We start from the raw sequence: 144179 nt of genomic DNA, 5'->3' as shown, positions 1-144179 counted from the left end.
AAAATTAAAAAAAAATTTTGCATGAGAAAGAACAAAGGAATGTCAATATTGCAGGGTGTTGAAAATAGATGATCATTTATATTTTAAAACTTCAACTTCTGTGTGAGATTAAAGCAAAAAATGTTTATTTGGTACAGAATTTATATTTTGACTAGTGTGTTTCCTAATTGAACTCATATGGGCAGGTTAAGTGAACATCATAAGTACATGGAACCTTGAACAGGGCATGAGATTTTGTAGGTTTGTCCAGTGTGATGACCTGATAAATCCCAGAGTGATTTGAACAGTGAATAAAGACATGTTTGCAAAGTCCCCTTGGGGGAATGGTGAGAAAGGGGGAAAATTCAACTTCCCCATTTGGGGAATTCCTGATATTCTCACAAGCAGTGGGGACAACCAGATCAATAGCCAAGTCCTCAGTCTTGGGGTTTGTTCCTATGAAACTTATCCCCACAAAGGATAGGCTAAGTCTACTTAGAATTAGGCTTAATAGTCAACCCCAGAAAACCTCTTTTGTTGCTCTGATGTGGCCTTTTTCTCTCCCTCTCAGCCAACATGGCAAGCAAATGCACTGCCCTCCCCCTCTCTATGTGGGACATGACTCTCAGGGGTATAAACCTCCCTGGCAACATGGGACAGAAATCCTAGAATGAGCTGGGACTCAGCATAAAGGGATTGAGAAAACCTTCTCCACCAAAAGGGGGAAGAGAGAAATGAGACAAAGTGTCAATGGCTGAGAGATTTCAAACAGAGTCATGAGGTTATCCTGGAGGTTATTCTTATGCATTAAGTAGATATCACCCTGTTATCCAAGATGTAATGGAGAGGCTGGAGGGAACTGCCTGAAAATGTAGAGCTGTGTTCCAGTAGCATGCTTCTTGAAGATGATTGTATAATGATATAGCTTTCACAATGTGACTGTGTGATTGTGAAAACCTTGTGTCGGATGCTTCTATTATCTACCTTATTGACAGATGAGTAAAACATATAGAATAAAAATAAATAAATAATAGGGGGAAAAATGTTAAAATAAATTTAGTAGATTGAAATACTAGTAGTCAATGAGAGGGAGGGGTAAGGGGCATGGTATGTATGAGTTTTTTCTTTTTTCTTTTTATTTCTTTTTCTGGAGTGATGCAAATGTTCTAAGAAATTAGATGAATATACAACTATGTGGTGATATTGTGAGCCACTGAATGTACACCAAATATGTAATGTTCATATGTTAAGAATCTTTGTGTTTGTATGTTTTGTTTTGTCAATAAAAATATTTTTTAAAAAAGATGCATGCCTCCGATCAGCAAGAACTTCATATCTCTTCTACATTAAGCTGTTTCTGGGTTCTCTGTGGTCCCAGGTGTTCAGCTGAGGACCAGAAGTCTAACATGTCTCCTTCCGTCCACTCAGCATTTCCACTTCAAACTGGGTTGTAGCAACCGTTCTTAATCAAGAAAGGTCACTGTCCCTATCTTTGACTTTCCAGCCCTGTTACCAAAACACTAAGGAATCACTTTCCTGGAAGGAGAAGATCAACCCATAAGAGGTAGCCTCACAGTCTACAATTCTTTGTAGCCAGACTCTACAGTCGTTTTACCATTGGATATTTGCCAGGGTCAACCAACAGATTTTGTCCTGGGAAATAAAGAAGCTATAACTCAAGTTATGGCTGGGACTTGAACTCTCCAGAATCATCCCACAGCTCAGTATATTTGCCAAAATGATTACCTGAAAAAAAAAAAAAAAAAAAAACAAAAGTCTTAGACCCAGGTTCTCTCTGAGATTTTGAACTTGCCTGTATGGGGTAAGTGAGGGAGCACTTACTGGAGAGCTAGAATCTGCTGTTCATTCCACAAGAAATGCATCACGTGCCTTGTGTGGGTTACTTCACCTACTTTGTGTCCCAGGTTATTCCTTTGCAAAATATTGGCCAGGCCAGTTTCTGTTTTGCTTTGTTTTAATTATTTTCTACAGTATCTTCACTCCACCTCCACCCCACCCCTGTCTGCCCCCAAACACACATCCCTGCTAAGCCAGTTCGACTTCCATTCACTTTATATATTTGTGTGTTTTTTTTTTTTATATATATTTGTGTTTTATGGAAGATTTTATTTAAAAAAGAATTCCACTTCTGTAAGATTTGAAAAACACAAGCTCCATTGCCTCCAACTCTAATAATTAAGATTTTGTAAAAGATTTTCTTTCAGAACTGAGGCCACCTCTAAGATTGATGTAAAGTAGGGCTTGGTTGGCAAGCACTCTACAGTGTTCTTTGCAGATACTCTTTTAAGAATTCATCTATGGGCGATCCTTCAGAAGCTTAATTTGAAACAACAATGTAAGAAATAGCATGGACAGTGCTTTTATGCCTTTGCATTTGTTGATTTGTTTTGGTCCTAACTGCTTCAATAACCCTGAAACCAGAGGCTCCCAAGAAAGACAACAGAATGAGTAGAGTATGGAAATATGGAAAATACTTTGGGAAGGTGTGTGCTAATGTTTCAGCCAGGGAACTTGATTGTTCCTTCAGGACCAAGTTTACATCCTTTCCATCCAGGGTGTGTATGGGACTCCCTTACTGACTCTCCTGGGAGTGGGAGTGTGTGTATGCAGGTGGGTAGGGTGTGTGTGAACATGTGTGCGCATATGTCTGAGTGTGTGTGAGACAAATAATCAGACAGGGCTTGGGAAGGGGGAGAAAGAGAGCAAAGTGTAGCCAAAGATATGGAGAGACAGAAAATATTCATAGAGAGATAAAGTTAGATAGAAACACACATAGACAGACAGAAACCAACTGGAGGACTGCAAGACAGATATTGAGGGAGGGGGAGACAGAAAAAATAGAAAGACAAGGAAAAAGAGATGTGGTTAGCCAAAAGACATTTGTTGACTTATAGGTTATAAGAGACTTCAGAGAGTTAAGGGATGTATGAACAGAACACAATATATAGACCTTATTTAGATGCTAATTTGAATTAACAAACTGAAAAAAAGGATCGATAAGTCAATTGGGGAAATGTGAGCACTGGCTGAATGTTTCATAATATTGAGGAATTATTGTTAACTTTTTTTGAGTATGTTAGTGGAATCATGATTATGGGTTTTACAAAATCATTATCTTTTAGAGACACCTTCTGAAATATTTTCAGATGAAATGATAAGATACCTTAGATTGTGTCAAAGGAACCTGGGGGGAGGGGTGGGTGAAAATGCTGATGCAAGATTGTTGAAACCGGTTGATGGGCATTTGGGAGTTCCTTATATTATTATTATTATTATTATTATTATTTTACTTTACCAAAATCTGTCTTTATTAAGGTAACAAATCATCAGAGCACTGTCCAAAACATAATGCTGGCTGTAGTTTGTTCAACCTGCCTACTGTAAATTAGGCAAATACCAGCAAATAGTGCCATTTTACCATCCTCATGATTGCATTTCACAAAGAATCATCTTGATATTTGTAAATGTTATTTCAGCAGAAGACAGAATTTGCAGATTTCAGTGCTTTTAGTGAACTGATATTTTCAGCAAATGGTTTCTGAGCAGCAAGGAACAAAAATTTTTCCAGGAATCTTAGAACTGGATACAAATGTTGGCTGTACAAAATCAATAAAGATCATACAATTTCTCAGATGAAGATTTCCCCGATATAGACTCCTTCTCTAAAGACATTCACGACCTGTCCTACCACCTCACTGGAGACCAGAGCTCACCAAAGTGAGGAGTGTCAGGCAATGTGCAAAAGGGCTGAGGTGAGAGGCAAGAAAAGCATATCACGTCGGGTTCAACTTATTCTGCAGGGGAACTTCAAGCAAAGGACTCGTGTGGCCTGGTGCAGCTGGTACCCCTCTCACCCGAGCCTCGGAGTCAGCCGTGTCACGGCCGCAGAGCCGCGGTGATACAACCCAGGCAAGACTTGCTCTGTCCCCCACTTTACTGTGCATCCGCCGTGGGGGTCGGAAGCTGAGGAACAGGTGTTCTGTTGTCGTCTAGAGGCTTCGGGAAAGGTTTGTGACTTGGAGCACTTCACGCCAAAATGGATGAAAACAATAAACATCAGCCCAGACCCTCGGGCCATCAGTCCTGGATAGTGGTACCTGCGCGTCTGCGCCTTCTTTGGCACCATGGTCCTCCTGGGCGGCCCCGGGTGGTTGTGGGCCGTGAAGGTGTCCACGCTGGCTGACATGGTTTTGGTTGGGATCAAGCTGGACTGCCTCCAGTCTAAGCTGGCTCTGTGAAGTTTGCTGATCATTTTCTTGGTGACATACTTGGGCTCCATGCAATTTCTTATATTATTTTGCTAGTTTGTGTAGGTTTGATATTTCCCGTAACAGGAAGCTAAAATATTGGTTGAATGTCTACCATGAGTCAGGCATTAGGTGGGGGAATGGGAAGTAGGGAGTATAAGAGAGGGGCAGAGGCCAAAGTGTCAGAAATGGAGATGGAAGGATGGAGAAAAAGAGAGGCAGACGAAGACCCAGAGAGAATAAGAGTAGGAGCAGATAAATATTCAAGGCCATGTGCCAAAAGCAGGCTCCTTGCCAAAAGCAGGCTCCATCCTGATGACACTGGGATATTAACAAACATTCCAGCATTGCTTGGGCCATCTCTGGCTAGGGTTAAACGTGAGATGACTTGGATAGTAATCACCCTGCCACCTCCAGCCAGTGCAGGGTTGGGGTCTGGGTAAAGCCTCCCTGTATGTGTGTTTTTGGGAGTGCCTTGGGAGCCATTTAGTTTCCAGGCTGTTCAAGCAAATACCATGCAATGGTTCAGCTTAAACAATGGGACTTTATTCGCTCACAGTTTTGAAGCTGGGAAAATGTCCAAATCATGGCGTCATCAAGGCGATGTTTACGCCCCGAAGACTGTGGTGTTCTGAGGCTGGCTACTGGTAATTCTCGGCTCCTCTGTTACATGGCAATACACACGGTGGCCTCTCCTGATCTCTTCTTCCTCTTCTGGTTTCCATTTCAGCTTCTGGCTTTTGGTGGCTTTCTCTCTTTCTGTCTGAATTTCATTCCCTTATAAAGGACTCCAGTAATAAGATTAAGGCACATCTCGACTGAGGTAGATCACACCTTAACTGAAATAACCTCATCAAAAGGTGCTACTTACAATGGGTTCACACCCACAGAAATGGATTAAATTTAAGAAAATGTTTTTCTGGGATATATGCAGCTCCAAACCATCACAGGAGCTGAAACTCAGCAACATTCAGTCACCACATGGCATTCCTCAGCCTCCCCTGCCTCTTTTACTGGCCCTTGACCCAGCACCTCTGTCCATCCTTCTTTCTGGTCACTAGATTTCTTCTGGGCACTGCTTCTGTTTCCTTTGCCTACCCCTGTGCACAGTGGACACCTCCATCCTTCCGTCCCCTCATCACTACAGCCTGTTGGCGGTACTGTTCCCAATTCTCCTGGGCACTGCTATACATGGTGGACACCTATGCTTCCCCTCTTACTGATTGCCAGGCTTCTTTTGGTCACTGCTCGCATTTCTACTGGGCACTGCCTTGCCTGCTCTTCCAAGGTGTGCTTCCACTTCCTGCTGGGAGCAACCAACCTGGCCAAAGAGAATGCTAGGGCCCTCTAGAGGAGCAGCAGCACAGTGGAGTAGAGAAGACCTCTCCACTCCAACCTTCTAGTCTGACTCACATGGAATTAGAGGAGAGCCAGAGCTGGATGGCTCATGACCCAGTGTCTTACAACTCTTAATTCAACATTTTCCATTTTTACTCATAGCACTCTCTCTTCTGGGATAGACATGTGTCCATGGGGGCTGTGTGGGAAACTCCACACTGTGCTCAACACTGCCCCTCTTCTAACAACCAAGGCCACACATGACATGCCCTTCAGATGACTTCCTTCCCTCGAGGTTTTGCAGTCTTCAGCAGCCCTGCCCCACCACTTCCCACCCCCAAATGTCACCAGCCAGACTGAGCTTGGACAAAAAAAAGCAGATCCTTCCTACACATGGCAACCAGGAAGCAGATGTCTGAGCAAGAACACTGCCGTCCTTGTGCCTTGTGCTGTCACATCCCAAGGACAAATCTCCCTTAGCCCAATCCTTTCCTGAGGTGTCTTCCTCAGGACTTAAATCCAGATGACCCAGACGTCCATCCAGACTTACTCCTCTGGGTCCCTAGAGATAGCCAGGTGTCATCCAACAGAGGCAGAAGCATCCTGCAGTGTAGAAATAATTCCTAAAACTCTTTTCTGAGAGCATAGATGTGTACATAAGGTGACTGGTACAAAGCAACATATTTCATTCTAAGGTGTGATTGAATCCACATGCCTCCTTCCTTTGTCATTAAGGAGGAGAGGAGGCTGGCATCTACTGAGATACTGCCCACAAAGTACTTGGTACCGAGCCCATGGTTTATAGATCTCTATGAATAAGTTCTCCCTTCCCAAGTCCTGTGATTTCCTCTTCTCCCCACCAGATCTTAATTTTCACAATAATCCAGTAAGGTGGGTACTTTTATAACTCCCCTTTTACCAAGGAGGAAATTGATTTGGAGAGAATTGTGTTTCTCTGGGTTAGTGCCTTGTTGCTCTGGCCCTTCTGACCCAAGCGTTGAGCTAGGGGATATTTGGTTGTTGAACTAGAGGGTATTTGGTTATTGAGGCTCAAAGGTTCTGGATATTGTGACTGTATAACCTTGTGAAAGCTGTTGTGAGGCACTGCTGCTACCGCCTTTATTTTCTAAGGCAATGACTGACTCAGTGAGAAAGGGACTAGGTAGCAAGAGATTTCTCTGTTGTCGGCAGATCATGTCAGTCAAGTCGGAGACCCACTGAGACAAGCAAACATCTCTGCCTCATCATCCCCCTCGCAGTTTAAGCTTGCTGGGATCCCATGCCTCTGGTGAGGCCGGATGTTTTTGTGACAATCGCTAGCAGGGCTTTGTGTCACTCAGCTGTGTCAGTCTGAGTGTTGCCATCATTAGCATTAGATGAAGAGCTGGGATGTAGGGGTGACCCTTACCCTCTCTCTCCCATCTCTGAAATTTAGGGTTATCTGTATATTTTACTCCACCCCTGGATTTAGTCCCACTGGTGGGCAACTCTCCCTGCCTTTGAAGAGATTCCCCAGATACATGGATATGGTTTCTATGCCAGCAATCCCTTTGAGACCTAGAAGTCTGCAAGTCCTCTATGGACTCGCCGTCTCATTTCTTCATTGGTTCTGTCAATTCAGGGTGTCATTGGAGACTCTTAAAGTCTCTTAAAATTTTACTTCTCAGTGTGGTCCACAGAACAGCTGAGAGCGTCTCCTGGGAGCTGGTTAGCAAGGCAGAATCTCAGGCCCCTCCCCAGATCAGCTGAATTAGAACTTACTGTTTAACAAGCTCCCCAGGTGGTTCATATATATGTTAGAGTTTGAGAAGAACAGCAAAACCAGTGGTTTTCAAACTTGGCTGCACATGGAATCACTTGGGGTGTTTAAAAAATACCAATGTCTGGTCTCACTTCCCAGAGATTCTGATTTCCTTGGGTATTAGGATTGTTTAAAGCTCCCCAAATGACCCTAATGTGCAGTCAGGGCTGAGAGCCACTGACTTAGAGAACTGGATACAACCTACCTGAGCTCTATTTATTAAATCTAGAGGAGTGACCCACTACCAGGAGCACTTTAAACCCAATATCCCAGCCAGGACTCGAATGGAATGCTAGCCCCTCCTCTATGCTTCTTGTTAGGGAGAAACTAAGACCTCTCTATTTTGCAACAAACAAAAGGTATTGGGGGAGGGGGGTATCTTTAAGCAATATTTAATGGGGAGGTGGGAAGAGCAGGACTTTCCAGGGAGGGGACTTCTATTTCCCTATGGCCTGGTGACTGCAGTTCCTGGCAGGAAAGGAGGAGCTACTGGTGAATTCATCTGAAGGTCAAATACATTTGAGTTCCTTTTCTGAAGTATGGAAGAGCAAAGAAAAAAATTAGGACTTGGGCTGCTACCTGGCTGTACTTTTTTGGGGAAAACAGAAGTTATGGTGGGAGGAGCATGAGAATTGGGTGTTGATGCTTCCACCGGCCTCCACACCTGTGAAACTGCAGCCCTGACTAGGTGCCTTGTGAATGAGCAGCGGCAGGCTTTCACGGGCGTCCGTCCTGTTCCCCTGACCTGGGCCCTGTTCACTCCCTGCATCCTTGCAGTGGCACTGGCAGTTCCCTACAGAGGCTCCAAGTCAGGGCGGTTTCCTGCGGGCAGCTATTTTGGGAACAGGAACTCGGTTGTTTGGGTGAAAGGGAGGTGGCCAAGGGCCCAGGAGCAGGTGAGTGAGAGGAGAAGGCCGGCATCTCACTGTATGGCCCCCACTGCCCAGACACAGAGGCAGCTTCACCTCTAGCCTCTAGCCCCTCTGGCACAAAGGCAGGGGTCACGTGGCCGCTGGGGCCAGGGCTGGAAAATGCTTCCAGTGTCCATGCTTCAGGGAACTTTGGGAGGACTGGATTTTTTTTTTTTTTTTTTTTTAAAGCAACAGAAGCTAAGGCCAACGCCATTTTCAACAACAGAAAGGGGGCAGGGGAAGGTCTACATCTGCACACGAGCCAAACAAACTTCTCAAAGTTTGTTTTTCTGACACATTGGAAACCACACAGTTCGGAGAAAATTCATCTCACATGCTCGAGCCTGCTTTCCCGGAACGTGTCCAGAGACTGCTGTGTCAACACTGCCAAACTCAGCAAGCTGCCCTCCCAACGGGATGGTGCAATTTGCCAAGGGAAAAAACACAACCCAGATCCTCGGGGGGATCGCACCTAGTTCAAAGGGTTAGGGGGGGCTTCCAATTGGACAAGGTGCTTCCCCGATGACACAGCTGTCACTGACCTCTCCAAAGGCCACCGCTGCTTACCCTTGGGCTCCCAGTTCCCAGACAGCTGCATCTATGTGCTCAGCTGCTGACTGTCCTGCTCTCAAAACAGACAGGGCTGGTGTGGGGAGTGTGGGGGGGGGGGGTGTGAGGCTGGGCTGAGCGTGCTTCTCAGCTTCTCTGATTGACTCTGCTCAGAGGCAGCTTGGCATGAGAGGAAAGGGCTTTGGAATCATGGAGGTCTGGATGCAAACCCTCATGTTGTCACTTGCTAGCTGAGTTTCTCATCTCTGAAACAGTGAAGGTTAGAGTTTCCTCCCTGCAGAGACGTTCCAAGGAGAGAGGGATGTACAGACAGTGAAGGTGCTTACTGTACAGGATGCAGGGACACAACAGGCACACACTGAATGCTAGTTTCCCCTCACCAGTTTGTCACTGGAGGCCTAGAGAGTGGTTCTAATTCATCTCTTCAGCTACCTTTGATGCCCGATGCCTCTTACTTGATTTTCAGGTGACACAGGACGTTCTCAATGAAGAATATAGGAGGTATGGATTTTCAGTCATAACAGCACTCCAGACTCAGAGTGCAGAAAAAGAACTTTTATTTCTCTCCCGTAAGTAAGCCCCAGTTCCACTGGACAGTGGAAAACCATCTAGTTCATTGTAATGACTCCAGCCATTTCTAGAGTTAATTCAGGATTTGCGATTTGGTAACAGTCCAGTCCAAAATGACACTGTGGGATTTCTTGCCTCTCCTCCTGGTTCTGCTTAAACTGTTAGATTCCTAGGAGCAGGCAGTGGGTGGAGAGCTTGGCGATGGGTTGTGTGTTGGGAGGAGCACTGCCTGGCTGTCCCCTGCTCTGGGTGCCTATGCTGAAGGTGATGGTCAGCTTCTCCACACGGGTGGATGGAATATGGGCAGCCCTGCCGGTGAGTGCTGCTCAGAGAATCCACACTCTGGGTATGGCCAGTGGGTAGTCTGGTCTCCAGAAAGCTCCCTTAGAACCAAATCAGCTATACCTCCTTTAGAACCCACCACACACACTGTACCCTTTTTGTAGTGTGTCAACTTCACATACCTCACTCGCCTGGCTACTTCCAAGGCAGTTTGCTGGCTCTTCCCACTGGGTGATGTGGGACTTTTGGAGGTTCTTCCATTCCAATCTTTGATTGGAAACATTCAAGAATTGCTGCTCCCTTGCCTCTCCCCTTCTCTCTTGTGCCCTTGTACTCCTTTCTTGTACCGTTCTGGCTCCAGCTAGGTACCTGGGTGAGAATACTGCCTCCAGAAACTTCTGGGAGAGAAGCAAAATGCCTTTTTCTTCTCTGAGCTTTCCCCAAATCTCATGAGGAACCTGCTTCTATTCCTTGCCTCTTCAATTTGAGAGAGAGAGAGAGAAAGTGTGTGTGTGTGTGCACGCGCGCGCATGCACGCGCATGCTTGTAGGGGAAATGGAACTCATGTCTTTTCATTCCTCATCTTTAACTCTGTTCTCCAGTCTGGCAGGGGGCTAACCTGGTTCTGTTTCCTGGCACATGTTTGTCAAACCTCACACTTGGAGCCCTGCAGGCTTTGCTCTCAGTGCTGGAGCATCTCTGCAGCAATAAATAGTCTTGGTTTTAGTTTCCAGGTGGTGGGATACAACTGGCTACAATATTGTAGCCTGGGGAGCAGAAGGGGACACATTTAATTAAGATTTCACATATCAACCTGTCACAGTTACAGAATTTTTAAGTTGGCTAGTTCAGGTCCCCCCTCAAGTTATCCACTTGCCACCAGCAACAGCCCTGTGGCATGACCTTGGACCCGTGACTTCAGATCTCTAAGCCTCAATTTTCCAAGGCTGGACCATCATTGAGGCCCCTTCCAGCTCTAAATTTCTAACATGTATGTGTTTCAGATTCTGGACAAGCCTCACCTGCTGAGCCCTGATATCCATGTGAAATACAGTGAGTCTCCACCAGACTCCAATTTCTCTAGTAATGGAGGGGAGGTCTGGTATAGATTAAATATAATCCATTGATAATCCAAAACCCCACGTTAGCCTTTGGTTTTGATCTCATGTATTAGAGCAGCGAACAAGCTGCAAAATTGACCAATTTGAATTCTACCTGTCCCTTCCCCTTCTATCCTCTCAAAGACATGCTAATTTGATCTGTAATGTGGCCAAAGGGCAGACAGTAGAAGGGAGGAGAAGCCAGAGGCATGAAAAATCCTCAAACTGGATCATCCACCCCCTGGATAATGGGCAGTTGCCTGAACAGAATGCTCAATGAGCACTTGTCTTTTCCCAGCCAGCCCCAGCCCCCAGCTGCAATGGCTGTAATCTCCATGGCCAAATGCATTAAAATGTCGAGCTCCTTAGAAAAATTCCACCATTTCTCACACAATTCACAGGTCGGCTATATTGTTGGAAATTGAGAGACTAGTTAATTATCATTTGGCAGCAACAAAATTTAAGATATCTTCCCAAAATACCAGGCTGGGGGCCAAAGGCCATGTTTTCTGCTATCTGGACAAATAAAGGCAAGCAGAAACTGCATAAATTTGTCATGTTTACCATCATAATTATAAATTTCCCTGTATGAATACCTCTTAAACCATAGATTTACCCAATTTATAAACATGCCAAAATCACATATGACTTCCCATTCTCTCTCTCTCTACACCATGATCTTTGCTTTCTTCTCTTTCTTCTGCATCCATCCTTGTTAACCATAATATTTATGTATCTCAGTTCAAATCTTTGAAGAGAAAATCTGATTGACTCTTGACTATCCAATGGATAGGCTGCCTTGGGGCCACTGCCTGCTCTACTTAAAATTCTTGCCTGGGAGCGGTTGCCTCATGTACTTAAAACTCTGATCACAGATTCTTGGACTGGGAGTGGACTTCTGAGCTTCTTGGACTGGGAGTGGACATCTGAGCTGGTTGGGACTTATAAAACTCTTGGGTTCTATGGCAAGAGATTGAACCAGCCATGTGGTGAGGCCCTTCCTCACAAGGACCACAGATTGGTCTAAATGAACTTCTAAAGGTCATTCAAGCTCTAATATCTGTGATTTCTCTCCTACTCTTTAAGACCCCTACAGTATTTCAGAACAAGATCCCCAGAGAATGAGGTCTTACTAGGAAACAGTCCCTGCCTTGAAGCATGCTGAGAGCCAAGAGGCCTTCAGCTGGGGTTGGTAGAGAGAGCTGTGAGTCAAAAGGAAAGCTGACAAATTAGGGCCAGGACCTCAGGAGGTGAGGGATAATCAAAACCAGGGCTAAAATAGGTGTCACAGGGTGTCCTGGCAGGACTGCACACCTAGATGCTTCTGGCATATGGATTTGGGTGTCCCCTATCTCTACCCTCTGATTTATTCAGGGGCTAGAGAACCTCCTGGGAATACGATTGTGAATGCTCATAATCAGCATTAGACCCCAACCAGATTCCCTACCCCCTGGGGCAGCATACCCCAGCTGCTATGAGTTTGGCTGATAATGGCCCGTGGTTATTTCCTTCTCTAGAGAATTGCCCTTGGCTGAACCTGAGATGATGCATCTCACTCACCAGAGGCAATCTATAGCTAACTGGTACAGAGGGAAAAAAGGCCAACTCCTTGCTTTAAAGTGGGAACTACTTAATGCTGCAATTAATCCTCCAGAGTGCTCCATGGGATCAGACTTAAGCTGGACTGTAGCTGAAGCCACATCCTTGCTCAGCTTCTTCCCCTGCTTCATCCTTCTGCCCTTACTCCCATGCTCTTGAGTCCTTCTTTCAGTCAATCATATGCCTCTGAATTCCTGTCTCAGTCTCTGCTTCTAGGGAGATCAACCTAAGCAGCATTTTGTTGTTGGTTAATGATTGGGAAGGGCCTGCATCTTAGAGATTTGGAGAAGATCACCTATTATAATGCCTGTGTCTTTCACGGCTTTGAAATCTTTCATTCTGTTAAGAAGGAAATGCATTAGTCGTGGTGGATTTATTGAAACTACTCAGGAATGACATAACCACTGTTATGTTATACATATATATATATATAAACTCGTATAAACGATTATACAAGGTTAATTCCTTTAGAGCTGGAAAATATTTTTTTTTTATATTAAGGGGGTTTAATTTATTAGGTACTGATAAAAATGTGTATTATAACAAGTGGAATAGGAGAAAAGTAACATATTTGTGTTATTTGGAATTGCTTCGCAAACAAACAAATGAATTTAAATTGCATAAAGATTGTAGTACATTCATTTCTATTGTGGACTTTATTGCTTTCCTCTTAGCCCTTTTCATCCTACTCATACTTTCTTTTTCTCTTTCATGTTAACTGGTGCCTTCCCACCATAATACTTATCTCAAAAATTTCCACTCCTTGTGTCGCTCCACTATGTATATAGTCTCAAAGGAAATCTGTTGTCACCTCTCTTCTTTCAAATAATGATCTCAAGCACAGTCCCTGCTCTTAGAAAAGACACCCCCCTCTTACTGACTCACCTTACCATGCTGCTGCCAGAAGTTTGCATGATTACTTTGGTTTCTGAGCTGTCCCTCTGCTTATCCAGGCATCTCCCCAGTTGGCTAGTGCAGCCTTGCTCTGCTCTCTGTTTCAGTTCTTCAACCCTGCCTCAAACTCATGAACTTTCCTCTCACTGGGGTTTTCCTATATTGTCAATGGCTGCTCTTTTCTTGAAATCATTGAAGATTCTTGGCAAGAAATGAGCTCAGATGGGTTTCAAACTACTTTGGGTGGTGGTGTATTGATTTTCTATGAGAAATTACTACAAACTGAGCAGCTTAAATAATACCTATTTGTTATATCACAGTTCTGTAGTAGAAGCCCTGGTGCAGCTTAAACTGGGTTCTCTGCTCAGGGTTTTATACTTAAGATCTTGTTCTCATTTGGAGGCTCTGGGGAAAACACAAAGATCATTCCTGTCAGCAGAATACAGTTCCTTATAGTTGCAGGCCTGCAGTCCTCATCTTGTTGCTAGCTGTTGGCCAGGAGTCACATCCAATTCCTAGAGAACAGCTGCCATTCCCTGCCATGTGGACTCTTCCACCTTCAAGTGAGCAATGGAGAACCTCTCTGCATCAATTCCCTTATACTTTGAATTTCTTATATCCTCTGTCTCTGAACCATAGACCCAAATTTAAAGGGCTCGTGTGATTAGGTCAGGTCCACTCAGATGATCTCCTGTTCTTAAATCAAAGTGCCATGTAACGCAACCTGATCATGGAGGTGATATCCTATCATATTTATACAGGTTGTATACATGGAGGGTGGGGGTGGGTGGTGAGATTTGATGAGTTATCTTAAAATTCTGCCTACCATAGTTGGTTTCTTATTTCTCATTTTGGGTCCATAGTGTCTCCCTTCTACCTTGACGTTGGCTGCATTGGCCCTCTTGGGCCCTTTGGTGAGATATGGGCTTCCTGGGTCTTAGGCTGCTGAGAACATACCCTAACTTTTGGAACAGGTTGGTCTCAGCGCAGGGATGTGGTGGTATACCTGTGAGTACTGACAAGACTGCAGTACCAAGAAATAATTTGCTTTTCTTAAATTTTTATTTCTGACCAGGAAAGTAATCCAAGCTCTTGGGTAAGTGCAATATATATTATGTAGCTATTTAACATGATATGAGAAAATGCATGCTCATTTTAAAAAGGTGATTATATATGTGTGTGTGTCTCTGTATATAGATATATGTACATGTACAGAGAGTATTCGTAATTCTGCAACATGGAGATAACCACTGTTGACATTTGTCCCTAGATCTTTTCAGTCTTTGTATTTAACCATTCTCTGAATGTAAGCATACACACAAGCCACATGCACAAACTTGTATAAATAAGTATATGCATATGTAAGGATATATATATCCTTACACAAACTGGGATAATAATTATATACCATTTATTATCTAGTGTTTGTTTCATTTTCTCATGTCATGTTAAATGGTTGCATAATATTTATTGCGCTTATCCAAGAGGGTGAGCTCTGGAGCTAGACTGCCTGCATCCTTACTAGCTCTGTTTCCCTAAGCCAGTGGACTCACCTCATCTGACCCTCAATGTTCTCATCCGTAAAATGGATGTAATTATATGCCCTTTAAGGAGTGGGTATGAGAATTAAATGAAGTTTTAGAGTTAGAACATTGTGCTTGGTACATAGTAGGTGCTCAAAAATTACCTATTACTATCATTTTTTGTTATTATTATTCAAATCCCTATTGATGGGCACTGTTCTAGTTTGCTAGCTGCCAGAATGCAATACACCAGAACTGGAATGGCTTTTAAAAAGGGAAATTTAATAAGTTACAAGTTTACAGTTCTAAGGCAATGAAAATGAAATTAAAGCAAGTCTATAAAAATATCCAAATTAAGGCACCAGCAGGAGGTTACCTTCACTCAAGAAAGGCTGAGGAAGTCACTGTTTCTCTCTCAATTGCAAAGGCACATGGTGAATATGGCAATGTCTGCTAGCTTTCTCTCCAGGCTTCTTGTTTCATGAAGCTCCCCTGGGGGCATATTCCTGCTTCATCTTCAAAAGTTTCTGGCTGTGTGGGCTCTGTAGCTTTTGTGGCTCTCATGGATTTCAAACTTTTCCAAAACGTTTCCTCTTTTAACAGATTCCAGTAAACTAATCAAGACCCACCTGGAATGGGTGGAATCACATCGCCCTCTAATCAAAGTTTAGTACCCACAGTTGTGTGTGTCACTTCTCTATGGATAATCAGAAAGCTCCAACCCCACAATATTGAATGAAGATTAAAGGACGTGGCTTTTCTGGGGTATACCTCAGATTCAAACTGGCACAGACATTAAGGTTGTTCAAATATTTTATCATTATGAATAATACGGTGAAGAATGTTCTTGAATATAAATCTTTGTGAACATCTGATAAGTTCCTTGGAATAAACTGCTAAAAATAGAACATCCAGGTTGAAAAAGGACTTTTGTATGCATGTATTGCTAAGCCATTCTGTAGAAAGTGCTTGCCCGTGCAGAGTCCCAGGAATAGAGTGTGTGAGCACTGGAGGAAACTGAGACTGTAATCACCATCCTCCAACTGGCACAGCCACATGGGGGCTACTCTGAAAAGAGAGAATGCACATAAACTATTAATCCTCCAGAGCAGATCTCACACTCAGGTGCAGCAGGCACTCAAGTGTCACAAGTAATTTATTATGGATAATAAAAAAAATTTCCAAACTTGTGAATGATTTATTTTTGGTCCAAATTAGAATGCATCCCATGCTATCTCTAAAATATTAGGCAGTTCTTGCTTGCATACTGATATGCTTTGGGGAGAGCACATTTCCAACTACAGCAAGCATGTGTTTCTTTTGTAATTATGAAAAGAACAATAAAGTCATATTTTTACAAAAGTCTGAGTGGAGGAATTATCTTTCAGCTGCAGATGAGAAATTTCTCCCTCAAAGCAGACAGGTTGTGACCGATAAGATCGGTTTCTAGGCATGAGGAAAGGAAATTGAAGAAGTTAAAGTCAGATAACTTCATGATAATTAGATAATTATTACCAAAAAGAAAAAAGATAAAGGTTTCTGCTGAGAGAGGGACACCACTGTCAGAGGATCAGAAAAAAAGCATAAAACTACCAAATGAGATTTATACTGGAAACCATGGTTTTGTCATGTATCAAAGGCACATGATTCCAATCAGCATGATCATGTGCCACATAGGGGCAGAGAGGATGGATGTTTGGATCTATCCAAGACGGGGTGAGTAGAGAGGTAGAGCTGATACTAAAGAGCCCTGGATCTTCTCAGAGAGGGCAACACTTCAACCAGCAGCTGGCACCATGAGGATTCTTGACTCAGTGGCAGAAAGAATTGAAGGACTAGTCAGTGTGTAGCCAAAGAATCCAAGGACTAGTCAGTGTACACAGCCAAAAAGTTTAATAAGCTCAATGCCAGAGAGCCCCAGAAGTTCTCAGAGAAGTTGAGACATCATCAACCAGGGGTTGATGCCCTGAAGGGTCTTGACTCAGCACGGGAAAGAATCCAAGGTTAGTTAGAGTGTACAGCCAAAAAGTTTAATGTATAGTGAAAGTACATGCTAAAAGGGGTGAGTACAGGCATTTTCCAAAGGAGAAGTGCTCTGGCGTTGAGATTCCTGCCTTATAAGTACTTGGAGGGGACCTACCCCTCTGGTTATGCTAATAAGTGATTGATAAGCTGCACTTTTCATAGGTTCTCTTCTGGTGTGTACCTGAATGAGGAAATTTGTTATGGGTCTGAGGATTACTTCCCCCTCCCTCCTTCCCTATCTAACCTGTCTCTGATCCAAAGGATATTAAGGATGTTGACAAGAGAGAGCCATGATCAATGAGCATCAGGTCTAGACTAGAGAGAGAAGGAAGCCAGGTCATGTCCAGGGTGAGAAAAGGATGGGGTGACCTGAAATTCTCAATATCATAAAAGAGCAGGTATAATTCCAGGTGAATTCAAGAACTTGAAGGACAGGTATTGTGCTCAGAAATGGGTATAAGCAATTTTAAAATTCCTCAAGTCCTGAGCACAGGCAAGGATTGTGGTGCTGACCTGGAGCTGAGGTTAGTTGCAAAAGTTATTAATAGGAAGTCCTATCATTTAGTTTTTGTTGTGTATTAAATGGCTCCAAACTTAATGACTTAAGTCAACAGCCAAAACATGATAGAGTTGGGTAGAACAGTGTCCCTTGGGAAAGGTTGTGAGTGGGCAGGCAAGGCTTGGATGTTCAAACCAATGTGGAGGGCCAACCTCTACTCTCCATAGGAAGTGCTCTGCCGTAAGACAGCTCTAGGTGCCAGAAACCCCTTCTGTGGAGTGGACTGAAACCCACCTTCCTGTAATTTTCATGTCTAAGTGCTACTTCTGTCCACCACATCAGAGGGAGTAGAGCATCTACTCACTCTACTACACAGTCGTTCCAGAAGACCCTAGTTGCCCAGGTAGAGGAAACTTTAAATTTTCTGGATAACATCCCTTCTCATACTGGAAGAGCTTGAGTGACTCTCCTCTTGATTGTCAGGTGACCAGCCACCCCTAGGCCCCCATCACTCTAAGTTCCTGACTCAGAAAATGAAATTAACTCCCCACCCCCACCCTCCCAAGAGGAGAGATAGGGAGTCACCAAGGTGGGAAACAGAGAATTGCTTTTGAATTCCTTGGAGAGGCAGCTGCAAAAGAGAATGTGGTAATCAGACAGATGATTCTGATATCCTTAAAGCCTAAAGCTGCTAATGGAGGCAAAGGTCAATTTCCTAAGTCTAAATTATAAACTTAATTTTTTTCCTACTACGTAATAAGTGTAGACTTGGTCAAAATAAATATATAGTCTCAAGAGATGAAAGTAATTTACCCAACTGTCTTAACCGCATTATCTCATTTAAACCTTCCAACAACCCTGCAAGATAGATTGGAGAACTTCCATTTCAGAGGTGGGAAAATTGGGCTTCAGAAAGCCTGAGCAGTCAGTCTATTATTACCACGCTAAACCAGCCTTATTCTAGGCAAACCAGAATACAGGGCCTACCTGCTGGTTTTGCAGGCAGATTTGGTTGAAGACCTGGGTCTGGGACATGAATCCACACCGACATCTGTGTTTCAGACAAGAGCAGGGCCAGAGGCCAGGAAAAGGTGGCTATTTCTGATGCACTGGGGGAGAGGCAAAAGAATGCCCTCCCCTTTTGCCTGGGTTGCCAGGCACCACCACAGTGGCTAGGGGGCAGATGCCATTGTGTAATTTTAATGAACTGGGGATAGAGGAAAAAGGCCTGGAGTAAAAGAGAGCTCCTAAAATAACAGCACAAAATTAAAACTGCTGGCCCCAGGGAAGGTAGAGTGCAGGAGAATTTGAATGGCTGAAGACCTGAGCAGGTTTTCAGCACCATTCTCCTCCCCAGTTTGAGACCACATACCACCCTTCCCCCAGCTTCTCCTCTATTTTCAGGCTGTAAATCAGTGCTAGTTCTACCAAAGCCTGGCATTTTCCTGTGAGCTGGAAAAGAATAGTTCCTCTGGCCTAAGTCCTCCTCTCTCTATCCCTGTCAAAGGCACAAGCTCCCCCTCCCCAGAGACCTGAGGCATGAATACAAGTTTCATACATGCACACCTGTGATCATGAGCAGGAGGACTGGGGAGGGCAGGAGGGCCTGACCTGGCTCTAGAGCAGTCCTCACCTTGGTTGGTGCATGAAGCATTGTGAAGGAACCCAGGCTAAGACATCTAGGCCCCTCCCAGTAACTCAGACAGGTGTTTGCTGTACACAGGCTTTCAAAGTCCAGGCCTCCTATTTCTGAGGCCTGGGCTGCCAGTCTTGGTCTGTAGGTAACTTCCTGGCACCTTGAGAACTCATTATCAAAACCAGATGTTTGGATTTAACCATTTCTAAGTTTCCTCTCACCTTTGAAAGTCAATAGAGACCAGCATATTTTTCAGGTCTGTCTCTCCAGGAAGGTCTAATTGGAACCCCTTTTCTGTGTCAAACTTATTCATGTGTCCAACATTCTACACATACTATGCCAAATGATTGGTGACAATACTGGTATTCGCTGTTGTAATCTGGACCTGTGAATCTGGACTAGGCAGAATAGTGGCCCCCAAAAGATGTCCACATCCCAATCCCTGAAACCTATGACTATGTTACCTTATATAGCAAAAGGAAATTTGTAGGCATGATTAAATTAAAGATTTTGAGATGGGAAGATTATCCTGGATTGCCCAGATGGAGCTTAGGTAATCACAAAAGACCTTGTAATTACATTCAGAGGGAGGCAAGCTGCGTCAGAGAAAGAGTTGAATATGCTATGCTGCTGGCTTTGAAGATAGAGGAAGGGGCCACAAGCCGAGGAATGCAGGATCTTCTAGAGGCTGAAAAAGGCAATGAAATGCATTGTATCATTTCCTTCTGGAGCCTCCAGAAGGAACAGGGTCCAGCTGACAACGTTATTTTAGTCTAGTGAGATTTCTGACCTACAAAATTGGAAGATAATACATGGCATTGTTTTCTATTTGTTTTAATTGATTATTTTCATTAGAGAAATTGTGGGTTTACAGAATAATCATGCATAAAATGCAGGATTCCCTTATACCACCCACCACCATTTGCATTGGTGTGAAGTTTGCTACAATTGATAACATATTTTGTAATTACACTATTTTTTTAAACAGTAATTATACCTTTCACAATTGATAAAGAACTAGTAAAGTAGTGCTATAACTGTTGTCCATAGTTTATGTAGGGGTGTTTTTCCCCATATTCCCAACCTATTATTATTATTGGTATTATTATTTTGTGTATGTCTTTATTACTCATCTACCCATACATTGGATAAAATCTTTTGCCAGTCACAAAATTGTTATTATCACACAGTCACACAATAAAAGCTAAATAGTTGCACAGTCATTATCAAAGATCAATGCTACTGGATTACAAATGGACAATTTCCGGTATTTCCTTCTGGCTGTTTTAATGCAGTAGAAACTAAAAAGAAATATCTATATAATGATTCAGTTGTCATAATCATTTGCTAGATACTAATTCTCAGTTACACCTCCTCCTCTCATTTAATCATTCTCTAAATTTTCAGGGATATATGGGCAATGAACATTCTAACTTCATCATGCTGGAGAAAGGTGTTGACCTTATGGGGTAAAGGAATGAAACTGGTTGATGTTCTTGCAGAGCCTGGTATCTCTTGGTTTCAGGGCTTATCTGGCATAGGAACAATCTGGAGGCCTTAAGTTTCTAAAAAAATAAATGTACTAAGCTCAGTGTATTTGTTAGGATTTTCAGAAATACTGAAGGTTGGGGCTTGGCATACTGAGGCAATTTGCAATATCTGGCTGAAGCTTATATTAGAATAACCTCTGGAAGGACCTCTTTTCTCTATTTGAAATCTCTTAGCCACTGAAATTTTGTTTCATATACTTCCCCCTTTTGGTCAAGAAGGCATTCTCAATCCCATGGTGCCAGGGCCAGGCTCATCCCTAGGAATCATATCACACATTGCCAGGGAGACTTACACCCCTGGGAGTTATGTCCCATTTAGGTGGAAGAGTAGTGAATTTATTTGCAGAGCTGGCTTAGAGGGAAAGGCCATGTCTGAGCAATAAAAGAGGCTCACTGGGGGTGATTATTAGGCATAATTATAAGTAGGCTTAGCCTTGTCATTACAGAAATAAGTTTCAAAAGGGCAAGCCTCAAGATTAAGGGCTCGGCTTATTAAATTTGGAGTCCTTAATTCTTGAGAGAATATCAGTAATTCCCTAGGTATTGAAGTTTAATTATTCCATATTTTTCCCAATCCCTCAAGGGAACTTTGCAAATATTTTTTATTTCCTACCCAAACTACTTTGGAATATATCAGGGTATTACATTAAACTTTTACAGAATAATAAGATCTCATTCTCTATTCTAGATGTCATGTAATTAGGTTATTTAAATAAACTGAAGAGACAGGTTAAATTAGATAGTATGCTATAGAAAATAAAAATTTTGGAAAAAATAAACATTTATTGCTTTAGCCATGCACAGAAGCTGAAGTTTTAACATATGGTAAATACCATCCTTTACCATGTATTCTGGTTTACCGTAGTCCTAACCAGGTCCACTTCATTCATATCTCTGACATCTGATCCTTTTTTCACCTTCTCTAACAGTTGCTGTATGGAGTAATGCTGACTTTCAGAGTTGCAGAACTATAACTCTGAGTCTCAGGTATCATACAGATGCCTAAAGTTCCAGGTAACTATCAGGTTATACACAAAGAACTCAGCATCTCAGAATTTAAAAATAACAACTAAAACTCAGAGATAGATGTGACTGCTGTAAGGGCTTATAATCAAGGAAACTTTATGATGAGCCTTATTGAACATTCTGTACTCATTAATCATCTATTGCCCAATCTCTGCCTACTTTCTATCCCCTGATAACCTATGTTCTCCAATTCAGTTCTCAGAGTTTGCTCATTATAGTTTATGCTAGTGAGACCATACAATGTTTGTCCTTTCATTTCTGGCTTATTTAATTCAGTATAATGTCCTCAGGGTTCATTCACCTAGTTGCAGACCTCACAACTTCATTCCTTCTGCAGCTGCTCAATATTCCATTGTGTGTATATACCAATGTACCCTTAAGTCACCTCCATCCATTGGCAATCATGAATAATGCCACGTAAATAGCAATGTGCAAATGTCTATTCATGTTGCCACTTTCAGTTCTCCCAAGTATATATTTAATAACTGGGTTGCAAGATCATATGACAACCCTCTACTTAGTCTCCTGTGGAACCACCACACGGTCCTCCAGAGGGGCTGCATCATCCTATTTCCCTACTAACAATGAATAGGTATGTCTCTCTCTCCACATCTTCTCCAGTACTTGTATCTTTCTGTTTATTTTATTTTTTTTTAATATTTTTATTGGCAAATCTTCATACACATACAGTCCATACATGGTGCACAATCAGTGGTTTACATATCATCACATATTTGCGTATTCATCAGCATGATCATTTTTAGAACATTTGCATCACTCCAGAAAAAGAAATAAAAGAAAAAAGAAAAAATTCATACATTCCATACTCCCCACCCCTCCCTCTGATTGACAACTAGTATTTCAATCTACTCATTTATTTTACCCCTTATTCCCACCATTATTTATTTCTTTATTATCCATATTTTTTCACTCATTCCCTGGATAAAAAGAGCATCAGACACAAGGTTTTCACAATCACACAGTCATATAGTAAAACTATATCATAATACAATCGTCTTCATGAATCAAGGCTACTGGAACACAGCTCAACAGTTTCAGGTATTTTCCTCCAGTCACTCCAATATACCATAAACTAAAAAGGGCTGTCTATATAGTGCATGAGAATAACCTCCAGGATAACCTTTCAACTCTATTTGAAATCTCTCAGCCACTGAAACTTTATTTTGTCTCATTTCTCTCTTCCCCCCTTTTGGTCAAGAAGACTTTCTCAATCCCATGATATCAGGTCTCAGCTCATCCTGGGATTTCTGTCCCATGTTGCCAGGGAGATCCACCCCCCTGGGAGTCATGTCCCATGTAGGGGGAGAGCAGTGAGTTCACCAGCTGAGTAGAGAGAGAGTCCACATCTGAGCAATGAAAGAGGTTCTCCTGGAATGACTCTTAGACAAGTTATAAGGAATAAATTTCATAGAGGTGAACCCCAAGATCGAGAGCGCAGCCTATTCATTTTGTTATCCTCACTGCTTGTGAGAATATTAGGAATTCTCCAAATGGGGAAGTTGAATATTTTTTCCCATGGGGACTTTGCAAATGCTTCTTTATTTACTGCCCAAATTATTGGGGGATATATTGGGATATCACACTAACCTGGACATACCAACAAGATCTCATGCTATATTCAAGATTCCATGTACTTATGGTTCTGTTTATGTTTTAAACAGTTTTATTCACACACCATACAATCCATCCGAAGTGTACAATCAGTGGCTCCTGGTATAATCACATAGTAATGTATTCACCACCACAATCTGTATGAGAACATTTTCATTTCTTCTGCAAATAAAGAAGGGAAAAAAAGAAAAGAAAAGAAAGGAAAAAAAGGAGAAACAACAACAACAATCCCATACTCTTCCTTTATATCCTTCTCTTTTTGACATTTAGCTTTGGTATATTGCCTTTGTTACAATTAATGAAGGAATACTACAATGTGACTGTTAACTAGAGACTCTAGTTTGTATTCACTGTGTTTTTTTCCATATATCATCCCTGCAACACCTTTTGCAATGGTGACATTCATTTGTTTTCACTCATGTAAAAACTTCATGTCTGTACATTTAACCACCATCATTGTCCACTCTTTGCTAAGTTATACGGTCCAATTTTTATCCTTTTATCCTTCCTTCTGGTGTCATACATGCCCCTAGCCTTCCTTCTTCAATCATAATCACCCTTAGCTTTGTTCGTCATATTTACAATATTGTGCTACCATCAAAAGTATTCTGCTATTCATTTCTGAATCTTTACAAACGTTCTGTATTCCTTCAGCATCAAATGCCCAACCTCTACTCTCTATTTCCTGATAACCTGTGTTCTCAACTTTAACTCTCAGAGTTTGCTTATAATAGCTAGTTCATATTAGTGAGACCGTACAGTATTTTTCCTTTTGTTTCTGGCTCATTTCCCACAACATAATGTCCTGAAGGTTCATCCATGTTGTTACATGCATCATGACTTTATTCTCATCTTTCAGTTGTACAATATTTCATCATTTGTATACACCACAATTTGTTTATCCACTCATCCTTTGATGGGCATTTGGGCTGTTTCCATCTATTGGCAATTGTGAATAATGCCACTATAAACAGTGTGTAAATATCTATCCGTGTCCCTGCTTCCCATTCTTTTGAGTATATGCCTAGTAATGGGATTGCTGGATTGTACAGCAGTTCTATACTTAGCTTCCTGAGGAGCCGCCCAACTGCCTTACAGAGTGGCTGCACCATTCTACATTCCTGCAAACAATGAATAAATGTAGCAATTTCTCCACATCCTCTCCAGCACTTATCATGTTATCTTTTTTATAATGGCATTCTAGTAGGTGTGAGATGATATCTCATTGTAGTTTTGATTTGCATTTCCCTAATAGCTAATGAAGTTGAACATCTTTTCATGTGCTTTTGAGCCATTTGTATTTCCTCATTGGAAAAGTGTCTATACGTGTCTTTCGCCCATTTTTAATTGGGTTGTTTGTCTTTTAGATGTTGAGTTGTAGGGTCTCTATGTATATACTGGACATTAAACCTTTATCTGATATGTGATTTTGAAATGTTATCTCCCATTGATAGGCTCCCTTTTTACTTTCCTGACAAAGTTCTTTGATGCACAAAAGTATTCAATTTTGAGGAGATCCCATTTATCTATTTCTTCCTTCATTGCTTGTACTTTGGGTGCAAGGTCTAGGAAACTACCTCCTACCAGAAGATATTTACGATATTTCCTTACATTTTCTTCTAAAAGTTTTATGGTCTTAGCTTTAATGTTTAGGTCTTTGATCAATTTTGAGTTAATTTTTATATAAAGTATGGGATAGGGGTCCTCTTTCATTCTTTTGGATATGGATATCCGGTTATCTAAGCAACATTTGTTGAAGAGGCTGCTTTATTCCTGTTGAATGGACTTGACTGCCTTAGATGAGATGGTCTATTTCTGAAAGCTCAATTGAATTCCACTGGCCAGTATATCTAGCTTTATGCAAGTACGCTGCTTTTTTGACTACTGTAGCTTTGTAATATGCTTTAAAGTCAGGTAGTGAGAGATCTCCCACTTCATTTTTCTTTCTCAAGACATTTTAAGCTATTCTGGGCACCCTGCCCTTCCAGATAAATTTGGTTATTGATTTTTTTATTTCTGCAAATTAAGTTGTTGGGATTTTAATTGGTATTGCATTGACTAAATAAATCAATTTGGGTAGAATTGACACCTTAACTATATTTAGTTTTCCAATCCATGAACACAATATGCTCTCCCATTTATTTAGCTCTTCCTTGATTTCTTTTAGCAACATTTTTTTGTTTTCTGCTTATAGATCTTTTATGTCCTTGGTAAATTTATTCCTAAATACTTGATTCCTTTGGTTGCTATTGTAAATGGATTTTTTCCCCTTAATTTCCACCTCAGATTGCTCAGTACTAGTGTATAGAAGCACTACTGATGTTTCTGTGTTGATCTTGTACCCTGCCACTTTGCTGTACTTGTTTATTAGCTCTGGTAGGGTTTTTTTCCTACATATAGGATCATGTCATCTGCAAACTGTGAAAGTTTTGCTTCTTTCTTTCCAGTTTGGATTCCTTTTATTTCTTTTCTTACCTAATTGCTCTAGTCAAAACTTCCAGCACAATGTTGAATAACAATGATGATCACAATGATGATTTTAGAGGGAAAGCTTTCAGTCTTTCCCCATTGAGAATGATGTTAGCTGTGGGTTTTCCATATATTCCCTTTATCATGGTGAGGAAGTTCCCTTCTATTCCTATCCTTTGAAGTGTTTTCATCAAGAAAGGATGTTGAATTTTGTCAAATGCCTTTTCTGCATCAATCAGGATGATCATGTGATTTTTACCCTATGATTTATTGATGTGGCATATTACGTTAATTGATTTTCTTCTGTTGAACCACCCTTGCATACCTGGAATAAACCCTACTTGGTCATGGTATATTTCGCTGTGCTGCTGGATTTGGTTTTCAAGCATTTCGTTGAGGGTTTTCACATTTATATTCATTATATGCTCTGTAATTTCCTTTTCTTGTAGTATGTCTGTTCGGCTTTGTTATTAGGATGATGGTGGCTTCATAGAATGAGTTAGGTAGCTGTCCCTCCTCTTCAATATTTTTTGAAGGGTTTGAGCAGGATTGGTTTTAATTCTTTCTTAAATGCTTGGTAGAATTCACATGTGAAGCTATCTAGTCCTGGACTTTTCTTTTTTGGCAAGTTATTGATGGCTGATTCAATCTCTTTACTTGTGATTGTTTTTTTGAGGTCTTTAATTTTATCTTGAGTCAATGTTTGTTCATGTTTTTCTATGAAGTTGTCCATTTTGTCTGCTTTTATTTATTTGTATCCTCTCTCTTTTTCTCTTTGTTAGTCTAGCTAATAGTTCATTGATATTATTTATTTTCTCAGGGAACACACTTTTGTTTTTGTGGATTCTCTCTATTGTTTTCATTTTATCAATTTCATTTATTTTTCTCTAATCTTTGTCATTTATTTCCTTCACTTTGCTTTGGGATTGGTTTGCTCTTCTTTGTCTAATTCCTCCCAGTGAGAAGTTAAATTCTCAATTTTTACTCTTTCTTCTTTTTTTACTATAAATGTTTAGGGCAATAGTTTTCCTTTCAGCACTGCCTTTGCTGCATCCCATAAGTTTTGATAGAGTGTTCTCATTTTTATTTGCCCCAAAATATTGACTGATTCCTCTTATAATTTCTTCCTTGACCCACTGGTTGTTTAAGAGTGTGCCAAGTAGCCTCCATATATTTGTGAATTTTCTAGCCCTCTGCCTGTTACTGATTTCCAACTTCATTCCATTATGATATGAGAAAATGTTTTGTATAATTTTGATATTTTTTAATTTATTGATACCTGCTTTTGAGACCCAACATGTGGCCTATCCTGGAGAATGATTCATGAGCGCCAGAGAAAAGTGTCTATCCTGCTATTGTGGGGTACAATGTTCCATATGTTTGTTAAGTCTAGTTCATTTATATTATTCAAGATCTCTGTTTCTTTATTGATCTTCTGTCTAGATGTTCTATCCATTGATGAGAGTGGTTATTGAAGTCTCCTTCTATTAGAGGTGTCTACTTTCCCCTTCAGCATTGTTTGTGCCTCATGTATTTTGGGGTACTCCGGCTCAGTGCATAAATATTTAAGTTTGTTATTTCTTCATCATGGATTGTCCCTTTTATTAGTACATAGGGTCCTTCATTGTCTCTTTTACTTGTTTTACATTTAAAGTCTAATTTGTCTGATATTATCATAGCTACCCTCACTCTTTTCTTGCTGTTTGCATGAAATATCTTTTTCTAACCTTTCACTTTCAACCCATTTTTGTCCTTGGGTCTAAAGTGGTTCTCTTGCAGATAGCATAGAAATGAATCCTGTTTTTTATCCTTTCTGCCAGTCTACATCTTTTAATTGGGCAGTTTAATCCACTAACTTTTAATGTTATTACTATAAAGGCAGCACTTTCTTCAACCATGTTGTGTTTTAGATGTTATATTTCATATCTTATTTGTTTCCTCTATTTTTATCCTATTGGTTGCCCTTACTGATAATCTAGATTTCTACACTCTTCTCCAAACTTCTCCCTTCTGTCTTATTTGCCTCTAGTTCTCCCTTTGGTATTTCCTGTAGAGCAGGTCTCTTGTTCACAAACTCACTCAATTTGTGGATAAGTGTCTGTTCATCTGTAAAAAAACAAACAAACAAAAACCAGACTCAGTGTCTTTTTTTCTATAAATATTTAAAACTCTCCCTTATTTTTGAAGGACAGTTTTGCCAGCTATAGAATTCTTGTTTGGCACTTTTTCTCATTCAGTATCTTAAATATATCATACCAATGCCTTGCCTCCATGGTTTCTGCTGAGAAATGCACATAAGTCTTGTGAAACTTCCCTTGTATGTCAGGGATTGCTTTTCTCTTGCTGCTTTCAGAAATCTCTCTTCGTCTTTGTCATTTGACAGTTTAGTTAGCAAGTGTCTTGGAGTAGGTCTATTTGAATCTGTTCTGTTTGGGGCATGCTGTGTTCCTGGACCTTTAATTTTATGTCTTTCATAAGAGGTGGGAATTTTTCAGTGATTATTTCCTCCATAATTCTTTCTGCCCCTTTTCCTTCTTTTCTCTTCTTGGACAGCCATAATACATATATTCATTCACTTCATGTTGTCATTCAATTCCCTAAGACCCTTCTCAAATTTTCCTTTTTTTTTTTTTTTTTTACCTAATTGTTCTTTGGTGTGTAGGATTTCATATATCTGGTCTTCTAGTTCACTAATTCTTTCTTTTGCCTCTTCACATTTGCTATTGTATGTCTCTATTGCATTTTCATCTCTTCTCTTGTGCCTTTCATTCCCATAAGTTCTGTCAATTGTTTTGCAGGCTTCTGAGTTCTTCTTTTTGGTCATTTGGTGTCTTCTTTATCTCCTTCATCTCTTGTCACATTTCCTTCAACATATTGAATTGGTTTAGGAGATTTATTTGAACATCTTTGATTAGTTGTTCTGTATCTCATTTGAAGTATTAATTTCTTCCTTTGACTGGGCCATATCGTTGTGCTTCCTAGTTTGATTTATGATTTTTTACTGGTGTCTAAGCATGTAATTTTCTTGATTGATTTATTCTAAGGTTTTCTTTTTTTTGCCTATGGTTTTCTTGTTGGTGGGCTTTGTTCTCTGTTCTTTGACATTTGGTTTAACTTATTCTAGATCTCTAGCATCAGAATTTTTCAGCTCTTGTTTTTCTGATTTGAACATTTTTTGAGATTGCCCTTTTTGTGTGTATGTGCAGTTGTTTCACCCCCCAGGAAAAAGCTTTCTCTTCCCTCTTCTTCCTCAAGGAACATTGGTCTGCTGTATGTTTTGTTTTATTTGCCTCTATATGCTTTTAACACTCCTTTCATTACCTCTGGCAACTTTTACCTTGAGCTCTGGCTCTGGGAAGAGAGTCTTTCCAGATAGGATCAACCCTGGTCAGGTTTTTTCAGAAAAGACAGCCCTAAGATTCATGAAGAGAATGTGATTAGTATCAAGTTTCCCTCAGAATGAAACCCAGCAGGGTGACAGTCATTTTTGTGAAGCCTCTTGATTCTGTGCTTTCCCTGTTCAGCAGATGGTGCTTGTCAGTCCACTGCTCCCCACAGGCATAAAGTTGGGCTGTGCCTTCAATTCTCTGCAGACACTGTCCCTGCCAGGAATGTGACTGAGACTGAGACTAGGGCTGAATGTGGGATTAAACTGTTTCTGTTTTCCAGCTCCTAAAGAGTGAAATCTCTAAATAATAGTAATCCCCTCCCTCTCTTTTTGGAGGATGGGGGAGGAGCCACTCTTCAGCCCTCTGTTTTTTGCAGGCTGGAAACATTGCAAGACTCTCAAACAGTCCCCCTTTCTGCCAGGATAATGTTTGGGACAGGTTCTGCTTGATGTAGGTTGAAACGGTTGTGTGTTTGAGACAAGCCAGGCTTAGCTTTTTTGTAGTTGCTGATATCCCAGCCCCTGGGGTCTAAATTCTCTGAATGAGAGCCACCACTTGTGCTGGACTCTACCTCTCACTTTTCTTGAGGAACATATGTCCTTTAGGGAACTATCTTCTTTACTAGATTAGTTATTTTGTTTATTAGTCATTCCTTAATTTCACCTTTGCCTGGGATAGGGCTGAAAACTGAGAATGCCTCCTGCTTTCTTCAATGGGATACTAAAAAACAAATTCTTCTGAGAGTCAGTGCCCAGCCCCCAGTGTTTGCCAATCAAGAGCCAAAATTCGTACCTAGCTCTATGTGTCCCTTGGGGCTCAGCACTTTACCAGTATTCTGAGCTGAGCCAACTCCAGAAACCTCTGTTTTTGTTTTTGTTTTTTGTCAGCCCTGCCTCCTCAATACTGAGAGTGGGGCTGCTATAGACATCTCAGTTTCTTATTTGCATTGTAAATTTATGTGCTCAGAGCTGAATCCAGCAGTCCAAATGTGTTAATCAAATCCATAATTGGAGTTTGGTTGAGCTCTTCTTCCCTTGATCCTAGTAGAGAGGGCTTCTGTTTCCCTCTGGGGAGAGAGTCCAAGTCAGTCTTTCATGCCAGTGGGGGAGAGGCACCAGCCTCCACAGCATGGAAGCTTACTTAGAGTTCTGTGCTATGATCTCAGTCCTTCCACATGTTCAAGGCTGGTATATATGCATCTGGTCATAAAATCCCCCCAAACAGTTGTTCCAAAATGTTCCTAGCTATTTACTAGCTGCCCTAGAGGATAAACTAAATCTCATACCTCCCTACACTACCATCTTGCCCCACCTCTCTATTTGCATTGTTTTAAATAAGTAATTTTGTGGCAATTTGTCATAGCAAGTGCTTCAAATGTGCTGGAAACCCCTACTAAGAGGTTTGAACTGAGGCAGATATGAACAGATGTGGCATCCTGATCCAGAGGTAGGGCCCATGTCTTACATAGGATTCCCTAGAAGCAGATCCTGAGAATAAAATGAGGGCAAGTTATATACTTAGGGGAGTAGGGGAGTGGGGAAATAAGAAAAGGAGGCAAAGAAAGTTTCTCTTTCTGAGTACGGTACTGCTGTGGGAACGGTGTGGAATAAGCCTCAAAGATTTTTCACGTGAGTGGCAGTGATGACATGTGTATTAGTTTGCTAAGCTGCTGGAATGCAATATACCAGAAATGGAATGGTTTTTAAAAAGGGGAATTTATTAAGTTGCAAGTTTACAGTTCTAAGACCATAAATATGTCCTAACTAAGTCATCTGGAGAAAGATACCTTGGTTCAAAGAAGGGTGATCTGGGAAGGTATGCGGCTGGTCTGCTGGGCCTTGTTCCTTGTTCTGTTGCTTCCATCTTCTGATGCCAGTGGTTTCCTCTTCAAGTATCTGTGGGCGTTAACTTAGCTGCTCTGGAACAAAAGGGGTTTCATCTCTTAGCTTAGTATCTGCCAGGACCAGAGATCTCTTCTCTTTAGGTTCTGGCTATTTCTGTGAGTACTTGCTTAGCACCCGGGCTATTTCTATCTCAATCTCCAAATGTTTTTATTGGCTTTTCATCAGCTCTGCCATTTCTCCAAAATGCTTCCTCTTTTAAAAGACTCCAGTAAACTAACCAAGACCCACCTTGGGTGGGTGGAGTCACATCTCCATCTAACCAAAAGATCATACCCACAATTGGGCATGTCACCTCTCTGTGGAGATAATCTAATCAAAGTTTCAGCCCTACCGTGTTGAATCAGGATTAAAAGAAATGGCTGCCCCCCACAAGATTGGATCAGGATTAAAATATGGCTTTTCTGGGGTACATAATAGATTCAAACCGTCACATCATGGTTTGTATCTATTATTAGTTGACGGCTGCGTTTGGGGGTCAGAGTTGCAGGTGCTTTCAGGAGGAAGCAACTGGGGTCAGGGAGGGGGAAAGTGAGTGCCAAGGAAATGTGGGGGCCTAACAGAGTCTGCTTAAGCTGACGTCAGGAAGAATCTGACAAAAAAGACAGGCCTGTGCTGTTGTCAATTCTGCAGGTCCATGCGTATCCGCTGGAATTAACCTGGAAGGTGTCTTGGAGTCTGAGATCTCAGTTAAAGAACTGAAGGGCTAGAAGTCTCAGTGCATTAATTTTTTCTTCTACTTGTCATGCCTAAGAAATAAGTGGAGGGTGTGGAATGTGAGCAAGTGACTCCAGACACCATCAAAGAAGAAGTGTTTTGTTTTTTCTTTTTCTGGACTGTGGCTTTTGATGGCCAAGTGGAGAGTTCCTGGAGAAAGGAGAAAGGTATTTGTTGAAAACCTGTCTTACATGATAAAGAGGAGTTAGAATGAATCTTGATGTGGGAGGGAATAATAAAGTCCAGGAAAAATCAAAGGAACCTCAGAGTTTAACAAGAAAAGGGACAAGAGCCTCATAAGGTACACTCAGACATGGTAAAGAACGCATCTGAAGTATCACTAGAAGGGTACCATGTGCAAAACAATGGTAAGCCCCACGTTGTTGCATAAGATGACCTAGAAACTCACAGATCCAACTGGAAAACCACAGAGGAGAATGTTCTGGTGAGGTGAAAAAAGGTAGGGAGAACAATCTTTTCTGTAAAGGGTTTTGGTGAGGGGGGCTGGGGCTGGGATGTCAACTCTCCCAACTTTCTGTAGCAAGCCCCCACCTTGCTGAGAGCAGGGCACATTCATAAACTGCCTTGCTGACAACTTCAGCTCCCAGCAAGGCAGGGAAAGCCATGAGGGAGGAAAAACTATTCAAATTCATTGTGCTGAACAACAAAAATATAGTTGGCAAAATGGAAGAGTTAAAAGCCTTATTTAAAGTGACCATTTTACCCTGAGGTCTGTCATGAAACACTGAGGATGGGAAGTAAATGGATTCTAGACTTCAGAGGTAAATTTCAAAAATACTGTCAAAAAGAGGTACATTTCTATGGCCGGAGGATCTAAATGTGATATGGTAGAAGATAAAATGGACTTTAGAAATGAATAATCCAAGAAGAAGGCATCTCCAGGGAGAAATGTGGTTGTACAAGAAGCTCTCAGATAAATTCAACTCTAGGAGGATATGAGGAATAGAAGGAAGGGACACAGCCAAGAACTATGATAAAAGTAAGATATGGGCCAGGAAGTCTTCAAGAAGTCCAAATCCCAGGAAAACATATGATGACCCCCAAAGCTAAAAATAACAACAACAAATGAACATCTATTTAGCTCTTTTTCTATTCCAATCACTGGTTAAAGTATCTTATCCAATTAGATCCTCATTTCAACCCTATGAGGCAGGAAGAGGAAATTGAGGCTCAGAGTGACTAAGTGATCTGTTCAATGTCACACAGCTAGTAAGTGAGATGGACTTGCAGCTGTTTTAGCCATTGCTCAAAGGGCACTGATTAATGCCTCCGCGTTAACCTGGAGAAAGTTTTCTAATCCATTGCCAACAGATTCTGCCTTTAGCACCAGGTCAGTTAACATGTTATGAATGACCCTGATTAGACTGTACAAAACCAGGAGGCAAATAAAAGGAGATTTTAAAAATGTAATTCTATTGAGATGTATTCATACACCATACAGTATTATCACATAGTTGTGCATTCATCACTAAGATAATTTTTGAACATTTGTATTACTCTAGAAAAATAAATAAGTAGAAAAAAAGAAAACCACAAACATCCCTTACCCCATTCCCCACCCTCTTAGACCTCTAGTATTGAACTCTACCCAATTTTAAGACTTACAATAGAGGTAAGTTAACTAAGACAGTGTAGTAATGTCAGAAATAAGTATATATATCCGTGGAATAGAGCAAAACATTCAAAAGTAGATCCACTCAAACATGGGCAGCTGACTCTTTTGTTGTTGTTATGTAGTTTTACAATCATCATCAAAGACCGGTGCTATTGGATTATAGTTCAACAACTTCAGGAATTTCCTTCTGGCTATTCTCCAACACTAGACACTAAAAAGAAATATCTATATAATGAGTCAGTAGTCACATAGTATAAAATATATACTATTTTATTTAAAATATATATCATATAAAGTATAAGGAATTTTGATATCAAAATTATTATAAAGAGCTAGACAAAGGTAAACAGGTCAGCATGCAGACAGCGAGTCCTCTGGGATGCACAGTTCATGGCGAAATTTCAGGAGTGGTTTGTGGTGGGGGTTAGAGACTCACAAACCACAGGTGAGCTACATTAGCCTCCCACCCCTCTGGCGTCTTGGTGGTCTGATGGTCTGCTTTGAGCTCCCACACTCACCGTATCCACCTGGGTAACCTAGGTCTGTCTGGTGGGGAGGCATGCTCCACCGCAACACCCGCCAGTCCTACTGTTGGCTGAGCACGGTCCCCTCATGCACCCAGATCCCGCAGCCTTGGTCCTTACTGCAGCTTCTCTGTGGCCACACGTGCTTCTCAACCTGTTTCCCTTTCAATGTCATCCTCTGCCTTCTGTCATTCACAAGTGTCTCATAATGTTCTGGCCATGGAGAACGCCTCTTTTTCATTTTGAGTGTGTTCATGCTTATTTGCAACACATTCTTTTTATGTTCTCCATCATTTCTAAGATTTGGTCCAGGAGGGCAGATTATGGGGGTTGCCCAGTCAGCCGTCTTGAACCTTCCACTCAAACTCTGCTCAAACTACTTACAAAGTCTCTGAGGACCAGGGGAGGCAGAAAAAATTATTTTCTCTTCAAATTCAACTCCAAAGGCACAAAGAGCTGTTTATGTTCATTGCCCACGTGATGGCTCACTTTCCCTTTAGCACACACCCACACAGGTGCCTCTCCTTGTCAAACACTGAAAAGGCAGTGACACAAATTCTTCTTCAAACACTTTTTAGATATGCAGTAAATTTTTCTTTCCGAAATCCAGGAGGAGGGCTTGGAGTATCTCCCAGAACAATAAACTGCTTGTAAGGCATCTAGTGAAATTATAATAGCTGGAGGCTGTGAAAAATATCTTATTTTGGGGGTTACATAATGTTTTTATTTATTTATTTTTTTGATATAGACTGCAGAGCCACAGCTTCCCAGTTTTTTATACCACACTTAATTTCATCTATCAAAGCTCCTTGTATTTGTCTTCTTTTTTCACTTCCTTCCATCCTTCCCTCCATCTTCCTTCTCCTTTTCTCTCTCTTTTATTTATTTCTTCCCTTTGCAAGAATAAATAAGAAAAAGGAAATTAAATTGCATCTTTTCATCTCATCTTATTATTAATAATATGTTTTACAAATTGAACATGAAATAAAGTCCAAACGTGGTTTACATTTGTAGGACTAGTAGTACAATTTTATCCTTTGATATAAATCTCAGGAGAAAATGATCTTTCTTTCAGATAGAACAACCTTGAAGATGCAAATTGATTAGAATTAACCATGAACAATATGTAAGGAAATCTGGATAATGCAGAGGAGGGTTAGAATTCTTATCGTGTATGCAGGAGTCTGGGAAAGCCGTATGTGGCGGCAGGCCCAGAGTGTCCTTCCTGGGTAAGGTCCTTGAAATCAGGCCCAACCTTCCTTTCTAGTCTTATTTCCCATTGTTTTCTCTTGCTCTCTCATTTCCTCACACAATTCCTTTTTTTTTCCCCTCTGAATATATGCATACATTCATACACACACACGCAGATGTAAACAATTCAGAGAATATTCTTGTCAATTAGGACAATACCTGCATTGTGAGTATTAATAGTTTGTGGTTGTTATTAAACCTTATCTATTTCAGGAATCAGCTGAAGTTCCCTAATTTCCCCAAGGTATTTTCATACTTGAAGGTGAAGCTAGGATTGCCAGATAAAATAAGGACTCCCAGTTAAACTTGAATTTCTGATAAACGAGTATTGGGACATACTATCCTAAGAAAAATGATTTGTTGTTTATCTGAGATTCGATTTTAAGTGGGCATCCTGTATTATTTACTTGCTAAATCTGGCAACCCTAAAGGGGGCAGTGTTATCAGTCAGCATCCTCCCAGAAAAACGACACCACAGTTAAACTGAGCAATTTTAGGAGGGCTTAGTAATGGGATTATTTACAAAGATGTGGATAGAGTCCCAGGAAACCACCAGGAATAATATAATACCCAGGAGTTAGAAATAGCAGGGTATAGCTACTACCCAGAAAGGGGAAAGGAGTGGGAGAGCTTTCCTGAACTCAAAGACAGAGAGACCTATGTGGAGAAAGGTTGGCCGACAGAAGCAATGACTTTGGGGGAGAGACACGCGCACCCTACTGGAGGAGGTCAAGGAAATAAACACCTCCATCTTGCTGTCCTCTTTTCTTCCTGTCTCCTGTCAGGGATTCTCAGCAGCTGAACCCAATGGGCAGCTTGAAGGTGATGCAGCTGTTGACACAGCTCACAAACTTCAGTTGTCCTGGGCGTTACGTCATTGTTATCTGTTTAGTTGAGAGCAAGGGTTTCCATTGTGTTCCTGAAGAGTGAGTAATGGGAGCCACACTGTTATTCTCACATTTTGTGGCATGAACTTCTTCAAATCTTTCCATGAGCAAACGATCGGTTAATCTCATGAGTAGGCAAAATCAGTTAATATCATTTCCAAAAGAGGGCACTGCTCCTGAGTCCTAGAGGACAACGTGTCTATAAAGTATTGGAAAATCCAAAGGTCTATGACATTTCAAATGAAGAACTTGGACAGAGTTTGTTGAATTTGTGTTTTTGCTATAATAACATTAATAGTTAGTTGTGGATACGCATAGGCAAAGTAACAGTTTACAAAGATTTTAATTCCCCAACAAGATCAGCAAGAAATCTGGTGACTTTTGGTAAAGGTAATATTTAAGTATCTTGGTTAAATTGTATTTTCAATCTCTATAGAGTCTTACCTTACCTGAGGTTTGAACGCTGGAATAATGTACATGTGACTAATTCAAGGACATCTCGTTTGATTAATTGGTCAATCAATCTCTTATTTAAGGCAAGAACTCCATTTGTAGATTTTAAGGGAATTGGTAAAATCATTATTGAAGGCTTTAAGCAGAGGACTGATATGTTAGATTTCTGTTATAGAAAAGTCTTTCTGACTGTGGCATAGAAAAAAAGTTTGGAGGGATAAATATTAAGCAGCAGGTAGGAGACTACTATAATTGCCCAAAGAATGTAAAGGTCTGATTGGAGCCAGGCTCTATAGAGCTGGTGAGGAGCTGAGGGGACAGCCATGAGACTGTGCCTCACAGGCCACCAACTAAAAGGATCACAGCTGACCAAAGGCCATGCTGCCATTCTCTGAAATCCATCATCATGTCTGTGCTGAGGCCATGCTTCCCGTTGACGGCCCTCAGCTAGGGACTGAGTGTGGCAGGAATGTTCCTGAGAGAACCTGAACTCCTCCAAGGGACAATTCTGGCTTCTTTCCTACCTGAGGGTTTGAGACTGAAATGGAAGAGGAACCAAAGCCTCTGCCTTTAATTTTGTTCTGACCTTCAGTCATGATGATCCACAAGAACAGTCTTTCAGATCTACATGTTTTCACTACTCCTCTGTCCTCTGGAAAGTTCACCCAGAATTCTTTGCCTTCTGAAATATTTCTTTCTCTGTAGAGTGGTTGCATAAGAGTGGTAAAGCACAGGGTTTCAAGCTGAGAGTCGGACATGGGTTCAAATCTTCCTCCCACAAGCTACCTGACTTTGGACAAGTTATTTTACCTCTTTGTGCCCCAGTTTCTTCATCTGTAAAATGAGGAAGATAAGAACCCATCTCATAGGGTTATTGTAAGGTTTAAGAAGGGAATCTTGATGACAATAACTGACACATGGCACATGCTCCATATGTGTGTGGTTATTAAACCTGGAGAGTTTTTAACCTTTAACTTTTCTGAGGAGTGTTGAATTGAAGGCCTAACTCACAGCTGCCTCTTTCAACAATCCCTCCCTAACCTGCTACCTTCTCCCACTCTTAGAGCCCATCATTTTTTCCTGGGCATGTCCACAATAGATTGGGGCACCTCTGTTTGGTTATCATGCTCAGACATCTCCCTCCCATCAGAACTTCCTGTCACTTCAGAACTTTGCCAATCAGATGCATTATTATACATGAAGTTGTTAGGAATCCAGAAGGTTGTTTCTCCAAGACAGCTTTCTCATTTAGGTTGTCAATATCTTAAACCCAGAATGTGAGAACTTTTAATCCAAGGCAGGCTGGTGAGATGTATGGGGAACAGAAGGGCCCTTTGGTCCCTCCTGAATCAGATCTCACCTGCTGTTACTTGTGCAGGAGCATCAGTTTCTTATTAGGGAGAGAGAGAGAAAGAGCCAGAGGTGAGGCATGTGCCCGTTTGTGCTAAGCGCAATCCTGGGGGAATCTGTTAATAGAATCATCAATCCAGGAAGGTCTTAGCACCTCTCATTTCACAAATCAGGTAACTGAAGCCCAGTTTGGTATTTGCAGTGACGCAGCCAGTGGCAGATCTGAGGCTGGAACGAAAACACCAAGATGGGAGGCACTCACGCATACACTCCCTCCTTCCCTTTCTTCCTCCTCCTCCTCCTCCCACACTTCTTTGTAGCTTTTGCTAAGCAGGAGGACTAAGTCACAGCCACAGTTTTAAGAGGTCAGCTTCCAGGGCAGGTGCTGAGGTTACAGGACCACATGAGGTTAACAGGACCACGTGGTAAATTACTCTGGAAGGTCACCTCAGGCGTATTCTCCTATGGTCAGCTCCACAGTGGGCCACATTTGTCAACAGCTGCAGAGAATCCTGAACAATCCCATCTGCCTTAAGTTAGTAAGCCCTCGCAAGAGTTTTAACTATTTTAATGAGGTCTTCTAGGGTCGTTCCCCATAGGAAACTTATCCTCTCTGCTACAACCACCACAATCCTGTGTCCTGCCAAAGACCATATAGCCCCCATGTTTTAGAGATAAGACCTGTAGGGCAAAAATGAATCTGCATAATATGGGCTATTTCTTACAAAATTATAAACAACCAAAATTGACTCAAAAAGTAGAAAAGCTGTAGAGATAATAATCATGGGAGACTCTGAAAAGTTGTCCAAGAATTACTTGAAAGAAAAAACCACCAGTTCCTGGGAGGAGCATGACTGAGTGATTTTTTAAACTTTTAAGGAGTCAATAATTCTTTTGCGATGTAAATTATTCCAGAACATAAAAACATGAGAAATGTCCTCTGATTCATTTTACAAAGCAAACATTAACTCTAATACTAAACAAATGCAATTGCCATTCAAAAAAGAAAATTATAGACCAATCTTATTGTTAATATAGATGTAAAAGTTCTAAATAAAAAAATTATACATAAAGAGTATAGTGAAATGAATCATGACCAAGTAGGGTAAAGGGTTCTTACGAATGCAAGGATGCTGTGAGATCAGGAAAGCTATAGATAGAATTCATCACATCAATAGACCAAAGAGCATTAATATATTTTTCAACTATTCCTGATGTTTAAGTAGGTGCAAAATGATATTTGAGGTACTGGTTGTTTTCAACCTTTGCTCCAAGGATTTTTCTTCTCTCTTTTCTACCCTGCTTTGTGCCCCTCTATGGCTAAACTATACAGACAGCCTCCCACAGGCTCCCAGGTCCTCTACCTTCAGATTGCATTCAGCTATCCTGTCCACAAGAGACTGGAAGCTGCGCTGAGGGAGCGATTGGGGTAATTATTCCCTTCACTTCTGCAGTTCCAGCATGGGCTGAGTTCCTTGGCTACAGCTCTTATCAGGCAGACCCTCCTCCACGGATGTGACTCTCACAGGCTCCAGCGGTATCTTTCCTGCCCCTTATCTCCTAAGACCTAGGGGATAACAGTGATTTCCATTGCCTCTAGTTCCTGGATGCCTCACCTTCTTTTTGTCTGTTCCCTTAACCCAGCCTATACCTCTGGGTTTCGTTTCCTTATTAAATTCTATGTAGCTAACACTTTTCAATGCGTCATCTGCTTCCTGCCAGGACTTTGACTGATACATTCAGTGTGATGAATATTTGGTATAAACCGATAAACAACATCATATTTATTAGTGCAATAAATTATTATATAATGTAATACTAGGTGGGGAAAAACTTAATTTTCTTCATAGATAATTTTTGGGTCAATGAGGAAATTGAAGCTGAAATTGCAAATTCTAGAAATTAGCAATAATAAAATATAGCACTTCAGGGTGGGCCATGATGACTCAGCAGGAAGAGTTCTCACCTGCCATGCCAGAGACCTGGGTTTGATTCCCTGTGCCCCCCCATGCAGGGGAGAAATAATAATAATAATAGCACTTCAAAATTTATGGCAGATGGCCAAGTCTGGTTTCACAGGAAAATAAAATCTGAAACATGTTGGTCTAGGTTGCTGGCTGCTGGAATGCAATATACCAGAAACAGAATGGCTTTTAAAAAGGGGAATTTAATCAAATGCTAGTTTACAGTTCTAAGGCCGAGAAAATGTCCCAATTTAAACAAGTCTATAGAAATGGTTCAATCAAAGGCATCCATCCAGGGAAAGATACCTTGGTTCAAAAAGGCTGATGAAGTTCAGGGTTTCTCTCTCAAGTGAGAAGGCACATGGCAAACATGGTGTCATCTATTATTAGCTTTCTCTCCTGGCTTCCCCCTTCATGAAGTTCCCCAGGAGGCATTTTCCTTCTTCATCTCCAAAGGTCACTGGCCCCTGGACTCTCTGCTTCATGGTGCTGCAGCCTTCTCTGCATTCTCTGAATTTCCCATTCTCCAGAATGTTTCCTCTTTTATAGGACTCCAGAAACTAATCAAGACCCACCCAAATGGGTGGAGACACACCTCCAGCTAATCCAGTTTAACAGTCACTCTTGATTAAATCACATCTCCAGAGAGATGATCTAATGACAGTTTCAAACATACAATACTGAACAGGGATTAGAAGAAATGCTGCTTTTACAAACTGGGGTTAGGATTAAAACATGGCTTTTCTAGGGTACATACATCCTTTCAAACCAGCATACCTGTATATTCAAAACAACAAATGAAAACTTTTAAAAAGGGGATTCAAATTTAAAACATTAGGAAAAAAACCTCAAGGTAACATATGGAAAGCTGAAAGAGAAAGATAAAAGCAGAAATTAATGAATTACAAAACAGAGGAAAAGGAAAAAAATCTGACTGCCATGTCTTTGACAAAAATACATGAGAGATAAAATTAGAAATTAGAAAGGGGCATTAATGAGAGACAGAAAGGGCATCAAGAGAAGTTTCAGGGTGGGCACCAGTGGCTCAGTGGTAGAGTTTTTGCCTGACATGCCGGAGACCCGGGTTTGATTCCTGGAGCCTGCCCATGCCAAAAAAAAGTAAATCAAAAGAAGTTTCAAGGAATGCTAAGCAAACCTGGGTACAAATTGTATGGAAAATCTGTCTTAGAAAATAGAAAAAATAACCAAAATTCACCCTAAAAGAGATGGGAATTTTAAACAGACTAATAATCAAGAAGTAATAGAGAATGCAACATCCCTAATCACCAGGCCCAAATAGTTTCTCGGTTAAGTAATTTCATATACTCAAGGAACAGAGAATTCCAAAACATACACTGACTCAGAGCATAGAGAGATAAGAAGAGTTTCCACAGGAAACCAATAATAACACCAGCTATGAAATCAGACAGAATCCAAGAAGAATACCCAATCTCATATTTGCATATCAATATAAAAATCCTAAATAAAAGTTAGCAACTAGAACTGAGAAGTATTTAGGGAAGATATGAACCCTGGCCCAGTGAGATCCATTTTAGTAAAGCCAGACACAGTAAAATGTCATAAAATCATAAATTCACCCCATTAATAGGTCAAAGGAGAAAAAAATATATGTTAATATCAAGGACTCAGAAAAGGCATTTGAAAAAATTCCATATCCGTTCCTGATAAAGTCTCTAGATAAAATACTAATACATGCAAATTCCTTGACATGATAAGGTTGTCTCCATCCACAAGTCAGGTTAATAGGGAAATATTTAATATCAGTTTCGTAATTAAAGTGGGTGATAAGATGTGACTTCTGAATCCATTGTTTAGTTTGCTGGAGGTTTTATCCTTTAAAATAAAGAGGTTATAAATATGAGTTTTAAATAATGGATGGGCGGAGTACATCATTAATTCCTGATAACATGGTTGTAAACCTTGAACAACCTAGAAAAACAAATGGAAAAGCTTTTAGGGACAATAAGAGAGTTCAATACGGTAGTTAAAAAATAATATATAAAATCAATAGCTTTACTATATTCAAATTATAAATGCTAATATAATAGAAAAAAGTCATTAGAAAAGCAATAAAGAAAGTGGAGCACCTTAACAATAAAAATCCTAGAAGACACTGAGGTACAAGAAATCCAGTTTGATGTCCTTAAAGAGAACATATCCAGGAAATGAAAAATGACTTGTTTCCTCTCAAGTGTTCAAGGAGAAAGTGTCCAACCATCCTTGTTTACCCGGGACTGGCCTGGTATAATTACTGAAAGTCTCGCGTCTTTGGAAATCCCTACTTAAGATACAAAAAGTTCCAATTTTTACTATGGTTGCAAAAAGTTGGAGAGAAAATACAAAACCCATATGGCAGTCCCAATCATAGGGGCTGAAAGCAACACTGATTTTAGCATCAAATGGATACATATTTTTGTATTGGCTGTTGTGTTTCTTCTCCTTACCACTGATGTTGGCAATCATGAGTTGCAGTTCGCAATAATGGATCATGCACTGTTGCATCACTCCAAATGATGCTACTTAAGCATGCAACTTAAGTACACTATAATCATGAGTATTAACAGTTTGTCTTTACTGTGCCTATGGATTAACTCTTGGACCATGTGTGAAATAGAGCTAGCTTTTAAAAAATAGATTTATGGAGACATAATTCATATACTATAAGATTCATCCATTTAAAACGTACAATTCAGTGTGTTTTGGTATATTCACAGAGTTGGGCAACCATCGCCACAATTTAATTTTGGAACATTTTCATCATTCCAAAAGAATGCCTGCAGCCAGCAGCAGTCACTCCTCATAGCCTCTGCCCTAGGCAACCACTAATCTACTTTCTGTCTCTATAGATTGTGTATTCCAGACATTTCATATAGATGAAGTCATATAATATATCTTTTTTGACTGGCTTCTTTCACTTCGCATAATGTTTTCAGCGTTCATCTACTGTTGTAGTATGGACAAGTACTTCATTCCTTTTTACGCTGAATAATATTCCATTGTACGGATATGCTACATTACATTTATCCATTCATTAGTTGATGGACAGCTAAGTGGGTTGTTTCCATTTTTTGACGTTATGAATAATGCTGCTGAGAATGTTACTATCCACATATACATTTGTGTGGACATATGTTTGCATTTCTCTCGGGTATATACCTAGGAGTGGAATTGCTGGATCATATGCTGGCTCTATGTTTAACTTAGGGAAATGCAAAGACATTTTCCAAAGTAGCTGCACCATTTCACATTCCCATTGAGCAGTATATAAGGGTTTTTATTTCTCCGTATCCCTAACAACACTTCCTATTTTCTGACTTTTTGATTTAACTGTCCAATAAGCATGAAGTGGGATCTCACTGTGATTTTGATTTGCATTTCCCTGAAGCCTAATGATGTTGGGTTCTTTTTCACATGCTTATTGACCACTTGTATATCTTTGTCAGAGAGCTGTCTAACCAGATCCTCTGCCCAATCAAAAAAATTGGGATATTTGTCTTATAGAGTTTTAAGAATTCTTTATATATTTTGGATACAAGTCCCTTATCAGATATAGTATTTACAAATATATTTCGTCAAATTATGTGAGTTGGCTTTTCCCCCACTTTCTTGATGGTGTCTGTTCTAGTTTGCTAGCTGCTGGAATGCAACACACCAGGGATGGATTGGATTTCAATAAAAGGTAATTTCTTTCATCAGTTCTTCAAAGGAAAGGAAGCTAACTTTCAACTGAGGTTCTTTCTTATATGGGAAGGCACAGGGCGATCTCTGCTGGCCTTCTCTCCAGGTCTCTGAGTTTCAACAACTTTCCCCAGGGTGATTCCTTTCTGCATCTCCAAAGGGCCTGGGCTGGGCTGCGAGTGCTGAGAAGGTATGCTGAGCTGCTTGGGCTGTGCTACTTTTAGTCTCTCATTTAAGCACCAGCCAATTAAATCAAACATCATTCATTGCAGCAGGTACGCCTCCTAGCCCACTGCAGATGTAATCAGCAACGGATGAGGTTCACTCACCATTGGCTCACCATTGGCTCATGTCACAGCAATAGATCTAGACACCCTCACCTGGCCAAGTTGACACCTGAACCTAACTACTGCTGTGTCCTTTGAAGTGCAAAAGATCTTTAATTTTAATAAGGTTTAATTTATCTGTCCTTTTCTTTGTCACTGTGCTTTTGGCATAATTTCTAAGAAAGCACTGTGTAACCCAGGTCTTGAAGATGTACTCCTATATTATTTTGTAAGAATTTTATAGTTCTATATTTAGGTCTATGATTCATTTTGAGTTAGTTTTTGTGTATGGAATGAAGTAGGGGTACAACTATACTTTTTGCATTTACATATCTTGATGTCCCAGCACCATTTGTTGAAAAGATATTTTTTCACCATTGAATTGTCTTAACATTCAATTAAAATCAATGGACCATAGATATGAGGCTTTATTTTTCATTTCAGTTATTGTCTATTTCAATTCCAAATTTTTATTTGGTTCCTTTTTATAATTTTGATCCATTTAATAAGTTTTTTTGTTATGCTTTCCTTTAATTATTTACACTTTCTTTTTTTTAGCTCTTCAAACATTTTTAAATACTGCTTTAAAGTTTTTATCTAGTAAGTCCAACACCTGAGCCCTCTAAGAGATGGTTTCCATTCACTACTTTTTTCCCATTGTATAGGCCACTCTTCTTTTGTGTCTCAGTTTTGGAGGAAAATTGGACATTTTAGATAATATGAGGTAGCAGCACTGGAAATCATTTTCTCTTCCTCTCCAGAGCTTGTCATTATCCATGGTTTTGTTGTTTTTTGCTGTTGTCATTGCTGTTCGTTAGTTTAGCAAATTTACTAGAATAATTCTGTTAAGTCTATATACCCTGTAATGTTTAGCTACTGAAGTATCTGCTCAATTAGTTTAGTGGTCAGCTAATGATTGGTGAATGATTTCCTTAAGTGCTTTCAACCAATACATCTTCCAACCTTTGCTAAGGGCTTTCTGTGTGTTGGGTCATGTCTCCTCATATTCAGGCAGGTTGCAACTCTGTCTTAGCCTTTACTTACTATTTTTGCAACTCCTCAAGGTCATACAAAGGGGAGATATTGGAGCACCCTTACATCTTTTCCTTGGATTGAATACAGTTCAGTATATGCACACACCTTTTTTGGTCCCCAGGAATATATCAGATATTACCACCATCTCCTATGGACATCTTCTTCCCCAAATCTTTTACTTTTTGATCAATCTTTTGTTTACTCTACCTGGTATCATAACTTTAGGCTGCTGCAATGTTAAACAATTGCCACTGATTGTTCTGACATATGCCCAAGGAATAGGGATTTTCCTGTGGAGGGAACTCTGCATTATATCAAATAATGACAACATTCTGCAAATGAGACTTCTCCAAGAATCTGTGAGGTGGAGCAAATAGTGACAATACCCTTGGGTGGGCTCTTTGAAGTAGTTCCAAGCCCAGTCTCCTCCCTCTGGCAGCTGCATAGCTCCTGGTTTTCACAGGTTCCATGGTTGTAAACTGCTGAATTAGAAAGCTACTGCAGAATTGAGGAATGGAAAGTGGATGTAGATTAAGGTAAGTTGCTACAAACACTGCAGCTTTTACTGAAGTGAACAATTTTTCTTGAATACACATTCTCCATATTGTTGCAAGATTTTGGTTTTCAGAGTTCTAGAAAGAATTGATTTTTATTTCACCACTGTTTCATTGCTCTTTTGGGGAAGAGATTTATGGAGATTCTGGCATTCTATAAATCCTGCCTAGTTTAATTTTGACATTATGAATAGTGTGACCATGTTTTCTAAGAGCTCAGATAATAAAAATTTGAACAATTAAAATATCCATGCCAGCATAACCCAGACTCCATCTGAAAAGAAAGCTAATTGTTTTATTTTAATGACAGATACCTAGATACCCGGGCGCATTTAACTGGATTAGGGTAGTGAAAATCAAAACATAGCATACTATACAATATGCGGAATGAATTTGGAAATGAGCATGGAAACAATCTCCCAAGTCTGGGGTGAGACACAAGTAATCCTAAATCAATCAAATGGTTTTCATCTCCAAACAGGACAATAAAGCCTAATTTAAAGCAGTGGCTGCTGAATTAGCTTGGGCATACCACACAAAGAAAAATACTTTGTTGTCTTCTCCCCTTCATTTTGCTCCATAAAATTGAATAAGGTTCATTTCTTGACCCAGAAGTGCAATTAAAATGTCAACCGCAAAATTTTGAGAACCGATGTATAGATCCCTTCCCATGTAGAACTGATTCTGTCAGGACTTACCAACTATCATGTTTTCTGCAATGTATCAAATGATGCATCTTATCATAAACAAAACATGTTTCCTCCTAACTCTTAGGTACTTATTATAAAAATTCAGTATCAAATCATCTTGTTGATTTCTGTAAAGAGTTTAATGAAACCATAGAAAACATAAAACAGAAAGTTACTGACATCATGCCTAAATAAAAAGGAAACTTTGCTCATCTCTAGCTGCATATTTGACAGCCAGTGCAAATACAAATTTTGGCAAATTCCAAAGAAAATGAAAAGATATTACCTGCTATATATCCTGTGTGCCTTATATGCAATATTTATTAAAAGGGGGGTTCTATTTGCTTACCTGTGATATTGAAGCTTGCAAAGCAAAAGTTTTTAGTCAGTTTTTAGTTTCTGTGAAATGTGCACTTAAGGAGATTTCTTACTTTTGTTAAATTGGTGGGATAGCCTTAGACATGTGCCTACAAAATGGCTATTAATTTTACCAGCTATAATAAAAGATGTTAAAATGTTGGCCTTCTGTAAAATCATATTTTCAAAGTATGTGACAAGAACAATATTCTTCTCTAATTTAGAAATACATTGAGGGTGAGAATGTAGAAAATGGTGACGATTTAAAAGAAATAGAGGGAAAACGGGGGCTATGTGGAAACTCCTTATTTTCTGCATGTTTTTTCCTGTAAATGTACAACTTCCCTTATATAAAAAAGAGTATACGCTGTTTCTCCAAAGCTGTTTGATGATCTTTGATGAGCCTAGAAAAGATGAAGACACTGCACCTGAGTTGTTTGATGTTATGTACAGATTGTGTCAAAAACTCATAGTGCAAAAATTATCACTCATTTCTTGGAAATAAAACTGCTTCAGTACTTAAAATAATGTCACCAGCAAAGGGTGACATTAACTAAGTTAAAACAGACTTTCTTGTTTCTTTACTAAAACTGTAACTTTTTTTGTAATCTAACTTCACTTTCACAACTTGAAATTACTTCAGTGCTTTAAACCCATTTTCTCTGCAAAAGAGAGGTTTAACTTGTGATGACATCCAAAGTGTTTAAAAATGATGGACATTTTAGAGGTCGATAGCTTCTATGGTGAACTTATAAATGCAAAGGACCCAATGACAAACAGCTGGTCTACCAAAGCAAGTGTGTAGTTTCAAAGTGGATGGATATTTTTGGAGAGCAGGAAAGTGATTCCCGTAAATCTTAAAACCTGCTGTTGCTAGTAAATAAAATCCTAAGTATTTTATGCCACACACTTTTATTGAGACTTTGTTGAAATATTTAGCTTGACGTCATCATATTGGGTTGATATCAGGAATTGGTGTAATGTGCACTTGATAAAAACAGAACTACAAGTCAAAGTAAAATTTACAACTGACTGTATTCACTTTTTAGTTCAGTTTTCTTCCTTCCTTCCTTCCTTTTAGAGGAACTGTGGGGTTACAGAACAATCATGCATAAAATATAGGATTCACATACACCACTTCACCAGAAACACTTTGCACTGGTGTGGAACATTTGTTACAACTGATGATAGCACATTTTTTTTTTTTTTTTTATTAATTAAAAAAAGAATTAACAAAACAATTAGAAATCATTCCAATCTACATGTACAATCAGTAATTCTTAATAACATCACATAGTTGCATATTCATCATTTCTTAGTACATTTGCATCGATTTAGAAAAAGAAATAAAAAGACAACAGAATAAGAATTAAAACAATAATAGAAAGAAAAAAAACAAAAAAAACAAAAACAAAAAACCTATACCTCACATGCAGCTTCATTCAGTGTTTTAACATAATTGCATTACAATTGGGTAGTATTGTGCTGTCCATTTCTGAGTTTTTATATCCAGTCCCGTTGTACAGTCTGTATCCCTTCATCTCCAATTATCCCTTCTCTTTTTTTTTTTTTTTTAATTAACGGAAAAAAAGAAATTAACCCAACATTTAGAGATCATACCATTCTACACATGCAATCATTAATTCTTAACATCATCACATAGATGCATGATCATCATTTCTTAGTACATTTGCATTGGTTTAGAAGAACTAGCAACATAACCGAAAAAGATATAGAATGTTAATATAGAGAAAAAAATAAAAGTAATAATAGTAAAATCAAAACAAAACAAAACAAAACAAAACAAAACAAAAACCTATAGCTCAGATGCAGCTTCATTCAGTGTTTTAACATGATTACTTTACAATTAGGTATTATTGTGCTGTCCATTTTTGAGTTTTTGTATCTAGTCCTGTTGCACAGTCTGTATCCCTTCAGCTTCAATTACCCATTGTCTTACCCTGTTTCTAACTCCTGCTGAACTCTGTTACCAATGACATATTTCAAGTTTATTCTCGAATGTCCGTTCACATCAGTGGGACCATACAGTATTTGTCCTTTAGTTTTTGGCTGGATTCACTCAGCATAATATTCTCTAGGTCCATCCATGTTATTACATGGTTCATAAGTTTATCTTGTCTTAAAGCTGCATAATATTCCATCGTATGTATATACCACAGTTTGTTTAGCCACTCTTCTGTTGATGGAGATTTTGGCTGTTTCCATCTCTTTGCAATTGTAAATAATGCTGCTATAAACATTGGTGTGCAAATGTCCGTTTGTGTCTTTGCCCTTAAGTCCTTTGAGTAGATACCTAGCAATGGTATTGCTGGGTCGTATGGCAATTCTATATTCAGCTTTTTGAGGAACCGCCAAACTGCCTTCCACAGTGGTTGCACCCTTTGACATTCCCACCAACAGTGGATAAGTGTGCCTCTTTCTCCGCATCCTCTCCAGCACTTGTCATTTTCTGTTTTGTTGATAATGGCCATTCTGGTGGGTGTGAGATGATATCTCATTGTGGTTTTGATTTGCATTTCTCTAATGGCCAGGGACATTGAGCATCTCTTCATGTGCCTCTTGGCCATCCGTATTTCCTCTTCTGAGAGGTGTCTGTTCAAGTCTTTTTCCCATTTTGTAATTGGGTTGGCTGTCTTTTTGTTGTTGAGATGAACAATCTCTTTATAAATTCTGGATACTAGACCTTTATCTGATATATCATTTCCAAATATTGTCTCCCATTGTGAAGGCTGTCTTTCTACTTTCTTGATGAAGTTCTTTGATGCACAAAAGTGTTTCATTTTGAGGAGTTCCCATTTATTTATTTCCTTCTTCAGTGCTCTTGCTTTAGGTTTAAGGTCCATAAAACCGCCTCCAGTTGTAAGATCCATAAGATATCTCCCTACATTTTCCTCTAACTGTTTTATGGTCTTAGACCTAATGTTTAGATCTTTGATCCATTTTGAGTTAACTTTTGTATAGGGTGTGAGAGATGGGTCTTCTTTCATTCTTTTGCATATGGATATCCAGTTCTCTAGGCACCATTTATTGAAGAGACTGCTCTGTCCCAGGTGAGTTGGCTTGACTGCCTTATCAAAGATCAAATGTCCATAGATGAGAGGGTCTATATCTGAGCACTCTATTCGATTCCATTGGTCGATATATCTATCTTTATGCCAATACCATGCTGTTTTGACCACTGTGGCTTCATAATATGCCTTAAAGTCAGGCAGCGCGAGACCTCCAGCTTCGTTTTTTTTCCTCAAGATGTTTTTAGCAATTCGGGGCACCCTGCCCTTCCAGATAAATTTGCTTATTGGTTTTTCTATTTCTGAAAAATAAGTTGTTGGGATTTTGATTGGTATTGCATTGAATCTGTAAATCAATTTAGGTAGGATTGACATCTTAACTATATTTAGTCTTCCAATCCATGAACACGGTATGCCCTTCCATCTATTTAGGTCTTCTGTGATTTCTTTTAGCAGTTTTTTGTAGTTTTCTTTATATAGGTTTTTTGTCTCTTTAGTTAAATTTATTCCTAGGTATTTTATTCTTTTAGTTGCAATTGTAAATGGGATTCGTTTCTTGATTTCCCCCTCAGCTTGTTCATTACTAGTGTATAGAAATGCTACAGATTTTTGAATGTTGATCTTGTAACCTGCTACTTTGCTGTACTCATTTATTAGCTCTAGTAGTTTTGTTGTGGATTTTTCCGGGTTTTCGACGTATAGTATCATATCGTCTGCAAACAGTGATAGTTTTACTTCTTCCTTTCCAATTTTGATGCCTTGTATTTCTTTTTCTTGTCTAATTGCTCTGGCTAGAACCTCCAACACAATGTTGAATAATAGTGGCGATAGTGGACATCCTTGTCTTGTTCCTGATCTTAGGGGGAAAGTTTTCAGTTTTTCCCCATTGAGGATGATATTAGCTGTGGGTTTTTCATATATTCCCTCTATCATTTTAAGGAAGTTCCCTTGTATTCCTATCTTTTGAAGTGTTTTCAACAGGAAAGGATGTTGAATCTTGTCGAATGCCTTCTCTGCATCAATTGAGATGATCATGTGATTTTTCTGCTTTGATTTGTTGATATGGTGTATTACATTAATTGATTTTCTTATGTTGAACCATCCTTGCATACCTGGGATGAATCCTACTTGGTCATGATGTATAATTCTTTTAATGTGTTGTTGGATACGATTTGCTAGAATTTTATTGAGGATTTTTGCATCTGTATTCATTAGAGAGATTGGTCTGTAGTTTTCTTTTTTTGTAATATCTTTGCCTGGTTTTGGTATGAGGGTGATGTTGGCTTCATAGAATGAATTAGGTAGTTTTCCCTCCACTTCGATTTTTTTGAAGAGTTTGAAGAGAATTGGTACTAATTCTTTCTGGAACGTTTGGTAGAATTCACATGTGAAGCCATCTGGTCCTGGACTTTTCTTTTTAGGAAGCTTTTGAATGACTAATTCAATTTCTTTACTTGTGATTGGTTTGTTGAGGTCATCTATGTCTTCTTGAGTCAAAGTTGGTTGTTCATGTCTTTCCAGGAACCCGTCCATTTCCTCTAAATTGTTGTATTTATTAGCGTAAAGTTGTTCATAGTATCCTGTTATTACCTCCTTTATTTCTGTGAGGTCAGTAGTTATGTCTCCTCTTCCATTTCTGATCTTATTTATTTGCATCCTCTCTCTTCTTCTTTTTGTCAATCTTGCTAAGGGCCCATCAATCTTATTGATTTTCTCATAGAACCAACTTCTGGCCTTATTGATTTTCTCTATTGTTTTCATGTTTTCAATTTCATTTATTTGTGCTCTAATCTTTGTTATTTCTTTCCTTTTGCTTGCTTTGGGGTTAGCTTGCTGTTCTTTCTCTAGTTCTTCCAAATGGATAGTTAATTCCTGAATTTTTGCCTTTTCTTCTTTTCTGATATAGGCATTTAGAGCAATAAATTTCCCTCTTAGCACTGCCTTTGCTGCGTCCCATAAGTTTTGATATGTTGTGTTTTCATTTTCATTCGCCTCGAGGTATTTGCTAATTTCTCTTGCAATTTCTTCTTTGACCCAGTCGTTGTTTAGGAGTGTGTTGTTGAGCCTCCACGTATTTGTGAATTTTCTGGCACTCTGCCTATTATTGATTTCCAACATCATTCCTTTATGGTCCGAGAAAGTGTTGTGTAAGATTTCAATCTTTTTAAATTTGTTGAGACTTGCTTTGTGACCCAGCATATGGTCTGTCTTTGAGAATGATCCATGAGCACTTGAGAAAAAGGTGTATCCTGCTGTTGTGGGATGTAATGTCCTATAAATGTCTATTAAGTCTAGTTCATTTATAGTAATATTCAGATTCTCTATTTCTTTGTTGATCCTCTGTCTAGATGTTCTGTCCCTTGATGAGAGTGGTGAGTTGAAGTCTCCAACTATTATGGTATATGAGTCTATTTCCCTTTTCAGTGTTTGCAGTATATTCCTCACGTATTTTGGGGCATTCTGATTCGGTGCGTAAATATTTATGATTGTTATGTCTTCTTGTTTAATTGTTCCTTTTATTAGTAGATAGTGTCCTTCTTTGTCTCTTTTAACTGTTTTACATTTGAAGTCTAATTTGTTGGATATTAGTATAGCCACTCCTGCTCTTTTCTGGTTGTTATTTGCATGAAATATCTTTTCCCAACCTTTCACTTTCAACCTATGTTTATCTTTGGGTCTAAGATGTGTTTCCTGTAGACAGCATATAGAAGGATCCTGTTTTTTAATCCATTCTGCCAATCTATGTCTTTTGATTGGGGAATTCAGTCCATTGACATTCAGTGTTATTACTGTTTGGATAATATTTTCCTCTAACATTTTGCCTTTTGTATTATATACATCATATCTGATTTTCCTTCTTTCTACACTCTTTTCCATATCTCTCTCTTCTGTCTTTTTGTATCTGACTCTAGTGCTCCCTTTAGTATTTCTTGCAGAGCTGGTCTCTTGGTCACAAATTCTTTCAGTGACTTTTTGTCTGAGAATGTTTTAATTTCTCCCTCATTTTTGAAGGATAATTTTGCTGGATATAGGAGTCTTGGTTGGCAGTTTTTCTCTTTTAGTATTTTAAATATATCATCCCACTGTCTTCTAGCTTCCATGGTTTCTGCTGAGAAATCTACACAAAGTCTTATTGGGTTTCCCTTGTATGTAATGGATTGTTTTTCTCTTGCTGCTTTCAAGATCTTCTCTTTCTCTTTGACCTCTGACATTCTAACTAGTAAGTGTCTTGGAGAACGCCTATTTGGGTCTAATCTCTTTGGGGTGCGCTGCACTTCTTGGATCTGTAATTTTAGGTCTTTCATAAGAGTTGGGAAATTTTCAGTGATAATTTCTTCCATTAGTTTTTCTCCTCCTTTTCCCTTCTCTTCTCCTTCTGGGACACCCACAACACGTATATTTGTGCGGTTCATATTGTCCTTGAGTTCCCTGATACCCTGTTCAAATATTTCCATTCTTTTCCCTATAGTTTCTGTTTCTTTTTGGAATTCAGATGTTCCATCCTCCAAATCACTAATTCTATCTTCTGTCTCTTTAAATCTATCATTGTAGCTATCCATTATTTTTTCTATGTTTGCTACTTTATCCTTCACTTCCATAAGTTCTGTGATTTGTTTTTTCAGTTTTTCTATTTCTTCTTTATGTTCAGCCCATGTCCTCTTCATGTCCTCCCTCAATTTATCGATTTCATTTTTGAAGAGGTTTTCCATTTCTGTTCGTATATTCAGCATTAGTTGTCTCAGCTCTTGTGTCTCATTTGAGCTATTGGTTTGTTCCTTTGACTGAGCCATATTCTCAATCTTTTGAGCGTGGACAGTTATCTTCTGCTGCTGGCGTCTGGGCATTTATTCAGATTTCTCTTGGTGTTGGACCCAGCAAGGTTGTAATATTTTTCTGTGAAATCTCTGGGTTCTGTTTTTCTTATCCTGTCCAGTAGGTGGCGCTCGTGGCACACGTTTGTCTGCGGGTCCCACCAGTAAAAGGTGCTGTGGGACCTTAAACTTTGGAAAACTCTCGCCGTCCTGGGGGTTCGCTAGCCGAAGCGGCTTGAGCCGGCCCTCGGTCCGAACGCAGGGAGGGTTGCTGGTCGCCGCAGCCAGGGAAAGAGCCCGTCCGAATTTCCTAGTCGGCCCTGGGCAACAAGCGTGGCGGGAGGGCGCCAGCGGCAGCGGCCCGCCCGAGAGAGTGCACGTTCCCCGGGAGTCACGGGTTTGGAAGGGGCCTCCCCCACCCGTCACCGTTCTCCGCGGCCTGGGGGTTTCCGATCCAATTCTCTCAGTTGGTCCGGGGGCTGCGCGTGGTGTGGGCGCCAGTCGCCTTGGTTTCAGGGGACCACCTCTCCAATTCTCCCAGCCGGCCCGGGAAGGGGGAAGGGAGTAACTCCGGCCGCTTGCCACCCCGCCCGGTAAGGCCCGCGCGCCTCGGCGATCTCACCCGAGCTGCTTCTCTCAGCCAGCCAGCCGTTCCAGGATGGGGTACGCTGTCTTTTTTATCTCTGTTGTGGCTTTGGGCGCTTTCTGTATCGTTTCTACTCCCCTAGTAGGTGTCCTGGAGAAGAAACTAAGATCCGCGCGTCTTACTAAGCCGCCATCTTCCAGGAAGTCTGATAGCACATTTTTATAATTATAATATTAATTAAAGTCCATGTTTTAACTTAGAATTCCCTTTTTGTGTAATGTAGTTCCATGGATTAAAAAAAAAAGTATTCTGTTACCATACATATAATCTAAAATTTCCCTATTTAGTCATATTCATATATATATATTGGTGCTGGTAATTGCATTCTAAAAGTCGGGCTACCATTACCACCACCCATTAACTAAACATTTCCATCATTCAAAAATATCATGAATTTGCATGTCATCCTTGCTCTAGGGTCGTGCTAATCTTCTCTGTATTGTTCTAATTTTAGTATATGTGCTGTCAAAGAGACTGCTGGCTGTTTTCAGTTTTAGCACTACATAAATGAAAAGAAAGATGTTCTAAAGGCTGCATGCAGTTCAGAGAGATATTATTGGAAAAGGAAACAGAAAGACGAAAAATATTCTGTTGTACCATGGGACAAAAAGAAACATGTCATTGTTATTTTTTATTAACTATAGGTAATATCCATTTAATTAATCCTATTGCATTTACGTTTCCTTTTAAAAGGTCGTGTATTTATACATTTTAAGAATAACAATAATATAACATAAAATTTAAATATCAAATAAAAAGATTTTTAGAAAGTTTAAGTAAATTGCCATATCGGAGGACAGAAAGAAACATTACAAAATATTGTTATATTTATCTCAAACATTGTTTTTCTTAGCTCTTATTAATTACTGCTAATTGCCACTGTTATTTAGTCCTATCAATTGTTTTCTTTAAATATTAGCTTTTATATACCACAAAAATAAATAATACAGAATATAAATTTTCAAATAAGCATCTATTTTTCCTACTTACATTAAAGTAATAAAACACATGTGCACAATTATTTACTGTGTGTTATATTATTATTGTTGTTGTTTGTCTCATGTAGCTGTGTTCCAAGTAGGTTCTCTAAAAATTGGGTAACCTCATCCACAAATTATACAAAAGCGCAGGAGTTTTAGGTATTCCAGTGCCCCAGAAACAGAAGTGAAAAGGAGACACCACCCTGCCGGACTTTGCCAAGAGCCTGCAGTGTCCATCCACAGGCTGGGCAGAGTGTAGCTAATGGGAAACACTTGTGCCCAGGGAAACATGGTAGCGTTCCAGCAGTCCCTGCAGGAAACCAGCCCACGTGATGGTCTCTGGCGCCTTTCAGGAATGTCAGGTGGGTAGGAGCCCTTTAGAGGGGAAACAAAGGTGATCAAGTGCTGGTGAACGTGGGCAGTTCATGTAGTGTGACCCCTATTGGCACCCACAGGGACAGAGCCTGTGAGGCAGAAAATACAAATGAGATCAAACAAGAAATGAGACCACTTCAAGTGGTTACAGTCTTCTGTTTAAGGATACAACTCTCAGATAGAGTACACAAACAAAACCCCGCCATACACTGCCTCTAGGAGACATAAAAAACAAGTATAAGGAAAAGGTTGAAATTAAAAGAATGGATACATGTATGTCATCCAAGTGCAAATCAGGGCATACAATAGTGATCTCTGAAAAAAAATATAATTCAAGACAAACAATACCGAAAGGGACCAAGTGGATCGTTTAATGTTTGTGAAAGGTACAATCAGAATAAAGCAATTAATAGCTCTCTTTATATATTGTCCCATAGTGGGAAACTTTAGTGTCTCCCAGTCTTTGAAAGATTAGATAAACCAATGTTTAGAAATAGAGGGAACTTGAACAATAAGATCAACAAAATTTAGTTAATAAGTATTCAAGGAATTTTTGTTTTCTCTAAACAGAGAGTACATATTTTTATTGTCTATAGAAAATTTACCACCAGTCCTCCTCTTAATATTTCACACACTTTTTTTATTCAGAGAAGTTGTAGGTTTACAGAAAAGTACAGTTTACAGAAAGTACAGAGCTCCCATTTACCCCCTTACCTCACACACAGCGGTCTATGTTATTAACACTGTGCATTAGTGTGGTACTTTTGTTACTGTTGATGAAACAGTATTATAATTACACTGTTGACTATATAACGTATATACACACTGTTTATTCACAATGCCATAAAGCTTGAAAATAATAATAAAACCCTCTAAACACTTGGGAATTAAAATAATTCTTGTGTCAAAGAGAAAATCAAAACTATAATTCGAACGATAGGAATAATTATACAGCATTGCAACATTTATGGAACGGAATCCGAAGCTTTACCAATGGGAAATCAGTAGCTTTAAGTTCTGTCATTAACAGAAAGAAAGAAAAAAATATGACCTCCTGATTCCATTCAATAAGTTATATAAAGAACATCAAATGGAGAAAATAAATTAAGGATGATAAAATGCAGAAATTAATTAGAAAGCAGAAAAGCAGTAGAACTGATAAATGCCTCTAAAGTCTGGTTGTTTGGTAAGAGGAAAATAATAAAATAGAAAATATTCTGACCAATCTTAATAAAGACAAAAGAGAGAAAGCACACATCCGTGAAATTACAAATGAGTAAATGATGCAACCAAAATGGCATTTGACAAAATGTCTTGTGGCTCTAAATCTACATGGATATGTAGTTCATTCATTTAAACTTCAGAATACTTTTCCAGCATGTTAAAATGTTGTGGGATATAAATCCGTTATCTTATTGATGGATATTTAGGTTATTTCCCCTTTTTTGCTGCAATAAATAATACTACAAGGAATATTGTTGTACCTATACCTTGTGCATATGTGCAAGAGTTCTGCTAGGGCAGTGAATCTCAAAGTATTGTCCCTGGGAACTGGTTAGAAATGCAAATTCTTGGGCCACAGCCCAGAACCTACTGAGTAAGAACCTCTGGGATTGCAACCCAGCAGTCTAGTTTTACAACCCTCCGGGTGAGTCTGATACATGCTCTACTTTGAGAACAACTGCTTTACATATATACCTAGAATGGAATTGTTAGATTATAGGCTAAGTACACTTTTTCTTTACAGGGTCTTGCCAATATGCTGTTCTAAGTGTCTGTGCCTATTTATATTTTCATCAGGAGTATGAAAAGATTTTTTGTCCTCTATACTCTTGCAAACACTTGGTATTTAAAACTTAAAATGTTGAACTCAGAATGAATTAGTATTTCATTGTTCTAATTTGTATTTCTCTGACAACGAGCCAAATTAGGCCTTTTTTTTTCTAGGTTTTCTGTACATTTTATTTTCTTCCTCTGTGGACTACCTGTTCACATATTTGATCCATTTCTGTCTTTGGTTGGCAATCTCTTTAACAGCATACAGAACTTCTTTATACAGGTCAAGCTTGTGCACTGAAAATATCTTTTCCCAGTCTATGGCTTGCCTTTTTATTTTAATTATGGTGATTATAAGTATGCAGAAGTTTTGCTTTTTTTTCCTTTAAATTCTGAGTCTTTATTTCCTCATTTTTTTAACTTTAAAATGTTTTTTTAATTGTGAAATATAGCTTATATACGAAAAGTAAAAAAATATAATAAAAGCAATAATTTTCAGGGTACAGAACGGATTTCAGAGTTTGCTATGGATTACATTCCAAAACTTCAGGTTTTACCTTCTAACTGCTCCAAGACACCGGAAGCCAAATGAAACATCAATATAGTGATTCAGCAGTTATACTCGTGTCAAATCCTATCTTCTCTATTAGAACTCCTCCTTCTCCTTTGATCCTACTCCCAATCTGTGGAGGTCTTTGGAGTATGCCTATTCTAACTTTTTCATGTTGAAAAGGGGCATCAACTTATAGAATAGGGGGTTAGAATTAGTTGATATTCTTGGAGAAGCTGGCCCCTCTGGGTTTCAACACTTATCTGTCCTAGGAAGTCTCTGAAGGTTATATTTCAGGAAAGTAAACTTACTGCATGAAACTTTTGTAGAGTCTCAGTTAGCGCCCCAGGTGGTCTTTACGGTTAACAGAATGATGTTGGTTGGAGGTTGGCAAACCATGATAATTAGCAATATCTAGCTGAGGCTCGTGAAGACTAGTCTCCAGAGTAGCCTCTCAGCTCCATTTGAACTCTCTTAGCCATTGATACCTTATTTTGTTACATTTCTTTTTCCTGTTTTGGTCCAGAAGGCATTGTTGATCCCATGGTGCCAGGGCCAGCCTCACCACTGAGAACCATGTCCCATGCTTTCAGGGAGACTTTCACCCCTGGTTGTCCAGTCCCATGTAGGGGGGAGGGTAATAATTTTCCTTGCAGAGTTGGGTTTAGAGAGGGAGAGGCCACATCTGAGCAACAGAAGAAGTTTCCTGGAAGCAACTCTGAAGCATAATTATAAGTAGTCTTAGCTTCTCCATTACAGAAATGAGTTCTATATGAGCAATCCTTAAAATCAAGGCATGGCCTATTTTCTTGGGAGTCCCTAATGAATGAGAAGGAACCAGGGGTTTCCCAGATGGGGGAATTTAATTTAGTTCCACATTTTTTCTTCAGTCCCACAAGTGACTCTACCAATACTTTTTAATTATCAGTCCACCATAGTCTGGGGTGTCTCTGGGTATTATATTAAGCCATACAAAATTACAAGGCCTTGTTCCCATTCTGGGTTCCATGCAGTTAGGTTGTTAGAATGAGCCATCCAGGCAGGTTGATATAGATTGCGTGTTACATTAAATTAGTTTGAGACACAATAAACCCGTCTGCCTTCGGTCTCATACAATAGGTGAAACTCTAAAATACATACTGTTTCATCCTTTACCCTGTATTCTGATTTCCCTTAGTGCCTACCAAAGCAGCTTCATTTTTATCTCTAATTGAAGCCTGATCTCTTTTTTGGTTACTTTAACAATTGTTGTACATGATGATGGTGACTTTCCAGCTCTGAGTATTAGGTGTCACAGAGGTATCCAACATTCCAGAGAAATACAAGCTTATACACATTTAACGCAGCATCTCAGAATCTAGAAATACACTTAGGACTGTGGACTAATTGTGGCTCCTATAAAAGCTTACCATCTAGGCTCTAGTTTTCTTAAAAGTATTTTCTAAAAGAGACCATACTATATTTCTTCTTTTGTTTCTGGCTTATTTTGTACAGCACAATGTCCCCAAGGTTTATTCACTTCATTGCATATCCCACAACTTTATTCCTTTTTGTAGTCACACAATATTTCATCATATGTATATATCACAGTTCGCCATTATCCTTCTCATTGTGCCCTTCGGTCCCTCCATCTATTGGGAACATTGGATAACATTCAAAATGAAAAATCCATATCTTACAGTGTCTTCAGTGAATTGTACAATCATCAGCACTCTCAATTTTAGACAGTTTTCATTGGTCCAAAGAGACAAAGAACTGATAAACATGGCCTCACCAAATATTAAATCTAAACTCTTCCTTGTCTCATGCTCCTCTTCAATTATTAGCCACTGATACTGCTATGGTACTGTTGAGGATTCCTGTTAGCTATAGACCATAGCATATAATATTAGTTTCCCCCATACTGCTCTATTATTGACTTTTTGTACAAGAGCAAACCTTTGAAGTAATTTGGAAGAACTTATTTATAATTGTAAAATTAATCGGTGGGATACATGATTCTACACAAGACCTTCCAACCTGTTAATTATTTCCTCACTAGTGAACTACCCTCACTTCTATCTGTTCCCTTACATCTGAAAGTTCAACCTCATTGGGTAACTATTCAAACATCTCTAGCTTCTGAGTATCTCTAAGTTCCTTATAATCTATTTTGTAAGCCTCTGAGTTTATCTTTAACAAAGTCATTATAGTGAAATCATACAGTAATTGTTCTTTTGTGTCTGGCTTATTTCACTCAGCATTACGTCTTCTAGGCTCATCCGTTTTGTCTTGTGCTTCAGGACATCATTTCATCTTACTGCTGCATGATATTCCATTGTATGCATAAACCACATTTTGTTTATCCACTCACCTATTGATGAACTCTTGGATTGTTTACACCTTTTGGGAATTGTAAATAGTGCTGCTATGAACATCAGTGTGCAAATATCTGTTCGCATCACTGCTTTCAGCTCTTCTGGGTATATACCAAATATTGAAAATGCCAGGTCATAGGGCAATCAATGTTTAGTTTTCTAAGGAACTGCCAAACTGTCTTTCACAGCAGCCATGTCATTATACATTTCCACTAGCAATGAATGAGTGTTCCAATTTCTTCATATCATCTCCAATATTTGTAGTTTTCTGTTTGTTTAGTAGCAGCCATTCTTATAGGTGTGAGGTGATATCTCATTGTCGTCTTGATTTGCATTTCCCTTATGGCTAATGAAGACAAGCATCTTTTCATGTGCTTTTTAGCCATTTGTATTTGCTCTTTGAAGAAATATCTATTCATAGGCCTCTCCTCATTTTATAATTGGGTTATTTGTTCTCTTGTTGTTGAGCTGTATAATTTATTTACATACTCAGGATATCAAACCTTCACCTGATATGTATTTTCCAAATATTTTCTCTCATTGAGTTGGCTACCTCTTCACCTTTTTAACAGTCCTTTGAGGCCCAGGAGTTTTTGATTTTGAGGAGCTCCCATTTGCCTATTTTTTCTTCATTGCATGCGCTTTCAGTATAAAGTTTAAGAAGCTACCTCATGTTACTAGATTTTGCAAATGGTTCCCTATATTTTCTTTTAGGAGTTTTATGGTACTGATCTTATATTTAGGTCTTTGACCTAGTTTGAATTGATTTTTGTATAGCGTGTAAGATAGGGGTCTGCTTTCATTCTTTTGACTCTTAATATGCAGTTTTCCTCTGCCCATTTACTTATTTATTTTTTTAATTTTTTAATTTTTTTAAAACATAGCATTCAAACATGAACATTCTTACCATGCAATCATTCCATTATGGGTATATAAACAATAACTTACAATATCATCACATAGCTGTGTATTCATCACCACGATCACCTCTCAGAATATTTGCATCAATCCAGAAAAAGAAATAAAGAGAAAAAAATTCGTACATATTATATCCCTCCCGCTCCCCCTCACTGCCTGCCCATTTATTGAAAAGATTATTCTGTCCCAGTTCAGTAGATTTGGGGGCCTTGTTGAAGATCAATTGACCATAGATTTGGTGTTCTAGCTCCTTAATTTCGATTTGGTTCCATTCATTAATATTTCTATCTTTGTGACAATACCATGCTGTTGTTTTTTTTCTATTCCATGGACAGGCACCGGGAATTGAACCTGGGTCTCTGGCATGGCAGGAGAGAACTCTGCCTGCTGAGCCATCATGGCCTGCCCATTATTATACTGTTTTGACCACTGTGGCTTTATAATAAGTTTTAAAGTCAGGAAGTGTTAGTTCTCTCATTTCACTCTTCTTTTTAAAGATATATTTATCTATTTGAGGCTCTTTCTCTTACAAATAAATTTAATAGCAAGCTTTTCCAAGACTTCAAGGTACGTTGCTGGAATTTTGATTTGTATTGTATTGAATATGTAGATCAATTTGGGTAGAACTGACATTCTGATGACATTCAAACTTCCTATCCATGAGCATGGAATATCTTTTCTTCTACTTCAATCTTCTTTAATTTATTTTAGCAATGTTTTATAGTTTTCTGTATACAGTCCCTAACATCTCTGGTTAAGCTTATTCCTAGATAATTGATTCTTTTAGTTGCTATTTTTAATAGAATTCTTTCCTTAATTGTCTCCTCAATTAGGTCATTACTTGAGTGTAGAAACATTACTGATTTTTGTACATTAATATTTTATCCTGCCTGTTCTAGTTTGCTAACTGCTGGAATGTGCTATACCAGAAACAGAACAGCTTTTAAAAAGGGGAATTTATTACTTTGCAAGTTTACATGATCTAAGGCCACGAAAATGTCCAAATTAAAGTAAGGCTATAGAAATTTCCAATCTAAGGCATCCAGAGAAAGATACCTTGTTTCAAGAAAGCTGATGATGTTCAGGGTTTCTCTATCTACTGGAAAGATACACGGCAAACATGGCTACCTCTGCAAACTTTCTCTCCAGGCTTCTTGTTTCATTAAACCCCCCAGGGACATTTTCCTTTTCATCTCCAAAGGTCTCTGGCTGCATGGGCTCTGTAGTTTTTTCCAAAATGGTTCCCTTTCAAAGGGCTCCAGCAAACAACCCCACCTAGAGTAGGTGGAGACACATCTCCATGGAACCCATCTAATCAAAAGTTACCACCCACGGTTGGGTGGGTCATACCTCTATGGGAACAATCAAAAAGCTCCCAGCCAAAAATAATGAATGAGGATTAAAAGACATGGCTTTTATGGGGCCCACAAGATCACACCACCAGCATACCACCACTTTGCTGAATTTGTTTATTAGCTCAAGTAGCTTAGTCATTGATTTCTCAGGATTTTCCAAGTATGGAATCATGTCATCTGCAAATAATGAAAGTTTTACTTCTTCTTTTCTCATCTGGATGCCTTTTCTTCCTTTCTCCTGCCTGATCACTATAGCAAAGACTTCCAGCATAGTGTTGAATAATAACAGTGACAATCATTGTCTTGTTTCTCATCTTAGGGGGAATGCTTTCAATCTCTCATCATTTTTCCATCCTTACTGGCAATATATGGGAGTTCTAAGTTCTCCATATCTTCAGCAACACTTGTAATTTTCTGTTTCTATTATAGCCATTCTCAGGGGGGTGGTGTGGGTGTCTCATTGTGGTTTTGATTTGCCTTTCCCTAATGACTAATGCCTTTCCCTAAGACTAATGATGTTGAGCATCTTCTCATGTACTTATTGGTCATTTGTATATCTTTGCAGAAATGTCCATTCAAATCCTTTGTCCATTTTTAACTGAATTGTTTGTTTTTGTTGTAGAGTTTTAAAAGACTCAGTTTTTAAAAAAAGTCAGTGTTAATTATGCACTTATTTATGTTATTATATGACTAATGCCTGTTTCCATGAGGGCAGAGATAACTCTGTTTGGGCTCATTATTGTACCCTAGCATCCAGCACATTGCCTGGCATACAAAAGTTACTTGGTAAATATTTCTTGAATAAATGAATAAAAATGCTTTGAGAAAAACATATATATACATGCACATGTTATAGGACAATTTTCAGTGAACTAGGACATAACGATAGTGTACAGGTGCTGTCTCATAGTCATATACTGGATGTGGTGGTGGCTACACTGATTTATACATTTATTAAAATTCATGAAACTACATAAAATATCAAGTTTACTATTGATAAATTGAACAAAAGAAAAAGGTAACATATACTCTAATTTTTCATGTCCTACTTATCTTGCTAAATTTTATTATGATTTATGCTCTTAAGGTTATTTAAGTTTACTGTATATTATGGTGAAAATATTATATGATTATGTGCTGCTGTATTTATTTCCAACCCCATATAAGGTGAAATTGGCCATGGTGGGAGTGTTTATACCACAGAAATTGGCAAATGCTACAAAGCAGGGCTTTTCTCCCTGGGAGCCAGTTCTTAAATGTTAACCAGGTCACCCTGGGTATGGACCTAGGCTTTGTGAACACATGTGCCATGAATATTTGGAGCTTGGAAATTGCTGGGGGCACCAGAAGTCATCAGTAATTGGGACAAGAAGCTGGAAGAATTGCTACAGTTGCATTTTTTACCCGTGACATGAGAGAGCCAAGAATGTTTGAAACTGTCAATCTAGCAAGAGATGGTGGGTCAGGTGGGCAGAGCACACTACCTGTTTATATCGGGGAGTAGAGGAGCTTTCTGGGGAAACGTGACCAAGCCCTAACATTTTTCCTTGTTGGACTATATGAAAATAGATCTAAAGGACAAAGGATCAGTCTGATGGGGCCACCAGTCAGGATAGGGAGCAACCCCTCTCTAGTGGGCATGGTTAGTACACCTTCCCCAGGGTGGAGAGTATCAGCTGTTAATGGCTCACAGCTTTCCACTTCTCCAGAGAATTGCCCTCAGTAACATAAGGTGGAAATTGCCTTGCCTAGAAATTTATGCTCCCTATTCATCCCTGGAGGCAGCCCATAGCCTATGACCTACTGGCATAGGGTATGCTTTTCCCTCATGTGTGGCAGTTCTGTGGTGCTAGTCATGCTCCAATGTTCCCCATGGACCATGCTGAAGGTGACTCCAGCTGGGACCACATCCTTGCTTATGGCAGTAAGCTTAGCTTCTTCCCTGCTTTGTGCTGCTTCCCTCATTCCCTTCTTCTGAGAGCTCTTTCCAGTAATTTAATTGATCAAGTATTCGCAATTTCAGACTCCATTTCTATGTACCCCAACCTTAGACAGAGCCCAAGAGTGATTTTATGAGGAGAGTAGGTGAAGACTTGACCAAAAGCTGGGACATGAGTTGCCTTCCATGTCTGTCAGGGGCTGATGCTACCTACGTATCCCAGCAGCCACCCTAGTATTGCTCATGGTCTTAGGAAGTGGCCATGTGAATGAGCCCAAAACCTGAAGGTTGAAATACCAGGCCAATTCCATCATGGAGTGCCCTTATTGGGGCAAAACACTACTGAGGAAGCATCCTCCTTATCTCTTCAGGATATATGCAACCTAGTCAGGGGCCAGGGAATACCCTTTTTCCCCAGAGCAGCAGGCTTAGTAGGATTACTATGTCTGTAGATTCCCTGGGTTCAATAAGCAAAGACAGTAAGTCTCTCAATTTGTGGCACCAGCTGTGGAGGTAGAGTCCAGAGACACCCAGAACTGATAGCCCATTTGGGATCTTATCTCTGGGGACTGTTGGTCTGTTAACAAGAAGTGAAGGGGAGCCCTGACTTCATCAAGATCAAGCACCAGTGGAAGAAGCTGAGATTGTGGTGATGGCTGCGCATGAATGCCTGGCTTCTTCTGACTTCATAGGGCCCTGGGGAGTTCCTGCTTTATTCCTGGGGAGTGAGAGCCACCAGGAATGGGAGAAGAACCCCTAGGGAGCCTGCATGTATTCATTCAGCAAATATTGAGCCAACCATGCGTCAGGCACTGTTGCACATTATCTTAGTTCATGCTCTCTGGAAACAGACTGTGAGGCAGAAGTTAAGCCTGCAGGAGGTTTATTGGGGGAGTGTTCTCAGGAATGAGCTCAGTGGGGGAGTTAGGGAAGCAGAATCGGGCAGAGAGGAGGTAAACTGTGATGGTGGCATGACATAGACCACAGGCAATTCCACAGGGAGCTCTGAAGTTGGAATGGCTTTGGAATTATTTCAAGTTGGGGTGAGGAGGCCAGATCTTTGTACCCCTCAATTTACAGATCATTGCATGTAGACAACACCCTGTGGAGGAGATTTAACCTTGCAAGTGGCATTCCCTTTGTCCAAAGCCTATTCCTAGAGAAAGACTTATTGGAGAGCCTTTAACTGCCAGCATTCTTGGCAGGTTGCCAGACTGGGTAATGCGTGCCCAGAACGGGGGATCTGGACAGCAAACCATGACGTGCATTATATAGAACCAGGGCTATGCCAGTGACCACAGAGAAAAACCCCTCACTTCATGGAAATTATGTTCTAATGAAGGGAGACAGATATTAAACAGGATTCATATGAAAATGCCAAAATACTGATAACCTCTGGGGAGTAGATTCATAAATAATTTTAATTTTTCTCTTGCTACTGTTTATTTTCTAGGTATTCTATAATGAGTGTGTATTATTTAATTATTGAAATATAAGAGTTATTCTTAAAATCTCCTCAAAGAAAAGTCAAGATTAATTTTGTTTAAGTAGGATCACCAGGGAGGCTTGTTCTATCAGCCGTTTAAATGATAAGATGCGAGTCTGGACAGGCAGCTCATTGGAACCAAACAGATGTTGCAGAAAATGACCAGGCTCAATGTAACAATTTGGCCTGTGATGCAGGTGACCTCATAGCAGGGTGTTTAAAGGAATGAGTTATTTGGGAGTCAGAAAGTCTAGGTTGCCGGCTGTGGCTCTGGAAAAGTTGCTCAGTCTTCTTGAGGCTTTGTTCCGGGATCTGCAAAGAGGGTTAATAAAACCAACCTCATAGCATTGTGAGGTGTAAAGCAAGTGATATATGCTAATGTATGCAAAATGACTTAGTGCAATTCTGGGCATGTGGCAAGTACTGATTAATGGTAATGATGATGATTATTAATAAAATCACTAGTATTCTCTCTTGATGGATTAAAGATTTTATGTAAAAAAGGAAATTGCATTCTAGAGGGATTAAAGAATTATATGTAAAACTATCACCACATTCCAAGTAAGTTTAACAGTTAAAAAAAAAAAGAGAGAGAAAACATAAATGAATATTTAAATGTACCCAAATCACAAATACTACAGTTACAATTTTAAATGCAATTCAACCAAGGAAAATTTTAAGAAATGGAATTTGGGAATCATTAGAAGTCTCCTCACGAAGGTTGGACTCTTCCCTTAGAAAATCAATTTGCTTCCCTCCATTCTGATAGAAACAGGGACTATGCCCCCTGTTTGGAAATTCCTTCTAAATATCTGTTTAGAATTCTGCAGTTGCTGCCTACCATTTTTCCTCCACCCCTGCCTCATATTTTACATCATCCAAAGCTCCGTTAAGAGGAGCCATCTCCAGAGACATTATCTGACCTCCTCTACCCAAGCTCTAATAACTCTGAGAGTTTTCAGATGTTTAAAGTGTCAGACACGCCATTATCCAAGGAAATATTTTACCTAGCAATTTACCAAGGTTCACAAAATCATTTTCCCAAACACTGAGATTGCTTTGTAAGGATAAGTAAGATAAGTATAGAAAATTGCAAGGATGAACCAAACATCAATGATTTCACAGATGAATCATTACCAGATCCTGGCAAAATCTTGTTTATCTTGTTAAAGATAAAATAGTTAGAAATGGGCAAAACAGTTTAATAAAATAACTGCATTTGGCATATGTTTACTCAGACCTTAAAGAGCACTCCAAGTATTTCATATGTTTTAGTTTTCTGGTTTTCACTAGCTCCCCATGAGCAAGCTGACTTAAAAAATAATTGTGTTTATAGCTATTAGTTTGCTAATTTATTTATCGAACAAGTAATTACTATACCTGGCTGTTATAGAAAAATATGAGAATAAAGAGAAGGAAAAAAATCAATATTAATCCTTCAGACAGGACATAACCATTGCTAACATTTCAGTATATTTCTTTCATCTTGTTTTCCATGCTTATACACAGAAATGCACTAAAATTGGGATTATACTGCGTATACAATTTTGTCTCCTTTTAAAATCAAAGAGATGCTGCAGTAAACGTCTTTCCATGCCCTTAAATGATGTTCAAGAACCTAGTTTTTAGAGATTGTTATGTGCATCTTTACACTGAATTACAGTAATTTATCCAAATGATCCCTTAATTTGGGGCACATAGGTTATTCCCAATTTTTCGTTAAGTAACGTCCTTGTGTGTTTCTATCAATAAATCTCTGCATTTGGATTTCTTATTATTTTCTCAAGATAAAATATTCCAATTCCTAGAAATGGAATTACTGGTCAGATGGCATGAACAATTTAAGGTTTTCCCCATGTTTCTATGTTGATTTACTCTCTCTGCACCTCGGTCTCCAGATTGGAAGTTGGGAGAATAATACCGACCCCACATGGTTGGTGAAAAGATCAAATGAGATAATTTATTGCAAGTTTTAGCAAACTATATATAGTAGTATGTAGAGTTTATTATCATTAATCATTCCATTTCATCTCATTCCAATGAACGAAACTCCGTTCCCAGGCAGGCTAATTAGCTGCATCCTATTGCGAGCTTGCCGCACACAAAAGGCAGAACATTAATAATTTCCCTGGAAAGCCAGAGGCTGCTGTGGCTTAATGCAAGCATTTTGTTCCCTTGGGAAGTTGCCAGTGCTTTTGCTCTATTTCCCTAACTGTAGTCATGGACTGTGGTGATTTGTACGGGCTGGAACAGAGCAGTTTCGGGAGCGGTCAAACAAAACAAAAAAACAACTCACCTGGTTTCTGTCATCCCGAACCCAAGGGTTCAGTCCAGCTCTGAGAAGCCTAACCCCAAAGCCTCGCTGCTCTGTGGAATCAGGAAGAAACTAATGCATGTGGTATTTTATTTTTTAATAGAAAATGTAATTTACTGGGTATATTACTAGAGCACATATTTTATGCATAGGCACACATATGCAAGCATCCTAAGCAGCCTTTCAACTCTAGGGAGATAGTCCCAGGACTGAGGCTGGCACTTCCAGGGTCCCCTCTTGGCGGCAGCCTGAGGCCACTTAGGGGAGAAGAAGAGACAAAGCGGACAAACCCACTGCAGGGGTCCCTCTGAAGGCTGTCTTTGGGAGCAGAGCTCTACAACCATAAACTGTCTTGGGGGATAATGAGCTTCAAGTTTTTTTTTTAAAAAAAAAAAACAAATGGAAGAGAAATCCTGCCCAGTTAAATAAGGTTGAAGTGCTGGTGAGCTCAGGGACAGTGATGGTTCACAAGGAGAATCTCGTTTCATTTTTAATTTGCATATGGTGAATATTGATTTTCTACGGCGAATCCAAATTTATGACACATCAGGTGATATTTAAAGGACTCAATGGAGCATTTAATAGCCAAACATTTTTCCTGATTAGTACCCACTTGACCTGGTGACCCAGAGATGAATGCTGATCACCCTGTCTCCCCTCCTTACAAATGGCTATAAGTGGATTGTCTGCCAAACAGGCAGCAGATAAATACAGACAGACTGTAGTCAGCATTTCCTGCCATTCAGAAGTCAGGTGTGCTCAGAGGGGGCTGGAGTCAGGAGTGGGCTGGAACTGATGGGTTTATTTTTCAGTTTCAAAAATGACACTTGTCAGGGGCTTTACAGCTTTCGTACCCTAGCTTCGTTTATGGTACGAAGAATTTTAAAAGGGTGTTATGGAAACAGTTGGTTAGACCAGTTGGATAGTTCTCTGAGTCCAGGATGGGTAACAATTGCTGATTAAATTTGGTCTTAGTGCTCTTGTATGATAAGTCTTCTCTCATCAGGGCTACTCATACTATCATCTCAGGCAGGTCCCCCAAGCTCAAGGACAGATGTTAGGAAACAAAAGCATGAGACACCTGGTCACTAAGAACCAAAATAGAGGATTATCTTTCCAACATGAACTGATGGTGCAGTGTCTAATACAATAAAAGTGAATGTTTTGAGCCATGCCTGTTTTCTGGCTGACACGGGAGTAATCAGGCACTTATAAACAAGAGTGGTCAATAATTAATGTGTTATTTTTTTGTGTCTCCAACTCATTTTGTCCTCACAGATGCTAATCACCTTTGGGAAACCAATGCAATGCACATAGCTCTCCTTTGAATAGTGTAGCACTACAAAATACAAAACCTGTAGTAGGAACCACAGGTATAGATGAAAGCCAGGCTTATGCTTATCTATCTCTTTGGGTGAAAATGAATCAAAATCAGGCATCAGGTCAACACCAAGAGTCAACTGTTTATTCTTAAATGGCTTCCCAGATTCTTTTCACAATGGAGGGTTGAAAGTGCAAATACAATTAGAAAAGGAAGATAAAATGTTTCATTTACAGATTCATGGGATGCTAGGATAAAATGTTGTTTATAGATCCATAGGATGCTATTATTTAGAAATCAACTAATACAAGCCTCATTTCACAGATAGTAAAACTGGGGCTCAGAGAGGTGATATGGCTTCCCTGAGACCAAAAAAGTTACTCCCAGGGTTCCTAATTTATTTTATAGGTTCAAGCAAAAAATGGAGGTGATTTCTTGTCCTGGGATTGCTGTTATGCCATTGACCCTGCCTCTAAGATTTCTTGCACCTTCACTGAAAACTCTGATCCTGTATTTATCTTCCAAATTATTTGTTCAAAATCATGAATCTGATAAAAGCTCTCTTATTCCCTTATGGCCTGGTCCATTCTTTCCTGAAGGTTTTTCATTTCACACTAGAATATTTTTATTAAAGTCACACTGCCAAATGAGGGAAATAAAACTCTCCTGAGGGTTGCTTTCCACCAAACGCTGTCTTTGTCCTGTGCTTTATTAAAGATAGAAGGGACAATAAGAATCCAATATCATAACCAAACCACCCAGCAGACTTTCCAGAATTATTTATTGAGTCACTTTTTCTGTGAGTTGCTCATCAGGATTTGTGGAGGAGGAAAGGGAAGTAAAGAAATTTGTGTATGATGCTGGGCACTTCACATACGTTAGCTTATTTAATCCCCTTTAATAACTCTCCTCTGATTCACTGAAGAGAAAACTGAAGGTTAGAGAAATTAAATAACCTATCCAGGATCCTATAATTAACAAGTTGAAGAGGCTAACTTAGAACCCAGCTCTCTAAATCCTTTGACCTTTTCCCTATACCTGTGAGGTTCTCAAATGCTTGTCCAAGCCTGTCTTGGAATTATCTGTGGTGATTTTTATACAAAAATTCTTAGAATTCAATCCCCAGAGATTAAGATCTCATAAATCTGGGTTGGAGTCAAGGACTTAGGTTATCTATTAAGTTTTTTTGTACCTGTGTATCTATCAGTTAGCATTTTATGCATAATAAACTAACCCCAAATTTAGAAATCTAATATAACCCTTTAACCATCTATTTGATTCTATGAGTAAGGAATTCTATGAGTAAGGTTCATGATTCTATGAGTAAGGAATTTGGGCTGGCCTGGGCTGGGTGGACCTTCAACTCTTCTTGACTAGACTCATGCAACTATGGTTAGTTGTCAAGTCAACTGAAAACTGGTTGGTTTAAGATGACTTTAACTGGAACAGTTGGGGTGGTAGCTTGGAGTTATGTACTCCAGAAAGAGCATATTCTTAACTTTAATCAATCAAGTGTGAACTCGTGAAAACAAGGCTTTTGGTGAGGCTACTTCAGTTAAGGGTAGCCCAGCTGAATCAGGATGGGTCTCAATTCTATCACTGAAGGCCTTACAGGGAAGATCACAGAGAAAGAGAGAGCCAGAGGGAGTAGCCAGAAGTTGAACATGGATGGAACCCAGAAGAGAAAGGAGAAGCCAGAAGAGGCCACTATGTATATTACTGCCATGTGACAGAAAAGCCAGGGACCAAGGATCTCTGGCAGCCAGCCCCAGAACACCAATCTTCTGGGAGAAAATATTGCTTTGATGATGCCTGGATTTTTTATTTCTTCTAGTCTTGAACCCATAAGCCAATAACTTCTTGTTTAAACCAACCCATTGCATGGTATTTGATTTAGCAGCCCAGGAAACTAAAGCAACTGTTCTCTCTTCTATTTGGTCTCATCTTCCAGAAGGCTAACCCAGGCCTTTTCACGTGGTAGCACTGTCAGGGGGTCCCAAGAATAGCAAGAGAGGACAAGTCCCAATGCACAAGCACTTTTCAACTATCTACATGCATTGCATTTGTTACTATTCCGTTGGCCAAAGCAAGCCAAACTGTCAAATCCAAACACAGTGCGAGAGGATTGCACAAGGACATGGACACAGGCAAGGGAATCATTGTGACTAGATTTGCCAACAATTCAACTACATATAGACATAGCCATAGTTATGGGCTTGAGGGAACGAGTATGGGTATAAATATGGATATAGATATTTACCAAACACACATAGACATAAAAAATTTAAACTACTGAAAGTTTGAAAATATTTCTCTGCTTTATTCAGCGCCTTCCATAATAATCCTACTCTCAAGAGGTCACCACTTTTAACTATGCTTTCATCTGCAGGTGTATAGATTTTTGGAAGGTAGAAGATAAAATACATTTATTTCTCTTGACCTGAGAAAAAATCATTATAGGGACTAACTATTGCTTTATATCCCAAAAATATGGCTTAGTGTTATTTTCTAAGACTGGCTTAGTTGTTAGTTTTTTTCTAACTTTAAAATTTTTCACACATAAAACAAACAGTACATATATTTCAATCTATAATTACAGCATATAATTACAGGCTCTATTGTGCAGATTACTTTAATGGCAAGTAAATCTTCTATATACTAAATGCTATATATGGCAAACATATCTATATTTCCTCTGATGTTTGCAGGGAAAAAATGTCAGAATCAGATGCTTTCTTCAGTGGGGAGTAAGTAGAGAAGCATTGAAACCAAATAGGAAATTGTTATACTACAAACAAACAAATGAACAGATCCAAAAGGCATTAGTTTTCAAATACAAAATGCACAATTTTCAACCAATGAAAGTTGTCTTCATAATTTCTGAGGGAAGACCAAAAACTATGAAGGATTTCTAATAGTTTTTGGTCTCTAGGCATTTTATTGCTGTTTGACCTGACATTTTCTAATATTTTAAGTTTTGGAAATGTAAAAATATATATGCAAATACTTTATGCGTAAGGTAGCCTAAGTTAAATTGTTTCTTATAGATTTGTTATTGTTGTTATTCAGGTGGTGTCCTCTGTGCCACAATGATTACGCTGCTGAAACTTTCATGTGAATATACAGATATGTACACACACTTGTATAATGGACACACAAAGTCTCTCCCATAACTGTATCATGTGACCTTCACATTAACTTTCAAAACAAGAAAAACCTTTGAAGAAAATTTTCATCTGCTTTGGATTTCACACATCATTGTAAAATAGTAAACTACTTTTTGATTATGAAAAATTTAATGTCTTTAATCAAATTAGAGAAAATATTGAACAGGAAAATTTTACAATGTTGAACTAAGGAACATTTTCATGACTATGTAATAAAATGGAAGAATTAGAAGATATAGTCTATTCCTAATCTTTTCATGATAATCTCTATTGGTTATTCATTCAATTTTCTTTCTCCAGCACACTTTCTCTCACCCTGCCACCATGCCTTCCCAAAATGTGTGTGTGTTTCTACACATGTATTTCCACACTTGGCTTCCAATAGTTTTTATTTGTACATTTCAGCTCAGGAGACAAGTAATTATTTACAACAATTGATTTTAAATATATTTTGCACTTTTAAGAGTGTGTACTTAAAAAGCAATTTGGTTCATTTCTCTGGAAATAGTGTTTCTTACTTGAAAAACATCTCCCTTCAGTCTGAGATTGTTAGTAAATCAAGACCTATTGACTTAAAAAATTCAACTGTTTGAATTTTTTTTGGGGGGGTGCATGGTCCGGGAATCGAACCCGGATCTCCCACGTGAGAGGTGAGACTTCTACCACTGAACCACCCGTGCACCCACTATTTGACTTTAATGCTGGGTTTTTAAAATAAGTTTATTTTTTACACCTCTCTTACACCAAAGAGAGGGTTAACAATATACCTAAGCAAATAGGAGAGTCTTCTTATGCTAAAGACAAAGAGTTAAAAGAAAATCCCTCAACATGTACTTGATCAAATATTTAGAATAAAATTGGTACATGTGATTCCTGCACTTTGGAATTTCATAGTTATAGATACCAGGGATCCCGAAAGAGTCTCTTTCCTGTCTCTTAACAGACTGCTTAGCATTAATAGAAACCCACAGCCAGCCAGGGAGGGATAGCACTGACAGAACCATGCTTACTGTGTCAGAGGCAGCTGATTAGGGTAACACCATCTTAACATTAAGCCTGCTACGCCAGGCTTTGCACAGATGACTTTCCAAAACTCACAGCATTTACCAGTGACATCTACAAACTACAGTATGTATTAGTAATAGCCAAATGTAGGCTGCCTTAGCTGCTTGTGCAATGCATGTTAATTAACAGATTTCTGAAAGCGGATTTCTCTCAAATTTCATTTTGAAAAGCAAGAATATAAGCAATTTGAAGTTATTTAAAGTTTATTGTCCATGGTAAACTTAGTTTTCTTGAATTTTGTATTTGGCTTATTTTAATATGAAAGAATCCTAAAGGGAATCTCAGAAATCAATGGAGAAATTGAACAGGAAAATCCCCAGTTTCCTATTACTGAGATGCATAGCTTTGAAGGGAATTGTGAGACTGTTTGTTCTGCTCTTTCATGTCACAGTCAAGGGGACTGAGGTTCAGACGTATTGAAGCTTGAGAACAGCAGAGCCAGGATTAGAACCTAGATCTCCTGCACCAGTCTAGGGTGCTTTCCATTCTACTACCCTACCTGCCTTACATCTTTTTAGAAAATTCCATATGGGAGACCCGGGTTCGATTCCTAGACCATGCACAGCCCCCCCCCCCCCCCAAAAAAAATCCACATACTGGAACATAGTCCTCTGGATGCAAAGCAGTTGGGAATCTGTTGAGGAAGAAGGGAACAGGATTGCAACAGCAGCAAGTTTTATGGTGCCCATAAAAAAAAAAAAATCAGATTCAGTGGAAACAAAATTCTCTGTAGAAAATATGCCGTGTTGGTAAAGAGTAGCAATGACTTTATCACTCATTTTTCACTTGTCTACTAAACAAGTGTGTGGTCCTTGCATTTATATTCTTTAGATCACTTAGGCTCCAATTTTTTCTCACAATGCATAACTTATGAATAATGATGCATTTCAATAAAAAATAATCTGTCAAAACCGCATTATCAATTTGTTATGTAATAATCAAATTACCAACTTAGCCTGATAGACTCGCTTGCTTGTTATTTTAGCTGAAATATTCTTTCCCTGTCACTATAGAGTTTTGGCTTCAAACTTGGGTCACTTGGGACTGGCTGAATCATGACTCCCCAGCATGTGAAATACCCACTGAAAGTTTATTTTCTGAAAGTACATTCACTCTCCATACCTTATGGAATAGTTTCACATACTGATAGCGTGGGTTGATGTTAACCACCTGCATCCTAGTGATCCAACAGAAGAAATGGCTGCTTCCCAGAAGCTTCCAGAAATACCCATAAACACTACTGCTACCAATCATTTCTTGCTGGCAGCATAAAAAGCTGAATTAGATGTCTCACAAGCAGGAATTCCAAAGGTTGCTTTTCATTAAAGCCACTTTTCCTCTCAGCTAGCAAATGTCACTGCATTGAAATGTGGACCTTTTCGTCAGGTATTCATTTAACCTGAAAACGCAGAGAGAGAAACTGACAGGTTAGTGTGGCATGGATCGGATGTATTTGCTGATGAATGGAAGGTTGTGTTAAGTGGCAATGCCTATGATTTGAAATCATTCCAAGTTTTTGAAGGGAAGATGGACTGTAGCCTCTGCATATTGGAATTTCAAACTGAAAACCACTTATATAACTTTAAATTCATTTGTTATCATGAAGAAACAGATGCAGTCATGGAGAAAGCCAATACTAAGTGTGGATTTCAAAAGCTCATTCAACAGCAGCCAGCACCTAGGTGTTGTGAGGGTATAAAAAGGTCTCAAGTTATAGTTCCTGACCTACAAGTTGTGCAAAGTATAGTGAGGGACAGTCATACAACATGTGGTATCACATGAAGGGGTAGAATAAAGGGTTATAGAAATTCAGAGGAGGGGTTATCCCTCCTAGCTGGCCAGACTATGGAAATCTCCATGGAGAAGGTAGTGTCTAAGCTAGGTTTCCCTTGGCCAGAATGTATAAGTTAGGAATCTGATGTTATAACAGAAAACACAACTCAAAATAGCTTGAACAACAAAGGTAATTAATTGACTCAAGACACAGAAGTCCTGAGTTAGGGCCTCCCTCAAGGTAATCGCATCTAGGGTTCAGCATCACACTGAGGAATTTCCTCCATTATCCTTCACTGCTTTCCCCAGTGCTGACTTTGTTCTAAGGTTGATTGGTTGATGACTGACAGCAGCAGATGGTACTGTCATTATCCCTTTGTGCCTAGGACAGAGAGCACTTTTGCCTCAGCATTCCAAGGAAGAGACCTCAATTCCTATCAAATGAATGGCTTAAGTAGCATGTCCGCTGGTGGACTGATGACCAGGGGTCAAAGGAATATAGCATCCTGGTTGGTTTTAATCAACCAGGATCTATCCCTGGTACTGGATAGAGGCATCAACTTTCTAAAGTGGGAGATGGGTAATTAGGCATAACTCTGGGCACTAATAAGAAGGTGCAGGGTGGAAAAGAATGCCAGAGAGATAATCAACAATAGGAGAAAACGGCATATTAGAGAAGGTGGAAGTAGCAACAGAGGTTTGAGACTGAGAAGAGCAACCTGAGTTTGAGAACTAGTGAACATTCTAGTTTCACTGCATAAAGAAGGGAGCAGCTCTTCTGTGCCCACCTTTACCTGGAGTATGACTTACTTTCAGGCCTTTGATTTCCTCTTCCACAAACTCTCAGACCAGGGATCGTCATGCTGTATTTCTTAATGCATTCACTGGAAAGACTCCAGAGGATTTGCAAATATCATGCAATTATGTACAAAATTGGATGTGTCTGCACATTTTTCTAGGGCAAGAGATCTTTATTCACATTCAGAAAGGGGCAGATGATTCTGGATAGGTTAAATGTCACAAGCCAAAGAAAGGTCACTTACATCTGGAAACAGTTAGAAGGCTGAGAGCCTGAGACTTCCTTGCTGCTCTTCCAGTGTGATTTACCCTGGTCCCTGCCCACCTGTATCCTAGACTCATATAGATGTCTCTTTCTTCCTACCTCTACACACTTCTACAGAGCTGAACTAAAATCTACTTGATACTTCCATATCATCTGACTTTTAAGCCAATGGAGAAAGAAAAGATTGTCAAATAAATGAAGTGGGATATTTAGCTAATCATTTCGAAAAGATAGGTTTTGCAATTTCTATATGAAGATAATAGATTCCAGGGATGCAAGAGTAGTTCAGTGGTAGAATTATCACCTTCCATGGAGAAGACCTGGGTTTGTTTCCTGGCTGATGCACTTGCCCCCCTTTCCCCCCAAATAATAGATTCCATATGTTGTAAGAGAATAAAAGTAGAAAGTTTTATAAAAACATGCTAGAACAAGTTGACCAAGACTGGCAGCTTAAGGCACTCCAGGATCTCATTCCCCAACAGGATCTTTGAACAAGTAACAAAAACTGTCAGAACCGTCTTCTGCAGAACTCCAGAAAGTGCCAAATTGAGAAAATGCAGCTTTAAAAACGCAGTAAGAGAAACTCCTGGTGCCCTTGCTGTCTCTCCTCCCACCCCCTACTTGGAGTATGGAGCCAGAAAGCACCCCATTGTGTGTCCCTGGCCCTGTTCTGGAGAGGGAAGAATATGTCTATATCCATACTAGAGTGCCTGTATGTCCATACCAATCTATTGGGTGATAGTCTGAAAGACTGAACCAGAAACTCTTCTCTGACTTGCCATCCCAGAATTTTCCCTGCAGGAAGAAGCAGCTTGCAGACAGCTAAAGCAATGTAAGAAACAATTAAGTCAAATGGGCAAATGATTACCTGCTTACAGACAATCTATAGGGTACCTGGAAAGGGGAGGAAGTCTAATACATAGAAAGTAGAGGGAGTACTGGAATTTCTGTAGATAGGGATTCCCTAAGGCCATAAGCAATCACAAACCCAGAACACAACTAAGGTGCTGAAAAGACAGAGAAGATTTTACACTTCATTTTCATCTTGGGGTGATATTCTTGAGATGTGGGCTAAACTCAGAAGGAGAGCACAAGCCAACTCAGTTGTTACAAAGACTGTGAAAGGTGACATTTTGTGGGGGGGGGGGGTGGTGTTGCATTGGTTAGTTTGATTTTGTTCGTTTCTGGCACTCAAGGAAATTTCTGTCATATCACTAGCAGGATAAAAACATAAGAAATACATAGCTCAGGGACTAAACCCCACTTTAAAATATTTTTAAAAGTGTGCAACAAAATATTGCAAAATAAATAAAGAAATAGGAAATGATGGCCCATTGAAAGAAACAAATAAAAAGTCCAAAAACCATCAACAAAGAAGACCTGACTATGGTCATACTATACAAAGACTTTAAAAAATAATCCTAAATATGCTCAAGGAGACAAAAACACAGAGAAAGAACTAAAGGATATCAGGAAAGCTATGAATAAACAATTTAAGAATTGCCATAAAGAGACAGAAATTTTAAAAAGAAATCAAACAGAAATACTCTAGTTGAAGATCACAATAATAGAAATGAAAAATTCCCTAGAAGGTGTCAACAACTGATTAGAGCTAGTAGAAGAAAGAATCAGTGACTTCAAAGACGAGATAATTGAAATTATTCAAGCTGAGGAGCAGAAGGAAAAATAATGGAAAAAAAAAAAGAACAGAGCCTAAGACCCCTGTGGGACACCATCAAGTCTATCAATAAATGCATTATTGGAGTCCTAGAAGGAGAAGAAAGAAAGAAAGGGGCAGAAGGAATATCCAAGAAATAATGGCAGAAAACTTGCTGAAATTAATGAAAGACATGAATATATACATTCAAGAAGCCCAACGAACCCCAAACAGGAAAAACTTAAAAAGAACCCCACCAAGACACATACTAGTCAAATTTAAATGCCAAGGAAAAGGTGAATTCTTAAAGCTGCCAAAGAAAAGTAGCATGTTGTATACAAGCAAGTCCCAATAAAATTATATGCCTATTATAAATCAGAAACTATGGAGGCAAGAAGGCAGAGGGATGAAATATTTCAATTGCTGAAAGAAAATAATTGCCAATCAGAAATTCTATATCTGACAAACCTGTTTTTCAACAATGAGGAAGAAATTCAGACATTCCAAGATAAACAAAAGCTGAGGGAGTTTGTCACCAGAAGGAAGGAAATAACAAAAAATTAGAGAGAAAATAAATGAAATAAAAAAATTAAAAAACAATAGCGAGAATCCATAAAACCAAAAGTTAGTCCTTTGAAAAGATGAATAAAATTGAGAGATATTTAAATAAATTGACAAAGAAAAATAGAAGGCACAGATAAGCAGAATAAGAAGTGAAAGGGGGTCATTACTAGCAACACCACATAGATAAAAGAATTAGAATAAGATACTACAAACAAACTCCATGCCAAGAAGTCAGATGAAATGGACTTAGATGAAATGGACAAATTTTAGAAACATGCGCTGTGCTTACACAGGAAAGAAATTTAAGAGAAAATTCCATTTACAATAGCACCCAAAGGAATCAAATATCTAGGAATAACTTTAACTAAGAATGTAAAGAACTTATACACAGGAAACTATAAAACATTGCTGAAAGAAATTAAAGAAAACCTAAATAAATGGAAGGATATTCTGAGTTCAGGGATTGGAAGACTAAATGTTGTTAAGATGCCAATTCTAACCAAAGCAATTTACAGATTCAATGCAGTACCAATCAACAGCCTTCTTTGCGGAAATGAAAAGACAATCACCAAATTTATATGGAAGGATAAAGGCTCCCCGATAGCCAAAACCATCTTGAAAAAGAAGAACAAAGTTGAAAAACTCACATTCCCAATTTTAAAACTTATTACTAAGCTACAGTAATTAAAACAGTATAGTACCAGAACAAGGACAGACATGTATGGAATTGAACTGGCAGTTCAGAAATAAACCCTTATATCTATGACCAATTGATTTTTGACAAGGATATCAAGTCCACCCAATGGGAAAAGAACCATCTGTTCACCAAATGGTGCTGGGAAAACTGGGTATCCATATGCAAAAGAATGAAGGTTAACTCCTACTTCACAGCATACACAAAAATTAACTGAAAATGGATTAAAGCCCTACATAGAAGAATCAAAGCCATAAAAGTCCTGGAAGAAAAAATAGGGATCCATTTTAGGACCCTGTGTTAGGCAATGGTTTCTTAGACTTTCCACCAAATCACAAGCAATGAAAGAAAAAATAGATAAATGGGACTTCATCAAAATGAAAAACTTTTGTGCATCTAAGAACTTCATCATAAAAGTAAGAAGAGAACCTACATAATAGGAGACAATATTTGGAAACCACGTATCCAATAAGGGTTAAATATCCAGACATGATAAAGAAATCCTACAACTCAACCACAACAAAAAAGTCAAACAACTCAATTAAAAAGTGGACAAAATACTTGCAGAAACATTTTTCCAACAAAAATATACAAATGGCCAAAAGCACATAAAAAGATCCTCAACTTCATTAGTCATTAGGGAGATGCAAATTAAAACCACAATTAGATACTAGTTTATACCCACTAGAATGACTACTATTAAAAATGGAAAATGGTCATTGTTAGAGAGGATGTGGAGAAATAGGAAAACTTGCTCATTGTTGGTGGGAATGTAAAATAGTGTAGCCATGTGGTGATTCTGTAGAAAGTTACATATTGAATTACCATATGCTCCAGCAGTCCTGTTTCTAGGGATTGAAAGCAGGGACACAGCAGACATTTGCACACCAGTGATCATAGTGGCATTGCTCACAATTGCCAAAAGATGGAAGCAAACCAATCATCCATCAATGAGTAAAAAGAATCTGGCATGTATACACACAATGGAAAATAGTCAACCAGAAAAAGGAATGAGGTTTTTATACATGTGATAACATGATGAACTCTGATGACATCAGTTTGAGTGAAATAAGCCCAATACAAAAGGACAAATATTGCATGATCTCCCTGATATGAAATAATTAGAATAAGCAAATTTATAGAGTCAGAAACTAGAATACAGGTAACCAGAGTCCAGGGTCGGGGTATGGAATAGGGAATTGATGCTTAATTGGTATAGAGTTTCTGTTTGAGGTGATGGAAAAGTTTTGGTAACTGATAATGATGATGGTAGTCAAAATTGTGAATGTAATTGCCACCATGAATTATATATTTGAATGTGGGTAAAAGGGAAAATTTTAGGTTGTGTATATATTACTAGAATAGAAATTTAAAAGAAAACCATAAAACTGTGTAACACAGTGAACCCTAATGTTAAGTAGGAATTATAGTTGATAAAATAATTATTATAATATTGTTTTGTCAACTTTTACAAAGTTACCACAGTAATTAATATAAGGTGTTAATAATAGGGAAAACTGTGTGTCTGATGGGGGGGGTATTTGGGATCTCTGTATTTTCTGGGTTATTTTTCTGTAAACTTACAACTTATCTAATAAAATAAATTAATTGTAAAGCAGAGAAAGCTATACTTGAATAACGACATAATTTTAAAATATGAAAGGAATTTCTTAACATTAGCTCAAGGGCAGCTATCTTGAAAGAAAATTATGTAAGGATTAATAGCCTCTGAAATAAAAAAGTAGCATAAAAGCTTAAAAGAAAAAAAACTGGGAAAAATATATGAAATGTGTGACAAAGGATTAATATGCTTAATCTATTAAAAATCATTATAAATCAATAAGAAAAAGAAGAATTATCTAAAAGACAAATGGACTAAGGATATGAACAGTTCACGGAAGATGAATTACAAATTGCTAATAAAAATGTGAAAAACTTCCAATTGTATTTATGATAGAAGTGAGTAAAATGAAGAGTAAGATTTTTCTTCAAAATTTTAAAATCAGCAAAGAAAAACTACAGAGACATGAATTCAGGTGTATTCTACTAATGTAGTTTAAATTAGTCCCACATTTTTAATGAGTGACTTGCAATTTGTATCAAAAGCTCTCAAATGCATACTCTTTCCGATTTAGCACTTTTTTATCCACATGCAAAAGAATGAAGGTGGCAATTTTGCCTAATAAAATTGTCAGTCATATTAGTAAAGATGTGAGTTCAAGGATATTTATTATAATGCTCTTTATCGTAATGAAAAAAGGAAACATCCCATTTTTTAACAACAGATCATTTGCTGAAGAAATGATGGCCTATTTTTACAATCAAATGCTGTACTGTTACAAATAATTTTGAAGAAAAGTATATATAGACATATGTGATGGTTCAAAGCAGTATGTACTCCAGAAAAGATGATATTCCTAAAGCCAATCCATTCCTGTGGGATAGACGTATTGATTAGGTTATTTCAGTTGAAGTGTGCCCTGGACGAGTCTTAGTCCTTTTACTGGAGTCCTTTCTAAGAGGATAAAAGACAGAAGACATGGAAAAAAAGTCAGAGAAGATCAGAGAGAAAAGCCAGAGAAACTGAGAGAAGACATACAGAAAACAGAGAAAGAACTCAGAAATGAAGAAGACACTGAAGTCAGAAGCTGGTCACAATGAAACCCAGAAGAGAAGGGAGAGACCAGCAGACCTTACCATGTGCCTGGCCACGTGACGGAGTTGCTGAGGATCGCCAGTAGCCAGTCTTTGGGGAGAAAGAATGGCCTGTTGATGCCTTGATTTGGAAATTTTCCTGACCTCAGAACTGTAAACTTGTAAGTTAATAAATTCCCATTGTAAAAGCCAACCCATTTTTGGTATATTGCATTTTGGCAGCTTTAGTGTATTAAAACAACACACAAAGATACTAACAAAATATTATTAAGTGAAAAATGCAGGATATAAAATAGAAATTACACTATGATTTCACCCATATATTTACCTAAAGATGTATGAAAATGATCATTAGAACAGCACTGTCCAACAGAAATATTATGTGAATATTTATTTTCTATATAATTTTACATTTTTAGTAGCCACATTAAAAAAGTAAAAAGAAACTGATAGATAATTTTAATATACTTTATTATTAAATTTAGGCCTAAGAGTCACCCCTAAGAGAGCCTCTTTTGTTGCTCAGATGTGGCCTCTCTCTCCAACCAATACAACAAGCAAACTCACCACCCTTCCCCTGTCTATGTGGGAAATGACTCCCAGGGGTGTGGACCTTCCTGGCAACGTGGGACAGAAATCCTGGAATGAGCTGAGACTCAGCATCAAGGGATTGAGAAAAACCCTAGAATGAGCTGAGACTCAGCATCAAGGGATTGAGAAAACCTTCTTCACCAAAAGGGGTAAGAGTGAAATGAGACAAAGTGTCAATGGCTGAGAGATTCCAAACAGAGTCGAGAGGTTATCCTGGAGGTTATTCTTACGCATTAAGTAGATATCACCTTGTTGTTCAAGATGTAGTGGAGAGGCTGGAGGGAACTGCCTGAAAATGTAGAGCTGTGTTCCAGTAGCCATGTTTCTTGATGATGATTGAACAGTGATATAGCTTTCACAATGTGACTCTGTGATTGTGAAAACCTTGTGTCTGATGCTCCTTTTATCTACCATGTCAACAGACGAGTAGAACATATGGAATAAAAATAAATAATAGGGGAACAAATGTTAAAATAAATTTAGTTTGAAATGCTAGTGATAAATGAAAGCGAGGGGTTAGGGATATGGTATGTATAATCTTTATTTTTTCCCTGTTATCACTTTATTTCTTTTTCTGTTGTCTTTTTATTTCTTTTTCTGAATTGATGCAAATGTTCTAAGAAATGATGAACATGCAACTATGTGATGATATTGAGAATTACTGATTATATATGTAGAATGGAATGATATGTTAATGTTTGTTTGTTCTTAATTTTTTAATTAATACATAAATTGATTTTAAAAAGTAAAAAGAAACTGATAGTTAATTTAATATACTTTATTATTAAATTTAAATTAATTAAATTTAAATTATTAAACATATTAAAATACAATATGTTTTATTTAACTCATATACCCCCAATATTATAATTTTAACATATAATCAATACAAAAGTCCCTAACATGGTTGTTTACATCCTTTATTTTCATCATTAATCTTTAAAATGTGATGTGTATTTTCCCCTGACAGCCCATCTCAACTTGGATCAGCCACACTGCACATGCTCAACAGCTGCAGGTGACTGGTGGCTGCTGATTTGAACAGCACAAATCTGTAATCCTATTCACCAAGATGTTAAGAGCAGTTGGAACAATCAGAGTCCTTTATGTTCTTTCTGTTATTCTGTGTTTTCTGGAATAATCATGGATTCCTTTTACTCCCAGGGCAGGCACTGGGAATCGAACCTGGCTCTCCAGCACAGCAAGTAAGAACTCTGCCACTGCGCTACCATTGCCCGCCCCAAGTATTCCTTTTTAAATAAGGAAAAATGACCCAAGAATCTTTTCCTTTTATGAGGGAGTAAAAGAATAATTTTAATATCAGATTGAGTAGAAGGAAAAGGGAGCTTTGAGCCTGCCCACTGTGTATACCCAGAGAATGAACAGAATATCTGAACTCCCCACAGGTATGCCTCAATGTACCATAATCCAATAGGATGCTTAGTTATTTTAGGGAAACTGGAATTTTGTTCACGTAAAAATACTGATAAACAAAATGGCTGTCACTTGAGCTTTGGAAGTCAGATCATTTCCTGTTAAGGATATCGAAGTAATTCTACAGAGGTGTTATCAAAAAACAAACAAAAAAATTAAAGCTTTCTTACTTGCGGATGTGGATCTTAAATGAAGAGTGTTTAGGAGAATCTTTAAAATATGCTTCATTTAAACCAGATTGGTGGCTGTAAGAGTTCCAGTGGAGGACATAAAAATAGAATTATCATTTGATTGCTATTTAAATTTTCAAATATATTTACATCAAGTAGAATTTGAGTGAGGAGATAGAAATAGCTTATTGTCATCATTAGGCCACCTTGCAGCTTAGTTAGGTGTTGATACCCAAGCCAGGGGAGCCCACGAGGAAGAACAGCTAAGCCCCCAAACTGACAGCATCCTTGTAAGGAAGGTTGTTTTGCCAAACTCTGAACCTACCAATTCATTTTACTGAACTCTCCCACCAGGTGGTAAACTCCAGGCCTCACACAGGGCCTCATGTGTGGCAGATACTCATTACTAATTCACTTAACAGTGCTATTTAGTGAATATCTGTTATGTGACAGGCCCAGTTCTGCTTGGGATACAACAGGGAAAATAACTAGACAAAAATCCCTACCTCGTGGAGCTACCGCCCTATCCTAGTGTAGGGAAGCAGACTGTAAAAAATAAATCATATACTAGAAAGTGATGATTGCAATGAAAAAAAAAAAAATGGAGCAGGGGAAAGAGGGTCCGGAGACCCTCTTTGAAGATTGAAAGAGGTCTCATTTTAAATGAAGCAATGAGAACAGGCGTCACTGAGAAAGTAACACTTGAGCAAAGATTCGAAAGAGGGAAAGGGATGGCCCTCTGGTTGTCTGGTGGAAGCTTGCTTTCTCAGCCTGGGGAGTTTGCGAAGAGGAGATCCATGGGACTAGAATGGAGTGAGGGAGCAGCAGGAAGGAGGTGAGGTCCACCAGGTGATGGGAGCTGGATCATGCAAGGCCTGCACTCCATTGTAAGGGCTCTGACCTTTTTTCTAAGATGGGAGATGGTGCCACTGGGGGGCTCCTGAGCTGAGGAGGAACATGAGTTGACATAGATTTTGAGGAGGTCACTCTAGCTTGAGGTAAGGGAGGTAGCAGAGAGATCATTTAGGAAGATATTAGAATGGTGCGAATATATTGTACGAATGAAGAAATGATCGAATGAGTGGCGATCACAAAATTAAGGCATTTTCAAGCTGTTATAAAAGATGCATCTCACTACAATCTCTATTCTATGACACATTCTATTACCAATTGTCACAGGCCAGCAAACTATAACCCATGGACCAAATCTGGCCCACTGTCTGTTTCTGCAAATAAAGGTTAATTGGAACAAAGTCATGCTCATTGCCTTAAACATTTTCTAAGGCCAATTTTGCACCACAATGGAAGAGTTGAGTAGTTGTGACAGAGACCCAATGGCCTGCAAAGCCTCAAGTATTTACTATCTGCCTCTTTACAGAAAAAGTTTGCTGACTTCTGACTTGGACCAAAGTCCTAGGAATTAGGAGTGTGAACTGAGAGGTCACCAAATACGGGGCTAATTCATGCTATCTTTCACAGGACACAGATTAGCAGGATAGTGCAGGAGAAGGAATGTAATAGATTCAACAAAAGAAGGGCAAATTACTAGTTAGGTATGGCATTTATTAGGCTATTAGTATAAATCGGCAATCTTCAAGACTGGCCTCCACCAAACCCCTTTTTCATCAAATATATTCTAGGAGGGAAAATTTGGAAGGTTTTTTTTGGTCCCATGGACACATATCTCTGATTTTAGGATAGATGATGATGGTAATTTGCATTAAATATTCTACAGTCCTTGCCAACAACGGAAGATAATAGATTTTCCACTCTTAAAAAATTCCACCTGGAGTCATTCTGTCTAAAAATTGGCTCCAGTTCCAGTCCAAGTCCTGTGGAAAGTGAAATGTCATCCTGAGATTTCTACCAAGTCTCCAGAGGTCACGTCTGTGGGATGACCTCTCACAGGGAACGCTTGCCTCTGCTGAACTAGGCCTGGCTTTGGCTCCCCTTCCCACCCATGTATCCTGTCCCCACTTTGTCTCATTCAACCATCTTTGACAATCACTCACTTTTGGATACTTGTACAAGACCTGTTGAGGAGGATGAGAAACTGAAAGTTGGGAGAGACAGGGAACTTGACAGTGCAGTTAATACCAATGACATAAATGAGAACACTGCAGGACCACAGATTCCCAAACTGTGCACCCTGGGGTGCTGCAGTGAGCTCACAGCTGTGTATGGGATATGTAAAATTTTCAAGGGAAATGAAGGGATAGTCAACATCTGCCCAGAACTGCACAAGGAACTAGTTCAAAGTAATTCACTGTTTCAACAGTAGATTGCGCCCCATTCCTTTCAATGAGGACTTATCCTTGTGAATTTGATGTTTTGCCCGGATGAAAAACAAGTACCCAGTGAAAATCAAAATGGAACAGGATGAGGTTGGTGGTGTCCAATAAGGCTTGAGAAGCTGTGAGATGCTCAGCGGCTGCACACATCCCGTTAGTAAGTAATAGCGATTACTTAGCAATAAAATGTTTTGTTTGAATTTGTATTTCTTTTCAAACTGCTATTGAGTGAGTAGGATTAAGCTGTTTGGACTTACTACACAGTACGGGAAAATGCTAGGCATTTCTTTTGGCCTAAGAGGCACCATGAAAAAAATTAACAGCGACAGTAATGGTGCTATGACCCAAGAAAGTTTGGGGACTGCTGGTAACTGTTCACTCCATTGAAAAAGTCTTTGGGCCATTTCTGTCATTTCAGGTACCAGCCACTGGCCCAAGGACTCGGCATTACATTCTCTCCTCTCCTCTCTGTCCCTATTCCCCAATTCCTATTTGTTGAGGGCAGAATTCTGCAGTCATCTTTTTCCTTTCCTTGCCTTTCCTAGACCATGCCCTCAGGGTGTTCCCTTACACCCTCAAAAAACTTATCAAAGTATTATCCTAAACAAAGACAATTTCCTCTCTAAAACAAATTCTTGTACCAATAGATTTTGTTTAATTGTTTATTTTCTTTTACTGTTCTATAAATTGTTGTGATTCTGCAGAAGAGCCCATGTATGGCAAAGCACCAGGCACTCACTCCACAAGGAGAAAGGCCAAGTGAAAAGCAAGGTTGGTGAATAATGGAAGAGGAAAGGGCCTAAGAAAAAGTTGCCTGGTTCACATTTTAACCTTGAAAACAGCCTATGTCACCAAACACATTCAAATCCAAACAGAGAACATATATCAGAGATGCAATCTTGTCCCTTATCTCTTCAAAGTTTGCCTACACTTAAAAGGCAGGATTTTACATCATTTTGATGCTTTGCTTCCCCCCCTGCAATTAAATATATTGGTAAAGTGGTGCAGGCAAAACAAGCAGATTTATCTGTTTCTCAAACCATCCCTCCAAAATTAAAGGATTTTTCCTGGATCAGCATCTTTGGGCTTTAAATGTACACACCACCCACTTCTTTCCTTGTGTTATTCTTTGTTCTATTCTTATTTAAGAAGATCATTACACAACATTGACAACCTTGGGAGCAAAAAAAAAAAGAAAAGAAAAGAAATTCTTTTATGATAGCAAATCTGATCTGCCATTTATGAAAGCTCTGTGTGCATCATTTGCTCTGAGGTCTGATTAATGAAACTATTTGTGTTCTCTCCACCTCTGTCTCACCATGGCATTAGCCTCTTCCATAGCCAACACTGTCTAATGGCTGACAGAATGATAGACACACAAAATCATTCCTTATTATAATAGAAATCTCTCACCACAGCGGGTTTTCTGTAGTCACTTGGACACATCTCTGGCCATAAGCCTCCCTTAAAATGCTTCCCACCCCACCCCCACCCCCCATTCCTGCTTTGCATTGCAAGTACCACCTGTTCCCCTGTTACTGAGTATTTTGTTAATTTGTTTTAATCTCCCAGGCAACCAGGATCTCTGCTCTCTTATAAAGACTTATATAACACTTTGAGAAGGCATTTTTCATACCCTCAAAGTAAAGGTAAGGCGGCATATGGCATTCTTGGTGCTTTGGTTGACAATGTCTACTTGGAATTCTTCCTTATTCACCATAATGAAGGAAGGACCCAGTTTTTTTTGAAATTTCAGGTGTAGAGTCTCACTTAATTTTCTAATAGGTACAGTGATCATAATTTAATCTCAACCAAGCACTTAAAAAAAAATAAATTTTATTTACACACACTATATCTACCAAATATATATGCCCCCTTCTTCCTATCCCCATTCCCTGGTGACCCCTAATCTACTTTCTGTCTCTGCAGATTTGCTATTTCTAGGTGTCTTATAAGTGATTTCACACATTATTAATGTTTATGTGCTTTGCTTATTTCACTGAACATAATGTTTTCAAGGTTCTTCCATGTTGCAGCACATCTCAGAACTTCATTCTTCCTTAGAGCTGAATAACGTTCCATCGTGTATATTTAACACATTTTATTTATCCATTCATTTGCTGATGGACACTTGGATTATTTCCACCTTTTGGCCATTGTGAATGCTGCTGCTATAAACATTGGTGTACAATTAGCTATTTGAGACCCTGTTGTCACTTTCTTTGGCTCTATACCTAGAAGAGGAATTCCCAGGTTATATGGTGACTCTATATGTAACTTTTTGAGGAACTGCCATATTGCTTTCCATAGTGACTGCAAATTTTACATTCCTACCAAAAATACACTAGAGTTCCAATTTCTCTGTGTCCTCACCAACACTTATTTTTTATATGAAAACATATTAGCCATCCTTGTGGGTGTGAAATGGTATCTCATTGTGGTTTTGATTTGCATTTCCTAAATGACTAATGATGTCAAGAATCTTTTTATATGCTTATCGGCCACTTGTATATCTTCTTTGGAAAACTGCCCATTCAAGTCATCTGCCCATATTCCAATAGGTTAGCTAAGCATTTTCTGATGACTCCTACAGCTCCAAGCACTGGACTAAGTACTTATGGTATTTGGTCTTCAAATATAGGTGTCATCCATTCAGGGGTGAAAGTCTCCGTGGGTGACATGGGAGATGACTACCCAGGGATGAATCCAGACCTGGTACTGTGGAATCAACAATTCCATCCTGACCAAAAGGGGGAAAAGAAGTGTAATTTATAAAGTATCAGTGGCAGAGAGAGTTCAAATAGAGTTGAGAGACCACTCTGGAGGTTGCTCTTATGCAAGCTTCAGGTCGACCTTGCTACCTATCATAACCTGCCAACCCCTAACCAGGACCATTCCAGCCAATCCTAAAGAACACCTAGGGCAATATGTAAGACTCCACAAGGGTTCCAGGCACTAGAGCAACTTTCCAGAAACCTACAACCTCCAGATGGCTCCCTGTTTCCAGATAAGTACTGAAACCTAGCCCAGCCTCTTCAGAACATCAGATAGTTCCATCTCCCTACCCCATCTTAGTGACAGACCCCTCCAATATCAAAAATTTAGAATTGCCACAGCCCAAACAACCCTAAAGAGAGGTATGGAAAGATCAAAGGTGATGGTGGAGTTATACATAGAAGATAGGATTTAACAAATGAATGTGAATGCTGAATCATTAAATTGATATCTCTTTTAGTCTTTAGAGCAGCCAGAAGTAAATACCTAAAATTGTGAAATTGTAAACATGTCAAAGTCTGAAACATATTCCACAACTAATTGTGGTGCTGTGCTTTGAAATTTAAAGCTTTTTTGTATATATGTTATTTTTCACAAAAAAAGAAGGAAAAAAAGGTCAATTGTGATGATAAAAAAATATTTAAGCCTTCTAGCCTCCTAAATTTTGGAGCAGCCAGAAGGAAACATCTGAGAAGATCATATGGTAGCCCATGACAAACTGTGGGATGTGTCCTGTAGCCACTTGTTGAAGAGGGCTTTGAAAACTATTGCTTTGTATATATGTTATACTATACAATAAAAAAAAGTTTAAAAAAATTACAGCTGTCATCAATTCCTTCTCTTCCTAAATATGTACACACACACACACACACACACACACACACACACACACACACACACCCCAATACTCACTTTAAGAGATGGTGCTTATTTCCCCTCTTCTTGAATCTTGGCTGGCCCTTGGAGTTGCTTTAACCGCTATGATGTAGTAGAAATGCCACTGTGCCAATTCCAAGTCTAGTCTTTAAGATATCTGGCAATTTCTGCTTTCTTTCTTTGGACTTGGCTGCCAAATGAAAAGTCCAACTATTCTGAGACTATCATACTTTAAGAAAGCCCAAGTTACCATATGGACAGGGCAAAGAGAGAGAGAGCTGCTTGGCTGGCCCCGAACTCTTTCAGCCATCCCAAATGGGATGTCAGAGAGATGAGTGAAAAAGTGACCTTGAATGTTTCAGCTCCAACATATACCACATGGAGCAGAAGAACCACCTAGCTGAGCCTAGCCAAGATTGCAGAATTGTGAGAAATGGTAAACTGTTGTTTTAAGCCACTAAGTTTTGGAATGGTTTGCTATGTAGTAATAGATAATTAAAACAACCCTGTGAGGTATTATAACAACCCTGTGAGGTATTATATCCATTTCACAAATGAAGAAATTGAAGCTTTGAGAGTTACATAACCCACCTAAGGTCATACTGTTAGTAAATGCCAGAGCTGGGACGTGATCCCAGGCCTGCCTGTTTCCGAAGTCTGATCACAACCAAAGTATGCTCATGCTGCACTACAGAGAATAAAAACTCTCAGATATTATGGTATATGATAAAGGTCACCTGGTGCCCTCTGTTCAAAGGAAGCTGTTAAAATGCTTGGATTAACAGGTGCCCACAGCCCTCCCCCTTCATGATTCCTTAAAAGAAGCCCCCATGTCAGACCTTTTATAAATATGGATAGAGGCCATGTGATCCATGTCTGGGAATGACAGCTGCTGTCAGGGACTTAGAGGACAAGAGGACGGCCGAGAAAGGAAGTAGCATTTGTTGAATAGCTATCATGTGCCACTTGCTGTACATGAACTGACTGATGTAATCCCCAGGCAACCTAATAAGGACGACATAATTATCTGAGTTTTACAAATCAAGAATCTGAGAGGCAGAGGGGTTAAAGCGCTTGCTCAAGGTAACCTAGAAGCAAATATCAAAGGTGAGATTTGACCTCAAGCCTGTCCTGTCTCAAAGTCAGCAATCTTTCCGGTCTAATAATAAGCAAGACCTGTATGTGTACCAAATGTATGACACTGTGATTTTTAAGTATTCGAAGTGAGTGGTCCCATTTTTCAGTTTTATTTTTAACAATTTAGCTTTTCCAAAGTCAAAAGCTAACCCGGGGATAAAAACAGAGAGAAATAAACCAACATGCTTCAAATAAAGAAAAATAAATCTAATTAAAATGAAAAAACTGCATGAGGAAAACAAAGCAAAACAAAAACTCTGGAGTGCAGCCTCCTGAAAAACCTAGTGTTGGGAGGAATGCTGCAGAGGGCTTGACTTTCAACAAGAGGACTGATCCTAGCAACAAGGCCCAAGCCAGCTGCCATGCTCCCCAGGATTTGGGCTTGACCCGAATGATCACGGTTTATTGCTCTATATAGGCCCCACCTAGTGCACAGACAGCTAGCTGCGATGGGGGGATTGCTAAGAAAGCTTTACATATATTGAGAAGCCACCAAGGGCACAATATAGCCCCTCCAAGGTACTTGAGCAGATTTTGGATTCCCCCCAGCATCTATGGAGTCGCCTGCAGTTTCTTCCCAACTGGCAGCTGGCATCCGGGGGTTTGGTCTGTCTACTTTTGTGAAGACATACTGTTGAGCTTATGTATGGCATGGGAGCACGTTTACACTCACACACGTGCACCAAGCACATGCACACACATGTGTGTACACTTACACTCATACATGTGCATTTATTCATACATACGCATCCATACACACCACACACACCTAGCAAGCCTCATAGCACGTGGCCTCTGTGAGCAAGCCAAGCACTGTTCTATCTTCCTTTGGGCTTCCTAGTTACTTAGGAGTCAGTCTGGACAGCTTGCACTCATTCTCTCTCTCTCTCTCTCAGAATATACCCCATCTTTGAGACATAAGCTTGTGGGGACCAGCCAAGTGTTGCCTGTGTCTTGCGTGGGTTGTACTGAAGACACATGCAATCTGCCAATTTGTACATGCACGTTCCTCCCCCCTGCCTGCCTTTCCAGCACACAAAGTGAGCAGGCTTCTTTGAAATGCATCCCCCTCACTCACACCCACAGCAGGAGTGGAGCTCTGGGTCTGTGGCCTGCCCTGCATCCCTAGGCTTGCCTTGGGAAGGGAAGTGTGACCAGCCACCCATGGGGTGTGTCTGCCCCTGCTCCTTGACGTGTTTCCTCTCTGGCTTCTGGCTTCCTCTCACTGCAAGAAGGAGGCTACAGCAGGGGTTCTGGAGGGGTTGTCCCACCTCTGACATTCTAAGACCAGAGAGTCTTTTATTATCAAAAGCCAATTTATGGGGAGGACAATCCTTTCCCTCCAGTACTTAAAGTCTCAGTCTTGCAATCCTTCTTGGGGCCCTCCCTGGGAAGGAGTCATGCATGAGTGTGTCTATGAGCTTATGTGGGCTTTACTTTCCATACACAGGATTATCTGGGCTATTTACATATAGGAGTTAGGCAGACACATATGTTGGACTGGCTTAGTGATTGGACACATGGCTGGCCCCCTCTCTTTTTTGCCAAGTAATTGCAGCATCATGCTCACCCTAAGAATGATTCTTTTATTAAAAAGTGAAGAAGAAGAAAGGAAACCTTATTAACCCATCCACACATGCCAGTGGAGCTGCTATAGAAGCAGGCAAATTAACAGCCTCATTTTGTAATTTTGTTTAAAGCAAAGCAGAAATAAGCTCCCCTGACTCCCCTGCCACCCATCTCTCTGTCTCATAAGTGCTTCAGGAAGCTTTGGACAACTGGGTATATGAGAAGCTGACAAAAATACTTTTGGAGCTATGAAGTCATCTGTCACACCACGAGGAGGATTGAATCTAATGCTCCCAGATTCCTGACCATACACCATACCATATCTTGCTTGTTCCTCTACACACCCAGTGATTAGATCATGTTTACTGTCCTCTTCACAGCTGCTTGATACTGGTCTGTGAATCTATCTGAGGAGGTCCCTTGGTCATCACTGCAAAGGAAGGCTCAGGGTTATGGCTGAACGGGCAGGTGCAATTTCTCAGATAGAAAAGATAATGTATAGAAGCCAGAGGACATGTGATTGGGGGTCAGGAGAGTGACTTTGGTGAGTCATGCAATCTTTCTGAGCCTCGGTTTTTTCATTTGAAATATGGGAATAAATGCATACATCTGCCTTCCCTGAATCACAGGGTTATTTTAGGGCTCAGATGAAATAAGGGAGACAAAAGCAGTATGTGGGTTTGAATTGCTACAGAACTATGAGGTGCTACAGAAATATTTGGCCCATTTCATCACAAGAAGAAGTCTCAAGGTAAACATGGAGGAGAGTTTGCCTCTTTCAGCTCAGCTCGGAGTTATTCTTTTAAGGGCCCTTGTTGTTTTGCTCCTTCCTGAGGTATAGGTTGATTTTGTTTTCTTAGTCTAGAAGGAGAGGAAGTGCACGCATAGGAAGCAAAAAATCTATGAGAAGCAAAGCAGGGGTAGGGGTATATGTAAGCTCTGACCACTTTACTGTGGATGATACCCTCAGTGATTGTTTTGATGGTTTCTTTTACTGTGAAACTATCTACTGTGAGAACTGTGCCAAACTCTCATCTCATCCTCAAAGTTATTCTTCTTTTATGTCAATATATAATAGATATTTACTGAATTTATTTTATGTGCCTCTAATAGAAGAGACACAAAATAAAATGCTTTGAGAAAAGTATAATGGGGAGCTACAGAAGCTACTTAAGTGAACAAGTTTGTAGGCAAAGACCAAGTAAAGAATGGCCAGTTCTGTCCACCCAAGAGACAAGTTTCACAAGGAGTCCATGCTTCCTTGAAAGCAGAGCTGCCTCAGACAAAAGTCTACAGGAGTCAATGCACTTCAGAGTTGGAGGAAACTCTCTTTTTTCAACTCTTATTTCACAGATAAGGAAAATAAATCACACCAGAGGAAGGGGTTTGGCCAGAGTGACCCAGAAGATGACAAGTAGAGCAAAGACTCAAACACAGATACTCCATTTCACTATCTTTGCCGTAAACCCAGAACCACAACCTCAACAAAAAGTAACTAAAGTTCCACATCCATGTTTGCAGCTCTTGATCCAGAGCACCAAGCTAAGCTCCAAGCTATGGCTGATTCCTTGAGACTCATTCTTAATCTCCAGTGACTGTTAGGAAGTCACTGGAACTTCATCACAAGGCTGGCAGTGATCTAGAAAGTCCCCCAAAGAAGGCAACATATAGTTTGGACAGGAGGTAGAAGGACAGAACATCCAGGCAGAGGAATGAATGAATAGCAACCTGTCTTGGCAGGAGTGTGAAGATAGAGGTATGGAAGTCAGATGGTGTCAGAAAGGTGGCAAAGGATGTGTAAGAACAAGAAAGTTCCTGCTGGGACTCACACAACTGGAAGAAAGACACCAAGCCAAGCTACTAGGAGTAGAGTATAAAATAACAACTCAGGTCTCCCAAAACAAAGGGATACCCCCAGTACAAGAAATGTTGCACAAGACCAACACAAGCCTGGTGTGAGAAGAATGGGATACCTGACCAAGAGTCCCTATAAACTACCTTAGGATCCAGGAAGGAATGGCCTCAGAACCTGAAGAAGGCAGTAAGCAGCTCTAGTCATAGACGCTAGATGACTGAGGAGTGAAAAGATAGATGGATCCCACTCATTTGAGTGTTCCATCCAGAAGTCATTCTAGCAGAAGGAAATGAAAAGCAACAAAAAGCAAACAGGTTAGTGCATAGCCACATCTAAAGCTTTTGCTCCCAAAACATAATCTTTTTTTAAAATTGAGAAATAGTGGCAAAAGATCTAGGGATTTGGGCCCTTTTTAATTGGAGTGTCATTGTTCAGATGGTCCTGGAGTGGCCAAGAAAGGGGAAAGGAGGGCGATCTAGACATAGGCCTGGATGGCATCTGGAGGAAAACCAAAGCCACTGGGTCTCCTCCCACTTCTGGTCTTCAACATATTTTTAGAAATATATGGGGTGGCTAAACGTCGCATTCTCATAAAGATTTGAGCCTAGAAATCTTTGATTTTAGTCCCAGCTGGACGGGGCCTAGGGTGACCATCACTTAAGTGATTCTACACCTTGGGAGCCTGAGTCGGGGCTTTCATGTTCAAAGGACATGATTCATTGAAGACTTAGAATTTGGACTTGCTCTGATCTTCATAGTCTTCAGTTCTCACAACCAAAGCACAGCTAACTTTAAAAAGGTGACTGTATGATCTTCCTCGCCTCTCTGCCTACCCCCATCTTACCAACTGTCCAAGGGCCTGTTAGCTACAACCAGGAATCTCAAAGGCAGTGGAAAATAATGCAATGGAGAATTGAGAAGCTATGGCGGCATAGGCAGACTTTAGCTTTTTTTCCAAGACATTTCTTCCCAACAGACAAACATCTCCTAAGGCACCATTTAGTTATGAAAAGCAAACCACGCCAGTCAAACTTTTCAACTGGTCTTTGAGGGCAGGGCCAGAGAAAAAAGAAAAAAAAAGGGTTCTGAAATTTGTATTCAGCCAGTGTGTTCTGACACTCAAAATTTGCACACATTCAGAGGAGGGTGCAAACTCTTTCCTTTCACTGGGAGAATAATGGGGGTGTCGCTAACCATTGTTCTAGCTCAAGAACTCAAGATCAGCTGATTAGTTCATATCCCATCCAAGATTAGGTTCTAACATTCAAGGTTGTCAAATTATGCAAGGGGAAAGCCTGCACCATTGATGGTGCGGTAAAGCCTCAGGGAAGGGAAAAGGTAGACACATAGGTGATAGGCAATAAATTAAGGCAGCACTGATTGTTAGTTTCTGATAGAGACCATGTGGCTCAGGTGGGTGCTAAGAAGAAAGAGTCAGTGCTGGGGCAGCCCAAGAATTTCACTCCAAGGGGAAGGGGAGCAATGCATCCTATGGTAGAAAATGTGATGAGGTATGATTAGAAAATCAAAGACTAGTTGAACGCACACTGTGCTAAATTCTGTGCTAAGCACATGGCACATACAGTTTTTCACTTAAACCTCATCACCCCCACCTCCCATCCATGAGCTAAGTTATGTTGTTCCCTAGCTTGCAGAAATGGAAACAGGTGGCTTAAAGATTTTAAAAGACTTGCTTAGAGCTGTGTGTTCCCTCCGCCCCACCCCTCAAGTCCCGAAGGCCTGATGTTCTGTGCTGAAGTTGCCATCCAGAAATGTTTTCTGGACCCTTCCTTAAAGTAACACACACCTGTCAGCCTTTATCTGCCCATATCTGCCAATATCAAGGAAAGTGCTTACATATGAACAGAAAGAGAGCAGCCTCTTGCTAGCGTCAACTACTAGACCCTGCTGGCACAGTTGGCAAAACTTGCCGAACTAGACTAAAATGTGAGATGCCTGGTTCTATTTTCTCTTGGGTTAACTCTCTTTACTGCCTCTTCTCCATGCCTGGCTTAACTCTGCAGTGTCAAAACTCTGAGGATTCAGCTCTGCTCTGCCTCCAACCTACTGGGATCTATACTTAGTCTACCTCAATAGAGCTCATGCCTTTTAATACCCCAATAGTAGCCTGGGTCCTTTGCCTAAAAGGCTGCACCTTCCATCTTCCTATATGGTCTTATACTTCATTGTAATTTTTCTAGCCTCTCTCACCTATGGGGAACAAAATATCTTGGGCCTTATTATCCTGGCTTCTACTCGGGGCATTCTGTCTTGCTTCTGAGCACACCTGGGATGACTGAACGAAGGACAATGAGCATGATCAGGAACCAGAGAAGAAAACAGCAGGGGGAGGAGAAGATGAGATTGAAAAGGGGTGGGATACAGAGTGAAGAGGGCAGTATTGGAGCAAACCATAGATGCATAAAATGCCAGATGGGGAATTTAGATTTTTAACTGGAGGGTTTTAGGAGAGATTTCATGGTACTATTGTTTCAAGATCAGTCTGGAATCTACATTGAGGTTACATGGAAAAAGGAGATTTTGGAGAAGGGAGAATGGTGAAGAAATTGACATAGCAATCTAAGAATGTGAATCAGGACTAAGGTGTTTATACCAGAAGTGAAGAAGGATAGCTGCAAGCAAATATCTCAGTAATAACATATACAGCTTGGCTTTTGACTGTGTAATGAAGAAAGGGATTATAACATTTCAAATCTTCAAAGAGGTATCACACAGTATAAAGGCCACTTCCACCTTCAGGCAAGGCTTCCCTCAAGTCACCCTAGGCAGGATGTTTTATTATCAATATTTGCCCCAACTCTCTGGAGAGTTTCAATGTCTCACAGTCACTGATGGCAGATGTTCTGATGTTCTCCCTGCACAAAAGTTATCTTAATTTCCTCTTGGTTACAGTGTTGATGCATGAGGACTGCACATTGCTTAGATAGGACTCTTCTCCTTTGGGAAGTTGTCTCTGGTCAGGGAGTGACTGAATAATAATCTTAAGAGAAGAGATTCTCTTAACTTGATACAGTGGATGCTGTTGATGCCCCACTTAGATCACGTTTACCAGATTGGCACAACATCCCCAAGTTGTGGCAAGTATTGGCTGCTAAGCGCTCACAGCTATTCTCTTCAATGGTCTTCAGGCATGGAGATTATGCAACTCTCTACCTTGGGTAGCTTGCAGCCATTGACTGACTGACACAGAATTTCAGAAGCCTGGCCCCTTCGTCTCAAGGTGGAACCAACTCTGATGCAATTCATGTTCCAGAGCTCCTTGTGGGATTGTAGGATTGAGCTAAGGCAGGCTTTAGCTGCCCCTCAACTGAGCTCTCTCCCCATATATGGGTCTAATACTCACCATCCACTTTTTTTATGTCCTCACCACAAGGCAGGGCCCAGGGTACCCCCTTATTTTCTGGGCCTAGGGATAGCTTCACATATGACTCAGTAGTTGCCTCACTATAAGCTCTCTGAGGTGGTGCATGATATCCCAAGATGTGCCCCTGTAACAGGCTCTCAAACAAAGGTCCTTAGGGACACTAAACATTTTACATGAACCTCATATTCTTGCTTGGTTGTCATTCATTCATTCCCTATTTATATTGAACACATCATTGGTAGAGACAATGGTGACTGTGGGCAAATAAAAAGCAGAGAGTATGGCTGAACTTATTGGTCTGCCCAATAACACTAGCAAGATACCCCAATCAGAGCTTTGCTCAATAAATATTTTCACTCTTTCTTTTAAAAACTCCAAATTTTTGGAGAGGACTGTGTTTGCCAGTGCTGGGCAAAGATTTGTTGATTAACATGATAGATATTATTATTTGTCCATGATTCCTCCATTCTTCTTGTGGGTTTCCATGAGTGGAATATATCTCCCCATCCCATAGATGCTGGGCCTGGCCACATGACTTTCCTTGGCCAATGGAATGTGAGCAGAGGGGCAGGGTGACCATTTTGAGCTAAGGTCTTAAGAGCCATCACATACGGGTGCTCCTCTATCTTGGACTTTCTCCCCTTCTGCATGTGAAGAGCCTTCTCCAGGTAGGCATTGTGTCCTTCAGGTGGGTCCTGAGATTACTCAATAGGTAACTTGAGGCCTGGAGCCTAGAGCTGAGCTCAGTTGAGTTGCAGCTGACCCACACACTCACAAGTAAGAAGTTACGTTAAAAGCCACTGAGATTTTGGGATTGTTAGTTACACAGCAATCTTTTAAAATAACCTACGTATTCAGGGAAGTTATAGAACCTCTCCAAGCTTTAGTTATTTTTCTTCTGTAAACTGGAAACAATAGTATGTACTTCCTGCAAGTCCTGGCTCCTTGTAACTCCTGGATTCTTGTGTTTCAAAGGAAATAAAATATGAAAGTGCTAAGCACAGGGCCTAGCAGATAGCAAGTAACTTTCTAAAGGTTCCTCTATCATCATCATCAATATTATTACTACTACAGGATTCATTTATTGGGTCCTTTTGAATGACTATAATATATACACTTCTGGACTCATCTATGGCCATGGTTGTATAAAGCTAGAGCTCACATAACATCTAAATCGACTGGGCTCAGATCATAATTACTCTCTGAGCTGACAACATTTTGACTTGAATTTCCCTTAATATATCAAGTGAGGACTGTGAATTGCAGCTGCTAAAATTCATTACCAAATCACTTGGTCTGAGACCTTTGAACCAAGGGAATCCAACACCACAATCCTTATACATCATTAAAGAGCTGGTTTCCTCAAGAACATCAGGTGAGAAGGCTAATTTAATGAGAGAAATAATAGGCTCCCAAATGAAAATTCAAGATTTGAGAATTAGGTCATTCTAAAGGAATGCAGAAACCTAGACCTAAAAATAAGACTAATTCCATGCAAAGCAGAAAATAAGGCATTTGGGCTTGTGTGAGGCAGAAAGTTAGAACTGAGACCCTTGCTTAAAGCCAGGGTCCTCAACGCCCCCACACTAGAACTAGAGAGTCTACTCATCATCAAAGGTGACAAACAAGCTTGAAACTCTCTCAACCTGTACTCTGAATAGAAAAGAGTTTCCTTAGGGAATTTATATCCTAGGATTGCCTCACATGGGTTTTGGTTCAAATTTATCACAGGGGGCTCCAAATTTAGAGTTAATAAAAACTGATCCTGCGTAAGTAGTATCTCTGGGGCATCCGGAAAGAAGAAAACTAAAATAGCTTGCGAAGGATTTCTTGCACCCCAACTTAAGCCACAGAGGATCCCCAGGATGAAGCCCACCCAGCATGAGTTCATAATTTCAAATTATAAAACTTGTGTTGGAGCAAAATATCATGAGCCAGAGTCAGGTGAATCAATAAACAGCAGAATTAGACTCTTTAAGGACTTCAGATAATAAAAATATCAAATTCAGAATATAAAATAAATATTCTTAAAATGGTTAAATAAAGTTAGCGTACCTTAGAGGTTAATGCATATGATTATTTTGGGCAAATTGCTTAATTTTATGCCTCAGTTTCCTTATCTGTCTATAGATCCCTAAAATTTTCATCTTCATATGTACCTAAAGAATTCAATATGTGCTCTATCTTGAGATCCACTTCCCTGCTCGTACTGAATCAGGAGTGACATTGGGAATCAGATGTTCTGCTTTAAGGAGGGAGAGTCATCCTTTCTGTTGCTGCTCCATCTTTCTCTCACTCTGTACCCAGGAATACTTTCTCCTGAGTGAAAGGAGCAATAGAGATTTTGTGTGGTGTGTTCACTACATGCCTAATGCCACCAGGAAAGGTGCCACCTCTGCTTGGGGATGAATGAAGGTGAGTCACTGAATCAGAAGGCACAGTTAGTCTTAGAAACAAATTACAGGAGGAGTATCAGGTAGCTACCACTGCTACTTGGCACAGCAGGGACCTGATATAATTATGTCACCCTAGTAAGGTTCCAGGAGCTGTAAGAAAGGAACTGGATGAGGCACAAAACCGAGCACAGCCTGGTAGGATCAAAAGGGTCACTATTGCAAGCTTCCCGTGTAAGGACTGACCCTGCAGCTAAATATGATGAAGAAGTGGAGGGCAGCATGTTAAGATGATTGCATACCTGGTATTCTTAAGGTGATAGGAAAACTGTCCTCACAGGTACAAAATCCACATGTACGTGGGCTCACCTGCCAGGGGAGAGGATGGAGGAGCATTTTCTGAGAAGGTGGGCCCAATAAAAAACTCTCCAGGGATTGTAACAGAAGAGTTGAGCAGGGAGTTGGAGGAAGATGGGGACAACCACAGGGGTTGGGCCAGGGAGCCAGAGAGGCAAAGACTTTCTTACAACTTCAGTGGGAGCTGTGGAAAGGACTTTGGGAGGATGTCTGACCCTAACAACACACACAGTGATGACCCAGAGCTGGACGAGAGACCAGAGTAATTAGGAAATCATGCCCTAGGAGACAAAGCACAAAGGAGGTGAGCAATTCATCCCTGGGCCTGGTAACATACACACCCAAGGAAGCCAGAGGAGGGAGTCATTCCCACAATGGTGGGCGGTATGTCTACCTAATGAAAAGGAGTTTCCATCCTAGGGACACTAGGATGCACAAAAGGATCAATGGAGAGAGAAAATGTAGCAGAAACTGAACGTTCAACTTGGTTTTACATGTTTGCCACTGTTTTTCCTCCCTTTTCTTTGTCTCATGGGTGGGACATGATCCACTTTGAAGGTGGAGGGCACTGCCCACCCACCAGGATGGAATGTCAATATTTCTCATCACTTGCTAGTAAAGTTGGAAAAGCAAGCCCTCCTGGCCCTCAAGAAAAGGGGAACCAGTTTTTTAGCTGCTGAATGTTTGAGTTCTTCATTTTACCTTCTTTGTGTGCATTTGCTGTATGGTGGGGGTTACATTTTATTATTTTGCCATGTGAGTATCCCATTATTGCAGCACCACTTGTTGAATTGTTGTTTGTTTGCTTTGTTTTGCTTGTTTGTTTGTTTTGGGGAAGTGCAGGGGTTAGACTTGAACCTGAGTCTCCCACATGGTAGGTGAGAATTCTACCACTGAACCACCATTGTACCCCCTGAGTGCTTCATTTTAATGAGCCAAGGTTAATTGTGAAAGAAAAGAAGATAAGTCTTTTGTTTGGAAGAAATAAGAGAGTGTAGGTCAGGACCAGAAGGAAGTCTATGAGAATAGGATCAAGCCAGCAAGGGGGGTCATCCTGAATGGGGCCTGGAAGCTTGGGGGGTGGCCTTTGAACATCTAGAGGGGAGGGAGAAGGGGAACCCAAGACCAGCAATTGGTGATAGTGGTTGGTTATGCTCCTTTATTTTGGAAACATTATAGAATTTGTAAAAAAAAATCCCTAGACAGTAGCTTTTATACCAGAAGATACCTTGTTAGCCATTCTGAGATAGGAGCAGCCTGGCCATGACATCTGGTGAGACAATCTGACAATATCTACTGATCTAGTAACACAGGCTTATCTGGAGAAGGGCATCAAGATTACCAAGAGACATTAAATTCCTCTTTGGAGGAAATAGCACAGCAAAATAACATATAATCCCATGAAACAACCATAGCCTACGTCAATACACAAGCCCACGTAGGTCTCTTGCTCATGCTGTTCCCCCTGTCTGGGACTTTTTCCACAGACATTCGAGTTGCTCCTTCCCTCATTTCCTTCCATTATCTGCTGAAATATCACTTCCTACCTGAACTAGTGCCACTCTCAACTCTTTTTTACTCGACTTGAATTTTCTTCAGAGCACATATTACTCCTGACATCACTCTATGTAATTATTATTTATTTTCTCTTTTTCCCTAAGCTTCAAGAGGGCAAAAAAATAGTCTGTTTTGTTCACTGCTATATCCCTGACCTCTAGAAAAATACCTGGCACGTGGTAGACACTCAACCCTCAGTCAATAGTAGGTGCATAAGTGGACCATCAAAATAGAAAAATCAACCCATCCAAATGTACTTCAGTTAAAACGGAGAGCTATTTCAAGGGGGTATTATTTCAAGCCTGTGCGGTATCCTCCCAGCCCACTAATGACCTTCTACAAGCTAAAGAAAACATTGTCCTATGAAACCATTTTCCTATTAGAAAACAAAAGCTGCTGGAGCCCAAATTACCTGTTGAACTGCTCGATCAATTGATTCCTCAGTCATTAATTTATCTTTGTGCTGTTGTCAGAGCTTAAGAACACCAATGAGCTGACACTTGTCTCTGATACAAAATGAGGAGATACGGTCTGTCCTGTCACTTCTGTTCTTTACCGCCTTTAATTTAAATGTAATTTAATTTCTTTTTTTAATTTAAAGAAATGTAAGGACAATGTAAAATAAACTCAAATGATACAAAAGATTATATAATAAAAAGTAAATTTCCTTTTAACCTTAGACTTTTGGTCTCCCTCATCAGAGAAATCCACTGTACCTCATTATGGTTATAATTTGCATTGCCCTCATTATAATAATATTAATCACCTTACCATAGATTTTCTTTTGTCATTCGGATGTCCCTTTCTATAAATGATCTGTTCAATCTTCTTGCTTATTTTCTTATCAGGTTGTACACCTTTTTTCTTATTGCTCTGTACTACTTTATATTCCAGACACAATGTGTTCCAAACATCTTCTCCCACTCTGTGGCTTGCACTTTTACTCTCTTAAAGGTGATGTTTAGGAACAAAAGTTCTTAATTTTGAGTCTAATTTATCAATCTTTTCCTTGGTGGTCAGTCAGTATGCTGTGCTAAATTCCTTGCTTAACCCAAGCTAATAAGATATTTTCCTATATTTTTTATTGTTTTGCCTTTCACATTTAGCGTAAAGTCCATCTGGAATCAATTTATATATATAGTGTGAAGTAAGGATGCAGTTAATATCTTTCCATATTGATATCCCATGTTCCAGAGCTATTTATTGAAAAGTCTTTTTTTCCAAACTTTTGCAGTGCTACCTTTGCCTTACATTCTTTTCATTGGTGTATTTGTCTAGATTTTTACCTTAGTTATCTGTAGCTTAATTATTCTAGCTTTACAATAATTCTTGTTGTCTGATATAGCAAATCATCCTGCCTTAGGTTTCTTCTTCAAGAGTGTCTTGGTTATTCCTGGCCCTTTGTACTTCCATTTAAATTCTAGAAAGCATTTGGTAATTAAAAGAAGAAAGAAAAGCCTATTGATATTTTGATTGAGATTGCATTGAAACTATGCATCTATCTGATGAGAATTAACATCTTTTACAGTATTGAGTCTTCTGATCCATGAATATAGTATGCCTTTCTATTTTATTTTGTAATCTCTCAACATATAGTTGTCTCTGCAGATCTCTTGCACTTCCTCTTTTCTTACATTTATTCCTGGTTTTATAGTATTTTACCTTATTTTAACAGGTGTTTATTTTATTTATGCTTTATTTGTTGCTGATATGCAGAAATGTAATTGATTTTTGTAAATTGATTTTGTATTCTACAATATTGCTAAACTCATATTAATCCTGATTGTTCTTCTGTTAATGCTTTGGATTTTCTCTATATATAATCACATCACACCTGAATAATGGAAGTTTTGCTTCTTCCCTTTTGACCTTTATTTTATTTATTACTCTTGCCTTACTGCACTGGTTAGCCTCCAGGACGATGTTGCATTGAAGGGGTGGTAATAGTACCTGTGTCTTTCTGCTGATCACAAAGAAAACGCTTTCAATGTTCCACTATTAAGCATGATTTTTTTCTGAAGTTTTTATTTAAAATGGAAACAATTTAGTTGGATCGAGAATGCTCCTCTTTCTAGTTTGCTAAATTATTTTTAAAATCATGAGTGAATGATGAATTTCATCAAATGTTCCTCTGCATTTATTTGAAAACATCATTTTTCCTGTTTTATTTCTTAATGTGGCAAATTAGTGATTTTCCTAATATTACACTAACCTTGCATTTCTGAACTAAACCTAATCCAGTTATGATGTATTTCCCTTTTTTGTATATGACTTATATTTGGTAACATCTTGTTTAGGAGATTTTCATACATAATCCTGAGTGATATGAACTTATTTTCCTTTCTTATTCTGGCCCTTTCAGATTTTGGCATAAAAGTTATACTAACATCATAAAATGAATTGAGATATGGTCCATCATTTTCTATTTTCTGGAAGAGTTTTGTCAAAACAGCCATTATTTCTTCCTTAAGTTTTTATGTAATTCAACAGCAATGCCGTTGGGACCTGGAGTTTTCCTTGTGGGAAGAATTTTCTTAAATTACATAGAACTATTCACATTTTTAGAAATTTCTTCTTGTACCAGTTTTGGTAAATTGTATTTTTCCATGATTTTGACCATTACACTTGCATTTTCAAATATATTGGCATACTGTTATAACATTCTTTTTCATTTTAATATTTGTGGAATCTGTTTATATTTGTTATTTGTGTTTTTCTTTTTTCTTGATCAGTCTTACCAGACTGAGAACCTAATGTTGGCTTGGCTGATTTTCTTACTTAAATGTTTGTTTCCTATTGCATGAATTCCTGTGCTTTTCTGCATTGTTTCCTTCCTTCAAATTTCCTTCAGTCTATTTACTTTTTTAATCATCTGAAATGAATGAATTTGGCTTGGTAATTTTACAGAGAATTACCAAGCCAAGATTCACAGAAGAGGGATGAGCCTGGAATTTGGGGTCACTTTTGTTCAGGAAACACTTGCATATTTAAATATATATATGTGTGTGTGTGTGTGTATGTATATATATAAAGGTATACATATAGTTTAATATATTATGATAGCGTTATATATCTCTCTATCATGATAGAGTTATATATCTCTCTATCATGAGAGTTGTTTGGCTGAAAACAACAAACAGTCTGCATAACTCAAGCCTCTAACAGAATGGAGGGGTAGCTGAGGAACCAGGTTTCAATAAGGATAGAAGCCTTGGCACTCCAGTGATCTGGGGAGCAAGAACTAGTGTGGTTTTTATATTACTGTGTTAAGAAATCAAATTCCAAGTTGTGACCATCTGATTTATCTAATTTGTGTCAAGTGTCCATGTCTTGGCCAGGGGCAGGTAGGGCAGACCCAAAATCCAGTAAGGAGGACTGGTTCCTCTGAAGCAAATTTAGAGACTTCAATCAGAAGAACTGGGAATGGATGCTGGGCAGACACAAATAACAGACTTCCACTGCAGATACAGGAAGAGAAATACAGCGGGGATACAGGAGAAAGGAAAAAGAATTTCTCTATGTGTCAGAGAAGGAAATGAGGCAAGAGGAATGGAGTGGTTTAGACCCGTGTGAGCCATCTGAAATGGGAGAATATACCAACCATCAAGAAAAATAATTGAAGCTCCTTCCCTCCCACAAAGAATGACATTTGCAGACCTCCATGGGTCCCTTCTTCCATTAAAAAACCATTTAAAATTAAATTTTATAACTGTTGGTGTAAAAATAAATAACAGGCCAGGCTGGATTTGTTATTATATATTCATTGTTATATTCATTTTTTCCTTCCGATTTTAAAAGAAGTTAAAATGACATTTTCTTAGGCCTCTAAAAGTATGCAGTTGTCGATATCATGCCTACTGTATATAATAGATGAGTTGGCCCTGCCCATCCTTTTTTCCCTCTTCTTCACCCTTCCCGTCAAAGATGCAGTCAGATTGCCGCTCAGCATTAACCTTTTCCAAGGCAAATTTTGGCCCATCTTTCAACTGCCAGCACCTGCACACTTTGCCTGAGGGCTGTCTGGCTGCTGGAGCCAGCTATGCCTGCACAAGGTAAGGTTGGAAGTGCCAGCTATTTGACAGCTAAACCAGCAGCCTTTAGCCAAAGACTAAGTGAAGATGGTGCGTAAATACACCTCCTCACTTCCTGGGCTGGAAAACGGAGACACATGTTCTTCCCTGACTCTTAGAACACCAAGCAAGATTAACCTCCAGTTGCCCAATGGGATATATTGTTTGATAATGTACCTTTTATAGGCTGCATTCCATTTCCAGTCCCTAAGCAGGGTTTCCTGGGATCCCCTCTCAAATAAACTACTCACACTCAAATCCTTGTCTCAAGGTCTACTGCTGGGAGAACCCAAACTGAGACATTACCCTTCCGGTTAGGATTTATTTGGGGATGAGGGGGAAAAAAAGCTCTCTAAAATGCTAACCTTCACTCTGCACAGAGAGGGAAAAATAAAGGCATATTTGTAATTTTCTTACAGAGATGCTACTCAGTTAGAAAAGGTAGTGAGAATATTATTATGGAGGTTTTTCTGGTCATCAGACTTTCTTAACTTAGCTTTTCCTCTTGTTTCAATTTCATGTGAAAATTGTAGCATTGGCCAAAGAAATCTGTACTATTTAGTTCAAACAAAACCTGGTGAAATCTTTCTTCCTAGTGTTTTGGCTGGCAGAGTCACTTAATTTACACAAACCAACAGCAGCAGGGCAAAGCACTTTGACAATATAAGGGGTCATCAAAAGACTAATTGTATTAATCATCTGAGTTATGTTTTCATTTGCTTTAATGTGGTGAATTTGGCCATGGGAGCAGCAGGCCACATGACTGACCCACAGAATGAAAATTTTAAATGAATACATATTTTTGGAAAATCACTTTTCTGCCACACATCCAGAGTTCTTTAAAAAATGTTTTGGCCTGCAAAATTTCAAATGAAGAGCTGTTATTCACATTGTGATACTAAGCAGAGCGTTTGGAAACTCTGGGAGAAAGGAATCTAGAGGAATTACACAAGTTTTCACAGGATAACTCGCTAGTGAAACTTTAGAACAAATGTGTCTCATTTCTTTCTTTAAAATTCTTCTTATGGTTTAACCTACAGTGATGTATCTGCAATTTTCCTCTGCACTGTACCTGAGAGGTCAGATTGCACACAAGATAATGATTAAAAACATGAACTTCAAACTCAGAAAGATAGGAGTTTACATCCCAGCCCTACCACTTCTGTGTGACATTGGCTACTTGACTTCTCTCTACCCCAGTTTCCTCACTTGCAGAATGGGGATGCCTACACCCACCTCATAGATTCATGGCTTTAGATTTAGGATAAAACATTATTCTTGAAAGTGCTTAGCATATACTAAATATTCAATAAATAGTAGCCATTGTTATCCTTTGTTTTTTGTTTTTTGCCACTGTTCCCTGTGCCTGAGTTCCTGTGACCTTCTGATAAATTTTCTAGATCATTCACAACATCCTCAACAAGTACAAACCCTGAGTGGCCAAAGTGGCCCTCTGTGTGGATGGCCACCTGGGGTAAGATCTGAAGACCAGTCACGATTCAGTCCACCCACACGTTTCTCCCACGGTCTGTCCCCTTGCCCAGCATGTTGAAAACTCTGTGGGATCACATGAGTAGGTTGGGACTTGACCAATAAAGTCTGGAAAACCACTGAGTGGATGATAACTGGTCACCTACAAGGGATTTGAGGGCTTTGGGGTTGCCTCAACCTTTTCATCTTCGTGAAGACAACGTAATCAGGTGAGAGAATAAAGAGAGGCCTGAAGTACCTAACGGCAGAAGTAAGCTTCAGCTGGGGACAGAGGAGGGGTAACAGATCCTCAAGACACTCAGGGCAATTAGGGTGCACAAGGTGAGGATGGCATAGACCATATTCAAGGCCATTCAAAGGTCAGCACTGAGATGACAGTTTGACAGTTACAGGGGACGGTGAACTCTGGCTCCCTGAACAGCCAACCCAGATGACCCAGGAGCTAACAGTAATAACTACAGAAACAACAACACATTCCGTTCATTCTTTGCTTTACAGTTTGCAAAAAATATTTTCATACCTGTTGCTTCCATACTTCTCACTCAGCACGACTCTCCACTTCCTGCTCCAATGCAATTTCTTTGCCTTTCTGGTATAGCACTAACCAGAGGCTATTTTATATAATAATCACCGACATCTGTGTCTGTTTCCTGGCAAGAGACACCAAGGAAGAAACAGGCAGTGAGAAGTGAGAAGACCTGTAGGAGGTCTCACTCCGGTTGTCCCACTTACAAGCTGAGTGACAACGGCAAGAACGAAGCCTTTTGAATCTCGGTAGATTCATCCGCGAAGGGAGAATATAGTATTCACCACCAGAGAGCTTTTGGGAGACCCGAATGAGGAAGGGCACATGAGATGCTTTGTAAACTTTATGAGGCTGTGTAAATAATACATTATTCAACTCATGGTAGTTAACCCAGGGCCTTGCATCTGTTACAAGGTGTTAAAATTGTTAAAATTTCATCAAGACAATGAGACTCAATAATGTGAAATTCTGAAGCCAGATCCCTTGTACAAAAGTTACAAAGGAAACGGTCAAGAACGGGTTTCATAACTTCTGAGTTCCTAAACCTACTCTGAGAATAAAAATACATGGGAGAAAGGAGTGAGAGAGAGAGAGAGAGGAGAGGGGAAGAGGTTTATGTGTGTGAGATTGAGAGAGAAAGAGGGTTTTGAAGTTTGTCTTTTTGGATAAAGCAGTTGCCATGCCATGTGACTCCCACCCCAATAGAGGGAAAGAGTAGAGAGTACCACCTTCACCTTGAATTTAGTGAGGGGGTTTCCTTGGGATCACTCAAAAAGCTGCAGGAGGTGTTGGAAGACCAATGTCTACTGTGCAACTGAGCAACAGAGTGATCCATGACTGCAAGGTCAGGAGGACACATTTGGGTGGCCCTGGTTCCTGCAGAAGAGAACAGAGTGGGTTTGCTGGGGCAGGATCCCAGCATCAAGGAGATTTGGGGAATGTTGGATCTGAGGGGCTCTGGAAAGAACCTCCATTAACTCCTGGGATAGAGAGGCATCTGTCTGGATGGAGGGAATTCCAGTTGGAGGACAGCAGGAAATCTTCAAGGAACCCCAAGAGCCCACAAGAAAAATGGTCAGCTCCAAACATCTGCCAGGCCAAGGATGCAGAGATACAGTTCTGTTCACAATCAAGCAAGGTTATTCCTACCCTACTTCTCTTCTATTTCCCCACTATTCTGGAGAAGGCAGAGGAGGAAATGTAGGGAGGGGCCTGTTAGGAACAGTCCAACAAGCTGGCTTCCACACAGTCCGATGTACAAATATGCCCTCCCCAGAGATACTGTCTAACTGCAGAAATGCTCCAAAGTGAAAAAGATCCCTGAGAAATTTCATTTTTCCCTCTGTCCCTTGATAGTCAACCCTGAGCAACAACTGATGCATGACCCCAAACAGGACTGGGCCCAGTGCAAAATGAAAACCCTGTTTAAAAATTACTCAACACAGCACCGGCAGAGCATTAAACCAAGCATGGCATTCTTGTAAACACAGGACCCTGTGCTATTGCACAGGTTGCATGGCCTTGAGCCCAAATTATCTCCTCCACCAACGAACATGAATAGCGGGATTCTGGAATCCAGTTGCCTTTAAGGGAGGTCTTCCTTGGGCCACACACCGCAGAGTGACTGGGACAAGCATCAACCATCAGTTCTGTCTCTTCCAGGCAGAAGCCAGGGCTAGGGGTGTGACTAGTACAAGCTAGAACAGGGAACCTTTTAGATGTGGGAAAGTCCCAGCCCAGCAAAGGGGCTATGGGTCCCAGGGTAAAAAGAATTCTCTGGAGAGATATAACCTCCAGGCCCAGGATGCCTAGAAAGTTTACTTTAATTATGAGAACTACAGAGTGACTCTCAGCTCACAATAACATGGGCTGATCCTGAGCTGTTTAGGATTTTGTGAGCTGGTGGTTTAAAACCCTGGCCAGATTCTTCCTGGAGCAGCTGCATCCTGTGAGCAGGAGACCCTCCTGAGAGGCTGAAAGAGTGCAAGTTTAAGAAAATAAAAAATGATTAGAATAAGACATGAGCAACTTCCAGGGTTCTCCTGCGGGATCCTCACCTCTTTCATTGCCTCCCTGCATTGATGCACTATTGAGCATCAGCCCAAGGCAGGTGGACATGAGAATAATGATGCCTTTTTGGTCCCCTAATACCAACTGAATGCAGGAGAAAGGTTCTGGTCACTTCCCTTCTGCTTAGGTTCACTCTTGCTCCCCCATTGCCTTGGAAATATGTCCTTGGAAGGAAACAATCCTATAACAATGAGAAAGTCCAGCTTAGCCACAGTGTACGAAAATGCATGCATTTACCTATTTGCTGGTTGCCTTTCCCACTGGTTATTAAGTTCCATGAGAGTATGAGCTGTGCTGATCTATTTCTTCGTGTGTGTCCAAGTATATGAAACATGTGTTTGCTGAATAAATGACTAGATTTAAGAGAGATAGGCAAACAAAAAGTTTCACAGGGAACCTGAGGAGGGCTCCTTAGACAATGTGACCATGTCTCCCTTCATCTTAGCCTATGCTCCCTAGAAACCGAGCCTGAGACTGTGATCAGGCGGACTTGGTTAATGGAGGGAATGCTCTCAGTGGGAGGGCAGGGAGGGCAGCAGGATGGATCAAAGTGCAGAGTAAGGATGGGGTCTCAGCTGCAGTCTGCCTCATGCCACTGGGCACACTGAAGTATGAATTGCATCATAGAATGTGTCGTACCTTGTGGTGAGGTCAGCTGTGTCACCTTGGGGAGATGCATAACTTCCCTAGGGCAATCCTTCTGGAGAAGGGGGCAGTAGTGAGCCATTAGCAGCCATACTCACAGCCGTTGGGGGATGGGTGGACCAACCAGTTTGGTAGAGGCGAACAAAGTGGGGCACCAGCAGTTTCTGTTATAACCCCCCAATCTTGCTGCCATTCCCAACAGGCATGCCTGAGCATGTGCAGGTCCCAAGATTTAAATTCTCAGAAAATGAGAAAGCTGTGCTTTGGGCTGCTAGCCTAAACCATGTTCACTGCCTTAGGGGTATCTGGTGCTTTCCCAGGGATCACAGAAAGGATGCTTTGTCTTCCGTTTGGTTGTTGGTACTTTTGAACACGGAAGACTCTGGCTAGGACCCTGGAGGGGAGAAGGGAGTCTGAGGATTACCAAAACCTTGCTCTCATTCCCTGTTAGATACAGAGAGGAGTCAAAGACTTAGAAGTCTCAGCTGAGTGATGCTGGTAGTGTAAATCAGACTCATAAGTGCCTGCTCAAACCCTCCAAACTCTGCACCTCATCCGCAATGCTTGTGTCTTCTGGCCTCTGCCCTCTGCTCCCACCTAATCTCCTCCCACTCATCTCTTATATGACCCAGCCACCCCAGTATCTTTACAGTTACACAAGCAGGCAAATCTATTTCCTCCCTTGGGACCTTAGTGCTTGCTGCTCCCTCTGCCTGGAATGCTTTGCTCCGTGACTGCCTCCCTAGAAAAGCCACTGTTGATCATTCTGTCCAAGCAGGTCCAACACCCCTAACCCCTCGTGATAGCAATCTCTCTTCTTCATTTATTACTTGTTATTGCAAACAACCCTCCATTCCCTCTTGAAAATGCAAGCTCCATGAGAACTCAGATCTTGCCTAACTTTCCCATGGCTGTAACTCCAGCAACTATGGCAGAGAAGTCAGGGAAGGGAGCTATTTGAGACTGGAGGAGGAGGAATAGAACATTATATTTGGTAGAAATTGAGTTTGATGTTCCAGTGAAATATGTGGACGGAAATGCCCAGGAGACAGCTGGAGATGCCTGGCCAGGCCCAAGGGAAAGCTGGAGCCTGGGATATATATTTCAGAGTCCTCCCCATAAAGCTGATCGTTAAAGTCCTGGGTGTGGATGAGCAGAGCCTTAGGGAATACCTACATTCTGGAGATTTGTTTTTATCATGTTGCCTAGAATGTTCTTCCACGTCCCGTTAAGCACCCTTCTCTCAAAACTAAAGTTACAGTTTAAGAATGGCTTTCCTCTCTTTCTGCATTTATAATCCCTGGCCTGTGGGAAATTCAGGACAGCAACCAGTCCCTCTCCCTCCCGGCAGCTGGCAGGAGGCTCTCAGGCTGGCCTCTTGGCTGCTGTGCATATGGAAGTTCAATTACCGCCAATGGGAGGCCCATCTGTAGGATAAGGGTAGAATACACAATGGAGATTGGTGCACCAGATAGGAGCCTGGATCAAAGAGGAACCCAGAGTTTGTGAAGTCCTTTCATCCTCTGTGATGAAAGGTGATAGATGAAGGCGAAATTATCATGATAATTTCATTGGGTTCCAATCGGAGGTGGCTATCCCTCGCCAGCATGGACAATAGCTAGCAGTCTGCATGGATGTTTCTATAATATATTCGGAAAGGCTGTACACAAATTCAGGTATGAAAGTGTGTATGTGGATGTGTGTGGATGTGCTGGTGTATGCACTCATTGATAGTATCACCTAAACGTTCTTTATTATCAAGGAAGAGAATCACAGATTTGAGCTCTCCCAAGTCCTATAGATACAGATGTACCATGAAATACACATTTTTGTAAATGGGTATAGAAAAAGCCATAAAATGAGGAGGAAAGGAAACAGTAAGGACATTTGGATTTGTCAGTATCTCTCCAGGGAGAGCCCTGAGGACATATCATTCTTAGAATAAAGCTTTCATTTCACAGTGCATCAGTGGGAAAATTAACAAGCTCCCTCATCCTGTTCCATAATTCATTCTCTTTGTTTTAGATATTGAGCTAAGCTAGTGACTTAAAGCCAGGAGAAATGGCTTTTAAATACAGATCTGGGCCTGGAAGTTTTGCCTTGCCAGTGATGGAACACCAACTTGTCCCATCATTAAGGAGATGGACATAATGCCACTTTGTCATTCAAATTCCCTTTCAATTTAACTCCATGTCCTTCATTTGGGCTGGCTGAAGTGCTGCAAAGAATGTAGCTTCCCAGGCTGAACATGTCTCTGTCCTTGCAGGATTACTACTATACCTGGATTTAGAGGTCCTTAGCTTGGGGTGAATATAAATAACCATGTGGAATGGGGAAGGGGAGAACTTTCTCAGGCCCTGGGTTTACCTGACCTTGCACACAGCTTTTTCTTTCTCGGGGAGAAGCTGACTGCTGTTTTCAGGAGTTCTGCATTTCTGGGGAAAGTGAAGGCCACAGAAAAGTGACAGCAAAGGCAGGGCTATAATAGCAGGTTTTCAGGGTGGGTCATTCACTGGTCTGCTCATCCAGTTGATGGTTGCTTGGGTTGGGGCCTTTCAGTAATTTGGGTGCTGACATCTTGATGATAGTTATAGAATGGCGGTGAGCTGTGGGAGCCGAGATGGGGGACCTTGGAATGACTCCCCTTAATGACAGTTGACTTGCTTTGTGACATCATACCCACAACCACAGCTCTTCTCCCTTCACAGAGATATGTGGGGTGTCAAGCAGCCATAGTGGATACATTTCCATTAGGCATGGAAGCAACTATGTCCTACGGAGACAGCCTGGGGGCTTCATCATCACAGGCGTTTATCCGTTAGCGTAGATTCCATTTTCCCTGCTTTCTTTTTTATGCTAGCAGAAATAGAGGGCTTTCTCGCCTATCCATGCAGAGGAGATACAACTCAGAGGTGATTCCTCTCAAAGGACTTCTCAGAATCTTGAAAAAAGACTAACAGGCTTAAGTGGGTCAGCACTTTTCCCTTGATCTTTTAATTTCAGATCTGAAGCTCAAGACCGGGCCGGGTTACCTGGGCAGCACCTCTGTGGTGCCACCACGTCTCCTCTTTGGGAAGGTTAGCTAATCCATCCGTTGCACCATTCCACACTCTACTTCAATTTGAGGCCACATACTTTATAAACATGAGCTCTTGTTTTTAAGATCAACCAGGGTCATGCCAAGGAAATTCTGTCCTCTGGGCAGGGATCCACAGTGACCAGGTCATTGCAAAGACCCGTGAATACCAAGAACCTTCAAGAAGGGGAAGTGGTTCAAACTCTTAGTTAGCTGGAGGGAGCAGAGAGAAAGGAACATTTTAGACCTTGGACTAAAAAGCATGGGAATGAATTTTACCTCCATTTCCAGCAACTGCCATACACACAGTTCCTTCCAAAAATGCCAGCGGCCTCAAAGAAGAAGCAGCTGCCTTCCCAACCCCTCATTCATCACCTGCTTGCAGCCCTAGGAAGATAAGACAAATCCAGATCAAATTACCTAGCAGCTGGAAGGAGCAATGAGATAACGATAGGCAAGCTCAGTGGAGCAGCAAAGATCAAGTTAGGTATTAAATTTTCCAGGAACTAAAACATTGCTCACCCCATACACCTAGGGGAGGCACCTCAAATCTGTCAGTACCAAGCAGGGTTACTTGGAGAAAAGCAGTGTCTTTAGCTTCTACTAGAGGAATTATGAAAATAAAACACTTAGAGTCTAGGCCAGGTCACATTCAGCCAGAAGATAGGAAAATGAAGACAAAAGGGATAAATGAGTATTATAGAGGAGGTGAGAAGCGGATGTTCAAGCAACAGAACACACCGGTCTAAGCAAGGGACTTGGGTTCTGATTCTAGTTCTCCATCTCTCTCCCTCTGCAGCTCAAGACTTGAACCCTCAGAGCTTTAGGTTTTTGTAATGTGGTGGTGGTGGTGGGGGTCTCTTTAGGCTAAGATCCCCCTGGTATGAAGGATTTTAAATTATTTAACACTGAAGTCTTTACAAGGTGTTCCATCTGATGGCTTGCTCTTTTGACAACATCATTTTTTTTTTTTCTCATGGGCAGGCTCCGGGAATCGAACCCAGGTCTCCGGCATGGCAGGCGAGAACTCTACCTGCTGAGCCACCGTGGCCCACCCTTGGCAATATCATTTTATTCCACTAAACTTAGAAGATTTGGCTACAGAATACTCCAGAGATGTTACTAGAGCTTTAAAGAGTTTGAGTCAAAACCACCAACTTAGTTTGGGACATAGCATTCTAAGCTTAAGTTCTCAAACTGCCAGTAACCTGAAGAAATTAGGGGGGTGGTGGTGATGGAATGTTCTATTATCTTGTTTGTGGCACTGGTTACGTAAATATATGAACATGTTAAAACTCATAGAACTGTACACCCCAAAAGATGAATTTAATTGTAGCAAATTTAAAAAAGTAAAAGGGCAAAATTTTTTCAGTAATCCTCCAATCTTAAACCAAGCCAAATTTCCAATCAGATGAGCTCTCCTCCTTCATTCAATAAGCAAATAAAAGAGTGCAGGTGTGGTAGAGGGAAACATAAGTGGCCACAATTCTTCACCTCTTGCCATAGACATATAGTTTGCCATGTAACTCTCTAGTGACCTCCTACTCTTTCTGCATCCATCCATGTGACCTGCTTTATCCAATAAGAGGTTAGTCAATGTGACACAAGCAGGTTCTTGAAAGAATACTTATGTAATTCCATTTGCATTTCTGCTCTTACCTTGTCATCACCATGACAACATGCCCAGGTTAGCCTGCTCGAGGATAGGAAACACGCAATATGGGGAGCAGAATAGAGTTACCAGAGGCATCTCAGCCATGATAAGTCAAATATCAAACAATTAACAGATGCATAAGTGAGTTCAGAGACCAGAATTGCCCAGCCAACTCGGCCTAAATCACCAACACAGATCTGTGAACTAAATAGATGCTTTTTATTTTAAATGACCAGATTTTGTGTATTATGCAACATTATTGTGACCATAGAAAACTTATCCAAGAGCTAAAAATTATGAACCATAAAAATATGGTAGGATATAACCAAGAAAAGATCTAGCTATGGGATCTTTTGGGAGTTGGGCATGCTGTCCTAAGATGACCTTATCTTATTAAACCCCAAGGAAACCCAGCTGAATAATGTTGTGCAGGAAGACAAAAGCAAGAATGGAGGAGAACCAATCCAAGCGCATATTACCATGTGATCACTTCATGACTTTACTTCATAATGAGGCTCTCTCCACATCTTTGAATTTAAATTAAAACATAAATGACCTCAGATGAAAACAACAAAATAGTTGTAATAATATTGGACCAGTGCAACAGTAGTCTTCTATAAATGCATGTAAATAAACATATATGTGTTCACACACACATACAAGAATGTACAAGAGTCAGCCTGTTTAGGCATATCGTCCTAGGTATTCTCATTGTATAAGGCACTCATTGTTGTAACTTGAAGAGGGGGTGGGGAGCTGGGTACAGGCCAGGATCTCACCATATAAGAAGAAACTTGGGCTGGAAAATACTAGGCCAGATGATACATTCAAGGTCCTCCATTATACAAGTCCTATCTGCCACTCAGGGCAGAAGAAGCCAGCAGGCTAAAGGGGCATGGAAGCTTGGTTTTGACTGTAGTTAGTGGTGGCATGTCAAGGGAATAGGAAGAGAGAGTCTAATTTAGGCAATTAGGAGAATGGCACATGGATCCAAGAGGTACAAGTAGATTGGAGCAGGCTGAGCCAATGGTTGGTGCATAGTGTATAATATTCCAGCGAAAGGACCTTCTGGGAAGGTGGGAAGCATGTTAGGGCCCCACAGGATAGGTGGGGGGAGGCGAGGGGCAGACCCAGACAGTAGGCCTACAGATGCTGGGGCAGGGTAGGGGTCACACCTTATCCACAGTGAGGGGCCATAAGGGAGAATAGCAAGAGCCACATTCTGGATCACCCTGGAGCAGGTGTCAGGGTCAGTCTTGGCATATGGAAGATCAAGACATACAAAGAAAAAAAGTCTTCAAGGACATAGCAAAGCTGAGTTAGGAAGAGCAGGTGTGGACATGTGGAAAGTGGTCTGGCTTAATTCAGGAGCTGGGTTCCAATGCCTGAATCAGCTTCTGTGGGTTCCCGGGGGAGCTTATAAAGGTGATGAAAGTTTAGATAAAGGCACCTTTCAGATAAAAATGATGAAACTTTAGATAAAGCCACACAAGCAGGCCCTGAGGTCCTGGGCAGGGAATCATATCCAGCCCATTATCAAATTCTGTCAGTTTAACTTCCTAAATGTCTCTGAGATCTGCCAGGCCTCTCAGCATCCTTCCCGTCACCACCTCTAGTTTTGTTTGCAGTTGTCCAAACTTGTCTTCCTGCATAGCTGCCAGAGTGAGCTTTTTTTTAAAAGTGTAGGTTGGCTGGCACCATTCTTCCTGTTGGAAACCTTGGTTTCTGGACTCTTTACCAACGGTTTCAAACTCTTTAACATAACATAGTTGGACCCAACTTTGCCTCATGCCATTCTCTCCCCATCTCATTGCTCCAACCATACTGACCTTTCTTTGGTTTTGTAATGCCTCCAGCTCTTTCCTGACTCTGTGTCTTTGAATATGCTGTTCTTTCTGCCTCCATGCTCTTTCTCCCATTCTTTATGAGTGTCGTTCCTTCTCTTCATTCAGGACTCAGTTTAAGCACCACTTCTTCAGGGAAGTCTTCCTGGATCACCAGACCTAAATGAGCCTTTCCCATTTTTTTCTTTCTCATACCATCCTATCCTTTGTTTTCAAAACCATTATCATAATTTATAATAATTTGTAATTTTCAAACTTAATGTCTGAAATTCCCATTAGGCTGTAAAGTCCCTGAGGGCAGGGGTCAATTCAATCTTGTTCACCCCTATATATACTATGCCTAGTATGGTGTCAGGCATATAGTGATTGCTTAATAACTATTAAATAAATAAATGAGGTTTGGAAACAAGGCATGGGGGAAGAGCAAGACAGGCCCTGGTTAGAAGAATAGTCTTGTAGACCCCATGGGCCCTATGGCTTTAAGATGTGGCCAGTGGGAATCCTGTCGCATTCACATCTACTATATTTATTTGGCTTGGGGATAGTGTTTTAGATTTTTTGTCTGCTCAAGCAAATGCCATGAAATGGATTGGCTTAAACCTTGGGAATTTATTTGCTTATGGTTTGAGGCTAAAAGAAAGTCCAAATCAAGTCATCATCATGGTGATGCTTTCTCCCTGAGGACTGTGGCTGACTGCTGGGGATCCTTGGTTGCTCTGCCACACGGCAAGGCACATGGTGGTATCTCCTGGCCTTCTATTCTCTTCTGGGTTTCGATGATGTCAGCTTCTTATTTCCTGTTGCTTTCTCTCTGGCAATTTGAATTTCACTCCACTTATAAAAGGCTCTGGTAATAAGATTAACACCCATCCTGATTGGGCTGGGCCATACCTTCATAACAGAAGTAACCTCATCCTACTTACAAGAAGTTCACACCCACAAGAATGTATTAAAGATAAGAACATATTTTTTCTGGGGTATACAGCTTCAAACCACTACAGATGGGTCTGGACCAAATCTGCCTGAGATGGAGCTCTGCCCGTCTATAGGACTGTAGTACACAGGCACACACTTCTAAAAAGGTTGCTAAAGGCTAAAAGTGTTAGGTTTTTAAATGTAAATTCATTCATAAAACATTATGTGAAGCTCTTCTCTGTGCCAGGCTCTATATGAATAGTGTGGTTGTCTCCCCACCTCCAATCCAACTGTTTGCCCATCCATCTTACCGTCCATACTCTAGGCAGGTAATGAATGGTAAAGGAAAGCTCCCAGCAATTGCCTATGTTTGTTGCCAGGATCCTCCTTGTCTTTTTCCTCCTGCTTCTGGTCTCCTAGCCCTTGGCTCCACCCACCAATTTAGCCTCTGCTCCTGCCCTTGAGACTTGTGTCCACTCTGAAGAGCTTCACCTTGAACTCGGTCTCTCTCTGAGGTCATCTTTGCCCTGGTCTCAGAGGAAACTAGGAAGAACTGCCAATGCCATGCACCAGGGCTCAGAAGGATTGTGCTAGACTCTGGCCATGGAGTTGATGTCCTGTTCTGCTTCCACTAGACCATTTAGCACCAATGTTTCTGGCCTGACCTGTACCACTCTCTCACAAAAGTGTACCTCTCATCCTGAACTTTTTTTTGTTTGTTTAAAAACTGAAAGTGGGTGCACAGGTAGTTCAGTGGTTAGAATGCCTGCCTTTCATGCAGGATGCCCAGGTTTGATTCCCGGACCATGCACCAAAAAAAATAAAAATAAAAATAAAAGTGAAGATCAATGGAATACCTTAAGTTTCTGGGTACATAGTTTTTCTTTTTTAAATTCCTTTAATCTATTTATCTAGAGATAAGAATGGTTTAGAGGCCTGGGTTTTCCTCCTTACCCTGATCCAGAGTCTTGGGTCTCAGATAATCTTCAAATCATTCAGACTGGGAGAACTGAGACAATTTGTGTGACCCACATTGTAGAAACTGAATATCAAGCACTGGCAAAGCCACATTTTGTGAACAGAGAAAAGCTGTTAGAGCTAGAGGGGTGTTTGATAGAGGGGGGATGGGGGATGGACCTTGAGTAATCAGAATCTTTTTGGCAGCCTTCAGCTGATATTCCTTCACTTGCTCATCACCAAGGAGGTATAACCACCCTATCCTGCCCCAGCTTCAGCAAGGATGAATACAACCATTTTGTCAGAGGCCTTCACAGACATTTACGCAAGGGGCAATACCACAGCACACTTATATTCCAGGAGAAATTAGCCCCTTCTGAATTTTCAGCATCGCATGGATCTATGCAATCATATTGAAATACCAAGATAACACAAGCCACACAAATAGAGTCCCTTGATTGCAATTGAGACAGCGAGTCTCCATACTTTAAATACTAGTCATTGAACAACTTCTGCATTTAGTATCCCAGCTCAGACATAAGAAAATGGTCAATTCAACATGGGTTTGTTTAGATTGCTGTGGGAGGAGACTCTTCATGGACTGTTGAAGGAAATGAGATGAAGATGGGACCGGACAATGTGAGGAGGACCCAGAGTAGAGGACAGAACCTGACCTTAGCTTCCCTGTCAAAAAGATGCATCATTCCTGAAAGAAAAGGGATGAGGAATAACCACTAGACCAGTAGTTAAGCCTATAGATATTTTGTAATTTGCTTACATGTGTTTATGCATTCTGATTAGGGCATAATTATGCATTTAATATATACATTTAAATAGGACTTTCTGGAGACAATGGCTTAGTAACTCCTAATTAGTGGTTCCACCTGTAGGAAATTCAAGCACAATGGAGAGGCAGTTCAGAGAGATACTTTGGAACTAGACAGCATCTTATTCTCTTCTTCCCAAGGAAGCAGACTTCTAGACTGCTTTGGGTAAGGCTGACTGTTCAGAATACTGAATATCACAAATGGTATTAGTTTGCTGAAAATGCTAACTCTGTATACCAGGGAATTTGACTTTAGGTTACAAAGGGTGCTAAGATGAAGGCCTGATGCCAGGGTGAGAATGACCTGAGTACCAGGCATTTGCCTGAAGGGCAAGGCCTCTGGAGGCCATGCCACATTCCATGGGGCAGTTTCAGAGCCCTTGCTTGGGAGGGGACTCCTGAACCACAGCTCTGGCTAGGACTTGGGGCCCCACCCCCCATTCAACTTGTGCCTTCCCTCCCCCATCTATTAGTCACCAAGCATCTCGAAAAGCTCTCTCCTTGTTTTATCTGGCAGAACCTTGGGACAATAATTGGACAGGGTCCAACTGGCCAGGAAACCAAAGCCTGACAGAAAAATGCCTTATGACTCCTGCCAACCCCCTGCTCCTTGCCAGTTCAAGTGCCGGACAAACAGCCCTGCCAGTGTTTGGATTTGTGAGGGGAAGTACATTCTGTATATGGAAGCCACATAATGGAAGTTATGTACTTTTCGGGGACTGCATCAGCAAGCAAAACTGCTGCTCCCATTATGTGGCTCATGAAAGGGTTTTCACCTCCTGGGCTGGAAGGGAGTTGGTCTGTCTGCAACAAAGGCGTTTGGCTCTGTGGCTTTCTGAAAAAGAATGTGTGTGCTTGTCAAAACAGAACTTTCCTGCCTACTTGGAAGAGTGGGGCTGTCCGCCTGCCAGAAAGGAGCAAGGCTCAGTCAGATTGAAAAGGAAGAAAAATTCCACTAAGCAGCCCCGTTAGCCGCTGCACAGGGCAGCCTTCCTTTCTCACAAAGACATTTGTTCACTGTTGCAAAGCCGGGTTCCCCTAACAGTTTCCTGCCAATGTGTGTTGACTCGGTCTGGGAAGTGGAAGACTGGCAAAGTGATTAGGGTTGAGTGTTTTCTGAACATGGAAAGGTAAACAAAACTGTTCTCTGGGGTAGACAGGACCCCCGAGGCTCAGGGAATTGTGAGTAATGTGTTGGTAAATGCTCTCACTTTGCTTTTCCAATCATTTTTAAATTCCACAGCAGACTGCTATATCCCTGACAGAGTAGTGGAAAAACTGAAACACAAAGATAACTTGCCCCAGCACCTGGAAACCCACTTGGGATTAGTCAGCTGATTGTGACATGTGGCTCTGTGTTCAACTTCCCTGTGAGCCACAAAAGTGTGTTCAACCAAAGCAAAGTCCAGAGCCCAAATTAGGTGTGGCTCTATGAGTACATTAAATAGCAAAAATCCCTTCTGCAAAGATCATCAAACTTGCATGGTTGATATGCATTCCCTTCCAATGCCTGATAGTCCGATATTATGGGTTTGAATTGTGTTCCCATAAAGATATGCTGAAGTTTTAACCCCTAGTACCTTATGTTGTGAACTTATCTGGAAATAGGTTCTTGAAGATATGGTTAATTTTAAAAAGGCCAAACTAGATTACAGTGGCTCTAAACCAATATGACTGTATACTTATAAGAAGGGGGCATTTAGCTAGACAGACACAGGGTAGAAAATGTCATGTGACAACTGAGGCAGAGATTGAAAGTGTGCTGCAAAAGCTGAGAAATGCCAAGGAACTGCCACCCACCCCAGGAGACAGACACAGAGCAGATTCTTCTCTACAAACTTCAGAAGGATCATGGCCCTTCTTTGATTTTGGAATTCTGGCTTCTAGAACCAAGAGAGGATACATCTTTGTTGTTTTAGGCCACCTGGTTTGTGGCACTTTGTTATAGCAACCCTAAGAAACTAAGACAGTTCATTCTTTTGGTAGTTCTCGATTCTCAAAGGAATCTCCATAAAACTCAAAATACACCCAGAATGGACCATCCCATCATCTTATGTGAAAGGATCATGTTTGCACAAGACAGTTCTGCCCAATAGACCATTTGAGGCAACATTTGGATTCAAAACCCAGAATTGCGTGAATTGCATCCATTTAATTTGAGTGGTTGCTTAACTTTCCCCAGCAAATGACAATTACTTCCCTGGCACCTGGATAAGAAGAAGGAGGACAAACCGAACCAAGAACGCATTTGCCTTGTTCTTTGCAGGTGGAGAAATATGTGCTTTGAGATGCCATGGCACTCAAGCAACTGCCAAGTTTCTGGAGACACCACATAAACCATTGGCAGAATGGAGGACATTTGGAATCTAGTTCCTAAAACTATAGTTTTGAGTTCCCAGACAATATTTAGGTATTACTGCAGCTGGGAATTGTCATTAATTGATTTATGCAAAGTTGTTCAGATATCATCGTAGCTGGGAATTTTTGTTAATTGATGCATCCCAACTTCCAAATTGTTTATCAGTATCAATAACTTGCATCTGTGAATGCAATGCTTTGTTTATAGAAACATGTTTGGTTCCCTGGAAGCTCTGAGAAATAACTTATAACACCGATGTCTGGCTCAATGCCATGCACAATTTCATTCCAAGCAGACCTCCGAGAGGTTAAAAACCAACAACAGGATATGATGAACAATAAGTGGAACTTGAGAATAATTCTCTCTCGTGTTGTACCTGCTCTAAGATGTACCCTTTGCAAGAGAGCTCAGCCACTGGGAGTACCCAAATGTTCCTGACGCTCTGGACTAGAATCTAAAATCAATGGTACGAGCCAACAAGTGGTCAGATTGTGATTTAGGAAAAGTATTTTAAGTTTAATAAAAACAAGAGCATCCATTTAATAAGAATGTGAGCTAAGAAGCTGCCATGGACATAATACGTCTTCTCATGTGATATAATAGGGACTACATAACACTCCCTAAGGAGTATTCTTACATAAATTAAACTGAGTTTAATCAAACATCTAGATGTAACTACCAATTTAAAGGAAATTTAAGAGATAGAGAAACATGCTAAGCATCGTTGTGAGGAAGTAATCCAAATCCAGAATGTGGGAAATTCTACAGGGCAAAGGACCTGATTTCTTTAATATATAAATGCCATGGAAAACACAGGGAGGGGAGAGTATTATAAATGAAAAGAAACTTAAGAGATACACAAACAAAACACAATATGTGGACCTGGTTTGGATCCTGATTCAATTAAACCCCCTGGAAAAAAAATTTTTGTGTTTGGGAAATTTGTGCAAAGGCAAGTTATTAGATAATTGTTGTGGTAATATATTGTGGATATGATAAAAACAAAAGTTCTTATTGTTAGAAATATATGTTAAAGCATCTATGATAAAATGATATATCTGAGATCTGCTTTTAAATATTTCATCAAAATAAGTGGATTCTGAATGAAGCAAGATTAGTAAAATGCTGATGAATGTTGATGCTGGGTGATATGGACTGGAGATTTCATTATACTATTCCCTCCATTTTTGTGTACCTTGAAAATGTACAGAATATGGTTCCAAATAAATAGAAAGGAAGTGCTGTGAGATTTACAGCTTTCTGGAGAGGGAAACTTGAAGACTTGCTGTTGCTTTACTTTCTGGTAGGGCTGGGGGTTTTTCAAAGCAGCAAGGTGAGCACCATGACTTAAGCAGATGGGGCTGCTGACTGTGGCGGCACTGGGCAAGCTGATACTGAAGGTGGTCCATAAGGCTAGTCATTGCTTAAAGACTAGAATCACAAAGGCTACTGTTCCCAACCTCCTACCTGTCTTACTTCCCTCCCTCCCTTTCCATCATCCTAAAACATGTATTGAACATCTAGCGTAAAATGTTTCCTGGAGAAACAGAAGGAATAGGACATGTACCCTCTTGAGGAGAGGACAAATTAGTAAATAGAGGTGGAGGAATTAGTTATGCAACTTTGACCACTTGCTCCACCAAACTTCTGTGGTTTGGCCAGTGGTAATCATGGCAGTCGCATGGGGACATGAGGATAGAAGGGTGAGTAGTGTTCAAGAGGTTCTGGAGACTTTGGCTACAGACAGACACCTGGCAATGTTGGTCACTTTTCCTCCATGGTGGCCTTTCTAATCATTAAACTAGGAAAGATCCAGGGCAACCAGACCAAGGGTCTCTGTTTTATGTCACTAGGCATTCCAAGCAAGTGTTTCTATGGACTGTGCTTCCTTGGCTGGGAACACTCCCTTTTTGATCTCAAATCTCCAGCCCTGGGACCACTCACTCTAGAATAACCTCCTGGTGACATCATTCTCCCCTCCTTGTTGACTGAATGCATTTGAGAGTATATTCATGTTGACTTTTGGCAATCAGCAAACGTCTTAATTTCATGTCACCCTACTCCTTCCTGCTACCTTTCTTGACATGAACACACATTGAGGAAAGCCCTGTTCACTTTACTGCTATTCTCCAAAACCATGAGGTCACCTGAAGCCCAGCTTATTATTGGCTCCCAACTTCTCTCCCATATTTGTTTTATTTGAGGAGGTCCAAACAATTGTTTGGACTAATTATAAAGGATAGTTGAATGAGAACAAGTCTCTGGTGATAGAAAAAGCTACAATTAGAGAATGTTTTGTTCAGAAACAATCTTATTTCTATAAAGCATGCACAGTGCCTCTAACTGTTTACCAAAGACCTCCCTAATATATGTTTTATCTGTGAAATTCGTGGCTTTTAAGCTGTTTTCTCTGGAATCCAGGTTTTTAAGAGGTGCTTGAGGACCAATGCTGGCAATAGTTTTGCACCCCACTCCCACCTCAAAGTACTCTTCTTCTGCCATATATCCTAAAGTTGTATATAAAACTTAGTAAAAATAAAAAGTTTCCTTTTCTAAAATAACAAAATAAAAATTAATTGCTTTCATAAATAAATTCTCTAATTCATTGTTGATTCATGTACAGCCTTTGCTAAAGGGCTTGAAAATGATCTCCTAAGGTATCTGAACATGCTGCCTGCATTTTTGTTTAATCTGTTTACTTTCTTAGCAAACCTTTCCTTCATAGCTATCATGAAGACAAACCAGCTGTGTCCTATGTGAATCAAGGAATAAGATTTTCTAGAGTTGATTTTTTTTACACGTGAAAGTTCAATGTCACCGATCAGCCACCATTCCATGAATAGCATGCATTCGTGGTCATGGCATCCGCCCAGACCCCATAACGACATTCAGAGAACCACCCAAACACAGCAGAGTCAGGGGGTGGGACTGTGTGGTAACTGGGTTGGGGGAACAATCTGTCATTGATCATGAAACCTGACCAATTTTCTACTGGAAATCCAGGTTGATAAATCCAGGTGGCCTCCAGCTATCCCCCTCCTCAATCCTCATACTTCAATAATTCCCACAGCCAAAGGCTATGCTATATTAATAGTGGCAGGAAAAGTGGCCATACCATTGATCAGAAAGGAAGTCCTGCTACAGCAATGAGAGCTAATCACTGCCTCCTTGTCACCATTTCCAATAAAAATGATGGCAAAGTTACCGCCTCATAACCACAAAGTGCCTTCCTGTTTCAGAGCAGATAAACTGTAGTCACTATCTTTATCTGTAGATTTTCAACACCTGAGGGGGATGAATTAAATGGAGAAGAGGTCACAAATTGGGGAGTAGAATGATAGTCTAATCATTGTCATATTTACAGTAAGGAATCAGGCAACTTTATTCCATCGCCAGAATAAGGCATTCTGTTTTACTTCAACAAGGCATTCTGTTTTACTTCAACAAATATCTATGGAGCACATACGCTGAACAAAGCCCTATGATCCCACTACAGGAGCCACGAGTTGGAGGAGATGTAATCTTTGTCCCAAAGAGCTTGCAATCTGGTCAGAGGCAAGGTGGTATTCATCTGGGCTATAAAATATAAAGCATAAGGTATTAATTCCATATGAGAGGATGATACAGGCACTAAGAAAGTACAGGGGATGGCATACAACCCCTAATAATTTGGACTAGAGGGTGTTGACCACTCCACTCCTACATCTGCTGGCATCTTCCTGGCAAAAGTGCAGTCCCTTCCATGTCAACAATGCTTATGCAGGGGGTAGGGGATTTCTCTGATGACACTGTGGGCACCCATAGATTCCCTAGATGCTGGTTTATTGGTGCTAGGAAATGGAGACAAGATAACGTCACTTAAATAAAGGAAGAAAGGGCAGTGTTTCTACATGGCTTGATTTTATGAATCTGGGGATACTCTTTATTCCAAAATATTGCCTTGATTAGCCTTTTTTTAAAAAAAAATAAAGAATTTGTCAGTGAAAAGCAATACCTTTGGAAGGTTAGCATATTAGGTCGATATTAGGTCAATGATATATTGACATACACTGATGTATAGAGCCAGTAGATTTGATGGAGAGGAACTATTTCACAATCTACTCCTATAGCCTGTTCTTCAAATTTATTGGCAATTTTGGGTCCTTGGTTTCTCTAGATTCTTGCTGTACATCTTCAGTTCCTTTCTATCGTTCCCTAACCAGTTAAGGAGTCAATGACCTCTCTGGGGAGGTTACTAGAAAGTTACAGAGAGTCCTATTAAATTCAAAAATAGAAATAAGCTAGGCCCTAAGGGAACTGAAACCTCTAGGAATCAAAGCCATTCTTTCTGTATATCTCAGGGATGGTTTTCTCACACAGGCTTCTGCCCACTTACTCCTTCCTCTCTCTGAACATATTCTTCTTTCGCCAACTCATCAATTAGCTAGTAGTCCCCAAATGTCCAGTCTAGTTCCAAGTCTAACTAAACTTCCAGCACCTTGGCAGAGCACTGACCGAGAGCTTCCATCTATCCATGTCTGTTGATTCAAATCCCCAAAGCAGAGGTTCTTTGACTCTGTTCCCACACCATGAGTAGATTGCCTGTGGCCAGCCCTCAACTGGGTCAGGTATTCTCCCATCCCTCACCATCAGCTCAATCCAGGAGGTAAGATCACACACTAGCATATATTGACCAATTCTACCATCAGAAGGGAATGTGGGCAGGGCAATCATTGGTTGTCATCTCTAATCCATGGTTCACCAGTCTCTTGCCCTGGCATCAATCTGCAAGGGGAGGGAGGGTGAGCTGAGGATTGCCTCAGCTCCCAAATCATTGTCTTTTCATCACACGTATGTGGGAGGAAAACTCAATCTATATCAATCCAACTCTCTGAGCCTATACCTGAGCTACTTAAAGAAAGCTCGCCCCACCTTGCAGATTGATGCCATGACAAGTTCTCCAACATCAGCAGGATCTAGAGGGGTTTCTATGTGCCCCTGAACAGCCCTTTCCTATTTTTCACCACATCTATCGCAATCTCCTTCTACTCTTCTTAAACTTTTCCCTTCTGAGCAAACATTCTTACTTCTTTTTCTCCAGAGATGATGGGTGTTATCAGAGAGGGATTCCTTCAAGTTCCTGCTACTGAAGTTGCAAACACGTGTATCTGCTCAGACATCTTCTGCTTCCCTCTGGTTAAAATGGAGGAGTGCCCCTCTCCTGCCTGAAACTGCCCCCCACCCCCCAACTGAATCCTCCTGCAAGCCATGTTTCTCCTGCTAATCCTCAGAACCAAATATTAAAAAGGCTTGACTCTAAATGTTTTCCACTTCCTCACCTCCCATTTGTTCCCAGACTCTATCAATGTGACATCTGTTCCAATCAAACCACCGAATGTGTATCACTTCCCTTTGCCACCCCTCCCACCACACCTCTTAACTAAAAAATGGCCATTCACCCTGCAGGCCTCAATTTAAATGTCACTTCTGGGGAAATCTTTCTGACCCTGTGACTGGATTGTATACTTCTTTTCTGTATTCCCATAACATTTGACTGTTACAGTTATCATAGAACTTTCATTCTGATTTTGAATGATCCATTTACTCTTTTGATTATAAGCTCCTTGACAGGAAAGACTGTTTCTTGCTTGTTGAAGCATCCACTGCCCAGTCACAGTGTCTGGGCTGGTGATGGACAGTAATGGGACTCAAACCAGAGTCAATGACAAACCCTACCTAGAGCGGGTTCTGTCTCTAATCTAACAAAAAGGTTTCTCTCGGCCAGGGATTCACAAATTTTAAGGTGCATGCTCTTCACCGGGCAGCCTGTTAAAAGACAGATTTTGATTCAGCATGTCTGGGGTGGGGGCCAAGACTTATGTTTCTAACAAGCTCCCAGGTGATGCTGATGCCACTGGCTCTTGGACCACACTTTTTATAGCAAGATTCTGGCATAGAAAACAAATAACTTTATAGACTCTGTCAGAGAAAGAGAGTTTCCCTCACCCCGTATAAGTTAAGATCCCAAAAGCAATGTGGGATGATTTGAGGATGGGGATCCTATTCTCTCTGCTTTCTCACCTCTTTCTTTCTCCATTCTTGAAGTTATGATTCCCCAATAGCCAATGAGAAATGACGTCAATGCCTTCTTCCAATGCAGTTATATACTTTACCTCATACCTCAATTCTTGAGTGCATTTCTCATTCTAGGAATGATTCCAATTTGACCGTGGACGGTAAGATAAACTCTAAGTTATCAAATTGTATTTCCTGGATCTGTCTAAACAAATTCCCTTAAAATGTGCTAAGGAAATGGCTCTGCTATTTACCCAATATTCTGGGCAGCGTTGGTGTCATTCAAAATCAAGAGATCAGCCAGGACCATGCCCTTCTGTTTCTCTATGGTGCCTCACTCAGAGGAGAACTCTGCATTTTGGAGATGTTTTCTCTTGAGGATATTAAAGAGACAGTGCCTGTTTGCCAACTATGCAAGGCCTGCAATTCCACAGTCTGGTAAGGAAACTGGCAGTTATAGAGGGCTACAATGTGCATTGTAGACACTGACTGTTGAATATTTCTTATATTAAGAACACATGGCTCTCCATTTCCTATACAATGAGACACAAACCCTTCTAACTTTGTAGCCCACCATGACCTTAGTCCACCTTACCCATTCGACTTTTTAATATTGCTCTAATATACTTATTTATATTCTATCAATGAACAACAAGGGTATAAATATCCACTGCAGAGCTGAAAATTAGAAGAAAAAAAAGATAAGATGATGTAACAGCAACAACTACCAAAATGTCTTTAAATCAAGAGGAAAGGCACAAAACTGATGTCTCTAGGGCCTTAGGAGACTCTAATCCCCAAATATATAAATTTCTTTCTCTTTATTCCAAAGTTGTCTGGGAAAGCCCAAAACTTAGCCAGCTATCTTGCAAAAATCCAAATTTGCTCAATACTCAAAAAAAGAGACAGGAAGAAATGCAAGGCTAAACTCACTTAATCCCTCTGATCTAACAAGAAAATCCCCTATGGATGTCCTCCTTGTGAGGTTAATTAAGGTCAATGGCAATGTCTTTATTTGCTTTTCTTCCTAGCTGAATTGTACACTTTCTGCATAGAGGTATCTCTTTCTCTTCTGAATGAAGACTTCTTATTAAAGCCTTAAATATGACACTTCCCAGATCACTCTATACTCCCATCAGAATGATCCCCACTGTACCTCAAATGTAGATTGTTTGCGAAATGTCTATAATTATTCCCCTCCTTGTATCCACTCACCTTTGCAAAATGACTTTAGTGCTCCACCCATCAAGAGGTGAAATTATTTCCTCACTCCTGAAATCTGGGCTGGCCATGTGACTTTCTTTACTAAAGGAATGTGGCAGAAGTAACATTGTGGGAGTTTCAAGCCTAGACTTCAAGAGACCTTACTCACTTCTGCTTGCTCTCTGGGACACCCAGCTCCCATCACATGAACAAAGCTCAGGCTACCCTGCTGGAGGATAAGAAATGACATGGGGGCAGATGCAGTCTAGTTATCCCAGCTTAGGTCCTGTACATGTACAAACCCAGGCAAAATGAGCAAAACCAGTCCCAGCTGACCCAGTGGTTGACCACAGGTCCATGGGCAAGCCCAGCCAAGATCAGCCGAGTCCAGCCAAGGCCAAAAGAAATTCCCAGTTGAGTTTCACAAATACTTTAATGAATTCCAGTATTTATATTTACCAAATTAATGATCCTAACCCTCAAAACTGAAGTGAAGTAGAATTGTGCCATTCTGAAGAGAATTCCTAGATTTATTAATAAGATGAATTTGTACTGTTATAACCACAGGATAAATTTTTGCTTGTTTGCTTGCTTTTAAAAGCCATTCAGAAGCCGCTCTGTGAGTATATGTGAGGACAGCTACATTTGGAGATTAAATAAAATGTGTCAGTTTGAAGACCTCCATAAAATGGGGTCCAGGGTCAGATGGCTAACCTCGCTTCTCCACGGAGATAGGCACCAGACCTCAGAGCTGAGCACTCAGTGGGCTCTCAACACAGATGCATTACCTGAGCAAGATGAATAGATATGATTTCCCATCTGTCTTACAGGAAATGAAAACAGATCTTTTTTTTATCCATTCTTCAGATATCCTCCACACAAAGATCAACCCTCAACAAGGTTAATTTTTCCCAGACCCTGCGGGACAGATTAGGTAGGAAAGCTTCCAGTTTGGTGTTCCACTATGCCAGGACTTCGCATCCTTTTTTTTGCTTCAACATCACCTCTATGGGATGCACACTGATTTAGATAAGGGTGACTCACTTCAGAATTAGGCAGGACACTTCCTCCTGGAGTAGGAGGAGATTCTTATCAGAATAAGTGTATGTGTTGTTTGGAAAAACCCCCCAGATAATTCTGAGGTACATAGAAAATCACCAGACCTTATATTCGGGTGGATCGTCTGTTTTCAAGCCCTCTGTAACCAACAGGCTTCTCACTCTGTGCTGTCCTATGTGGCCTCTAGCTATATATAGCTATTTAAAGTTAAACTAATTAACATAACTAGTATTAAAAATACAGTTCCTCAGTGGCACCTTCCAAGTGCTCTATAGCCTCTTGTGAACAGCATGGAGAGCATTTTTCTTGTGGAAAGTTCTACTGGACAGTGAAGCTTAGTCCGTTCCCGAACTCCTGTCCTGAGGTTCCTGCAACCTTCCAATCCTGTATTAACTCATCTTATTTTCTGATTCTCAGTTTCTGCATTATTTTTCCTTTTTATTTTATTCATCTTTTCCATTGCTCCCCCTCGTGCACTTCCCCCCTTTAGTTCACACAAACTATCCTGAGTACCTTTCCCGGGCCCTAGATGTCTACTTCAGTATTTTTCTTTCTCTAGAAAAACTCTCAAAACCCATGTTTACATTTATATGAAGGTCCTACTTCAACCAGTCAGTGGGGTGCCTAGAAGTAAATCCATATATTTCAGGAAGGAGAGTTGTTTTCATTCACATGAGATAACTTGACCCTCCCATGGATCCTTCCCCTGACTAGGGGATTTGTATGATTATAACAAATCCACTGTTCCCTGTGTCTTCAGGACAGAGCACTGATTTGGTCCCTAAGTTAGGAGTCCTTGCAGAGGACTGGCTTCCATTCTTCCTCTACCTGTGCTGTATTTGAAATAATCAACAACAGTTTAAAGCTGAACAATAAGTCTTGCTGCTGTGGTTGGACATTGGGTAGAACCCCCAGACTTTTCTGTCTCTTAGGAATTTGCTATTGCTAGGGGTTCCAAAATCTAAGAAGGATCATCTTGACTTCTACCAACCTTCGAGAGACCTAGTTCATCTTTAAGCAAACAACATGAGTCTGCTAAATCTGAGAGCAAAGTTTGTTCATCTTGGAAATTGGGAAATTAAAAAAAAATGAGGAAATTAATGTTCCCGTAAATGAGGGGAATAAATAAGAGCATCCATGCTTAGGTTGGGTTCCTCTAAAGCAGTCCCTGAAACAAGGATTTGAGTATATAGGAAATGATCCCAGGAAGCATCAGTATGAAGCGAGAAGATGAGAGAGAAGGGAAGGACACCAGAGCAGGAAGTACTAATAACCAAGTTACAAATAGAGTCAATAGTGGCTCAATCCACTCGGGAACTCTTGGAGACATTGTAGACTCTGTCTTAGTGTTGTTGGGCTAAGGGAGCTGGGATATTGACCCTCTAGATCCCGGCTACCATTTATTGATGAATGTTCCTGAGGGCATTAACTACCTACATTTCTGGACTGTTCCAGGAGCAAGTCATACACAAACCTGTGGCCATAGAAAGGCTTCAAATAACTATAGATGCTGTCGGCATTCATGGGAAAGGTAATACCAAGAGAGATGAGTGAGGGTCCAACATATCTGCTACATACCCTTTTCTTACTAGATAAGAATTTTATCCATTCCTTTAAACAAACAGGTTTGTTTTTATATAACTTGGCTCATTTCAAAGATTGTCCCCAATCATGATGCATTAGTGGAAACCAATATGTTATTCCCTCCCCTAGATTACTGAAGCCAACTTGGACTCTGAAAAATTGCAGTGGGTACGATGCACATTTGCTTCATTGACCTCCTCAGCTTCCTTCTTTCCTTAGTACATTGCTCTGATGGGACTGTGGATCACAAAAACTTGCCTATCTCTGGCTGCAGGTGTGGTCCAGGACAGGCCTATCACAGTGCCCCCATTCAGTGTTTAATTAGTTTAAGGGAAAAGCATGTGACTCAAGCAGGAACAATCAGCATTCTTTCAAGAGATTGTGTGTATGGATGCTGGGAGAGTGAGGATCTCTAAGACCATGTAGGCCTGGAGCTCCCAAGGGCTATCTTTCCATCCAGGAAGAGAGGGTGCCTGAAAGTGAAACTATATTGAAGGAAGTAGGGCCAAGAGTGGGTAGACAGAGACTAGAGTTCTGGTGAAGCATTGAATTCAAATTTGCCGGAAGACATTTTCACTTCTGACTTTCAAATTATGCAAGCCCGCAAAGGCCTTGCTGAGGTTAATTAGTTGTTACATAAACAACCCAGCCTTCTGTTGCTCAGGGGTACAATTTTGAAGTAATTCTATATAGTTTCTTAGAACTGTAGACCCCAGTGAGACTGAGCCCCATGTACCCATGGTAATAACCAAATCAATAACTCACACTTCATTGGCTTTTCTTCTTTCCATTTTCTCAGTCTCCCCACTTCCTTACTCTAATTCCTAGACTCACCTCTAAAACCTATCTGTACCTGAGTACCTGAGTCCTTATTTAAGTTCTGTTTTTGGGAGACCTCAGACGAAGAAAGAAAGAAATACAATAAATAAATAAATAATAAATAAAATCAATGACCCTTTATTCTCACCCCATTTTAGAAAATGCTAAACAAATGGCACTTGTTTATGCAAAAATGCATGGAAAAAATACGCAAAACACAAATGCCATGTATTTGACTCTGAAAATGGCCTGGAGAGAGTTCAAGAAGATCCCCATACCATGCATAGCCCTCATAGCCCCTCAGCAGAGTGATGAGATTCTGGGATGAGGCCAAACAATCAGGATGGACAGGCAGACACTTCACTGCCTGCTTGGTGCAAAATAAAATAAAAATTGCTAAGGGAAGGACCCACTTCCAAATTGCAGGCTTCCAGAGACATATATAGCTAATACCATGCCATTACATTAAAGAGAACTGTATTAGAATACATGCAAAACAGACAAGAACAGAATTTAAAACTCAAAAGAATAGAAATTAGCTAAGTATTTCCACATCTAACAATTTGGTAAAAATGTCTGGCAGGATGTAGCATTCTCCTTCCCTTTTCTATGAAGAAAATGTCCATAGCATTTGTTCCAACTGGGCTATGTGCTTCCTGGTGTGATTTGTCAGCTCTTCACACCAACCTGATGGTTGGTTTCAATTAAAGGATCCCTTTACGCCAGGCAGAAACAATGATCACCTCTGTGTGTGGGGCGGGGGTGGAATCTGTGGCCCCAGCCGGCTGGGATGGTTGTCTCCCTGCTCCCGTGTCATCACAAGCCCTCTCTCCCCGGTTTGGTCAGATGGACCCTGGGAGCCTCAGAGGATCCAGTAAGCATCAGTAGGCCTAAGAGATGGCCTACGCCGATGCTGTGAAGGAACACATCCCACTGCTCGGGCAGAAGCACCCAGTATGGCTAACAGAAGTGGGTCCTGATGGGAACTGAGCCCAGAATTCTCTGGGAGGCACAGCCAGGCAGCATTCCACATGAAAGGGACACAGATTAAACAGAGCCAAGGGAGTTTGGTTTCAATCAATCTCTTTACAGAAAATAAAGTAAGGGAACACAGAGTTAAGGGAAAGGAGGAGAGAAGATGGTGTCGAAAGAATCCAGGCATCCGGAGGGGACACTGGTGGTAGGAAGGGGAGCTCTGATTGACAGACACCTGGACTGTTGTGGCCTCAGTGTCTTCCCCTGTCCTAGGAGAGGCTTGTACCAGGTCACTGAGGACCTGGCACACATAATAGGGCCTGCCCCAGGGACCCTGCAGAGATAGGGCTTCCCTGTTGGTGAGTGAGAAGAGACCCTTGCAGCTCTGCCCTGTGCACTGAACTGGTGTCAGGATCTCTTGGAAGGGTGAGGGTTCTAGGACTGGTACTGGCAGATCTGACAGCTGCCCTTCCGTGCTTCCCTGAAATGCAAAGGAGAGCAGGCACTGGTGCCTGTGCAATGGTCCCAGCCTGGCTCTACCTGCTGCTTTCCCCTGGGGACCATCTGACTCAGCACACTCCAGGGAAGCGGTGCCTTGAAGAGATCTGAAGCAAGGAGCATAAAAATAGAGCCAAGAGGCTGTTCACTACAGTGATTTCAGAGGGATTGTTTCAATCCGTCAAAGACACAGGCTTTTAATGCCTTACACTGAGGCTCAGGCTTGTGTGAAATGAGAATATTTACTTGGCCTCTGTTACCATCCTGCAGTTAGGGCCAGGCAGCTGCCCCAGTGAGGGGCCCAGACTGACTCACCCAGCAGCCGAAGGTACAGCCGTTTAACTGGCTGAGTTGGCAATGCATCCTGAGCCGGTGTAGGGGAGGGGTTATCAACTCTACGGAGGGTCAAGGTATAGCAGATTCAGGGGCTGGGAGAACCTCACTTGCTCCCAGCACACTTTCTGGGCCTTCTTAACTGAAGCAGTTTGAAGATATGGTTGTGTAACAGGGAGGCTATTTAGGGGGTGGGAGGGGAACTGTGGTTATGGTAATAAGGTTCCATCTGGCTTGTGGCAAGGGGTGTCCACCCAAAGCAAGAAGACACAGCACTCTTGTTTTACCTGGAAACAGGAAAGAGAGGTATTGTAACCATTGGAACAGGCTCATCACACCCCTGGACTCCTGTGATTTCTCATCTCAACACAGCTCAGTGAATGCTTCTGACAAAAAGGAAATTGCCAATGGGCCACATAACTGCAGGTGTGCAAAGGCTCAGGAATCCCACTGGTACCCAAAGAGGTGGGACAGGTGGCATGCAAGACAGGGGACAGAGAAGGGTGGGGACTCCTGACACACACACACACACCTCTGCACTGCAGAAGCTCCCCAGCTCTCCTTAGATCTCCTACTTGCTGTCCATAACATGTCTTCATCAAAGGTGACAACCAGAGTCATAGCCAATGTCTTCTAGATGAAAGATAGGTTTCAAACTCCAGGAATTCCAGTTATTTGAATTACCTAGACTGCAGTCCATTTGCATGATGCAAGAGTTCACATCTAATTTCAATTTCAGGGAATACCGGCCATAGTCAGTCAAACTAACACACAGAAGCCCAGCTTGACTTGGTCTCCACACTTCCATCCATCACTCACTCAACCCTCAATTAAGCAGCTGCTATTGCCAGGCACTAGACCAATGAATCCTGTCAGTTCTATTCTGACCCTCTCCATCCCCATGGCTACTGCCCAAGCCCGGCACATTGTCATCTCTATTGGCCCATGACAACAGTCTCCTAATGGATCACCCTTTAATCCATCCTCCATGAAAGCCTATTAGGTCCAGCACAATCTCAGTGGCCTCCCTTCATGTTAAACTTCTCATGGTTCCATTTCATCGGCCTAGAATACACTTCTGCCTTCCCTTTCCTTCTCCCTTTGCCCAGGGAACTAGGCTATCTTTGATTTTTATTTATTTATTTAATTTTTGGGTGCATGGTTAGGGAATCAAACCCGGGTCTACTGCATGGAAGGTGGGCATTCTAACCACTGAACTACCTGTGTACCCTATCTTTGAATCACCTCTTTTGGGAACTTCCCTAATAATTCTGACAGAATGAGCCATACTTTCGTATAGGTTGCTGTGTTACCTTCATCACATTAAAATGGAAATAAAACCTGTCCATATTTGTCTTCCCTACCTAACTCTGAGCTCTTTGATGAAAGAAACTCTACCTGAGTCATCTTTGTGGACACTTCACCTGGCATTGAGGAAGGGCTCAAAAAATTTTTGTGGAATTAGTTATCTGATGATGTGCAATAAATCAATCCATAACCTATGGTCTTAAAACAACAACCATTTATTATCTCTCACAGTCTCTGTGGGCCAGGAATTTGGGAGGAGCTGGGCTGGATGGTTCAGTCTTGGGGTTTTATGAGAGGTGGCTGTCAAGGTGTCAGCCATGACTGCAGTCATTCTGAAGGCTTGTCAGGCCGGAGGACCCACTTCCAAAATGACTCATTCACATACCTGACAATTTTGTGCTAGTTATGGGTAGAAGCGGGGGCCTCAATTCATTTCCATGACGTAGGGTTGCCAGATAAAATACAAGATGCACCATTAATTTTGAATTTCTGATAGACAAACTAAATTTTGTTTGCATAGCTTTGTCCCAAATTACATTTTTATTTTATTACATTTAAATTTGGCAGACTTCACAGGAGGACCTCTCAACAGGACTGCTTGAGAGTCCTCTCCACTCAGCAGCTGATTTCCCCTCGAGCAGGCGAGTGCTCCCAAGGCAGAAGTTACAATCCCTTTGTGACCTAGCCTCAGAAGCTACACACTGTCACCTTCCCTGTAATCTTCTGGTCACACAGGCCAGCTCTGATTTGGTGCAGCATGAGGGGAGGGGAGGGTCAATGAAGGGCAACTTGGAGATGAACTTCCATGTAGAGTAAATTCCCCGACAGCTGAATCCTGTTCCTAGGTTTCTAGCTCTTCATGGGAGGCCTATTGAAGCATTCAGTTCCCATCTCTAAAATGGGAAGCAAAGCCACTCCTGCTGGGTGTTTCTTTCTGGCCAGATTCTTGAAGATGTGGACCAGCAACTCTCAAATGTCTCTGCTTTAATGGGAGGATGTTGAAGCTCGAGTAATACAAAACCCAAGTGGATCATCTAAAAGCACCCATCAATTTATACTGGAATTATAAATTTAAGCTGATGCAATACTCTTCTCTGTACTTCTAGCTCGTAAATTCCTTGCTCAGCCCAGATGCCCCCTCTAATGTCAGAGGCTACTATCACTCACCCAGTGAAAGCTGACTTGTTAAAATGCATTGCAAAGTATTCCAATAACAGCATGGTTTTTATCGAATTTCAGAAAATATGATACTCTAGACTTGAGTTTATCTCTGCTGGCGACTTAAACTGCAAGACACATATTTGTTTCCACCTTGGGGCATTTATACCTGCCATGTTCTCTACCCGGAATATTTTCCTCTCAGATAATTCCAACCCTGGCTCCCTCTTATCCTTCAGGACTCTGCTCAGATATCACCTAAGAGAGGCCTTCCATGACCATCCTAAGAAAGACAACTCCTCACCATCTCTCCAAACCTGGCCAATTTCTACTAACCCTTTACCTTTCTATGTTTTCTTCAAAATACCCATAACTGTATGAGCATCTCATTTTTAATCTGTTATTTATGTATATCTCTTTCTCTCACCGTGAATGCAAACTCCAAGAGGGCAGGGACTTTGTCTACTTTGTTCACTTCTGTGACCCCAGCAAATTGAACTGTAGAGCACATTTTAGGCACTCAATCTATATTTGTATAATGAATGAATGAATCCTTTTATACTAGACATTTTTCTTCTAGCTCATTCATTCATTCACTGAACAAATATATGTTGCATGCCAGGTCTTGTTTTGTTTATGGAATAGAAGATGACCCCTCTTTAATATGATCTTGTTCCAATGATTTAGCCAGGCCAGGGCACTGAGAGGGCAGTGCTGCCACGGGACAAGCAGTTTCTCACTTAGCCTCCAGGAACTGCCTTACAAAGCTCATTCCTCTGCTAAGCCTATTTGCTTTACTCTACTCTGGACCTTCCACCTACTTGATTCCTTTCCTTTGCTATCTTCCAGGTCATGATTTGGCAAAAGAGCAGCTGTTGGTGTGGATAGGAGGCTGTGAACAGGGAGATAAAACTAAGTACTAAACAACTTACTAAGAAGAATTTAGAGTCATCCTTTGGGGTCTTTTTAAAAACTAAGACTCATTTTCATATGAAACCTCTGAGTGTGCTCTCTCAGAAAATGGCCTCCAAAGAGCCAGGTAGGCTTATTTCTAGTATCAGCTCTAGACTTGCTAGCTACACATACCTAGGGATAGTTTCTTGACCTTTAAAACCCCATTTTCCAATGCATGAAATGGATAAACTGACACCTATCCCAAATAGGTATTATGAGAATTATGAGAGACATGGATGAAGCTTCTGGCAGATTGTAAGTGCTAAAGAAATGCTGGCTTCCTCCCCACACCCAGCTCCCTCCTCACATTTCCCAAGAAACCCTTTTCCTTTTAGTCTCTCTGGTTCTGGTGTTTATAACAATCTGAAGCCCATTGACACTGCTTATTCCATGTGTGGTGAACTTTTGTTGCTCTATTTTTTAAAATTTCATTTCCAATCTTGAAATTACATGAAATCTATTGACATCATGGAATATGAAAATGAAAAATAGCGATGTATGTCTCATGCACTCCCAAGTACGAAATATGGAAATTGTACCTAATGGGGTCATTTCATTCACTGTTATTCGCTGTATATATATCAACATTTTCAGCTATGGCAGGTGCTGCTATGAAAATTTTTGTACATGCACAGCATTTGGATGTTCTTAACATTCTTTGGTAAGTGTTTTAATGAAAGAAAAACATTGTATTGATTATTCGTGCCAAAATAATGCTACAAAAAAATGATAATGCTGCATAACAGCCACAAAACCTGAGTGGCATACAGCAGTAAGAATGTATTTAGCTCACACGTCTGTGGTGTTCAGAGGGTATGGTTTGGGCTTAACTAGTTTTAAGTGGACTTATTTATGCATATATGGCCAGCTGAGGGTTGTTTAGCAACTCTCCTAATCTTAACTGGGCTCATGACGTGCCTGAGAGTTGGTGGCTGTGGTCTTATCTAGGATGGCTCCAGCTGGGATGACTGTGGGAATTTTTCTCTGCTTCAAATGTGTCTCATCCTCTAGCAGGCTAACCCAGGGATGTTCTCGAGGTTATTTCAGGGGATCATGCTAGAGAGAGAATACAAATGCACATGCACATTAAAAAAAAAATACTTTGCTAGTGCCATCTTTGCTAAGACCCTATTGGCCTAAGTAGGTCACATAGCTGACCCAGAGTCAAAGAATGGGTCAGAACCCTCTGCCCAGAGTGGAAAGACATAACAAAATTATATGAAAAGGGGATGAATCACAGGGAGGCTGAACACTAATAAAATCCATCTACCATAATCCACTCTTCAGACACCATCATGCACGTCCCTCCCACGGACAAAATATCTCCACCCCATCCCAACCATAACCACTGTCATACTTTCACATCAGGCTTGAGGCCTAGAATCTTTTTATCTAATCAGGTCTGGATACAGTTCCTCTTGATCCGAAGGCCTATCATCCCCACGTTTGTCCAAAATATAATGAGGAAACAAGGACAGGATAACCATAATAAAAACCCCCACTGTGTGAGGAAAGTCAAATAATGGGACATATGTAGCAATCATTAATTCATATCAGCCCTAAAGTACTACTGAACAGTTATTACCAATGCTCCTACGGCGGAAGTGGGAATGTTCCCTTGAATTGGGCCCCATTTCTGCCCTCCAGCCACGGTTCACCAGGGCCCTTTTCTCCCTGACTCTTTCTCCAGACCCTGAGATGAACTTCATTTTCTACCATCCTCCTTAAGCATTTCTGCAAATAGTATTAGAAAATATGTCTTGAATAAACTTCTCAGCCTGTTCCCTGCACACAGAAAGTCGAGGACCCAGAAGCCTTTCAACGCTTTGATTGTCTTGGTCCAGGTTGGTGGTACTTTTGCCAAAACAGTTCCCTCAAAAGCTTTGTGGGATTTCTATGTACTGGATTTGAATATACTCCATGCACCAAAAGTCACATCAACAAAATTTTTTCCAAGACAAGTCTCCCTCTGGAAACTTAATCACTGCTACTTTGAATATGTGATACTGTGAGACATCGACCTCCACACTCTTGGAAGCCCTTCCGTTTAGATGAGTGGACCTACTAGGAAGTATCTGAATTCTTTTAGAAGTCTTAACAAAGCCTCTTACAACCCTATCCTTGATTTGTTCTTACCTTGATGTCATGTTGTGATTTGATCACCTTTCTCTGACTCAAGAGGCTAGAAATAAGAAACAGTTTTTATTTTCCAACTAAGGCCCTCCTATAATCACTCTAAATTTGATATATAAACTGATCAAATATTTTTAACTTCATAACTTTCTTGTGGTACCTTGTCATAAATAGATAGTAAGAGCCAGCTGGCATTTTTTTACATTCTGTCTGGAGAGCCTTCTGACTATGTCCAAAACATAATTTTGTAAATTTTCTACCTTGAAGATACCATAGACAATATAGGATGGCTTTGGCTGGAACAACTTACTTCTGTAAGATGTGTCTTTCATCCTCCAGTAAGTGAGCCAAAGCATGGTCTCATGGGAATCAAAGTCAAAAAAAACAATGGAATGCAGATTACTTACATGGCTTAAAGCCACAATTTCTTATGATTCTGTGGGTTGACTAGAATCACCCGGGAAGTTCTCACTGGACTTTCTTATGCAGCTGCAGTCAGATGGTGGCTGGAGCTGGAATCATCTGAAGGCTCTATTGGGCCATAAGTTCAAAATGGCTTATTAACCCATGCGTTTAGAGACTTGGCTGGGATAACAGGATAATGGGGTCTGCTGAGTATCTCTCTCTTTATGTAGCCTCTCCATGTGGCTAGCTTGATCTTCCTCATAGCATGGCAGTCTTAGAAGAGTTGGGGTTCTTAAATGGTAACTGGTATTCATGAGAATGTGCATCCCAAGAGCTATAAATTACTGTTCAAAGGGATATTTCCAACACCACTACTTCTTCACCGGCTTTCTCATATGGAAAGCAGTCAGATAGGAATAGAGTTAGGAGGTTGCACTTATAATCTAAAACAGTTGAGCCAGTATAATTACTGATAAGGAGCCATCCAAGATAATCACTGAGGTGTTTGAGAGAGCTGGAGTTATCTCAGAATTGATTATGTATTATTTGTTTGATGAATAAGGAGCTCTGAAATTAGGACTTCCTTTTGCAGGATTTCTGGAACGTATTTGACATGGCATTGTCATCTGACATCAGAACTGACATCAACTGGCATCAGAAGCGAGTTGCCTTTCTTCTCTATCTGATATGCAAGCAGGGGCTGCAATAAGGACATAGGAGCATGTAATATGTTTAGTAAGTAATTTTTGGAAGCAGAAGTGAGAAAGTGAATAGAGTAAGAAAAGGGAGGAGGAAAATCCACTAAAAGGGGCATTGATAATTGAGGTACACTGTGGGTCACTGGGGTAAAATTCCACTGGGACTCCTAAGAACATCTCTTCTCTCAACTGCTCCTTTCTATTTAGAGGCAAGGTTTTCATCTCAAATCTTGTTCTGGTAGTTTGCATAAGGCTGTTTTGCCAGCTCATTGATAAATGGTAAGGAAAGGGTTAAGATATTCCCTTCTAGATTCCCTTCATTCTCTAAGAGAAGTAAGTTGTAGGGGTTACCTTTCCTTTAACTTGAGGTATATATACTGTTCCAGAAAACTTTTTATGTCTGCATGACACTCTTCTCAGAACAGTGTACATGATGAACAAAGAAGCCAAAAGAATATTCTTACACACTCCAGAGAATGAGATTGAAATTTGCTCAGGGATGACAGTTGCACAAAAATCCCAGCTGGAATCTGGAGTTCTCCTTAAGCCTTGAAGTCTAGGGAAAATTGCCTTGGAACTGCCTTCCCATCTCCCCTATCCCAATTCCGTAACAAAAGAAGTGTGAAACTCTTCCCTGACTTCTGCCAATTTGGAGGAGCTTGTTTTCTTCATTTCCCCATAGGCTCTGGTTTCTTTGAATGTTCCATAATGAATCAATCCCAATAAAAAACTTAAGCCCATATTCTATTTCAACAACAAACAATACTTCACACCCAGCATTTGTGAATTGAAAGTCACCAAATTCACTTCACACAAATCCATACACCTCAGGGGTTACTTCTCTCTCCCTTTTCCATCTTTTTTCACTTCCAGTTGCTTTAAGATTGCAACAGCATCTCCAAAAACTTCTTCTTTCATTATTTATAGAGCAATCTAACTCCTCTCTCTGAAAAATTACCTGACACTCAGACCTTCAGGGGGATTTTAACATTTTACCTTGTGTCCTTATGAAGGAATTTTTTTTTAAACCAAGACAGTTCTCTACTTAAGGGAAGCTTGATACCAGCTACTAAGATGATCCTACCCTATCCAATTTATTACTGATACAGCCTACCAATTGCCTGAAATTTTGTGCCAGTTGATAAGATAATTCCATCTTCTCCACTTCATTAGTGATGCTCAGTCAATGTATTGCTTGGCTTATTTATCAGCACTCCCTTGAGGCACAGCCTTTGCCTGGCCATGGGAGGCCATCCATACAACTCTCACACTGTGATCCAGAGGACATGACTATGGAACTTATATGCAAGCAATGAAAACCAAATCTAACCAGTTTAATTAATTAATTATGAGAGTTTATTGGAAGAATACCAAGGTATCTCATGCAACCCAAAAAACAGGAAGCCCCAAGAAGGCTAGAAGCAGAGTTGTGTGGAGCCCACAGCAGCACAGGTCTACAGTTTCAGGACCAGCTCTTTAAGTGTCTTCATTTCTTTGGCTTCACTGGAAAGACTGCCAGTCCATATTTGCATCTGTTTCAAATTTCAGATTCCTAGGATAGAGAACATGATTGGCTCAGCTTGGGTAGGGTATCTACCTATGGATTTATGAATGATAATTAAAGGTAGAGAAAGTAGAATAGCATGATAGAGACCTGGCCTGTTTCCACCTGTGGGAGGCAATGGAGGTGAGCAGGGGGATTGGGGGCCTATCGAACAGGGAAGCCACCTGGAGAAGGTCCGTTGCAGCCATTCATCAGTAATCGGTTTGAAACTTATGTTGCACCCTCAGGTCTAATATCACACTAAACAGCCTGTACCCTTAAGCCTATTTGTTAAAACGTGTTGGTTCTTAAATAGAGTAAGCTGTGGCCTCTGGTAGAATTCTAAGCCTTCTTTTAAGGCTTTGAGGCTTGGGAAACATATTTCAACTTTGCCACCACTCCCACGGTGGGCCGTGGTACAGATTTTGGGTTTGGATTTCACAACACTTGTCCTCCTAATCCTTCATGTGCTCTTTATCCTCCTTGTGACACTGTTTTCTGGCCCCTTCCAGAAATGTCCCACCAACCTCTTAAGAGTTTCCTTTCTACCTGCCACTTTTCTGGTTTTCCCTGACTCCTCTTGCTCCTCGATCACTTTGATGCAGGCAGTCACCCCACGTATATTTCTCATTCTTTACTCAATTTATAGTGAAATCTGGGACTTGATTCCAGAGTTAGTGTAAGCAGTGTGTATACTTATAGTTTATAGCTTAAAATATCATCCAAATGGAA

General features: G+C 40.3%; 2 long non-coding RNA genes and 1 pseudogene across 7 annotated transcripts; 1 reads left to right on the top strand and 2 right to left on the bottom strand.

Moving 5' to 3' along the window:
- Positions 1 to 34554: 34554 nt before the first annotated feature.
- On the bottom strand, positions 34555 to 113741 carry LOC143657386 (uncharacterized). 6 transcript variants are annotated; one of them, XR_013162839.1, is made up of 3 exons: positions 113465 to 113741; positions 108372 to 108501; positions 34555 to 34732 (listed from the first exon to the last, which is right to left on the bottom strand). It is a non-coding gene; the product is annotated as an uncharacterized LOC143657386 (long non-coding RNA). The 6 variants fall into 6 exon arrangements; XR_013162835.1 differs by lacking the exon at positions 34555 to 34732 and adding an exon at positions 41594 to 41694; XR_013162836.1 differs by lacking the exon at positions 34555 to 34732 and adding an exon at positions 65839 to 65939.
- On the bottom strand, positions 54272 to 54366 carry LOC143658140 (U6 spliceosomal RNA; annotated as a pseudogene).
- A 43-nt stretch (positions 113742 to 113784) lies between the features above and the next one.
- LOC143657966 (uncharacterized) lies at positions 113785 to 116479 on the top strand. The gene is made up of 4 exons (XR_013163037.1): positions 113785 to 114004; positions 114096 to 114169; positions 115153 to 115756; positions 116228 to 116479. It is a non-coding gene; the product is annotated as an uncharacterized LOC143657966 (long non-coding RNA).
- Positions 116480 to 144179: the final 27700 nt, after the last annotated feature.

The sequence above is a fragment of the Tamandua tetradactyla genome, chromosome 15 (genome assembly GCF_023851605.1).
Source record: "Tamandua tetradactyla isolate mTamTet1 chromosome 15, mTamTet1.pri, whole genome shotgun sequence".
Classification (NCBI taxonomy): domain Eukaryota; kingdom Metazoa; phylum Chordata; class Mammalia; order Pilosa; family Myrmecophagidae; genus Tamandua; species Tamandua tetradactyla.
The sequence above is the reverse complement of the archived record's forward strand: the minus strand, read 5'-3'. Positions and strand labels throughout refer to the sequence as shown.